Source organism: Conger conger, chromosome 18 (assembly GCF_963514075.1).
Source record: "Conger conger chromosome 18, fConCon1.1, whole genome shotgun sequence".
NCBI lineage: Eukaryota > Metazoa > Chordata > Actinopteri > Anguilliformes > Congridae > Conger > Conger conger.
In genome coordinates, this window is record NC_083777.1 from 32,567,884 (window position 1) to 32,692,641 (window position 124,758).

General features: G+C 44.3%; 8 protein-coding genes and 1 pseudogene across 17 annotated transcripts; 8 read left to right on the forward strand and 1 right to left on the reverse strand.

Annotated features, from left to right (window-relative positions):
* The first annotated feature begins 1,876 nt into the window (after positions 1–1,876).
* On the forward strand, positions 1,877–15,102 carry LOC133118348 (glycine N-acyltransferase-like protein 3). 3 transcript variants are annotated; one of them, XM_061228255.1, is made up of 7 exons: positions 1,889–1,915; positions 5,070–5,143; positions 11,062–11,166; positions 13,641–13,748; positions 13,889–14,009; positions 14,102–14,234; positions 14,468–15,102. In XM_061228255.1, exons 3-7 carry the CDS (start codon positions 11,092–11,094, stop codon positions 14,865–14,867), a joined length of 837 nt encoding a protein of 278 aa, XP_061084239.1. In that variant the 5' UTR covers positions 1,889–1,915; positions 5,070–5,143; positions 11,062–11,091; the 3' UTR covers positions 14,868–15,102. The 3 variants fall into 3 exon arrangements, with proteins under 3 accessions (XP_061084238.1, XP_061084239.1, XP_061084240.1); XM_061228256.1 differs by lacking the exon at positions 5,070–5,143 and adding an exon at positions 9,846–9,880 and having other exon boundaries at positions 1,897–1,915; XM_061228254.1 differs by lacking the exon at positions 5,070–5,143 and having other exon boundaries at positions 1,877–1,915.
* A 3,991-nt stretch (positions 15,103–19,093) lies between these two features.
* LOC133118355 (glycine N-acyltransferase-like protein 3) lies at positions 19,094–22,749 on the forward strand. Its single transcript, XM_061228278.1, has 5 exons — positions 19,094–19,196; positions 21,509–21,616; positions 21,766–21,886; positions 21,984–22,116; positions 22,350–22,749. Exons 1-5 carry the CDS (start codon positions 19,122–19,124, stop codon positions 22,747–22,749), a joined length of 837 nt encoding a protein of 278 aa, XP_061084262.1. The 5' UTR covers positions 19,094–19,121.
* A 6,430-nt stretch (positions 22,750–29,179) lies between these two features.
* LOC133118347 (glycine N-acyltransferase-like protein 3) lies at positions 29,180–35,137 on the forward strand. 3 transcript variants are annotated; one of them, XM_061228250.1, is made up of 6 exons: positions 29,180–29,235; positions 31,102–31,206; positions 33,362–33,469; positions 33,620–33,740; positions 33,834–33,966; positions 34,225–35,137. In XM_061228250.1, exons 2-6 carry the CDS (start codon positions 31,132–31,134, stop codon positions 34,622–34,624), a joined length of 837 nt encoding a protein of 278 aa, XP_061084234.1. In that variant the 5' UTR covers positions 29,180–29,235; positions 31,102–31,131; the 3' UTR covers positions 34,625–35,137. The 3 variants fall into 3 exon arrangements, with proteins under 3 accessions (XP_061084234.1, XP_061084236.1, XP_061084235.1); XM_061228251.1 differs by having other exon boundaries at positions 29,196–29,327; XM_061228252.1 differs by lacking the exon at positions 33,362–33,469.
* Positions 35,138–53,965: 18,828 nt separating this feature from the next.
* LOC133118360 (glycine N-acyltransferase-like protein 3) lies at positions 53,966–56,019 on the forward strand. The gene is made up of 5 exons (XM_061228285.1): positions 53,966–54,040; positions 54,574–54,681; positions 54,830–54,950; positions 55,048–55,180; positions 55,438–56,019. The coding sequence occupies exons 1-5, from the start codon at positions 53,966–53,968 to the stop codon at positions 55,835–55,837; spliced, it is 837 nt and encodes a 278-aa protein (XP_061084269.1). The 3' UTR covers positions 55,838–56,019.
* A 7,464-nt stretch (positions 56,020–63,483) lies between these two features.
* LOC133118019 (glycine N-acyltransferase-like protein 3) lies at positions 63,484–80,093 on the forward strand. The gene is made up of 6 exons (XM_061227613.1): positions 63,484–63,504; positions 64,577–64,597; positions 77,548–77,655; positions 77,796–77,916; positions 78,009–78,141; positions 78,375–80,093. Exons 1-6 carry the CDS (start codon positions 63,484–63,486, stop codon positions 78,772–78,774), a joined length of 804 nt encoding a protein of 267 aa, XP_061083597.1. The 3' UTR covers positions 78,775–80,093.
* Positions 80,094–80,898: 805 nt separating this feature from the next.
* LOC133118351 (glycine N-acyltransferase-like protein 3) lies at positions 80,899–87,011 on the forward strand. 6 transcript variants are annotated; one of them, XM_061228266.1, is made up of 6 exons: positions 80,899–81,090; positions 82,960–83,064; positions 85,253–85,360; positions 85,511–85,631; positions 85,725–85,857; positions 86,115–87,011. In XM_061228266.1, exons 2-6 carry the CDS (start codon positions 82,990–82,992, stop codon positions 86,512–86,514), a joined length of 837 nt encoding a protein of 278 aa, XP_061084250.1. In that variant the 5' UTR covers positions 80,899–81,090; positions 82,960–82,989; the 3' UTR covers positions 86,515–87,011. The 6 variants fall into 6 exon arrangements, with proteins under 6 accessions (XP_061084250.1, XP_061084254.1, XP_061084255.1 ...); XM_061228267.1 differs by having other exon boundaries at positions 81,055–81,182; XM_061228270.1 differs by lacking the exon at positions 85,253–85,360 and having other exon boundaries at positions 80,903–81,090.
* A 4,381-nt stretch (positions 87,012–91,392) lies between these two features.
* Positions 91,393–103,843, forward strand: LOC133118020 (uncharacterized; annotated as a pseudogene).
* Positions 103,844–104,916: 1,073 nt separating this feature from the next.
* Positions 104,917–106,882, reverse strand: mgme1 (mitochondrial genome maintenance exonuclease 1). Its single transcript, XM_061228243.1, has 4 exons — positions 105,982–106,882; positions 105,615–105,837; positions 105,291–105,423; positions 104,917–105,196 (listed from the first exon to the last, which is right to left on the reverse strand). The coding sequence occupies exons 1-4, from the start codon at positions 106,490–106,492 to the stop codon at positions 105,044–105,046; spliced, it is 1,020 nt and encodes a 339-aa protein (XP_061084227.1). The 5' UTR covers positions 106,493–106,882; the 3' UTR covers positions 104,917–105,043.
* Positions 106,883–107,295: 413 nt separating this feature from the next.
* Positions 107,296–120,460, forward strand: snx5 (sorting nexin 5). The gene is made up of 13 exons (XM_061228286.1): positions 107,296–107,337; positions 110,991–111,095; positions 111,203–111,313; positions 112,042–112,163; positions 113,347–113,470; positions 114,114–114,209; positions 115,334–115,439; positions 115,723–115,798; positions 116,088–116,127; positions 116,455–116,541; positions 117,208–117,367; positions 119,181–119,266; positions 119,860–120,460. Exons 1-13 carry the CDS (start codon positions 107,302–107,304, stop codon positions 119,908–119,910), a joined length of 1,200 nt encoding a protein of 399 aa, XP_061084270.1. The 5' UTR covers positions 107,296–107,301; the 3' UTR covers positions 119,911–120,460.
* The last annotated feature ends 4,298 nt before the right edge of the window (positions 120,461–124,758 follow it).

Consider the following 124,758-nt stretch of genomic DNA (forward strand, 5'->3'; position numbering starts at 1 on the left):
TTAACATCATTATGGTGCAGGGTCTGGCCACCCTTGTCCAGAATGCAGGTAAGGTGGGTAAGGCCTCTGGTACCTTTGCCAGGTACTATGCCACTCCCTTCCTCAGAGCAATGGGCTTGGGTGTGCTGGACCTCACCATACCCTACAGCTGGGACCCCCCCTATGTCTACCAAGCCCTGAAGGACTTTGCCTACAGGACGGGTCTGCCCAGGACTGGCCTGACCTCGTGGAGCTATAAAATGATTATGGCTCATTTAAGATCTGGACAAATTGTAACGCTCCCGAGGGGGTGGGGGGGCAGACCTGGACCCGCAAGTCATCTGGGCAAATGTGACACATAAGTGTCTTACAAACAAACAAAAAGACATTGCCTGGATGACAGCCCATAGGTGTCTCCCCACTAGAACATTTATGTATCGCCGGCACTTAGCCCTGACTGAACGCTGCCCCCACGGATGCACTGACTCAGAACACATCCACCACCTGTTCTGGGAGTGCTCCGTGGCCAGGCGGGTCTGGGGCCTTGTTTGTTTCTCTGTCTCCCTGAGCAGGTTCCTGCCGAGGTCCTCCCTGATGGCTGAGGGCATCCTCTACGGTCCGCCGGGGGGATGCAAGACCACCGTGCTCCAGCGTCAGTGGAGGATCATAAATACCGTAAAGCAGGTCCTGTGGGAGACGAGGAACATCAAGGTCTACCAGAAAACATCCGTAGACCTGGTCACTCTCCGGAGGAGGATCCAAAACCTCCTCCAGGACGGCATTCTGGTGGACATGCACGGCAGCAAGAACCTGGCGAGAGAGAAGTGGGGGGTGGACCACTGGAAAGAATTCATCATATAGTCCACCCCCCCAAGGGACACAGAAGCCTCTCAGGACAGTAAAACCTGAGCGAAATGGACTTTCCTTTTTCCTATTTCTTGGTCTTTTAATCCACCTTTGTTTCTTTGAATTGCATATTGATTTTTGTCGGATATTCTGTGTTTTTATTTTGTGACCATTTTTGAATCACTTTTTCTTAAAATTTGTTTTTCATTCATTTGGTGTCTTTGTTTCCTTTGGTTTAAGTGTTTGTTTAAATGATTTGTTTGTGTTATTGAGTGTGTTTAAAAAAAAAAAAGAAAAAAGATTTTAAATTGTTCAAAGAAATTATAAAAACCAATAAAACTACCTGTTACACCCAGTGTTGGCATAGAAAGGACACTGATGTAGAAAAGTTAGTTCTTTTATTTTTACTGTGAACGTTACCCTTAGCACAAACTTTAGCAATGGAATCTTCTAACTCACGTCAGCCAGTGGGGTTACAGTGCGGGGCAAGCAAGACTTTATGTGGTTCTTTCAACCCGTGTTTGTTGAGGTAATGTTAGGGTGCACCGAGGATGGAAGACACGAAGGACGAGGGACTGAGATGATGAGGTGCTGAAGGTGTATTTTATTTACAGTGATGAACCAAATAATAATAAACTAAGAAGGAGGATTTTAGAACAAACAAAAGAAAATGGCATGTACTTTGGCTATGCCTCAAATAGTAGGCCCATTACACAGCACACCCACTCCATGTCTCAAACAAAAAAGGGAGCCCCCTCAGCTCTCTCCTGGAGCTATAAATGGGCATAGCCCCTCCCACCTGGCACCTTCCATGCACAAAAAAATAAATATAATCAATTAACAAAATAAAACAAAAAATGGTCGAACAGAACATAACACACATGGCCATAACAAGAATAACAAACAGCTAAACACACAAGAATAACAAGGGGGTACTAAACAGAAATTAAAACAATCATTCATGTACTATTCAAATTCCCCCCTTGTCTAAATTAAACAGGTGGTAGTTCCCACTACTCACCTTTCATAAATATCACCTGGTCCCCTTCTCTTCCTGTTTGGTTGTGAGACCAGGATTGAACAGACCCAGGTAAACCCTTTGTTTTATGTGGTGAATCATTTTTAAAAGCACCCGCTGTGCGTTGTTTACTCCCGCTCAGTGTAAAATGTAAAGCGTGTTGTGTTGCGGTTGCATGTCCGTAACAGTGTTAGTCTCGCCGCGGCGCTAGTCCGTGACAGGTAATATTTCTGTCGCTGTTCCTCCTTGTCCCTTTGTTGTTTCGGCAGTGATGTTGGAAAAGCACTCCGAGTCAATAATTGTTCAAACTATAAATCTTTAGTTTAAAATAAAACAGATTAATCTGGGGAATTTGTGTGCTCCGGCAAGAAGCTTCAAGAGACCAGAGAATACCAAAGTAACAGTAGGAAATGTCCTAGCCTTCATACAATATAGTTAACCAATCATCTGTCATACAAATGTCACATTGTCTCTTAACCCGCCTTAATATTTTCTGTCACTATGACAGCTGAGCTGTCTTAAGCCCCCATCCCTGCAATGTCAGGCCGCCCAGCCTGCAATCACCAAACAAAAACATTTCCCTTGTGAAGACGCACTAAGCCCGCATTCAGAAAGCAGCGTCATGACCTTTTAAACATCTGAGTAAATGAACTTCTTGTACTTTGTGTACTCTTGTACACAGAGTTCTTGTACAGCTCAATATGTTTGAACAGACATGGTTTTAAGAAAAGCATTTAAATCAAACTTCATCATTATTCTAAACATTAATAGTTTCAGAAAAAGCATTTTGATCAAACTTCAAAACGTTTTGTCCAAATTTAGTTTTTTTTTTTACATTGGAAACAACATTGGAAACTTTCTCCGAGCTGCACCAGCACTCAGTTTGCTCTCCTTCCCGACCAGAAAATAGTAATGGGCAGTTCGCAAACGAATTTTTCTTGAAGAATTCTTACAAATGAGCCAAGGCTAGATTAGTTTGGCTCTCTCCCCAAGCGCTGAGATCTGCCCGCCCTGCTTAGCCATTATAGTGATTTTAGGGACATGCACAGTGTCCAATAGCTACTTAACAGGACAGCATTGTGTGATCGAGCCGATAGGCTTCCCGAATTGCGAATCAAACAACCACAAGTGAACAAAGAGCCGAATGAGCCATTGAACGACTGAACGAACGAGTGAGCCCGAAGCCATTGAACGACTGAACGAACGAGTGAGCCAAAAGAGCCATTGAACGACTGAACGAACAAAACTTGAACTGTTGAGGCGTAACGTTAACTGTGTCAGGAGACATTCAGTGGACCAGCTGAATAGTTAGGATATCACAGATAGTATTTAGCGAAATGATGTTGTCTCTTAATTTTCTGTAATAGAGTCAGTTCGGCTATGCAATAAAAGTGATGAATAGTTTTGCAAAGACCACAACGTACATCGTGTAATTTTATTTTTGTAGGTAGTATATTGAAACGTAGCTAGCTATGTGTGGGCTGCAGTAATATATTTCAGGTGTAATCTTAATTTATATATAATGTAATTGTTGCCTATGTAATTTCACTTTAACATCAATGTCTCATACCTTACAATTTCTTAAGAAAACTGAAATGGAAGATAAAAACGTTTATTAATGCCATTTTTTTGGCTCCTAAGCAGATGGCTTTTGTGCAGTATCATCCATACTGCAAAGCATAATTAAACAGATGTTCAATGTATTGACCAGCTGCCCGCAAAGCAAGTGACGCCGGACCGGATCTGTGCCGGTACCGACTGACTTCGGGCAAGATCAGATCGCTTACGGGGTGCAATCCAAAAAATTAAAATATTGCGTTAGTTTTGTTTTCCTTTTATTAATAGGCTATGCTACAACAGGGCAATAAGTGGCGTCAACAAATGCTGTCTAAAAGAGGGGTAGCTAAAATTATGGTAATTTAACCAATGACACTTTGGTTGCGGTTTACACGTTATACTAAATTTATATTAAAAGGGGGAATGTTAAATCAATTTCGCAACTCGACTGAGTGATATTCCGAGGGAGCCACACGCGGAAGGCTTTTTTATGCTGCGAACGAACTGAGTAACACATGAGACTCGTGCCCGTACATTCCGGAAGTACAAGTGAACGAACGAGTGAGTCAAACAAACGAATATATTGAACGAACGGAGCCAAAAGATGCGGCTACCCGAAATGAACAAACGTTCCCATCGCTACCAGAGAACCATTTCTTGCTCTCTTAGTTGAGTTGCTTGAGTCGCCACGTGCTGTGCATTGCATTGCCCCCTACTGGTCAGAGTACACGCAGCTTCTCCATTTCGTTGCATAAATACTGCTTTTTCGAACAGAAATTATTGCAGGTCCTACACGATCAACCAGGAGCAAAGTTGTAACGTGAGAACGCTGATATTTCTGCAGTCTATAGGCAAGTTTGCGTTAGCTATTTGACTCAACCTTGTACGTAATTGAATATGCATGTTCATGGAGTATCATGCTTCGTGTAATTGCCTGCCTGGAGAAGCACCCCTTTGCTTTACAAAGGTCTCTATGACTTTTGGGAATGCTGACTATCTATCTTGCGTTTACTGACAATTCTTACATAATAGTCACCATGTAGTATGGAACCATCCCTGGGTTGATGAGTCAGTTGCGTGGCCTAAGAACATCACGGAGAAGCGGGAGCATTTCTTTAATTTGAAGCGGTAAAATAAACTATTTTACTCTGTCTGCCTGGGTTAGTATATGCTGAATTAACCAAATTTTTGTCTGAAGCATATTTCTTCATTCATGTTCTGTAACGCGTTACATATTTTTTTAGTTTCATCTTTAATTTGGACATTTTCCATTCATTAGTTGAAAAGCTTAATTAATGGAGCATGTAGGTCTCAGTGTGGTTCTTGAACTCCGTCCTGGTGGGCTGCCGCAATCTCGGAATTAAAAAAAACTTCACTTTTCTAAATTTTGTACTTTTTGTGTTCAGAGGAAATATTGATGCTTTGAAGCCAGATTATGTCTGAATTTGCTTTTACGCTCTGAAGACGGCTCTTGGTCAAGTAAAAATAATGACAAAGGGAGGTAAAACTGATGACTTAAAGCAGGGGTCGGCAACCCTGGTCCTGGAGAGCCGCAGGGTGTGCTGGCTTTCATTGTTACTTGGCATTAATTGATCTATGAAAGCCGTTGATTACACAGTTAACTCACCTCACCTGGTTTCTTGGGTCTGTATCGGTTGCTTATTTTAAGGTGGAGACGAAAGCCAGCACACCCTGCGCAGCTCTCCAGGACCAGGGTTGCCGACCCCTGACTTAAAGACTCAGGTGAATCAGCAGATTCCTAATTGGTGAAAGTGTTTACACCTGGCCATGCAAATTAACCATTAGTAGATGGGCTAATGAAGAAAACTATAATGAGCCAAACCTGTATTGTGTTAGTTTGAAGAGAAAAAATATGAAGGCATTTAAACACCTGTGGCCAGTGACCTTTAGAGTCTTTAATTTGATCACTCCTTCATCTCTTTCTCTCTTCCACTTTCCTCTTACACCCATCCATCTCCCTCACCTTCCACTGCCACCTGTCTTCCTCCACCCTCTCATCCACAATCCTCTCCTCCCTACCATCCGCGGAGTCTTTCTCTCGACTGTCTCCCGATGATGCGGCTACAACTCTCATGTCCTCCCTCTCATCTTCCTTTGACTCTCTGTGTCCCCTCACCACCAAACTAGCTCGGGGCTCCCCTCCCCCCCAGTCCCTAGCTTTCTGATGCTCTACGAGCTGTCCGAACCGAACTGCGGGCGGGGGAGAGAAAATGGAAAAGGTCCTGTCTCCCCAGTGATATGGCTTCCTTCCATGCCCTCTTATCATCTTTCCATTCCTCTGTCTCTCTAGCTAAATCTTCCTTCTTTCACTCGAAAATTAACGTGGCCGCCTCTAATCCCCGCAAGCTGTTTTCAACTTTCTCCTCTCTTCTGGCCCCCCCTCCCCCCCCCCACCCCCCTCATCACTCACACCTGATGACTTTGTCTCCTTCTTTGAAAAGAAGGTCGATGCTATTCGCAATTCCTTCTCCCAACCCTCCAGCCCTGCTGACGCTCCTACCCTCCCCAACTCCCTAACCTCCTTTTCTCCCCTCTCTGACACCGACACACTGAAACTCCTTACTTCCCACCGCCCAACCACCTGTCCTCTTGACCCCATCCCCTCTCCCCTCCTACAATCTATATCTGATGACATTCTCCCTTTTCTCTCCTCTCTAATCAACACCTCCCTCTCTTCCGGCACCATGCCCTCTTCCCTGAAGAGGGCCAGAGTCACTCCCCTGCTCAAAAAACCTACTCTTGACCCCTCTGCCCTGAACAACTACCGGCCTGTCTCTCTTCTTCCCTTTCTCGCTAAAACTCTGGAACCGGCGGTCTGCTCCCAACTGTCCACTATCAACAATCTCCATGACCCCAACCAGTCTGGCTTCAAGAGTGGCCACACCACTGAAACCGCCCTGCTCGCGGTCACTGAGGCACTCCACTCTGCTAAAGCAAAATCCCTCTCCTCTGTCCTCATCTTCCTCGACCTGTCGGCCGCCTTCGATACAGTCAACCATGAGATTCTGCTCTCATCGCTGTCTGGGATGGGTGTCACAGGTTCTGCACTCGCTTGGTTTTCCTCCTACCTCTCTGGTCGCTCCTACCAGGTGACTTGGAGGGGCTCTGTCTCCGACCCTCACCCCCTACGAACTGGAGTCCCGCAGGGCTCGGTTCTTGGGCCTCTCCTCTTCTCGCTATACACCATGTCTCTTGGTTCTGTTATCTCTTCCCATGGCTTTTCTTATCATTCCTACGCTGATGACACCCAACTCTTCATTTCCTTCCCCCCCCGACACCCAAGTCACCACACGGATCTCTGCCTGCTTGGCTGATATCTCTGCGTGGATGACTTCCCATCACCTGAAGCTCAACCTTGCCAAAACTGAGCTTCTCTACATCCCTGCTAAGTCCTCTCTGTCAATCGACCTCTCATTGACTGTTGAGGACTTTGTAGTTTCCTCCTCCCGTACGGCAAAGAATCTTGGGGTGACTCTTGATAACTGCCTCACCCTGGCTCCACAAGTATCCTCCTCTGCCAGACCCTGCAGGTTCTTTCTGTATAATATACGCCGTATCCGTCATCTCCTGACTGAGAAAGCCACCCAGCTCCTAGTCCAGGCGCTCGTCATTTCCCGGCTGGATTACTGCAACTCCCTCCTAGCCGGTCTCCCAGTGTGTGCCATCAAGCCCCTCCAGCTGGTCCAAAATGCTGCAGCCCGCCTGATCACCAGTCAGCCCAGGTCGGCTCATGTCACCCCGCTTCTCATTGGCCTCCACTGGCTTCCTATTGCCGCACGCATCCGTTTCAAGGCCCTAGTGTTGGCATTTCAGGCTGCTAAGGGGACTGCCCCACCTTACATACAATCCCTGATCACTCCTCACTCCCCAGCTAGACCACTCCGGTCTGCCAGCTCTGGTCGCCTTATGGTCCCCTCTCTACGTGCACCTGGCGGTCGAGCTGCACGTTCACGCCTGTTTTCCGTTCTGGTTCCTCAGTGGTGGAATGACTTGCCTACCACTGTCAGAACAGCAGAATCCCTCCCCCTATTTCGAATGACTTGCCTACCACTGTCAGAACAGCAGAATCCCTCCCCCTATTTCGACGCAGACTCAAAACCCACCTTTTCAAACTCTACCTTAGTCCTCCCTCCTGATTTCCCCTGCCCCTCCTTTCTGATATCCCTATCCTTGTCTAACCCCCCCCCAAAAAAAAACAAACAAAAAAAACAAAAAAACAAATGCACTTATGATGACAACTATGTTTAGAACAGCATTTCCTGTGTATTTTGCTAGTTTCTGGATGTGATGCTTTGACTTATGGTAGAACCTATGCACTTGTAAGTCGCTTTGGATTAAAAGTGTCTGCCAAATGACTAAAATGTAATCTAATGTAATCTTCTGAAAAATGTTTCCTTGTTTATTATCATTGTTTGCAATGCAGCGCGATAAGCACAGTGGGCCTCAATATTTTCGGAAATCCGTGTGAAAATGTGTGTGTAATCGGAAACGAACTAAAAATTTGCGCGGGATTCATGAAAGAGGAGGAGACACAGCTTTTTTTGTGTTGTGTGTATGTTGATCAATACAAATCAATAGGAAACAAAAAGCGCGTGTAATTTGAATAAATTGACGCCCATAAAGGACCACGGAAATAAATGTCAGTCAATTAAAAAGAAATGGCTGAGAAAATGCGAACATGAAAATGTATGTAAAACGTATGGAGGACTTAACATCGTGGCATAGAAGATGTTTTCTTATAATATACTTGAACTCGCCGTTATTGTTCGTTGTTTATTATTCTGTTCAAAAACAGACGAGGAAATTAAGATGATCCTTGTGGAGAAACATAAAGCGATGTGCCAAACCTGATGATGATCCACTGGGATTGAAACGTTGTCTACAATAATGGTGTGTTAGGAGCATATCACTGTGCAGGCTTCCTTCTTCATCCGAACTAACATCTAAATATTAGTAATTATTCTACGTTCGTTTATATAGGCTACATAAATTACGTATGCACCATGACTGGAATGCTGCATTGGATCAGAGTTATTGCAGTTTTTGTAATCTGTCTTGAGTTCCACATAAAATGGTTTGACATTAATGACTTTAATCTTCTATTCAAGCAAAAAGACAGTCTAATGCTGGGGTCACATCATATAGGAATGACCGAATTACCACCTTCCGACTGGGAGAAACGGTTCACGTCAACAAAAAAACATGCGCTCTTTCCGCAGTAGGCTAAATCTTGTAATAGGCTACACATTTACATGTAATGTTAAGAAAGGTCATACATATAAACGACGGTCTAAGATGGGTACCCCCTATTTATAGCAAACTTTTAGGCTTGTAGGCTACGCTTTTCGCAAACTTCATGTGTTTTATGGAATTTTATTCAACTCCATTCAAGCATGAATTAATCTGGATTACCGGAATGAAACATCACCCATTTCAATGTTGAATCCTGTTGCGTTTTTATATGATATGAATAATTGTAATATCCAATTATTTTATTCAAATAATTTTACCACTCAAAATCAAAATGAAATATAAATGAATGGAATAATAAATCCACAAAGCACGCTTTACAACCGCGCGCTTATATTTCCGAGAGCTGAGACTACTCCTGAAGTTCGTTCGGCTCCCACGAAAAAACTGACATCCGATAACTTTGATAAATCTCACATTTTCAAAGAATTTCCAAAGAATTTATGGGGAATTTCGTTCTGCTCACGTTTGATAAATGAGGCCCAATGTGTGCATGAGACTTATCAGTCATGGCATGCATCGCAATTTCAGACCATTCTGTCTGTGATATCCTCACACTGTGAAACGCACAGGGGACATTCGTTTGAGTTGTTGAAGTTGTCTACTCCCCCTGCTAATCTTCAGTAAAAACAGATTAATACAATTCTGTTAAGGAAATGGCTCTTTTTGCATATCACAGGTGAGCATCGTCTGATGAAACAGTTCGACAATAAAAAAAAGAACAATATACTTGAGTTTAACTTTCTTATTTATTTGCAAAGAAAAAACAAAGTGAGAGAGCTTACTGGCTCTGATTTGAATCAGGCATAGCAAGGCTTATATACAGTTTTCAGTACACTGACCCAGAAGGGGGGGCTTTACCAAAACAAAAAGACATGAAGCTGGCCACTAACATTTATCAGTATTTTGTCTTCTGATTACCCCTTGTTGACCTTGCTGTAAGACCAGAATGTGCTAGCTACCCCCTTCCAGGAGGAGCAGAGACATTAAGGTCAAAGGCTGTCTGTCTGCTGGGAGAGAGACAGAAAAAGACTCATAGTGAGCACTTAATTCAGAAAGTGGTCTAATAGTAATAAGGTTATTTTTAATCACGTGATTGTCTGTTGATGTCGGGAGCGGGAAAAGCACCAGCTGACTCCCGCCCCCTCAACGGGTTCCTATTATTCTTATGCAGAACCGACCCACCACAAGGAGCTCACAACGAAGCAGGTAAAGGGCAAAAGCTTTATTTTATTTATTCCCTCAAAGGGCAAGTCAGCCAACACGGGCGGGGTCTCACACGCACTCACACCTTTCACTTCCACGCACACCAAATAACCCAACCCCGAAACAATCGGCTGTCTCCCGCTGTGCAATAAAGTCTCCGGGTCGCTGAGCTGCGCCCCGAACCACTCTGCTGTCCACTGCACGCTGGATCTGCTTCACTGTCCGCACTTCCACCAATGGGGAATGAGCTAGTGCTGGCTCCGGTACTGGTCCGCCCGTTGCGTTACCACCGCGTGGAAGACTCAGTTCCCTCCGCCCTCGTCAGGGTGAGTGTAGTCTTACTGCGTCCTTCCTCCGCAAAGTCGCGCGGTCGTTGCCACGGCACCAGTCCGGCTCCAATAGTCTACGAACGGTAACATGTTGCTACACTGCATCAGTCGCCACACACTTAAACGAATCAATGCAGACAATAATAAAAAACAATGCTTCGTGATGTCCCTCTAATGATCGAAAACAAAGTGAGACTAATCTACTTGATGAAAAATGAATAAAGTGCATGAATATAGCCTACCCCTTTCCAAAGTCTCACAGTACGTAGAAGATTTTTTACATTTCGTTAAAACTGGAAAATAAAAACAACCTTGCAGCCGGTTGAAATTTAACGAACACCACTGTCAGTCAAAAAAAAAAGCATTTTACGGCCAAAGGCGGTCGATTGAGGGACGAGGATGAGAGGATCGCTCGTCCTGCCCATCAATCAATAAGAGGGCGGAGTTGGGGGGTTCATTTCCTCACGTTTTCACCCTGGCGCCACGGCACGGATTGGGGCGAACAAACGAAACTTCAGTCTGGGCTGCACGGCTTAATTTTCTTTTTCTTTTTCTATTTATTTTTTATTTTTTAAACAATAGGATTAATGTTATCTATAAAACAGAGGAAAAACACTGATTTCGGGTATATTACCCCTTAAAGTGTACTATATAACATCCTACATGCACGTTTCAGATCAACATCTTAAAAGATAAATTAAACCTCCCTCGAGAACTTTTGCCTGTCCCAGCCCACGTTAGCTAAACATGACGTTCAAATCCTTTCAAAAACATTATTTTGTAATATTGTGTGATTTCATCTCTCATATTTGAAACATCTTTTTTCATGAGTAATTAGGCCATGCTTCTTTGTAGGCTTTTAGCTGGATATCGTGTCTTGAAAAGATGAAGATTTTAAATAAGGCTGAATTACAACAAGCAGAAAAGGTTCTGCGGTCACACTTCCCAAAAAGCTCCATGGTAATGTATACATTATTTATTTTGGCAGGTTCCACAAAGAGTTAAATAACTAGAAGTAGCTTAGATGGTGAAAATAGCTTTGTTGGGATAAAATAATTAAAATAATTGAGGCAATTTGAAACCAATTCATGTAAATATTTTATAATTGTACTGTGTATTCAGTCATTTATTTTCTTAATTTTCAAGGATAAATGTTTCTATTTTGAGTATTGTTAAAGCATGCAACCATCTGTATGAAGCATGCAGTCGAAGCTGTTCTGGTTGTATATTGTGTTGATACCCCGGTTACATATTCCATATGTAGAGGGAAGGATCCCCCCTGGTCATTAGACGTGGATATTCTTTATGACTCCCTGGTTGTCCCAGCCACGCCCTGATTCATGCTCTATAAAGCACTGGAGTTGGCACGGAACATTTGATCAACCCTGCCTCCGAGTTGTCTACACCAGAGAACCATGGTTACAACATAACCAATACGCTCTCTTTCATATGGAGACTATCTCTGCACTCTGTTCCATATGTATGGGGAAACTGTGCAAGACACCCTACAAGGAGATGGAGCAGTAGCTCCCAGCAAGGTACAAAACACACCTGACAGGGAAGAGATGCACAGGACAAACAGAGAAACAGAAGAACTGGAAGGCAACTCAGCCTGTAAGATGCAAGGCTGACTGTAAGTGTCAGTTTGACACACTAGCTGAGGCAGGGCTGAACACAAGCTACTGGTCCCCAACCCAGCCAGCTTTGATAGACACAACCATAATTCTGGTCTCATCTCAAGTTGGCTGTTTGCTGTAGACTGGGCTTTATAGAGCATTAATCAGGGCGTGGCCGGCAGTCAGTGTGTCTGAAAGAATATCCACGTTGAATGAGCAGGGCTATTGTCGAGGACCCGGCCCTAGGCCCCCCTGATGAGAGATTGACGGGGATGGGTTAGGAAGGAATGCATTGTTAACCCCTCGCACACGCCATTGAGGTGGTAGTAAGAACGCCTGTAAGAAGAAAAATATGTGGTTCAGAGATAATGAGCAGCCATACTTGTCAGTAGAGGAGTCTGAAGTCGGGGGACTTAGATTTAGGGTTTTAAGGAGCAAGGTTAAAGTTCTGACTGAGAATACCCCAACCCTACAGGGGAGGGGCACAATGCCTGGCTAAAGAAAAAAAATAAGGAAAACGGAAGGGATGTCAATACCGAAAGAATATTAAGAGGCTTCAAGGGCCTTCCTGATTATAGCACAAATAATTTATCGGATAGATTCAAAGGACTAACAGTGGAGGAGTTAAATTATGAATTACACTCAGCTATTAGCTGGATTATCCTTTGTAGATCCCTTAAGGCGCCGCGGAGAGGGGCACCTGAAGAGTGTGTTGAGATGGTGGAGGGCACTAACTTCTGGCTTGTATGAAGTCAAAGTTTGGAGAAAGTCCAAGGAGAGATTATGACAGGGAGACAAATACCAGTGATGAATAGGTTCCTTAAAAAAATACAAAAAAGCTAGTGTTTTTCCACTCGTTTAAGATGGTGGAAACTCCCAACCGGAGGGGCACATGAGATAAAGTATTGGGGAAATTTCTTTTGAGGTATGAGAAAACACCAGTGCACATCCCAGACAACTGGCAGGAGAAGTACGAAGTGCAAAGTCACGTCTTTTGAAAGTCTGGGTCCTGATCCGGCCCCAGATTCCCAAACCAATGCAGCTGTTCAAAGAGCTCATCAACAGCAAGGAGGAGGGATCAAATCCCACAGAAAACGAGATGGCAATATTTAGGGCATGGGTGGTAATTATAATCTATATTACTAGTAAAAGTAGGAAAAGTAGTACATAGAAGCTCAACGTTATAAGTTTCCTTTCATTTTTATGTCTTTTATTTTTTAGTAAGATACTATATACGATATAAATAAGTAGTAGACTTTAGGGGTGTTCGTACCCATTGTATTAATGGAAGTTCAGTAGCTTTTATCTCCGTGAAGGGGGAGCCATAAGATAAGGTAAAGGCCAAAGAAGAGGATGGGTATTTGAGGGGTGTACCTTGACTTTTAAACATCATGGTGGAAAGGTAAATTAGAAAGAGCTAAAGGGGTATATGTAACTTGCATGTGATCAGCAAACTGAAAGATGATATTTACACTGTAATCTGTATAACTCTATTCTTTTGATTGATTATAATAAAGTATATCTTACTATAATCATATGTGATAAAGATTCTTTAGAGGAAAACATTGAATACAGGACATCGAATACCAGATTTGCATCACACCCTTCACTTCGAGACTGGGCTGGAAGTTCAGTAGAACTTACCAGGGCTCCAGAACGTTCGGAGTACTTGAGTTCGTCCCTGAGACACCTCCTCGTGGGGTACTGCTCGTGGGAACATGAGGTCTGAGCTCGGCAAGGGGTCCGTGGCTCAAGACACTATCTTTCCCTCCACATATGGAACTGTGAACAATACAAATTTTGTATTTTGTCCTTTAGGCTTATGGATATCTGTTTGCTATGAATAGAGACAAACCACATATACTAGAGGTTGTTGTGGACTCCTGGCCTGATTTTAAAACCATCATTTGTCGACCGCACCCACAGGTGACTACATATTGCATATTATGTTATGTGTATGTTCAATCACTCATTCTCTTTATCCAGTCAATTTCAGAATTGTACTGTATTCAATATGAATGTATATTACATTTGTCCACTGATTATTTTTTTAATGGCATGAACAGAGTGAACACACCCTGCTTCATAATGAGGGACTGACTTTCTTCAGTACTGATGAGAAGGTTCTTAAGAGAATGTTGACAGAAGACAGCATCTTAGATTGTAAAAAATACTTCAAAATTCGAGGTGGATCATTTTCTTATTCCTTTTTAACCTTTCTAACCATTGCAACCATGTGTTTTATGATTAATATTATGGGTTTCTCTTGTTTTCCGAAGGGATTGACATGCTTCATACCACCATGCTGAAGGACATTTCTGCCACAAAAGATGTCACAATGAGATCGTGTCATGTAACTCACCTCCTGGAATTACAAGACCCAAATCACCTTCCTCACCTGACAGTGAGCAGGTACATTCAGTTGGTCATTCCCATTCTCATATCTTTAGTTGAAGCTCCCTTGCATTTGTCACTGGTGGTATTTGTGTTTTTGTTGAGACATACCCAATGGTGTGCAACTGAGTGTCCTCTCATTGGCACAGAGATCTTACTGAAGTTTATTGACTAAATGAAATCCAAATGACTGGTCACAAAACAGGCCTTTTTCCTCTCCCTAAGTCCTGTGTTCCTGTCCTTCCCCACAGAGATGTGGAGGCCAGGATCTCCTCCCTGAATGAATTCCATGTCGGTTTGGTGAATGAAACCTGGAAACGTGGAGATGATGAAAAAGGTTTTCAACGAATCAAACATCTGATAAGCCACTTCCCCACATGTTGCATCACTGATGAAGAAGGCCGTTCAGTTTCCTGGGTGCTGCTGTATGATTACTGTGCCATGGGGTTGCTGTACACCCTGCCAGAGCACAGGGGGAAGGGCTATGCCAAGATCCTGCTGAGCACCATGGCAGCAAGGCTCCATGCCCAGGGTTACCCTGTGTACTGCTACGTTTTGGAGGAGAACCAGGTTTCCTACAGGCTCTTTAAGAAACTGGGCTTTACTGAATACCTCTCCTTCAGGGCCACCCGGTTTGAGTTCAACTACTAAACCAGTCTTACTTTTGAGGAAAATTACAAGTGTGGTAACTTTTCTAAAATACGTCTGTTATGTTGGCGTTTGCAATTGAGCACGGCCTGAGACTTAGTGTTTGACTCGCAATTACTCAGGCTGTCCTTTTTGGAAAAAGGCGATTTCAAAATGTTGAATTCTAAATAATTTCGGCAATTTTCAACCAACAGGCACAAACAGGACACTTGAAAGAAGTGTACGATGCTATACACAAAGCTCAATCAAATATGGATTCCCATAAAGAACCACATTCTTGGTCATGTTAGCTGTATTAAAAAGAGCAGTGATGGCTGATGACCTGTGGTCTGCTTCAAAGCTTTGCTCTGCACCGCACATTAGACACACCTGGCCGAGGTTTTGGACCCTGATGCTGGGTTCGATTCCAAATTTTATTCTCTCTTCCGGGTTTCAGTTATGAAATTATGAAAGTGGAGGGAATGATTATATTCCCTTGCTCCCTTGTCCTTCCCTCCCTCCAATGGCACAAAATGCTTCCCGCAAGAAGGGAAATCCCACAATGCAATGTTCTTTAAGGTGGACTGGCTGGAATACCCTTTCTTAGTTGCGCTCATACACACTGTCAGTGGGCGGGTGGGGTGGTGTTCCTCTGGTGGTGGTGCTCCTCTGGTGGTGGTGCCAAAAAAGTTAACAACCTTCCGCAACAACACCCAATTCTATTCCAGTTGGCCTTAGTCCCTTCTCTGCACCTTGTTGCTTTTAAATTGAAAATGGCTAGGGTTCTACAGTATTGTGTACAAGTTTTAGGCAGATGTGTAAAATGCTGTAAAATAAGAATGCTTTCAAAAATAGAAATGTTAATAGTTTATTTTTTATCAATTTACAAAATGCATGAACCGAAGCAGTGAATGAACAGCAGAAAAATCTGACCACCCTTTGCCTTCAAAACAGCATAAATTCTTCTTGGTATACTTGCACAAACGTTTTGAAGGAACTCGGCAGGTTGGTTGTTCCAAACGTCTTGGAGAACTAGCCACAGTTCTTCTTTGGATTTAGGCAGCCTCAAATGATTCTGTCTCTTCATGTAATCCCAGACAGACTCGATTATGTTGAGATCAGGGCTCTGTGGGGGCCATACCATCACTTCCAGGACTCCTTGTTCTTCTTTACACTGAAGATAGTTCTTAATGACATTGGCTGTATGTTTGGGGTCGTTGTCCTGCTGCAGAATAAATTTGGGACCAATCAGATGCCTCCCTGATGGTATAGCATGATGGATAAGTATCTGCCTGTACTTCTCAGCATTGAGGAGATTGCTTCTTCCTGATTTGTTCAAAGTATCCAGTCTTCCAGATTCACGGTGTTTCAAAAGATGAATGAATGAGTGTGCATGTATAGGCTATGTTTGTAGCTGAAATGCTAGGCATATGTTATGCAGGATAGACTATAAAGCTATAAAATAGCCCAAACAAAAAAGGATATGTCGGGACAAAATAAAACTAAAGAAAGCTCTTCTAGAAAACTTAAACTTCCTTTACAAATGAAAACAATTGAAACTTTAAAGCAAAGCTCGTAAAAAAAAAAAAAAAAAAAAAACGATTTCAGCTCGGCATCCTTCAGGTGAGCACCTGTCTTCAATTGGCAAACTCTGCTTGCATCATCCAGTGGTGCCCTTAAATAGTCAAAATTTGTTGTAGCTGGCCAACCTTTGGCTCCTACACACCGGCCCCTATTGTTTGCCGTGTGTAACATAACAATACACGAAACAAAATTTAAGGAGGCAAATCAACATCAAATCTTTCGTCAAATCTTTCGTATTCCTACAAGTCTACTTATGTGTGTAATGCATTATGTGTGTAATGCAAACGTATGAATGTGTGTGCGTGTGTGCGTGTGTGCGTGTGTGCGTGTGTGCGTGTGTGCGTGTGTGCGTGTGTGCGTGTGTGCGTGTGCGTGCGTGCGTGCGTGCGTGCGTGCGTGCGTGCGTGCGTGCGTACTTACATGGACTTGTCATTTTCTTCAGTGTGACACTTGGACCAGCAGGCAAACCTTACTGATAGGTTGTTCTAGTGTGCTAATCTTAGTTCTCAGAAGTACACTCCTAACATGTCCTCTTGAATCTGCTCTAGCTTTCAGTACTCTACCCATGAGCCATGAACATCCAGGTTTGAAGTTTCTTTTGGTGCGATTCCACTTTTGCCTTGATTGCATTAGAGGCAGGAATTCCTTTTATCATGACAAAACATCTAATGCATACATGACCTGCAGAAGCTTGGTACGCTGCTGCCAATGAGGTTAGCCAGAAAAACTAGTTTGAAGACACACCCCAAGAACTCTTCTTATCTTCCAAACCTATGTTGCGATCATCAATCAGGACCAAGGTAGTAGGGTGAGAACATTGATATTTGTGCAGTGAATAGGTAAGTTTGTGTTAGCTATTCGACTCAACCTTCCGTTTACTGACAATTCTTCCATAATAGTCACAATGTAGTATGGAACCATCCCTGGGCTGGTAAGTACGAGCTGATGAGAGTCGGTTGCGTGGCCTAAGAACATCACGGAGAAGCGGGAGCATTTCTTTAATTTGAATCAGTGAAGATGATAAACTATTTTACTCTGTCTGCCTGGGTTAGATGAGAAGTTTAATTGGTGGCACGTGCTATGCAATATAGCCTACTGCTGTCCTGGAATTAAAAAAAAACTCCACTTCTCTATATTTGGTTCTTATCATGTTTAGAGGAAATATTGATGCTTTTAAGCCAGATTATGTCTGAATTTGCTTTGCAGACTAAAAGTCCCATAATCACATTGTGCTCTTGGTCTAGTGAAAATGACATAAAGGGAGGTAAAAACATGAAATTAAATATTAACTGATCAAATTAAAGACTGATCAACAGGTTCCTAATTGGTGAAAGTCTGTACACCTGGCCATGAAAGCTAACCATTAGGTGATGGGCTAATGAAGAAAGCTATAATGAGCTAAACCTGTATTGTGTTAGTTTGAAGGGAAATAATATGAAATAACACCTGTGGTCAGTGACCTCATTAGGAGTCTTTAATTTGATCATCTGAAAAATGTTTCCTTGTTTTTTGTCATTGTTTTCAATGCAGCACGATAAGCACAATGTGTGCATGAGACTTTTATTATTTCAGACCACGTCAACATTACCTCTTAATCTAACCTCTAGAATAGGCTGGATGAAGAAGCTTGATTTATTTTATTTTTTAGGGAGGGAATGCAAAACCTAAGTCTACAGAAAGACGTTTTTAAAAGAAATGTGGAAAAGAGTCACGGATAACCACACAAGAGTCTGTGATATCCTCACACTGTGAAATGCACTGGGGAACATTCGTTTGAGTTGAAGTTTTGCCTACTTTCCCTGCTAATCCACAGTAAAAACAGATGAACAAACTTCCCATAACAGTCCTTTCCGAATAAACGTACATGCAGGCATAGATGTGTACGAATCATCTGGGAATAACTTCAGTTGGTTGTGATACAAACAGATTGAGAACTGGGCTATGGTCAAATCCAAGAAATATTCTGCACTGTGCACTCATTCACCCAAAGTCGCTTGCTTTGGGAGAATGTGACACAGCAACATAACATAAATAATCTGCAGACCAACAGACCAACTGGGAGGAGCAAAGGTGAAAAAATATATATTAAAAAAATCGAAATCCTGAGTCCGACAGTTTATGGAACTTAACAACCACTTTCAGTGCGATTCCAACGGAATAATTCGTTGTTTGTTTGTTTTTTTTTTAAACCGGTTTTTGCTGACTGTGTCTAGCTTATTCCTGCACTCGTCTTGAACAATAAAAAAAACGAAAACTTTGAGAGTTCGTGGTCTGCAACGGAGCCCTGAATCTGTGTCCGAGCCTAAAAAAAAACTTTTTATGTTTTGGCTATGTTGTAGGCAAGCCTATAATGGAGAGTACTAGATGGTTAGGCTATATTTATGTGGAGGTGCACATCAGTCTAGCGGTGCCTATAGTCTGTGGTGGCGAAAATGAAATGTGCCACAACCAGTTTTTCTGATGCACACCCACCGTCTTTTTTCTGCCTAAACTACTGATAAGAAACCATGACTTATGTAAAGTTCAAAATCCGAGGCGGTCAGTGGAGTTTTGACTATAGGATGTCATATTAGAAACATATCTCAAATTTGAAACTTTCATGAGTAATTCTTTAAAGATTATTTTTTTTGAAATGTAGTTAATATAGGCCATCATTCTTTGTAGGTTTTTAGCTGGATATCGTGTCTTGAAAAGATGAAGATTTTAAATAAGGCTGCATTACAACACGCAGAAAAGGTTCTGTGGTCATACTTACCAAAAGGCTTCATGGTAATGTATACATTATTTATTTTGGCAGGTACCACAAAGAGTGAAATCACTAGAAGTAGACTAGATGGTGAAAATAGCTTTGTGCGGGAATAATTAATAATTAAATAATTAAATAATAATTAAAATAATTGTATTGAGCCAATTTGAAACCAATTAATGGAAATCTTTAATAATTGCACTGTTTATTTAATAATTTATTTTCTTAATTTTTAAAAATAAATGTTTCTATTTTTTGTATTGTTAAAGCATGCACCCGTCTGTTCTGGTTGTATACTGTGTTGATACCGATATGTAGAGGGAAGGATCCCCCCTGGTCATTTGACATGGATTGTCACGCTGGGCGGACAGAGGAACCAGAAGCAGACATAGGGGTGTAGAAAATGGCAGGTTTACTAGCAGATGAAGGGGCAGACAGAGTGTCATCGCAAACGGGCAAAAGTTCAAAAACCAGGGGGTCAGACAGGCAAAAGTAGATCCAACAGAAGAGTCCACAAATCAGGCAGGGGTCAAACGCAGGGAATCCAAGAATAAACAGGGCAAGGGCTCGGGAAAACAAGGCTTGGGAGAAAACAAGGCTTGGGAAAACAAGGCTTGGGTGAAAACAAGGCTTGGGAAAACAAGGCTTGGGAAAACAAGGCTCGGGAAAACAAGGCTTGGGAAAACAAGGCTCGGGAAAACAAGGCTTGGGAGAAAACAAGGCTTGGGAAAACAAGGCTTGGGTGAAAACAAGGCTTGGGAAAACAAGGCTTGGGAAAACAAGGCTTGGGAAAACAAGGCTCGGGAAAACAAGGCTTGGGAAAACAAGGCTCGGGAAAACAAGGCTTGGGAGAAAACAAGGCTTGGGAAAACAAGGCTTGGGAATAAGGAGGCTAGAACAGGGAACGGAATAAAGGGCTCGGGACTCAAAAAAACAGGACAAGACGAACTAGCAAGGTGCAACTGAAAAGGACAGGTATAAATACACAGGGGAATGAGACAAACTAGGCGGGGCATGGGAGTGAGGGCGGTCTAACAACTAAACATCAGGTGAGACACATGAAAGGGGAATAGCACAACGCGGACTGGAATCGCAAAGACACACATGTAATACAAATGGCTCCGGACTAGGGAGTAGACAATTGCACAAAATCAGGAGATGCAGAGATACGGAGAGACAGGTGCGAATACTTTGCTGAAACTAAGCAAGTAATCAGTGATAGAATAGGGAGGCGGAGTTACAGAACAGAATTGAAACTGGAGATGCGTTAGTAAGTTAGTTCAGTGATTTAAATGACAAATAGCCAAAACTAATGAATGTTAGTTTGTTAGTTTGATGAACATATTACTGTGTTAGGATTTGTACAGTACTAATTATACTATGTTAGTTGGGATTAGTATATTAGTGCTGTGTACAAACATGAAATGGAGAGAAAGCAGGAAGTAAGGAATGCAAGATTGGAAGGAAGGTTGAACCCCGGAAAGACCGTAAACACCCGAATAGTGGGGCATGCAGACAAGGGAGTGACTGGGCTCATAAACATTCAGACTCGGACATCACAGGGGAAGACGAGTGCAAAGACGAATGAATATAAACAGAACACCAGACATGAATATGAAAAATAATAAATGACAAGAATAATGATAATAAACAATGATAAACTAACAGACAGAAAACAGGAACATAACAGTGGATATTTTTTATGACACCCCGGTTGTCCCAGCCACGCCCTGATTCATGCTCTATAAAGCACTGGAGTTGGCACGGAACATTTGATCAACCCTGCCTCCGAGTGGTCTACACCAGAGAACCATGGTTACAACATAACCAATACGCTCTCTTTCATATGGAGACTATCTCTCCACTCTGTTCCATATGTATGGGGAAACTGTGCAAGACACCCCACAAGGAGATGGAGCAGTAGCACCCAGCAAGGTACAAAACAAACAAACACGATGTGCACACCTGACAGGGAAGAGATGCACAGGACAAACAGAGAAACAGAAGAACTGGAAGGAAGCTCAGCCTGTAAGATGCAAGGCTGACTGTAAGTGTCAGTTTGACACACTAGCTGAGGCAGGGCTGAGCACAAGCTACTGGTCCCCAACCCAGCCAGCTTTGATAGACACAACCATAATTCTGGTCTCATCTCAAGTTGGCTGTTTGCTGTAGACTGGGCTTCATAGAGCATTAATCAGGGCGTGGCCGGCAGTCAGTGTGTCTGAAAGAATATCCACGTCTAATGATCAGGGCGATCCTTCCCTCCACACATGGAATGTGTAACAAAGTGGAGAGAGTCTCGGTATGAAGAACATTTTTGCATTTTGTCCTTTAGGCTTATGGATATCTGTTTGCTATGAATAGAGACAAACGACCTACACTAGAGGTTGTTGTTGACTCCTGGCCTGATTTTAAAACCATCATTTGTCGACCGCACCAAAAGGTGAATACATATTACATATTATGTATGTGTATGTTCAATCACTCATTCTGTTTATCCAGTCAATTTCAGAATTGTACTGTATTCATTATCAATACATATTACATGTGTCCATTGTTTGAGTAACTGTTTTTTTTTAATGGCATGAACAGAGTGAACACACCCTGCTTTATAATGAGGAACTGACTTTCTTCAGTACTGATGAGAAGGTTCTTAAGAGAATGTTGACAGAAGACAGCATCTTAGATTGGAATAAATACTTCAAAATTGGAGGTGAATCATTTTTTTCTTCCTTTTTAACCTTTCTAGCAATTGCAACCATCCATGTGTTTTTATGATTCATATTATGGGTTTCTCTTGTTTTCTGAAGGGATTGACATGCTTCATACCACCATGTTGAAGGACATCTCTGCCACAAAAAACGTCACAATGAGACCGTGTGGTGTAACTCACCTCCTGGAATTACAAGACCCAAATCACCTTCCTCACCTGACAGTGAGCAGGTACATTCAGTTGGTCATTCCCATTCTCATATCTTTAGTTGAAGCTACTTTGCATTTGTCACTGGAGGTTTTTGTGTTTTTGTTGAGACATACCCAATGGTGTGGAACTGAGTGTCCTCTCATTGGCACAGATACCATACTGAAGTTTATTGACTAAATGAAATCCAAATGACTGGTCACAAAACAGGCCTTTTTCCTCTACCTGTGTTCTGTGTTCCTGTCCTTCCCCACAGAGATGTGGAGGCCAGGATCTCCTCCCTGAATGAATTCCATGTCGGTTTGGTGAATGAAACCTGGAAACGTGGAGGTGATGAAAATGGTTTCCAAGTAATCAAACATCTGATAAGCCACTTCCCCACATGTTGCATCACTGATGAAGAAGGCTGTCCAGTTTCCTGGGTGCTGCTGTATGATTACTGTGCCATGGGGATGGTGTACACCCTGCCAGAGCACAGGGGGAAGGGCTATGCCAAGATCCTGCTGAGCACCATGGCAGCAAGGCTCCATGCCCAGGGTTGCCCTGTGTACTGCTACATCGAGGAGCAGAACCAGGTCTCCTACAGGCTCTTTAAGAAACTGGGCTTTACTGAGGACCCCTCCTACAGGGCCACCTGGTTTGAGTTCAACTACTAAACCAGTATTTATTTTTTCATGAAATTATAAGTGAGGTGAGGTGACTACTAAAATACCTGTTATGTAGATGTTTGCAATAAAGCTCGGCCTGTGATTTATTAATGTTTAACTTGCACAGTTACTCAGCCTGTGATTTATTAGTGTTTGTGTTATGCCGGGGGGAACAGAGGAACCAGAAGCAGACAGGGGTGCAGAAAAATGGCGATTTAATATCAAAAGGGGCAGACAGAGCAGAGCCGAAAAACATGCCAGGGTCAAAACCGGGGGGTCCGTCCAAAAAGGCAAAAACAAAAACAAACGGCTCCGGACTAGAGAGTAGACAATTGTAGAGAATCAGGAGATGCAGAGATACGGAGAGACAGGTGCGAATACTTCGCTGAAACTAAGCAAGTCATCAGTGATAGAATAGGGAGGCGGAGTTACAGACCAGAATTGAAACTGGAGATGCGTTAGTAAGTTAGTTAAGTGATTTTAATTACAAATACCCAAAACTAGTGAATGTTAGTTTGTTAGTTTGACAAACATATTAGTGTGATAGTATAATTAGTACTGTACAAATTCTATGTTAGTTGGGATTAGTATATTAGTGCTATGTACAAACATGAAATGGAGAGAAAGCAGGAAGTAAGGAATGTAAGATTGGAAGGAAGGCTGAACCCCCTAAGCACCCGAATAGTGGGGCACGCAGACAAGGGAGTGACTGGGCTAGAAAACATTCAGACTCAGACATCACAGGGGAAGACGAGTGCAAAGACTAACGAATATAAACAGAACACCAGACATGAATATGAAAAATAATAAATTACAAGAATGATGATAATAAACAATGATGAACTAGCACACAGAACACAGGAGCATAACAGTTTGACTCACACTGATACTCAGCAACTTCTCTTTGTGAGCATGGACATATATATAAAATTTATTTGGTTGACATAAAACTGGAGGCAAAGGTATCTCATTATAGGCGAGACGTTACTGCGGGATCATCAAGCAGCGATGTATTTTCACTTTCCTGTGCCAGTCCACAAGAAGCTGAGGACGGAAAGAACCTGACCACGTTCTGGAAGTAAGCCATGCTTTCATCTTCTATTCAAGCAATAATGTAATCGAAAAAGAGTTTTATGCTGCGTTCACATCATTTCGGAATGACCGAATGACCAGCTTCTGACTGGGGAAAACAGTTCATGTCAACTTCTGAAATCAAATGCGAGGCAACGAAACGTGCCCTCTTGCCTACGCCATGCCCCAAATCTTCGAATAGGCTCAAGCAATACATTTACGTAATGTTAAGAGCGGCTATACACTTAGACTTGTTGGCTTCGCTTTTAGCAAACTTCATGTGTTTTATGGAATTTATATTTTGACAGATTTGTGTTCGCAGTGCATTCTGTTGTGTTGGGCGAGATGCACATGGGGGCGCTAGCGAACACACTGTCACATGTTCAACGTCATCACCCTGGAAATATACATTTTAATGTGTTTTACATTTCAATAACATTATGCTAAGTGTTCAGAATAGCATATACTGTTAAGGGTTTTCATGTACTTTATAATGAACCAGGTTGTTTATGCATCTGCATTGTATCCTAAATGTTATTCCTGATTTTGTGTGTAAAAATGAGGGTGAGAAAACACAACTAGTTTAGGTTGTCCGGAGCGGACCTAAGTGAGAACTGCATTAAGTGATACATTTGGGTATAAAACCCTGGCCCGCGAAAAGCGAGGCGGCGGTTGTGCCTGTACTCGGTTGAAGAAGTGCATGTTGGAGCCATTGGAGAAACTTTGGCGTAAACCCTGAGACAGACCCACAAAATCAGGAGTAATTATCAGCCCGGCAAGCGGCTGTGTGTATTTCACCTAGTAATTGGTGCTAGCGAGGTGCTCTCGCGGGTTATTTGTCTTTCTCAAATTGTATCTCCAGTATCTCTATCGAAACAACGGTTGAACAGTGATGCGGAATCCATTCTACAATAAACGGAACTTCTTTACTCTACATGGACTCCTGTCTTTGCCTGCCATTGCCAACTGACAAAGAACGTGTGCACGCTACTGGGAATCCGACATAACAAGGGCGTGGACTTGTTTCAATATTCAACTCCAGTCAAGCATCAATTAATCAGGATTACTGGCTTATTCAAATATTTTTTCAAAATAAAATATAAATGAAAGGAATAATAAACGCATTCATTCCTTTCATTTCCGCGCACAATACGATCAGCTGAGACCACTCCTGAAGTTCGTTCGGCTCCCACGAAAAAACTGACACCCGAAAACTTCCCACATTGTATTTGCAAATACATTTCCAAAGAATTTAGTTCGTTCGGCTCACGTTTGATAAATGAGGCCCAATGTATGTGTAAATTATTTAATTAAAAAGTTAAGCATACGTGCATAATTTGTATTTGTTATTTTATTTTGTTATTCGTGTTAACCGGACGTGCTTTTCTTTTGACATTATATTCTTATTTCATAAAGTGAACGTAGATAGAGAACGGAAAGGATAAATGGTGCATTAACGCAACGTTAACGAGATAAAACTAGTGATAAGTACGAACGGGGAGAGTAACGGGAGTTCAGCGCCAGTCGGAAAGGGCAGCACGTTCTTACGTTGGTCAATGAAGATAATTGGAGCTCTAAACATCTTTAGATCATCAGTCCAGGCTTGTTCTTAATTATATAGGACGCTACAGTCAGAACTTGACCAGCCGCCCCCAGGCTGCACAACATGGTCTCGAGTCTATAAAGTAAATACCCGCTGCGGACAACAGGTGGCAGAATTTGTCTGGAAACTGAACGATACCTATAATGTCTCTGGATGCACTGAAAGTGGCTGAAAAAGGCGCAGAAGCCTCATTCGAGAGCTTTAAGGACATTCATGAACAGATAGACAATCTAATCAAAGAAATTCAGCATCTTAACGGCTTGCTTCAAAACGAGTGATACGACAAGGCAGGATATAAAGGAAACAATCAAAGGTAAAGAAAAAATGTTGGCTGATCTGCAGTGAAAAGTTCCGAGTGATACAGACAAACCTTGCCACTCTGAGCGTATCAGAATGCCAACAGAAAAAATGCTTACTTATCAACAGGAAGAAGCAAGTAAAAAGGAAAAAAGATTTACCGGCTTATACGAACAGTGGAAAATCCAAGCGCGTGAGGCAAGAGAGAAACTTAAAGTCAGAAATGACTAAAGAACACCTGTCTTCACTTGCGGACAGTTTAGAGAAAGGGGAAACAGACTTTACATTGAAGTAAGAGGTCAGGGAGCACCAAGAGCTGATTTAAGGCGAAAGGTTGATGCATGTGAAGCAGTAACCAGTGACATTATCAAAATCATCTATGAAAGATTAACAGGGATTACTGGAGATTTGGATGCAGAAAATGAAAGATGTCGTCTGTGTGAGCTGCTGGATCGTGACTATGCTCTCTCAATGAATGGTTCTACCGCTGCCCAGTCAAATAGGAGCCATCATTCCTCGTCTTCATATAACGGGCTGATGCAGCAGCAGAGCTAGCATCAAAAGGGTCTGAATACAAGATTGTGCAAGAGGAAAGTAAGCAAAGAGAAAGGATAAAAGCTCTAGAAGAGCAGCACAAGAAAGAACAGGAAATTCACAGGTCTGAGCTGGAAGGTCTTCAGGCTGAAGGTTGTGGAAGGACCTCGAGCCAGATTGGAAGCCTATAACAGTGAAATGGGTGATGTCCAGTCAGTTAAGAGTGAGCAGGTAGGCACAAATTCTGTATCTCAGCCCCCTGCACCTCACCTATATGACACAGCCATGTTATCTGCAACAAAATCCAATGTCGGTTTGGTGAAACCTGGAAATTTGGAGATGATGAAAAAGGTTTTCAACGAATCAAACATCTGATAAGCCACTTCCCCACATGTTGCATCACTGATGAAGAAGGCCGTTCAGTTTCCTGGGTGCTGCTGTATGATTACTGTGCCATGGGGATGCTGTACACCCTGCCAGAGCACAGGGGGAAGGGCTATGCCAAAATCCTGGTGAGCACCATGGCAGCAAAGCTCCATGCCCACGGTTACCCTGTGTACTGCTACGTTTTGGAGGAGAACCAGGTTTCCTACAGGCTCTTTAAGAAACTGGGCTTTACTGAATACCTCTCCTTCAGGGCCACCCGGTTTGAGTTCAACTACTAAACCAGTCTTACTTTTGAGGAAAATTACAAGTGTGGTAACTTTTCTAAAATACGTCTGTTATGTTGGCGTTTGCAATTGAGCACGGCCTGAGACTTAGTGTTTGACTCGCAATTACTCAGGCTGTCCTTTTTGGAAAAAGGCGATTTCAAAATGTTGAATTCTAAATAATTTTGCCAATTTTCAACCAACAGGCACAAACAGGACAATTGAAAGAAGTGTACAATGCTATACACAAAGCTCAATCAAATATTGATTCCCATAAAGAACCACGTTCTTGGTCATGTTGTTAGCTGTATTAAAAAGAGCAGTGATGGCTGATGACCTGTGGTCTGCTTCAAAGCTTTGCTCTGCACTGCACATTAGACACACCTGGCCGAGGTTTTGGACCCTGATGCTGGGTTCGATTCCAAATTTTATTCTCTCTTCTGGGTATCAGTTCTGAAATCATGAAAGGGGAGGGAATGATTATATTCCCTTGCTTCCTTGTTCTTCCCTCCCTACAAGTGCATAAAATGCTTCCCGCAAGAAGGGAAATCCCACAATGCAATGTTCTTTAAGGCAGACTGGCTGGAATACCCTTTCTTAGTTGCGCTCATACACACTGTCAGTGGGCGGGTGGGGTGGTGTTCCTCTGGTGGTGGTGCTCCTCTGGTGGTGGTGCCAAAAAAGTTAACAACCTTCCACAACAACACCCAATTCTATTCCAGTTGGCCATCGTCCCTTCTCTGCACCTTGTTGCTTTTAAATTGAAAATGGCTAGGGTTCTACAGTATTGTGTACAAGTTTTAGGCAGGTGTGTAAAATGCTGTAAAATAAGAATGCTTTCAAAATTAGAAATGTTAATAGTTTATTTTTTATCAATTTACAAAATGCATGAACCGAAGCAGTGAATGAACAGCAGAAAAATCTGACCACCCTTTGCCTTCAAAACAGCATAAATTCTTCTTGGTATACTTGCACAAACGTTTTGAAGGAACTCGGCAGGTTGGTTGTTCCAAACGTCTTGGAGAACTAGCCACAGTTCTTCTTTGGATTTAGGCAGCCTCAAATGATTCTGTCTCTTCATGTAATCCCAGACAGACTCGATTATGTTGAGATCAGGGCTCTGTGGGGGCCATACCATCACTTCCAGGACTCCTTGTTCTTCTTTACACTGAAGATAGTTCTTCATGACATTGGCTGTATGTTTGGGGTCGTTGTCCTGCTGCAGAATAAATTTGGGACCAATCAGATGCCTCCCTGATGGTATAGCATGATGGATAAATATCTGCCTGTACTTCTCAGCATTGAGGAGATTGCTTCTTCTTGATTTGTTCAAAGTATCCAGTCTTCCAGATTCACGGTGTTTCAAAAGATGAATGAATGAGTGTGCATGTATAGGCTATGTTTGTAGCTGAAATGCTAGGCATATGTTATGCAGGATAGACTATAAAGCTATAAAATAGCCCAAACAAAAAAGGATATGTCGGGACAAAATAAAACTAAAGAAAGCTCTTCTAGAAAACTTAAACTTCCTTTACAAATGAAAACAATTGAAACTTTAAAGCAAAGCTCGTTAAAAAAAAAGAAAAAAAAAGAAAAACCGATTTCAGCTCGGCATCCTTCAGGTGAGCACCTGTCTTCAATTGGCAAACTCTGCTTGCATCATCCAGTGGTGCCCTTAAATAGTCAAAATTTGTTGTAGCTGGCCAACCTTTGGCTCCTACACACCGGCCCCTATTGTTTGCCGTGTGTAACATAACAATACACGAAACAAAATTTAAGGAGGCAAATCAACATCAAATCTTTCGTCAAATCTTTCGTATTCCTACAAGTCTACTTATGTGTGTAATGCATTATGTGTGTAATACAAACGTATGAATGTGTGTGCGTGCGTGTGTGCGTGCGTGCGTACGTACATACGTACATGGACTTGTCATTTTCTTCAGTGTGACGCTTTGACCAGCAGGCAGACCTTACTGATAGGTTGTTCTAGTGTGCTAATCTTAGTTCTCAGAAGTACACTCCTAACATGTCATCTTGAATCTGCTCTAGCTTTCAGTACTCTACCCATGAGCCATGAACATCCAGGTTTGAAGTTTCTTTTGGTGCGATTCCACTTTTGCCTTGATTGCATTAGAGGCAGGAATTCCTTTTATCATGACAAAACATCTAATGCATACTTGACCTGCTGAAGCTTGGTACGCTGCTGCCAATGAGGTTAGCCAGAAAAACTAGTTTGAAGACACACCCCAAGAACTCTTCTTATCTTCCAAACCAATGTTGCGATCATCAATCAGGACCAAGGTAGTAGGGTGAGAACATTGATATTTGTGCAGTCAATAGGTAAGTTTGTGTTAGCTATTCGACTCAACCTTCCGTTTACTGACAATTCTTCCATAATAGTCACAATGTAGTATGGAACCATCCCTGGGCTGGTAAGTACGAGCTGATGAGAGTCGGTTGCGTGACCTAAGAACATCACGGAGAAGCGGGAGCATTTCTTTAATTTGAATCAGTGAAGATGATAAACTATTTTACTCTGTCTGCCTGGGTTAGATGAGAAGTTTAATTGGTGGCACGTGCTATGCAATATAGCCTACTGCTGTCCTGGAATTTTAAAAAAACTCCACTTCTCTATATTTGGTTCTTATCATGTTTAGAGGAAATATTGATGCTTTTAAGCCAGATTATGTCTGAATTTGCTTTGCAGACTAAAAGTCCCATAATCACATTGTGCTCTTGGTCTAGTGAAAATGACATAAAGGGAGGTAAAAACATGAAATTAAATATTAACTGATCAAATTAAAGACTGATCAACAGGTTCCTAATTGGTGAAAGTCTGTACACCTGGCCATGAAAGCTAACCATTAGGTGATGGGCTAATGAAGAAAGCTATAATGAGCTAAACCTGTATTGTGTTAGTTTGAAGGGAAATAATATGAAATAACACCTGTGGTCAGTGACCTCATTAGGAGTCTTTAATTTGATCATCTGAAAAATGTTTCCTTGTTTTTTGTCATTGTTTTCAATGCAGCACGATAAGCACAATGTGTGCATGAGACTTTTATTATTTCAGACCACGTCAACATTACCTCTTAATCTAACCTCTAGAATAGGCTGGATGAAGAAGCTTGATTTATTTTATTTTTTAGGGAGGGAATGCAAAACCTAAGTCTACAGAAAGACGTTTTTAAAAGAAATGTGGAAAAGAGTCACGGATAACCACACAAGAGTCTGTGATATCCTCACACTGTGAAATGCACTGGGGAACATTCGTTTGAGTTGAAGTTTTGCCTACTTTCCCTGCTAATCCACAGTAAAAACAGATGAACAAACTTCCCATAACAGTCCTTTCCGAATAAACGTACATGCAGGCATAGACGTGGACGAATCATCTGGGAATAACTTCAGTTGGTTGTGATACAAACAGATTGAGAACTGGGCTATGGTCAAATCCAAGAAATATTCTGCACTCTGCACTCATTCTCCCAAAGTTGCTTGCTTTGGGAGAATGTGACACAGCAACATAACATAAATAACCTGCAGACCAACAGACCAACTGGGAGGAGCAACGGTGAAAAAATATATATTTAAAAAATCGAAATCCTGAGTCCGACAGTTTATGGAACTTAACCACTTTCAGTGCGATTCCAACGGAATAATTTTTTTTAAACCGGTTTTTGCTGACTACGTCTAGCTTATTCCTGCACTCGTCTTGAACAATAAAAAAAACGAAAACTTTGAGAGTTCGTGGTCTGCAACGGAGCCCTGAATCTGTGTCCGAGCCTAAAAAAAAACTTTTTATGTTTTGGCTATGTTGTAGGCAAGCCTATAATGGAGAGTACTAGATGGTTAGGCTATATTTATGTGGAGGTGCACATCAGTCTAGCGGTGCCTATAGTCTGTGGTGGCGAAAATGAAATGTGCCACAACCAGTTTTTCTGATGCACACCCACCGTCTTTTTTCTGCCTAAACTACTGATAAGAAACCGTGACTTATGTAAAGTTTGATGAGGCACTCAAGGCAGGCAGCCAGGGCGGGTGCGTTCCACTGATATTAGATGGAGTTCAAAATCCGAGGCGGTCAGTGGAGTTTTGACTATATGATGTCATATTAGAAACATATCTCAAATTTGAAACTTTCATGAGTAATTCTTTAAAGATTATTTTTTTTGAAATGTAGTTAATATAGGCCATCATTCTTTGTAGATTTTTAGCTGGATATCGTGTCTTGAAAAGATGAAGATTTTAAATAAGGCTGCATTACAACACGCAGAAAAGGTTCTGTGGTCATACTTACCAAAAGGCTTCATGGTAATGTATACATTATTTATTTTGGCAGGTACCACAAAGAGTGAAATCACTAGAAGTAGCCTAGATGGTGAAAATAGCTTTGTGCGGGAATAATTAATAATTAAATAATTAAATAATAATTAAAATAATTGTATTGAGCCAATTTGAAACCAATTAATGGAAATCTTTAATAATTGCACTGTTTATTTAATAATTTATTTTCTTAATTTTTAAGGATAAATGTTTCTATTTTTTGTATTGTTAAAGCATGCACCCATCTGTTCTGGTTGTATACTGTGTTGATACCGATATGTAGAGGGAAGGATCCCCCCTGGTCATTTGACATGGATTGTCACGCTGGGCGGACAGAGGAACCAGAAGCAGACATAGGGGTGTAGAAAATGGCAGGTTTACTAGCAGATGAAGGGGCAGACAGAATGTCATCGCAAACGGGCAAAAGTTCAATAAACGGGGTCAGACAGGCAAAAGTAGATCCAACAGAAGAGTCCACAAATCAGGCAGGGGTCAAACGCAGGGAATCCAACAATAAACAGGGCAAGGGCTCGGGAAAACAAGGCTTGGGAAAACAAGGCTCGGGAAAACAAGGCTTGGGTGAAAACAAGGCTCGGGAAAACAAGGCTTGGGAAAACAAGGCTCGGGAAAACAAGGCTTGGGAGAAAACAAGGCTTGGGAAAACAAGGCTTGGGAATAAGGAGGCTAGAACAGGGAACGGAATAAAGGGCTCTGGACTCAAAAAAACAGGACAAGACGAACTAGCAAGGTGCAACTGAAAAGGACAGGTATAAATACACAGGGGAATGAGACAAACTAGGCGGGGCATGGGAGTGAGGGCGGTCTAACAACTAAACATCAGGTGAGACACATGAAAGGGGAATAGCACAACGCGGACTGGAATCGCAAAGACACACATGTAATACAAATGGCTCCGGACTAGGGAGTAGACAATTGCACAAAATCAGGAGATGCAGAGATACGGAGAGACAGGTGCGAATACTTTGCTGAAACTAAGCAAGTAATCAGTGATAGAATAGGGAGGCGGAGTTACGGAACAGAATTGAAACTGGAGATGCGTTAGTAAGTTAGTTCAGTGATTTAAATTACAAATACCCAAAACTAATGAATGTTAGTTTGTTAGTTTGATGAACATATTACTGTGTTAGGATCTGTACAGTACTAATTATACTATGTTAGTTGGGATTAGTATATTAGTGCTGTGTACAAACATGAAATGGAGAGAAAGCAGGAAGTAAGGAATGCAAGATTTGAAGGAAGGTTGAACCCCGGAAAGACCGTAAACACCCGAATAGTGGGGCATGCAGACAAGGGAGTGACTGGGCTCATAAACATTCAGACTCAGACATCACAGGGGAAGACGAGTGCAAAGACGAATGAATATAAACAGAACACCAGACATGAATATGAAAAATAATAAATGACAAGAATAATGATAATAAACAATGATAAACTAACAGACAGAAAACAGGAACATAACAGTGGATATTTTTTATGACACCCCGGTTGTCCCAGCCACGCCCTGATTCATGCTCTATAAAGCACTGGAGTTGGCACGGAACATTTGATCAGCCCTGTCTCCGAGTGGTCTACACCAGAGAACCATGGTTACAACATAACCAATACGCTCTCTTTCATATGGAGACTATCTCTCCACTCTGTTCCATATGAATGGGGAAACTGTGCAAGACACCCCACAAGGAGATGGAGCAGTAGCACCCAGCAAGGTACAAAACAAACAAACACGATGTGCACACCTGACAGGGAAGAGATGCACAGGACAAACAGAGAAACAGAAGAACTGGAAGGCAGCTCAGCCTGTAAGATGCAAGGCTGACTGTAAGTGTCAGTTTGACACACTAGCTGAGGCAGGGCTGAGCACAAGCTACTGGTCCCCAACCCAGCCAGCTTTGATAGACACAACCATAATTCTGGTCTCATCTCAAGTTGGCTGTTTGCTGTAGACTGGGCTTTATAGAGCATTAATCAGGGCGTGGCCGGCAGTCAGTGTGTCTGAAAGAATATCCACGTCTAATGATCAGGGCGATCCTTCCCTCCACATATGGAATATGTAACAGGGTGGAGAGAGTCTCGCTATGAAATAAAACTGTGAATAAGAACATTTTTGTATTTTGTCCTTTAGGCTTATGGATATCTGTTTGCTCTGAATAGAGACAAACCACATACACTAGAGGTTGTTGTGGACTCCTGGCCTGATTTTAAAACAATCATTTGTCGACCGCACCCAAAGGTGAATACATATTACATATTATGTATGTGTATGTTCAATCACTTATTCTCTTCATCCAGTCAATTTCAGAATTGTACTGTATTCAATATGAATACATATTACATGTGTCCATTGTTTGAGTAACTGATTATTTTTTAATGGCATGAACAGAGTGAACACACCCTGCTTAAAAATGAGGAACTGGCTTGCTTCAGTACTGATGAGAAGGTTCTTAAGAGAATGTTGACAGAAGACAGCATCTTAGATTGGAATAAATACTTGAAAATTGGAGGTGGATAATTTTCTTCTTCCTTTTTAACCTTTCTAGCCATTGCAACCATGTGTTTTTATGATTCATATTATGGGTTTCTCTTGTTTCCTGAAGGGATTGACATGCTTCATACCACCATGTTGAAGGACATTTCTGCCACAAAAGATGTCACAATGAGACCGTGTCATGTAGCTCACCTCCTGGAATTACAAGACCCAAATCACCTTCCTCACCTGACAGTGAGCAGGTACATTCAGTTGGTCATTCCCATTCTCATATCTTTAGTTGAAGCTCCCTTGCATTTGCCACTGGTGGTTTTTGTGTTTTTGTTGAGACATACCCAATGGTGTGGAACTGAATCTCCTCTCATTGGCACAGAGACCTTACTTTTCATGTGAGGTCAAGGTTCAGCTGAAGTTAATTTACTATATGAAATCCAAATGTCTGGTCATGAAACAGGCCGTTTCACTCTACCTGTGTTCTGTGTTCCTGTCCTTCCCCACAGAGATATGGAGGCCAGGATCTCCTCCCTGAATGAATCCCATGTCGGTTTGGTGAATAAAACCTGGAAATATGGAGATGATGAAAAAGGTTTTCAACTAATTAAACATCTGATAAGCCACTTCCCCACATGTTGCATCACTGATGAAGAAGGCCGTCCAGTTTCCTGGGTGCTGCTGTATGATTACTGTGCCATGGGGATGGTGTACACCCTGCCAGAGCACAGGGGGAAGGGCTATGCCAAGATCATGCTGAGCACCATGGCAGCAAGGCTCCATGCCCAGGGTTACCCTGTGTACTGCTACACTGAGGAGGAGAACCAGGTCTCCTACAGGCTCTTTAAGAGACTGGGCTTTACTGAAGACCCCTCCTACAGGGCTGCCTGGTATGAGTTCAACTACTAAACCAGTATTTCTTTTTAGGAAAATTACTGTAGGAAAAATTCACAGAACAAGTTGTTCTATCTCCATTTTATGACAAATCAATCACAAGTCAAAATCAGATTAAACCGTCAAACTGTTAGAGTTGAGCAAGCTGGTTCCTCCAAAACTCTTAAAGCTTCATGCCAAAAGTATACCAATATGTATGCGGCCTATAATCGATATATATCACATGTATGCTGCCTATTACTCATGTAATCAATATGCAAGCCAATGAACCTATATCATTAATTGCAGATGAGCTTATGGAAACGCAAGAAACCACAGTGTCAACTGTAGAATATGTAATCCAATGAACCTATGTCATTCATTACAGATGAGCTTATGGAAACGCAAGAAACCACCATTAATCAATTGTTAAAGTACGATTAAGTATGCCTACATATTTTCAAACTGATTAACTGCTCATTTGTGCTAGAAGTATCGTGACCCATATGTAACCTGAATTGAATAAAATAATGTGTATGCTTAAGAAAAGTTGGAAAATACCGAATGATTCCTCTGTGTTAGAAAACTGCTTGCAGGGCAGGATGCCTGGCGTTGTGGGGGTGGGCTATCGATGTTAAGGACAGTTCAGGTATGAACCGTGCAGGACAGGAAGTCTTGTGTAGGGGGGGGGGGGGGGGTCTAACTTTGGCAAAGACAGTTTGCAGAACAGCTGTATGCCTGTACAATGCGATAAGAACATTTATTTTTATATAGCCTGTGATGCAAAATGTCATTTATTTTTGAGCGTTTGATGTAACATGTCATGTCAATTATTTTTGACAAGAACACATTTGTGAAGGGCAGTTTGTATGCCTGTACGATGTGATAAGAACAATTATTTTCTTAAGGACGGCTGACAAAACAAAACGTCATTTAAGTTTCGCCAATTATTTTTTAAGATCAAGCTGACATTTTTAAGGAAAACATTTATTTTTAGAGAATAGCATACAAAGCGAAATTATAATTTGGGCGATTGCCACAATGATGAATCATTGGGTTTCAAATTGTTGAATTTTAAATAATTTCGTTTTTTTCTATATAAACCAGATCTCAAATCCTCCAATTCTCAACCAACAGGCACAAAAAGGACACTCAAAGTTGCTATACACAAAGCTCAATCAAATATTGATTCCCATAAAGAACCACATTCTTGGTCATGTTAGCTGTATTAAAAAGAGCAGTGATGGCTGATGACCTGTGGTCTGCTTCAAAGCTTTGCTCTGCACCGCACATTAGACACACCTGTCCGAGGTTTTGGACCCTGATGCTGGGTTCTGTCATATATTCGGGTATTGGGTGTTATACTCTGTTACTGCCACCAATTGGCTAGTGCCTTACTAACTGTTCTGATTTAAGAGACCTTCGGGTCACATGTTGTTTCTGGAAGTAAAATAAAGGGACGACTCTCCTGGTATTGTTCAAGTCCGTCTCCGTCTGATTTATGTTGTAGCAAGAGTTTAAACGGGAATGAAACTCAGGCAATATACGACAAAGTGGCGACGAGGATTATCGTGATCTGCGTGTGTTTCGTTTGAAAGAAAAGTTTTGAGCGGACTGTTTTCCAAGAATGCGGCTAGCGGATGATTAGCTTCATCGTTGGGAGGACGACTACGTTGGCAGATAAATCAGTTAACAAAGGAGCGTGAGTACTGGCTAACAAGTTGCTAACAAGGCTAAAATGACGGGGATACTAGGAAGCATTGGCGCCTTTGATGAAAATATGGAGCAATGGAAGTCCTACACGGAATGTTTTGAGTACTTTGCTAAAGCAAATGGCATTGAAGGCGAGAAGCTTGTGCCTATGTTCTTAAGTGTAATGGGGCCAAAAACATATAACTTGCTACGTGCCCTGGTCCAGCCAGACAAGCCCGGGACCAAAAGCTATGAAAGTATAGTGGCTGCTTTAACAGCTCACTTTTCACCTAAGCCCCTGGTGATTGCTAAGCGTTTTCGCTTCCATAAAAGGAACCAAGAGGAAGGGGAGTCCGTAGCAGTGTTTGCAGCTGCACTAAGAAAGCTAGCTGAGCATTGTGAATTCAATGATGTACTGAATGACACCGTAAGGGACAGGCTCGTGTGCGGAGTGGAGCTTCTCAGAAACGCCTGCTAACTGAAAGTGCACTTACATTGGATAAAGCTATTGAAATGAGTGTGTCCATGGAATTAGCGGCTCATCACCTCAGTGAAAGCAGTGGAAAACTGCACAAGGTCTCCGCCGATGAAAAGGGAGCTCAGAGCAAATGTTACCAGTGCGACAAAACAGGACATTTTGCTGCTGAGTGTTGGAGTAAGGATGTGGAGTGCAGGAAGTGTGGGGAAAAGGGACACATTGAACGGGTGTGTAAAAGTCAGGGAATGAACAAAAACAGGACAGGACAACAAAAGGCCAAAGCCCAGATTCCAAAAGAGACTGTACATAGTGTCGAGGACCCGGCCCTAGGCCCCCCTGATGAGAGATTGACGTGCGATGGGTTAAGAAGGAATGCATTGTTAACCCCTCGCACACGCCATCGAGGTGGTAGTAAGAACGCCCGTAAGAAGAAAAATATGTGGTACAAGATAAATGTACAACCGTATATGGATACTGAGGAGTCTGAAGTCAGAGGACTTAGATTCAGGGTTTTAGAGAGCAAGGCTAAAGGCCTGACTGAGGCCATGCGTAGAATGTGTTCTAGCATGACCATGGAAGATGCTGAACAAGCTGAACGGGAAATTGGTGACCCAGGGAGTTTGGCATTCAAGGAGACGGTAGATGTGATAACATACTTGGTTGACACGTGCGGGCTTGCTCCTACAGGGGAGGAGCACAAGGCCCGGTTAAAGCAACAGGATGAGAAAAATAATGAAGATAATTGGGAGATCAAAGAATATGAGGAGATGGAAAAATGTAGGAGAGATAAGGAAAATGGAAGGGATGTCAATACCGAAAGAATATTAAGAGGCTTCAAGGGCCTTCCTGATTATAGCACAAATAATTTATTGGATAGATTCAAAGGACTGACTGTAGAAGAAGAGTGTATTGAGATGGTGGCAGGCATTAACTTCTGGCTTGCATGAGATCAAGGTGTGGAGGAAGTCAAGGAGAGACTATGAAATTGAAACAGATACCAGTGATGAATAGGTTCCTTAAAAAAATACAAAAAAGCTAGTGTTTTTCCACTCGTATATTAAGATGGTGGAAATTCCCAAAACCGGAGGGGCACATGAGATAAAGTATTGGGGAAATTTCAGTATGAGAAAATGACAGTTGGTAAAAAAGAAATAATGAATATGGTCATTAAAAAACAAGTTACATAAGAGATAAATGTCTTCCCGCTTGAAATATTGGGGACATTTCTTATCAACAAGGTACACTTTTGTATGCAAAAAAGATATATAAGGAATAAGCTTTTAGACCTTAGGGTAGGATCTTAGAATTTTGCCTCACAAGATATCTACGAGCTGTTGAAGAGAGAGCAACACAAGACAGCTGTAGTCAAGCTGGAGTGGCGCGCTCCCTCTGCGCGCCACTCCAGGATATGGATATGGAGAGAGGAGTGACGTACGCGGTGCGGACTCAGCTGAAGAAAGAGCCACACAGAAAAACTATAACCAAGCTGGAGTGGTAATTATAATCTATATTACTTGTAGAAGTCGGAAAAGTAACACATTATAAGTTTCCTTTTATTTTAATATCTTTTATTTCTCATTAAGGTACTATATAAGGTAGAAAAATGTAGAGAAGTTATCATAGTTAGATAAATATAATATTCTAGGAATAGTTTCTTTTAAACGTCCAGAAGGGGGAGCTATAGGATAAGGCTAAGGCCAAAGAGGATGGATATTTGAGGGGTGTACCTTGATTTTTAAACATCATAGGTGGAAAGGTAAATTAGAAAGAGCTAAAGGGGTATATGTAACTTGCATGTGATCAGCAAACTGCAAAAGATGATATGTACACTGTAATCTGTATAACTCTATTCTTTTGATTGATTATAATAAAGTATATCTTACTATAATCATATGTGATAAAGATTCTTTAGAGGAATACATTGAATACAGGACATCAAATACCAGATTTGCATCACACCCTTCACTTCGAGACTGGGCTGGAAGTTCAGTAGAACTTACCAGGGCTCCAGGACGTTCGGAGTACTTGAGTTCGTCCCCGAGACACCTCATGGTGAGGTACTGCTCGTGGGAACGTGAGGTCTGAGCTCGGCAAGGGGTCCGTGGCTCACGACAATAGGGTGCAGCCAAGCCTAACTACAGCTGAGGCCAACAGTTCATCAGATGCGGCAGAAGTATGTGTACTGTACAGGACCACGATGTGAGTACGTGGTTGGGCAGGTACGGGCAAGTAAAATCTGAATCTCTTCCGTGATTGCCCCCTCTCGTACGCGAACAGGGCCCGGAGCCCGTTTCGGGAGTGGGATGGCGCTCTGGGGGAGGAATGGAGAATGGGAGACTCTCTCTGGTCTGGCTCTAACATCGCCAGAGCTGATGGGGTCGGCACGTTGATGAAAAATGCCTTTGTTAAAATAACAGCACACAATATTGTGGAGAGTGGGCGAATCCTCATCACCGATCTCGAGGTCGGGGGTTCCCCACTCAGGGTCATCAACGTGTACGGCCCCACCAGCGTGGCCGAGAGAGTCTCCCTTTTCACTAAATTATCACCACTGTTACACTGCACAATGCTCGTCGTCGTAGAGGGAGATTTCAACTGTGTATTAAGAGATGAGGACCGCAGCAAACGAAGACCGGATCGCTCCGGCACCCTGCTGCGGTCCCTCATCAAGGATTTCTCCCTCTGCGACGCCGGGGGCGCCTCTCCTCCCCAGCACACGTTTGTGAGTTCCTCTGGCTCCTCCTCATCCAGAATTGACATGTTTCTGCTCTCCCCAGGCCTGAAGGTGCACAGCTATTCCACCAAGGCGGTGCACTTCTCGGACCACCACATGGTAACCGTGTCCCTGGTCTGGGAGAAACCTATAACTGTGGGTAAGGGGCTCTGGTGGATGAATATCAGCCATCTCCAAGACCCCCAGGTGCGTCTCTCCTTCTCGAGGAAGATACCTGGAGTGGGTGAGTCTGAAACATCTCTTTGACTCCCCGGTGGAGTGGTGGGAGATGGTGAAGGAGCGAGTGCGGGGCTACTTCCGGGCAGTCGGGCGGAGGAAGGCGAAGGAAGGGAGGGCAGACAGTCAGAAACGAATTACCCGGATGGCTTTCCGCTTTGTCTGGGGGAGCACTATGGAAAAGCTAAAACGCGTCACCCTCCTCAAAGAGGAGCAGAATGGGGGGCGGGGGGTCCCAGACATTGTTAACATCATTACGGTGCAGGGTCTGGCCACCCTTGTCCAGAATGCAGGGAAGGTGGGTAAGGCCTCTGGTACCTTTGCCAGGTACTATGCCACCCCCTTCCTCAGAGAAATGGGCTTGGGTGTGCTGGTCCTCACCATACCCTACAGCTGGGACCCCCCCTACGTCTACCGAGCCCTGAAGGACTTTGCCTACAGGACGGATCTGCCCAGGGCTGGCCTGACCTCGTGGAGCTATAAAATGATTATGGCTCATTTAAGATCTGGACAAATTGTAACGCTCCCGGGTAAGTGTCCATAAGTGTCTTACTAACAAACAAAAAGACATTGCCTGGATGACAGCCCATAGGTGTCTCCCCACTAGAACATTTATGTATCGCCGGCACTTAGCCCTGACTGAACGCTGCCCCCACGGATGCACTGACTCAGAACACATCCACCACCTGTTCTGGGAGTGCTCCGTGGCCAGGCGGGTCTGGGGCCTTGTTTGTTCCTCTGTCTCCCTGAGCAGGTTCCTGCCGAGGTCCTCCCTGATGGCTGAGGGCATCCTCTACGGTCCGCCGGGGGGATGCAAGACCACCGTGCTCCAGCGTCAGTGGAGGATCATAAATACCGTGAAGCAGGTCCTGTGGGAGACGAGGAACATCAAGGTCTACCAGAAAACATCCGTAGACCTGGTCACTCTCCGGAGGAGGATTCAAAACCTCCTCCAGGACGGCATTCTGGTGGACATGCACGGCAGCAAGAACCTGGCGAGAGAGAAGTGGGGGGTGGACCACTGGAAAGAATTCATCATATAGTCCACCCCCCCAAGGGACACAGAAGCCTCTCAGAACAGTAAAACCTGAGCGAAATGGACTTTCCTTTTTCCTATTTCTTGGTCTTTTAATCCACCTTTGTTTCTTTGAATTGCATATTGATTTTTGTCGGATATTCTGTGTTTTTATTTTGTGACCATTTTTGAATCACTTTTTCTTAAAATTTGTTTTTCATTCATTTGGTGTCTTTGTTTCCTTTGGTTTAAGTGTTTGTTTAAATGATTTGTTTGTGTTATTGAGTGTGTTTTAAAAATAAAAGAAAAAAGATTTTAAATTGTTCAAAGAAATTATAAAAACCAATAAAACTACCTGTTACACCCAGTGTTGGCATAGAAAGGACACTGATGTAGAAAAGTTATTCTTTTATTTTTACTGTGAACGTTACCCTTAGCACAAACTTTAGCAATGGAATCTTCTAACTCACGTCAGCCAGTGGGGTTACAGTGCGGGGCAAGCAAGACTTTATGTGGTTCTTTCAACCCGCGTTTGTTGAGGTAATGTTAGGGTGCACCGGGGATGGAAGACACGAAGGACGAGGGACTGAGATGATGAGGTGCTGAAGGTGTATTTTATTTACAGTGATGAACCAAATAAAAATAATAAACTAAGAAGGAGGATTTTAGAACAAACAAAAGAAAATGGCGTGTACTTTGGCTATGCCTCAAAAAGTAGGCCCATTACACAGCACACCCACTCCATGTCTCAAACAAAAAAGGGAGCCCCCTCAGCTCTCTCCTGGAGCTATAAATGGGCATAGCCCCTCCCACCTGGCACCTTCCATGCACAAAAAAATAAATATAATCAATTAACAAAATAAAACAAAAAATGGTCGAACAGAACATAACACACATGGCCATAACAAGAATAACAAACAGCTAAACACACAAGAATAACAAGGGGGTACTAAACAGAAATTAAAACAATCATTCATGTACTATTCAAATTCCCCCCTTGTCTAAATTAAACAGGTGGTAGTTCCCACTATTCACCCTTCATAAATATCACCTGGTCCCCTTCACTTCCTGTTTGGTTGTGAGACCAGGATTGAACAGACCCAGGTAAACCCTTTGTTTTATGTGGTGAAACATTTTTAAACGCACCCGCTGTGCGTTGTTTACTCCCGCTCAGTGTAAAATGTAAAGCGTGTTGTGTTGCGGTTGCATGTCCGTAACAGTGTTAGTCTCGCCGCGGCGCTAGTCCGGGACAGGTAATATTTCTGTCGCTGTTCCTCCTTGTCCCTTTTAGGTGGGTGAAGTTGTTTCGGCAGTGATGTTGGAAAAGCACTCCGAGTCAATAATTGTTCAAACTATAAATCTTTAGTTTAAAATAAAACAGATTAATCTGGGGAATTTGTGTGCTCCGGCAAGAAGCTTCAAAAGACCAGAGAATTCCAAAGTAACAGTAGGAAATGTCCTAGCCTTCATACAATATAGTTAACCAATCATCTGTCATACAAACGTCACAATGTCTCTTAACCCGCCTTAATATTTTCTGTCACTCTATGACAGCTGAGCTGTCTTAAGCCCCCATCCCTGCAATGTCAGGCCGCCCAGCCTGCAATCACCAAACAAAAACATTTCCCTTGTGAAGACGCACTAGGCCCGCATTCAGAAAGCAGCGTCATGACCTTTTAAACACCTGAGTAAATGAACTTCTTGTACTTTGTGTACTCAGAGTTCTTGTACAGCTCAATATGTTTGAACAGACATGGTTTTAAGAAAAGCATTTAAATCAAACTTCATCATTATTCTAAACATTAATAGTTTCAGAAAAAGCATTTTGATCAAACTTCAAAACGTTTTGTCCAAATTTAGTTTTTTTTTTACATTGGAAACAACATTGGAAACTTTCTCCGAGCTGCACCAGCACTCAGTTTGCTCTCCTTCCCGACCAGAAAATAGTAATGGGCAGTTCGCAAACGAATTTTTCTTGAAGAATTCTTACAAATGAGCCAAGGCTAGATTAGTTTGGCTCTCTCCCCAAGCGCTGAGATCTGCCCGCCCCGCTTAGCCATTATAGTGATTTTAGGGACATGCACAGTGTCCAATAGCTACTTAACAGGACAGCATTGTGTGATCGAGCCGATAGGCTTCCCGAATTGCGAATCAAACAACCACAAGTGAACAAAGAGCCGAATGAGCCATTGAACGACTGAACAAACGAGTGAGCCCGAAGCCATTGAACGACTGAACGAACGAGTGAGCCAAAAGAGCCATTGAACGAATGAACGAACGAGTGAGCCAAAAGAGCCATTGAACGAATGAATGAACGAGTGAGCCAAAAGAGTCATTGAACGAATGAACGAACGAGTGAGCCAAAAGAGCCATTGAACGAATGAACGAACGAGTGAGCCAAAAGAGCCATTGAACGAATGAACGAACGAGTGAGCCAAAAGAGCCATTGAACGACTGAACGAACAAAACTTGAACTGTTGAGGCGTAACGTTAACTGTGTCAGGAGACATTCAGTGGACCAGCTGAATAGTTAGGATATCACAGATAGTATTTAGCGAAATGATGTTGTCTTTTAATTTTCTGTAATAGAGTCAGACGGCTCTTGGTCAAGTGAAAATAATGACATAAAGGGAGGTAAAACTGATGACTTAAAGACTTATGTGAATCAGCAGATTCCTAATTGGTGAAAGTGTTTACACCTGGCCATGCAAATTAACCATTAGTAGATGGGCTAATGAAGAAAACTATAATGAGCCAAACCTGTATTGTGTTAGTTTGAAGAGAAAAAATATGAAGGAATTTAAACACCTGTGGCCAGTGACCTAATTAGGAGTCTTTAATTTGATCACTCCTTCATCTCTTTCTCTCTTCCACTCTCCTCTTACACCCATCCATCTCCCCCACCATCCACTGTCATCTGTCGACGGAACCTACGCCACCTGTCTTCCTTCACCCTCTCATCTACAATCCTCTCCTCCCTACCATCCGCGGAGTCTTTCTCTCGACTGTCTACCGATGATGCGGCTACAACTCTCATGTCCTCCCTCTCATCTTCCTTTGACTCTCTGTGTCCCCTCACCACCAAACTAGCTCGGGCCTCCCCCCCCAGTCCTTGGCTTTCTGATGCTCTACGAGCTGTCCGAACCGAACTGCGGGAGGCAGAGAGAAAATGGAAAAGGTCCTGTCTCCCCAGTGATATGGCTTCCTTCCATGCCCTCTTATCTTTCCATTCCTCTGTCTCTCGCTAAATCTTCCTTCTTTCACTCGAAAATTAACGCGGCCGCCTCTAATCCCCGCAAGCTGTTTTCAACTTTCTCCTCTCTTCTGGCCCCCCCTCCCCCCCACCCCCCTCATCACTCACACCTGATGACTTTGTCTCCTTCTTTGAAAAGAAGGTTGATGCTATTCGCAATTCCTTCTCCCAACCCTCCACCCCTGCTGTGACCCTCCTACCCTCCCCAACTCCCTAACCTCCTTTTCTCCCCTCTCTGACGCCGACACACTGAAACTCCTTACTTCCCACCGCCCAACCACCTGTCCTCTTGACCCCATCCCCTCTCCCCTCCTACAATCTATATCTGATGACATTCTCCCTTTTCTCTCCTCTCTAATCAACACCTCCCTCTCTTCCGGCACCATGCCCTCTTCCCTGAAGAGGGCCAGAGTCACTCCCCTGCTCAAAAAACCCCTCTGCCCTGAACAACTACCGGCCTGTCTCTCTTCTTCCCCTTCTCACTAAAACTCTGGAACGGGCGGTCTGCTCCCAACTGTCCACTTATCTTCTCCAGAACAATCTCCATGACCCCAACCAGTCTGGCTTCAAGAGTGGCCACTCCACTGAAACGCCCTGCTCGCGGTCGCTGAGGCACTCCACTCTGCTAAAGCAAAATCCCTCTCCTCTGTCCTCATCTTCCTCGACCTGTCGGCCGCCTTCGATACAGTCAACCATGAGATTCTGCTCTCATCGCTGTCTGGGATGGGTGTCACAGGTTCTGCACTCGCTTGGTTTTCCTCCTACCTCTCTGGTCGTTCCTACCAGGTGACTTGGAGGGGCTCTGTCTCCGACCCTCACCCCCTACGAACTGGAGTCCCGCAGGGCTCGGTTCTTGGGCCTCTCCTCTTCTCGCTATACACCATGTCTCTTGGTTCTGTTATCTCTTCCCATGGCTTTTCTTATCATTCCTACGCTGATGACACCCAACTCTTCATTTCCTTCCCCCCCGACACCCAAGTCACCACACGGATCTCTGCCTGCTTGGCTGATATCTCTGCATGGGTGACTTCCCATCACCTGAAGCTCAACCTTGCCAAAACTGAGCTTCTCTACATCCCTGCTAAGTCCTCTCCGTCAATCGACCTCTCATTGACTGTTGAGGACTTTGTAGTTTCCTCCTCCCGTACGGCAAAGAATCTTGGGGTGACTCTTGATAACTGCCTCACCCTGGCTCCACAAGTATCCTCCACTGCCAGAACCTGCAGGTTCTTTCTGTATAATATACGCTGTATCCGTCATCTCCTGACTGAGAAAGCCACCCAGCTCCTAGTCCAGGCGCTCGTCATTTCCCGCCTGGATTACTGCAACTCCCTCCTAGCCCGTCTCCCAGCGTGTGCCATCAAGCCCCTCCAGCTGGTCCAGAATGCTGCAGCCCGCCTGATCACCAGTCAGCCCAGGTCGGCTCATGTCACTCCGCTTCTCATTGGCCTCCACTGGCTTCCTATTGCCGCACGCATCCGTTTCAAGGCCCTAGTGTTGGCATTTCAGGCTGCTAAGGGGACTGCCCCACCTTACATACAATCCCTGATCACTCCCTACTCCCCAGCTAGACCACTCCGGTCTGCCAGCTCTGGTCGCCTTACGGTTCCCTCTCTACGTGCACCTGGTGGTCGAGCTGCACGTTCACGCCTGTTTTCCGTTCTGGTTCCTCAGTGGTGGAATGACTTGCCTACCACTGTCAGAACAGCAGAATCCCTCCCCCTATTTCGACGCAGACTCAAAACCCACCTTTTCAAACTCTACCTTAGTCCTCCCTCCTGATTTCCCCTGCCCCTCCTTTCTGATATCCCTATCCTTGTCTAACCCCCCCCCAAAAAAAAACACAATAAAAAAAACAACAAAAAAAAAACAAATGCACTAATGATGACAACTATGTTTAGAACAGCATTTCATGTGTATTTTGCTAGTTTCTGGATGTGATGCTTTGACTTATGGTAGAACCTATGCACTTGTAAATCGCTTTGGATTAAAAGTGTCTGCCAAATGACTAAAATGTAAAGTAATGTAATGTAATCATCTGAAAAATGTTTCCTTGTTTATTATCATTGTTTGCAATGCAGCGCGATAAGCACAGTTTAGGCCTCATTTATCAATATTTTCGGAAATCCGTGTGAAAATGTATGTGTATTCGGAAACGAACTAAAAATTTGCGCGGGACACAGCTTTTTTTGTGTTGTGTGTGTGTTGATCAATACCAATCAATAGTAAACAAAAAGCGCGTGTACAAAATGAATAATTTGAATAAATTGACGCCCATAAAATACCTAATAAGGACCACGGAAATAAATGTCAGTCAATTAAAAAGAAATGGCTGAGAAAATGCGAACATGAAAATGTATATAAAACGTATGTAGGACTTAACATCGTGGCATAGAAGATGTTTTCTTATAATATACTTGAACTCGCCGTTATTGTTCGTTGTTTATTATTCTGTTCAAAAACAGACGAGGAAATTAAGATGATCCTTGTGGAGAAACATAAAGCGATGTGCCAAACCGGATGATGATCCACTGGGATTGAAACGTTGTCTACAATAATGGTGTGTTAGGAGCATATCACTGTGCAGGCTTCCTTCTTCATCCGAACTAACATCTAAATATTAGTAATTATTCTACGTTTGTTTATATAGGCTACATAAACTACGTATGCACCATGACTGGAATGCTGCATTGGATCAGAGTTATTGCTGTTTTTGTAATCTGTCTTGAGTTGCACATAAAATGGTTTGACATTAATGACTTTAATCTTCTATTCAAGCAATAATGTAATCTAAAGAGAGTCTAATGCTGGGTTCACATCATATAGGAATGACCGAATTACCACCTTCCGACTGGGAAAAACGGTTCACGTCAACAAAAAAACATGCGCTCTTTCCGCAGTAGGCTAAATCTTCTAATAGGCTACACATTTACATGTAATGTTAAGAAAGGCCATACATATAAAGGACGGTCTAAGATGGGTACCCCCTATTTATAGCAAACTTTTAGGCTTGTAGGCTTCGCTTTTCGCAAACTTCATGTGTTTTATGGAATTTTATTCAACTCCATTCAAGCATGAATTAATCTGGATTACCGGAATGAAACATCACCCATTTCAATGTTGAATCCTGTTGCGTTTTTATATGATATGAATAATTGTAATATCCAATTATTTTATTCAAATAATTTTACCACTCAAAATCAAAATGAAATATAAATGAATGGAATAATAAATCCACAAAGCACGCTTTACAACCGCGCGCTTATATTTCCGAGAGCTGAGACTACTCCTGAAGTTCGTTCGGCTCCCACGAAAAAACTGACATCCGATAACTTTGATAAATATCACATTTTCAAAGAATTTCCAAAGAATTTAGGGGGAATTTCGTTCGGCTCACGTTTGATAAATGAGGCCCAATGTGTGCATGAGACTTATCAGTCATGGCATGCATCGCAATTTCAGACCATTTGTCTTAAAATCGATATTATATTACCTCTTCATCTAGCCATCTTCATTTATTTAATTTTTTAGGGAGGGAACGCAAAACCTCTCCAGAAAGACGTTTTTAAAAGAAATGTGGAAAAAGGTAGTCACAGAACCGCACAAGAGTCTGTGATATCCTCACACTGTGAAACGCACAGGGGACATTCGTTTGAGTTGTTGAAGTTGTCTACTTCCCCTGCTAATCTACAGTAAGAACAGATTAATACAATTCTGTTAAGGAAATGGCTCTTTTTGCATATCACAGGTGAGCATCGTCTGATGAAACAGTTCGACAATAAAAAAAAACAATATACTTGAGTTTAACTTTCTTATTTATTTGCAAAGAAAAAACAAAGTGAGAGAGCTTACTGGCTCTGATTTGAATCAGGCATAGCAAGGCTTATATACAGTTTTCAGTACACTGACCCAGAAGGGGGGGCTTTACCAAAACAAAACGACATGAAGCTGGCCACTAACATTTATCAGTATTTTGTCTTCTGATTACCCCTTGTTGACCTTGCTGTAAGACCAGAATGTGCTAGCTACCCCCTTCCAGGAGGAGCAGAGACATTAAGGTCAAAGGCTGTCTGTCTGCTGGGAGAGAGACAGAAAAAGACTCATAGTGAGCACTTAATTCAGAAAGTGGTCTAATAGTAATAAGGTTATTTTTAATCACGTGATTGTCTGTTGATGTCGGGAGCGGGAAAAGCACCAGCTGACTCCCGCCCCCTCAACGGGTTCCTATTATTCTTATGCAGAACCGCCCACCACAAGGAGCTCACAACGAAGCAGGTAAAGGGCAAAAGCTTTATTTTATTTATTCCCTCAAAGGGCAAGTCAGCCAACACGGGCGGGGTCTCACACGCACTCACACCTTTCACTTCCACGCACACCAAATAACTCCACCACAACAAATAACTTTAGAGGGGATGTAGTTGGCCCCCAATGCTGTGCTCGGGCTCTACATCCCAAAACGAAAAAGAAAAAAGAAAACCCAACCCCGAAACAATCGGCTGTCTCCCGCTGTGCAATAAAGTCTCCGGGTCGCTGAGCTGCGCCCCGAACCACTCTGCTGTCCACTGCACGCTGGATCTGCTTCACTGTCCGCACTTCCACCAATGGGGAATGAGCTAGTGCTGGCTCCGGTACTGGTCCGCCCGTTGCGTTACCAACGCGTGGAAGACTCAGTTCCCTCCGCCCTCGTCAGGGTGAGTGTAGTTTTACTGCGTCCTTCCTCCGCAAAGTCGCGCGGTCGTTGCCACGGCACCAGTCCGGCTTCAATAGTCTACGAACGGTAACATGTTGCTACACTGCATCAGTCGCCACACACTTAAACGAATCAATGCAGACAATAATAAAAAACAATGCTTCGTGATGTCCCTCTAATGATCGAAAACAAAGTGAGACTTATCTACTTGATATAAAATGAATAAAGTGCATGAATATAGCCTACCCCTTTCCAAAGTCTCACAGTACATAGAAGATTTTTTACATTTCGTTAAAACTGGAACATAAAAACAACCTTGCAGCCGGTTGAAATTTAACGAACACCACTGTCAGTCAAAAAAAAAAAGCATTTTACGGCCAAAGGCGGTCGATTGAGGGACGAGGATGAGAGGATCGCTCGTCCTGCCCATCAATCAATAAGAGGGCGGAGTTGGGGGGTTCATTTCCTCACGTTTTCACCCTGGCGCCACGGCACGGATTGGGGCGAACAAACGAAACTTCAGTCTGGGCTGCACGGCTTAATTTTATTTTTCTTTTCTTTTTTTAAATTTATTTATTTTTTATTTTTTAAACAATAGGATTAATGTTATCTATAAAACAGAGGAAAGACACTCATGATTTCGGGTATATTACCCCTTAAAGTGTACTATATAACATCCTACATGCACGTTTCAGATCAACATCTTAAAAGATAAATTAAACCTCCCTCGAGAACTTTTGCCTGTCCCAGCCCACGTCAGCTAAACATGACGTTCAAATCCTTTCAAAAACATTATTTTGTAATATTGTGTGATTTCATCTCTCATATTTGAAACATCTTTTTTCATGAGTAATTAGGCCATGCTTCTTTGTAGGCTTTTAGCTGGATATCGTGTCTTGAAGCAGAAAAGGTTCTGCGGTCACACTTCCCAAAAAGCTCCATGGTAATGTATACATTATTTATTTTGGCAGGTTCCACAAAGAGTTAAATAACTAGAAGTAGCTTAGATGGTGAAAATAGCTTTGTTGGGATAAAATAATTAAAATAATTGAGGCAATTTGAAACCAATTCATGTAAATATTTTATAATTGTACTGTGTATTCAGTCATTTATTTTCTTAATTTTCAAGGATAAATGTTTCTATTTTGAGTATTGTTAAAGCATGCAACCATCTGTATGAAGCATGCAGTCAAAGCTGTTCTGGTTGTATATTGTGTTGATACCCCGCTTACATATTCCATATGTAGAGGGAAGGATCCCCCCTGGTCATTAGACGTGGATATTCTTTATGACTCCCTGGTTGTCCCAGCCACGCCCTGATTCATGCTCTATAAAGCACTGGAGTTGGCAGGGAACATTTGATCAGCCCTGTCTCAGAGTGGTCTACACCAGAGAACCATGGTTACAACATAACCAATACGCTCTCTTTCATATGGAGACTATCTCTGCACTCTGTTCCATATGTATGGGGAAACTGTGCAAGACACCCAACAAGGAGATGGAGCAGTAGCACCCAGCAAGGTACAAAACACACCTGACAGGGAAGAGATGCACAGGACAAACAGAGAAACAGAAGAACTGGAAGGCAGCTCAGCCTGTAAGATGCAAGGCTGACTGTAAGTGTCAGTTTGACACACTAGCTGAGGCAGGGCTGAACACAAGCTACTGGTCCCCAACCCAGCTAGCTTTGATAGACACAACCATAATTCTGGTCTCATCTCAAGTTGGCTGTTTGCTTTAGACTGGGCTTAATAGAGCATTAATCAGGGCGTGGCCGGCAGTCAGTGTGTCTGAAAGAATATCCACGTCTAATGATCAGGGCGATCCTTCCCTCCACACATGGAATATGTAACAGGGTGGAGAGAGTCTCGCTATGAAATAAAACTGTGAATAAGAACATTTTTGTATTTTGTCCTTTAGGCTTATGGATATCTGTTTGCTCTGAATAGAGACAAACCACATACACTAGAGGTTGTTGTGGACTCCTGGCCTGATTTTAAAACCATCATTTGTTGTCCGCACCAAAAGGTGAATACATATTAAATATTATGTATGTGTATGTTCAATCACTTATTCTCTTTATCTAGTCAATTTCAGAATTGTAAGGTATTCAATATGAATACATATTACATTTGTCCACTGATTATTTTTTAATGGCATGAACAGAGTGAACACACCCTGCTTCATAATGAGGAACTGACTTTCTTCAGTACTGATGAGAAGGTTCTTAAGAGAATGTTGACAGAAGACAGCATCTTAGATTGGAATACATTTTTTATTCCATTATTAATATTATGGGTTTCTCTTGTTTTCTGAAGGGATCAACATGCTTCATACCACCATGTTGAAGGACATCTCTGCCACAAAATATGTCACAATGTGAAACTGTGTGGTGTAACTCACCTCCTGGAATTACAAGACCCAAATCACCTTCCTCACCTGACAGTGAGCAGGTACATTCAGTTGGTCATTCCCATTCTCATATCTTTAGTTGAAGCTCCCTTGCATTTGTCACTGGTGGTTTTTGTGTTTTTGTTGAGACATACCCAATGGTGTGGAACTGAATGCCCTCTCATTGGCACAGAGACCTTACTGAAGTTTATTGACTAAATGAAATCCAAATGACTGGTCACAAAACAGGCCTTTTTCCTCTCCCTAAGTCCTGTGTTCCTGTCCTTCCCCACAGAGATGTGGAGGCCAGGATCTCCTCCCTGAATGAATTCCATGTCGGTTTGGTGAATGAAACCTGGAAACGTGGAGGTGATGAAAATGGTTTCCAAGTAATCAAACATCTGATAAGCCACTTCCCTACATGTTGCATCACTGATGAAGAAGGCCGTCCAGTTTCCTGGGTGCTGCTGTATGATTACTGTGCCATGGGGATGCTATATACCCTGCCAGAGCACAGGGGGAAGGGCTATGCCAAGATCCTGGTGAGCACCATGGCAGCAAGGCTCCATGCCCAGGGTTGCCCTGTGTACTGCTACATCGAGGAGGAGAACCAGGTCTCCTTCAGGCTCTTTAAGAAATTTGGCTTTACTGAGGACCCCTCTTACAGGGCCACCCGGGTTGAGTTCAACTACTAAACCAATATTTCTTGTTTGGAAAATTACAAGTGAGGTGGGGTGACTTTGCTGAAATACCTGTTATGTAGATGTTTGCAATAGAGCATGGCCTGTGATGTATTAGTGTTTGACTCGCACTGTTATTTACATTACATTACATTATTGGCATTTGGCAGACGCTCTTATCCAGAGCGACGTACAACAAAGTGCGTACCCATAACCAGGGATAAGTTCGCTGAAAGACCCTAGAGGGAAGTACAATTTCAATTGCTACCTGTACAACAAAGATAAGGACGAGGGCCTTTTTTTTTTTTCTTTTTTTTTTCAGAACAAAGAAACAAACAAACAGAGCAAAAGTGACCGAAGTTAACTATCCAAACACTGCTTACCTAGCCAACTAAGAATACCGATACACAAAGCAAGTCACAAAGACAACAATTAAGGTTCACAGGGAGGTAGGGAGGGATGGGGAGAGGTGCTGCTTGAAGAGGTGTGTCTTCAGCTTGCGCTTGAAGGTGGGGAGAGATTCTACAGTTCTGACCTCAACGGGGAGTTTGTTCCACCACCGAGGAGCCAGAACAGACAGTAGTCGTGAGCGTGATGTGGAGGTTCGGAGAGGGGGAGGTGCCAAGCGGCCTGTGGAGGCTGAACGAAGAGGTCTGGCAGGGGTGTAGGGTCTGATGATTTTTTGTAGATAAGCTGGGGAAGACCCTTTAACTGCTTGGAAGGCTAGCACCAATGTTTTGAATTTGATGCGAGCCATGACAGGCAGCCAGTGGAGGGAAGTAAGCAGGGTGTGAGTATTTGGGAAGGTTGAAGACCAGGCGAGCTGCTGCATTCTGGATGAGTTGGAGGGGTCTGATGGCAGACGCTGGGGTCTGATGGCAGACGCTGGGAGGCCAGCCAAGAGGGAATTTCAGTAGTCCAGGCGGGACAGAACCATCGCTTGGACCAGGAGCTGGGTCGAGTAGGGGGTGAGAAAGGGGCGGATTCTCCGTATGTTGTATAGGAAGAACCTGCATGACCGGGTCACCGCCACAATGTTCTCGGAGAGGGACAGTCTGCTGTCCATCACCACACTGAGGTTCCTTGCACTGGGTGACGGCGTGAGTGTGGTGTCCCCGAGGGAAATGGAGAGATCCAGATGGGGAGAGGTTTTAGCAGGGATGAATATCATTTCAGTCTTGCCTGGGTTGAGCTTTAGATGGTGGTTGTCCATCCAGCTCTGGATGTCCCTCAGGCAAGCAGAGATACGGGCTGAAACCTGCGTATCAGACGGCGGGAACGAGACGAAGAGTTGGGTATTGTCCGCGTAGCAGTGGTAGGATAGCCCATGTGCAGTGATCACAGGGCCAAGGGAGCGAGTGTAAAGAGAAAAAAGAAGCGGGCCTAGGACTGAGCCCTGGGGAACTCTCAAATTCTCCAATTCTCAACCAACAAGCACAAACAGGACACTTGAAATAAGTGTACGATGCTATACACAAAGCTCAATCAAATATTGATTCCCATAAAGAACCACGTTCTTGGTCATGTTGTTAGCTGTATTAAAAAGAGCAGTGATGGCTGATGACCTGTGGTCTGCTTCAAAGCTTTGCTCTGCACCGCACATTAGACACACCTGTCCGAGGTTTTGGACCCTGATGCTGGGTTCGATTCCAAATTTTATTCTCTCTTCTGGGTATCAGTTCTGAAATTATGAAAGTGGAGGGAATGATTATATTCCCTTGCTCCCTTGTCCTTCCCTCCCTCCAAGGGCACAAAATGTTTCCAGCAAGAAGGAAAATCCCACAATGCAATGTTCTTTAAGGTGGACTGGCTGGAATATCCTTTATTAGTTGCACTGTTACACACTGTCAGTGGGCAGGTGGAATGGTGTTCCTCTGGTGGTGGTGCCATAAAAGTTAACAACCTTCCACAACAACACACCATTCTATTCCAGTTGGCCATAGTCCCTTCTCTGCACCTTGTTAGGGCGCAGGAAGTGCTGACTAGGGAAGACCATCTTTTCCCTTGTCAATCACCCGGTGTAGGTGCTACACTGTGCTACATGAAAAAAACAACTTGCTAAACACCAAATGCAACACCTAATGCATGCTTTACCTGCCACAGTTGGGTACACTGCTGCCAAAAAGCCTGAAAAACTCGTTTGAAGACACACCCCCAGAACTCATCTCACCTTCCAAACTAATTTGCTAATCATATTCAGCCGGATATTGTGAAAATATCTGGAACCGATGAAGATTTTAAATAAGGCTGCATTACAACAAGCAGAAAAGGTTCTGCGGTCATACTTACCGAAAAGCTCCATGGTAATGTATACATTTTTTATTTTGGCAGGTTCCACAAAGAGTGAAATAACTAGAAGTAGCCAAGATGGTGAAAATAGCTTTGTTGGGATAAAATAATTAATTCATTAAAGTAATTGTATTGAGCCAATTTGAAACCAATTAATGTAAATATTTTATAATTGTACTGTGTATTCAGTCATTTATTTTCTTAATTTTCAAGGATAAATGTTTCTATTTTGAGTATTGTTAAAGCATGCAACCATCTGTATGAAGCATGCAGTGGAAACTGTTCTGGTTGTATACTGTGTTGATACCCCGGTTACATATTCCATATGTAGAGAGAAGGATCCCCCCTGGTCATTAGACGTGGATATTCTTTATGACACCCCGGTTACATAGGGCATGGCCGGCACAGGCAGTGTGTCTGAAAGAATATCCACATCTAATGATCAGGGCGATCCTTCCCTCCACATATGGAATATGTAACAGGGTAGAGAGAGTCTCTCTATGAAATAGAACTGTGAATAAGAACATTTTTGTATTTTGTCCTTTAGGTTTATGGATATCTGTTTGGTATGAATAGAGACAAACCACATACACTAGAGGTTGTTGTGGACTCCTGGCCTGATTTTAAAACCATCATTTGTCGACCGCACCAAAAGGTGAATACATATTAAATATTATGAATGTGTATGTTCAATCACTTATTCTCTTCATCCAGTCAATTTCAGAATTGTACTGTATTCAATATGAATACATATTACATGTCCATTGTTTGAGTAACTGATTATTTTTTAATGGCATGAACAGAGTGAACACACCCTGCTTAAAAATGAGGAACTGACTTTCTTCAGTACTGATGAGAAGGTTCTTAAGAGAATGTTGACAAAAGACAGCATCTTAGATTGGAATAAATACTTCAAAATTGGAGGTGGGTAATTTTCTTCTTCCTTTTTAACCTTTCTAGCCATTGCAACCATCCATGTGTTTTTATGATTAATATTATGGGTTTCTCTTGTTTTCTGAAGGGATTGACATCCTTCATACCACCATGTTGAAGGACATCTCTGCCACAAAAGATGTCACAATGAGACCGTGTGGTGTAACTCACCGCCTGGAATTACAAGACCCAAATCACCTTCCTCACCTGACAGTGAGCAGGTACATTCAGTTGGTCATTCCCATTCTCATATCTTTAGTTGAAGCTCCCTTGCATTTGCCACTGGTGGTTTTTGTGTTTTTGTTGAGACATACCAATGGTGTCGAACTGAATGTCCTCTCATTGGCACAGAGACCTTACTTTTCATGTGAGGTCAAGGTTCAGCTGAAGTTAATTTACTATATGAAATCCAAATGTCTGGTCATGAAACAGGCCTTTTTCCTCAACCTAAGTCCTGTGTTCCTGTCGTTCCCCACAGAGATGTGGAGGCCAGGATCTCCTCCCTGAATGAATTCCATGTCGGTTTGGTGAATAAAACCTGGAAATATGGAGATAATGAAAAAGGTTTTCAACGAATCAAACATCTGATAAGCCACTTCCCCACATATTGCATCACTGATGAAGAAGGCCGTCCAGTTTCCTGGGTGCTGCTGTATGATTACTGTGCCATGGGGATGCTGTACACCCTGCCAGAGCACAGGGGGAAGGGCTATGCCAAGATCCTGGTGAGCACCATGGCAGCAAGGCTCCATGCCCAGGGTTGCCCTGTGTACAGCTACATCGAGGAGGAGAACCAGGTCTCCTACAGGCTCTTTAAGAAACTGGGCTTTACTGAAGACCCCTCCTACAGGGCTGCCTGGTATGAGTTCAACTACTAAACCAGTATTTCTTTTTAGGAAAATTACTGTAGGAAAAATTCACAGAACAAGATGTTCTTTCTCCATTTTATGACAAATCAATCACAAGTCAAAATCAGATTAAACCGTCAAACTGTCAGAGTTGAGCAAGCTGGTTCCTCCAAAACTCTTAAAGCTTCATGCCAAAAGTATACCAATATGTATGCGGCCTATAATCAATATATATCACAGGTATGCTGCCTATTACTCATGTAATCAATATGCAAGCCAATGAACCTATATCATTAATTGCAGATGAGCTTATGGAAACGCAAGAAACCACAGTGTCAACTGTAGAATAAGTAATCCAATGAAACTATGTCATTAATTACAGATGAGTTTATGGAAACGCAAGAAACCACCATTAATCAATTGTTAAAGTACGATTAAGTATGCCTACATATTTTCAAACTGATTAACTGCTCATTTGTGCTAGAAGTATCGTGACCCATATGTAACCTCCATCCATCCATCCATTATCTGAACCCGCTTATCCCGATCAGGGTCGCAGGGGGGCTGGAGCCTATCCCAGCATACATTGGGCGAAAGGCAGGAATACACCCTGGACAGGTCGCCAGTCCATCGCAGGGCACACGCACCATTCACTCACACACTCATGCCTACGGGCAATTTAGACTCTCCAATCGGCCTAACCTGCATGTCTTTGGACTGTGGGAGGAAACCGGAGTACCCGGAGGAAACCCACGCAGACACGGGGAGAACATGCAAACTCCGCACAGAGAGGCCCCGGCCGACGGGGATTCGAACCCAGGACCTCCTTGCTGTGAGGCGGCAGTGCTACCCACTGCACCATCCGTGCCGCCCATATGTAACCTGAATTGAATAAAATAATGTGTATGCTTAAGAAAAGTTGGAAAATACCGAATGATTCCTCTGTGTTAGAAAACTGCTTGCAGGGCAGGATGCCTGGCGTTGTGGGGGTGGGCTATCGATGTTAAGGACAGTTCAGGTATGAACCGTGCAGGACAGGAAGTCTTGTGTAGGGGGGGGGGGGGGGGGGGGCTAACTTTGGCAAAGACAGTTTGCAGAACAGCTGTATGTCTGTATAATGCGATAAGAACATTTATTTTTATATAGCCTGTGATGCAAAATGTCATTTATTTTTGAGCGTTTGATGTAACATGTCATGTCAATTATTTTTGACAAGAACACATTTGTGAAGGGCAGTTTGTATGCCTGTACGATGTGATAAGAACAATTATTTTCTTAAGGACGGCTGACAAAACAAAACGTCATTTAAGTTTCGGCAATTATTTTTTAAGATCAAGCTGACATTTTTAAGGAAAACATTTATTTTTAGAGAATAGCATACAAAGCGAAATTATAATTTGGGCGATTGCCACAATGATGAATCATTGGGTTTCAAAATGTTGAATTTTAAATAATTTCGTTTTTTTCTATATAAACCAGATCTCAAATTCTCCAATTCTCAACCAACAGGCACAAAAAGGACACTCAAAGTTGCTATACACAAAGCTCAATCAAATATTGATTCCCATAAAGAACCACATTCTTGGTCATGTTGTTAGCTGTATTAAAAAGAGCAGTGATGGCTGATGACCTGTGGTCTGCTTCAAAGCTTTGCTCTGCACTGCACATTAGACACACCTGTCCGAGGTTTTGGACCCTGATGCTGGGTTCTGTCATATATTCGGGTATTGGGTGTTATACTCTGTTACTGCCACCAATTGGCTAGTGCCTTACTAACTGTTCTGATTTAAGAGACCTTCGGGTCACATGTTGTTTCTGGAAGTAAAATAAAGGGACGACTCTCCTGGTATTGTTCAAGTCCGTCTCCGTCTGATTTATGTTGTAGCAAGAGTTTAAACGGGAATAAAACTCAGGCAATATACGACAAAGTGGCGACGAGGATTATCGTGATCTGCGTGTGTTTCGTTTGAAAGAAAAGTTTTGAGCGGACTGTTTTCCATGAATGCGGCTAGCGGATGATTAGCTTCATCGTTGGGAGGACGACTACGTTGGCAGATAAATCAGTTAACAAAGGAGCGTGAGTACTGGCTAACAAGTTGCTAACAAGGCTAAAATGACGGGGATACTAGGAAGCATTGGCGCCTTTGATGAAAATATGGAGCAGTGGAAGTCCTACACGGAATGTTTTGAGTACTTTGCTAAAGCAAATGGCATTGAAGGCGAGAAGCTTGTGCCTATGTTCTTAAGTGTAATGGGGCCAAAAACATATAACTTGCTACGTGCCCTGGTCCAGCCAGACAAGCCCGGGACCAAAAGCTATGAAAGTATAGTGGCTGCTTTAACAGCTCACTTTTCACCTTAGCCCCTGGTGATTGCTGAGCGTTTTCGCTTCCATAAAAGGAACCAAGAGGAAGGGGAGTCCGTAGCAGTGTTTGCAGCTGCACTAAGAAAGCTAGCTGAGCATTGTGAATTCAATGATGTACTGAATGACACCGTAAGGGACAGGCTCGTGTGCGGCCTGAGGAGTGGAGCTTCTCAGAAACGCCTGCTAACTGAAAGTGCACTTACATTGGATAAAGCTATTGAAATTAGTGTGTCCATGGAATTAGCGGCTCATCACCTCAGTGAAAGCAGTGGAAAACTGCACAAGGTCTCCGCCGATGAAAAGGGAGCTCAGAGCAAATGTTACCAGTGTGACAAAACAGGACATTTTTCTGCTGAGTGTTGGAGTAAGGATGTGGAGTGCAGGAAGTGTGGGGAAAAGGGACACATTGAACGGGTGTGTAAAAGTCAGGGAATGAACAAAAACAGGACAGGACAACAAAAGGCCAAAGCCCAGATTCCAAAAGAGACTGTATGTAGGGTGCAGCCAAGCCTAACTACAGCTGAGGCCAACAGTTCATCAGATGCGGCAGAAGTATGTGTACTGTACAGGACCACGATGTGAGTACGTGGTTGGGCAGGTACGGGCAAGTAAAATCTAGGAGGGTCCTGGATGAGGATGGAGTCTGGACCGGGGCCAGGAAATGGCTGGTCCAGCTCAAGCCTGACCCCTCTGCAGTGGGGGGGTATGTCACATCCCCAGCACCATCACGCTGGGGAGACACCGGGGCGTGGTGTTTTATTACGGCATGCCCAAGCTGTGCAGGAACTGCGGCGAGTTAGGTCACTTGGCCGCAGCCTGCACAGTGGTCAAGTGCAAGTCGTGTGGCGGCGAGCATGAGACCAGAGCGTGCCGTGACCCGAGGCCCTGTAACCTCTGCGGGGTGAGGGGGCATCTCTTCCGTGATTGCCCCCTCTCGTACGCGAACAGGGCCCGGAGCACCGCGCCCCCACCACCGTCAATGACTGTCCCCCCTCCCTCACCCCACCCTATCCCCACACCACGCATTAGAGCACCCACTCCCCCTTTGCCCCAGCCTGACAGCCTAACCCCCACAACACAAACACTACTAACCCTTCCCTGCAGCACAACACTGGCAACCCCCACCTCAACAGCACCCCCTGTCACTCAACCCACTGTCACCACAGTCAAAGAGGAGCCTGACTCTGACACCCCCATTGTGGTGGAGGGGTCAGACTCCTCATCAGCAGACTCGGATACAAATTCCATTACTCCGTGGCAAAAACCTAAACGAAAGGGAAAAATAATTAGATCACCCACAACAGCAAAAACGCAACATACACCCAGCCAGCCTCCAAACCCAACAATAGCACGCCAACAAATCAACGCAAAAAGACAAACAGTACAATCAAACAAAAAACCGGTACAAAGTCCCAAATCTTTGCCAGGCCCAATCCCCTTCCCAAACCTGCTACTCATCCACCAAAATCTGTACACCATAAGGAAAACTTGCAGAACATCAGCACACTTCACCCCCACTCCATCAGGGACCAGCCAGCCCCCGGTCCGGACTCTCAAAAGGGGGCGACAACATCCCCCTCCTCCCAGGCCCTCCCAGGCACTGGGGGGAGGCCTGGGGCAAGAACAACCACCCCCACCTCTCCAGGACAGAACCTCCCAGGCAGTCAGGAGGGGAGACCCATGGGAGAACATGGTCAGGGGGTGAGTAGGCGCCACAATAACCCGGACACAATTTTTAATACAATCAACCAAATTTTCCAGAATATGGCTAACAGCCATACCGGATCATCAGACACACACAAACAATAAACATCATGGCACACAACTTTACACTTACCACACTCAACACCCGTACCACTGTCTTCTATCACAGATCCCCTCAGACGTCGTCCTGCTCCAGGAATGTGGAATTCCGTTTCGGGAGTGGGATGGCGCTCTGGGGGAGGAATGGAGAATGGGAGACTCTCTCTGGTCTGGCTCTAACATCGCCAGAGCTGATGGGGTCGGCATGTTGATGAAAAATGCCTTTGTTAAAATAACAGCACACAATATTGTGGAGAGTGGGCGAATCCTCATCACCGATCTCGAGGTCGGGGGTTCCCCACTCAGGGTCATCAACGTGTACGGCCCCACCAGCGTGGCCGAGAGAGTCTCCCTTTTCACTAAATTATCACCACTGTTACACTGCACAATGCCCGTCGTCGTAGAGGGAGATTTCAACTGTGTATTAAGAGATGCGGACCGCAGCAAACGAAGACCGGATCACTCCGGCACCCTGCTGCGATCCTCATCAAGGATTTCTCCCTCTGCGACGCCGGGGGTGCCTCTCCTCCCCAACACATGTTCCTCTGGCTCCTCCTCATCCAGAATTGACATGTTTCTGCTCTCCCCAGGCCTGAAGGTGCACAGCTATTCCACCAAGGCGGTGCACTTCTCGGACCACCACATGGTAACCGTGTCCCTGGTCTGGGAGAAACCTATAACTGTGGGTAAGGGGCTCTGGTGGATGAATATCAGCCATCTCCAAGACCCCCAGGTGCGTCTTTCCTTCTCGAGGAAGATACCTGGAGTGGGTGAGTCTGAAACATCTCTTTGACTCTCCGGTGGAGTGGTGGGAGATGGTGAAGGAGCGAGTGCGGGGCTACTTCCGGGCAGTCGGGCAGAGGAAGGCGAAGGACGGGAGGGCAGTTTTTGAACAATGCTGCCCTCCAAAGACTAAGCCTCCTCCAGTCCCGAAGCCTGGATGTTAGCAGCGAAATCGCACAAGCTCGGCAGAGCCTCACAACCCTCTACCGGGAAGAGCGGAAGAAACAGACCTTCCGCTCCAAACTCCAGGGCCTCCAGGAGGATGAGAAGTGCACGCGGTTCTTCTTCCACAGGGCACGGACCAAGACGAATAACATCTTGTCTCTCTTTAACAGCAGAGGTGTGGTGGTGTCTGAAGAGGCGGAGGTCCAGGAGGTGGCCAGAGAGTTCCACGAGGGCCTTTACAGCGAGAGGCCCTCAGACGGGGCTCTCATGGACACCTTCCTGGGCTGCCTGGACAGACGCCTGGGAGATGAGCAGATGGAAGCGGAGTTGAGCACTGAGGAGCTCACCAGGGCCGTGCACTCCCTGAATACACACAAAGCTCCGGGCCCTGACGGAATCCCAGCTGAGTTTTACCAGGCTCACTGGGATCTCCTGAAGGAGGACGTGGCGGAAGTGTTCAGGGCTGCGTACAGGGAGGGGCGGTTAGGCGCCTCACTGAGACAGAGCTCAGTAGCTCTTGTCCCAAAGAAGGGGGACCTGAAGGATCTCCGCAACTGGCGGCCGATCAACCTCCTCTCAGTCGATTATAAGATCATGGTGAAGGCGCTGATAGGGAGGTTCCAAGGCCTGATAACATCAGTGATCGGACCGGACCAGACCTGCAGCGTGCAGGGGAGGTCCATAAATGACAACCTGCTCCTCGCGAGGGATCTAATCATCCACTCCAGGGAGCGGAGGTCCCCCTTGTGCCTTCTCAGTCTCGATCAAGAGAAGGCATTTGACCGGGTGAGTCATGTGTGCTTGGAGAGAGTGCTAGAGAAAATGAACATTCCTGGCCCCCTCCTGCGCTGGACAAAAATCTGTCTGACAGACATAACGGGCAGAGTGGTTGTCAATCGACAGCCCTCTGCCCCGTTCGATGTCAGGTCTGGCGTCAGGCAGGGGTGCCCTCTAGCATCTCTCCTGTACGTCATCTACCTGGAACCGTTCCTCCAGGCCATCAGGGCCAATCCAGGGGTGGTGGGCTATCCACTCCCTGGAGCAGGGGGGGGGATGGCTAAAGGTGATGGCGTACATGGACGACATTGCCATCGTCGCCACAGATAGTCGTTCTATCGCTTGTGCCACCAAGGTGTTGGACGACTTCTGTGTGGCCACTGGCACCCTGGTCAACAGGGACAAGAGTGAACTGTTTCTGTCTCCACATTGGAGTGAGGAGCTGACCGTTTCCTTCCCTGTGCGTAGGAATACCATCAAGCTCCTGGGGGTGACCTTCCAAACTGACGGAGGAGGGAGAACCAGCTGAGAGGGAGCCCTCCGCCACGTCCAAAATAAAATCAGGAGCTGGAGTGCACGGCCCTTGACCATGGCGGGTAAGATCCTTGTCCTAAAGGCAATTGTCCTACCCATTCTGCTCTATGTGGGGAGGGTGTTTCCCCCAGACAAAGCCACCGGGAAACTAATTACCCGGATGGCTTTCCGCTTTGTCTGGGGGAGCACCATGGAAAAGCTTAAACGCGTCACCCTCCTCAAAGAGGAGCGGAATGGGGGGCGGGGGGTCCCAGACATTGTTAACATCATCATGGTGCAGGGTCTGGCCACCCTTGTCCATTTACATTACATTATTGGCATTTGGCAGACGCTCTTATCCAGAGCGACGTACAACAAAGTGCATACCCATAACCAGGGATAAGTTCGCTGAAAGACCCTAGAGGTAAGTACAATTTCAACTGCTACCTGTACAACAAAGATAAGGACAGGGGCAATTTTTTTTTTTTTTTTTTTTTGAACAAACAAACAAACAGAGCAAAAGTCACCAAAGTTAACTATCCAGAATGCAGGGAAGGTGGGTAAGGCCTCTGGTACCTTTGCCAGGTACTATGCCACCCCCTTCCTCAGAGCAATGGGCTTGGGTGTGCTGGACCTCACCATACCCTACAGCTGGGACCCCCCCTACGTCTACCGAGCCCTGAAGGACTTTGCCTACAGGACGGATCTGCCCAGGGCTGGCCTGACCTCGTGGAGCTATAAAATGATTATGGCTCATTTAAGATCTGGACAAATTGTAACGCTCCCGAGGGGGGGGGCAGACCTGGACCCGCAAGTCATCTGGGCAAATGTGACACATAAGTGTCTTACAAACAAACAAAAAGACATTGCCTGGATGACAGCCCATAGGTGTCTCCCCACTAGAACATTTATGTATCGCCGGCACTTAGCCCTGACTGAACGCTGCCCCCACGGATGCACTGACTCAGAACACATCCACCACCTGTTCTGGGAGTGCTCCGTGGCCAGGCGGGTCTGGGGCCTTGTTTGTTCCTCTGTCTCCCTGAGCAGGTTCCTGCCGAGGTCCTCCCTGATGGCTGAGGGCATCCTCTACGGTCCGCCGGGGGGATGCAAGACCACCGTGCTCCAGCGTCAGTGGAGGATCATAAATACCGTGAAGCAGGTCCTGTGGGAGACGAGGAACATCAAGGTCTACCAGAAAACATCCGTAGACCTGGTCACTCTCCGGAGGAGGATCCAAAACCTCCTCCAGGATGGCATTCTGGTGGACATGCACGGCAGCAAGAACCTGGCGAGAGAGAAGTGGGGGGTGGACCACTGGAAAGAATTCATCATATAGTCCACCCCCCCAAGGGACACAGAAGCCTCTCAGAACAGTAAAACCTGAGCGAAATGGACTTTCCTTTTTCCTATTTCTTGGTCTTTTAATCCACCTTTGTTTCTTTGAATTGCATATTGATTTTTGTCGGATATTCTGTGTTTTTATTTTGTGACCATTTTTGAATCACTTTTTCTTAAAATTTGTTTTTCATTCATTTGGATGTCTTTGTTTCCTTTGGTTTAAGTGTTTGTTTAAATGATTTGTTTGTGTTATTGAGTGTGTTTTAAAAATAAAAGAAAAAAGTTTTTTAAATTTTTAAAATAAATTATAAAAACCAATAAAACTACCTGTTACACCCAGTGTTGGCATAGAAATGTAGAAAAGTTAGTTCTTTTATTTTTACTGTGAACGTTACCCTTAGCACAAACTTTAGCAATGGAATCTTCTAACTCACGTCAGCCAGTGGGGTTACAGTGCGGGGCAAGCAAGATTTTATGTGGTTCTTTCAACCTGCGTTTGTTGAGGTAATGTTAGGGTGCACCGAGGGTGGAAGACACGAAGGACGAGGGACTGAGATGATGAGGTGCTGAAGGTGTATTTTATTTACAGTGATGAACCAAATAATAATAATAAACTAAGAAGGAGGATTTTAGAACAAACAAAAGAAAATGGCGTGTACTTTGGCTATGCCTCAAAAAGTAGGCCCATTACACAGCACACCCACTCCATGTCTCAAACAAAAAAGGGAGCCCCCTCAGCTCTCTCCTGGAGCTATAAATGGGCATAGCCCCTCCCACCTGGCACCTTCCACGCACAAAAAAATAAATATAATCAATTAACAAAATAAAACAAAAAATGATCAAACAGAACATAACACACATGGCCATAACAAGAATAACAAGGGGGTACTAAACAGAAATTAAAACAATCATTCATGTACTATTCAAATTCCCCCCTTGTCTAAATTAAACAGGTGGTAGTTCCCACTATTCACCCTTCATAAATATCACCTGGTCCCCTTCACTTCCTGTTTGGTTGTGAGACCAGGATTGAACAGACCCAGGTAAACCCTTTGTTTTATGTGGTGAAACATTTTTAAAAGCACCCGCTGTGCGTTGTTTACTCCCGCTCAGTTTAAAATGTAAAGCGTGTTGTGTTGCGTTTCCATGTCCGTAACAGTGTTAGTCTCGCCGCGGCGCTAGTCCGTGACAGGTAATATTTCTGTCGCTGTTCCTCCTTGTCCCTTTGTTGTTTTGGCAGTGATGTTGGAAAAGCACTCCGAGTCAATAATTGTTCAAACTATAAATCTTTAGTTTTAAATAAAACAGATTAATCTGGGGAATTTGTGTGCTCCGGCAAGAAGCTTCAAGAGACCAGGGAATTCCAAAGTAACAGTAGGAAATGTCCTAGCCTTCATACAATATAGTTAACCAATCATCTGTCATACAAACGTCACATTGTCTCTTAACCCGCCTTAATATTTTCTGTCACTCTATGACAGCTGAGCTGTCTTAAGCCCCCATCCCTGCAATGTCAGGCCGCCCAGCCTGCAATCACCAAACAAAAACATTTCCCTTGTGAAGACGCATTCAGAAAGCAGCGTCATGACCTTTTAAACACCTGAGTAAATTAACTTCTTGTACTTTGTGTACTCAGAGTTCTTGTACAGCTCAATATGTTTGAACAGACATGGTTTTAAGAAAAGCATTTAAATCAAACTTCATCATTATTCTAAACATTAATAGTTTCAGAAAAAGCATTTTGATCAAACTTCGATCAAAACCAACGTTTTGTCCAAATTTCGTTTTTTTTTTTTTTTAAACATTGGAAACTTTCTCCGAATTTCACCAGCACTCAAGTTTGCTCTCCTTCCCGACCAGAAAATAGTAATGGGCAGTTCGCAAACGAATTTTTCTTGAAGAATTCTTACAAATGAGCCAAGGCTAGATTAGTTTGGCTCTCTCCCCAAGCGCTGAGATCTGCCCGCCCCGCTTAGCCATTATAGTGATTTTAGGGACATGCACAGTGTCCAATAGCTACTTAACAGGACAGCATTGTGTGATTGAGCCGATAGGCTTCCCGAAATGCGAATCAAACCACTACAAGTGAACAAAGAGCCGAATGAGCCATTGAACGACTGAACAAACGAGTGAGCCCGAAGCCATTGAACGAATGAACGAACGAGTGAGCCAAAAGAGCCATTGAACGAATGAACGAACGAGTGAGCCAAAAGACCCATTGAACGAATGAACGAACGAACCTTAAGGCGTAACGTTAACTGTGTCAGGAGACATTCAGTGGACCAGCTGAATAGTTAGGATATCACAGATAGTATTTAGCGAAATGATGTTGTCTTTTAATTTTCTGTAATATAGTCAGTTCGGCTATGCAATAAAAGTGATGAATAGTTTTGCAAAGACCACAACGTACATAGTGTCATTTTATTTTTGTAGGTAGTATATTGAAACGTACGTGCAGTAATATATTTCAGGTGTAATCTTAATTTATATATAATGTAATTGTTGCCTATGTAATTTCACTTTAACATCAATGTCTCATAGCTTACAATTTCTTAAGAAAACTGAAATGAACCTTTGGAAGATAAAAACGTTTATTAATGCTATTTTTTTGGCTCCTAAGAAGATGGCTTTTGTGCAGTATCATCCATACTGCAGAGCATAATTAAACAGATGTTCAATGTATTGACCAGCTGCCCGCAAAGCAAGTGACGCCGGACCGGATCTGTGCCGGTACCGACTGACTTTGGGCAAGATCAGATCGCTTACTGGGTGCAATCCAAAAAAGTAAAATATTGCGTTAGTTTTGTTTTCCTTGGATTAATAGGCTATGCTACAACAGGGCAATAAGTGGCGTCAACAAATGCTGTCTAAAAGAGGGGTAGCTAATAATTATGGTAATTTAACCAATGACACTTTGGTTGCGGTTTACACGTTATACTAAATTTATATTAAAAGGGGGAATGTTAAATCAATTTCGCAACTCGACTGAGTGATATTGCAAGGGAGCCACACGCGGAAGGCTTGTTTATGCTGCGAACCAATGCAGTTCAATTCTGCGAACGAACTGAGTAACACATGAGACTCGTGCCCGTACATTCCGGAAGTACAAGTGAACGAACGAACGAGTGAGTCAAACAAACGAATATTTTGAACGAACGGAGCCAAAAGATGCGGCTCCCCGAAATGAACAAACGTTCCCATCGCTACCAGAACCATTTATTGCTCTCTTAGTTTAGTTGCTTGAGTGGCCACGTGCTGTGCATTGCATTGCCCCCTACTGGTCAGAGTACACGCAGCTTCTCCATTTCGTTGCATAAATACTGCTTTTTCTAACAGAAATTATTGCAGGTCCTACACGATCAACCAGGAGCAAGGTTGTAACGTGAGAACGCTGATATTTCTGCAGTCTATAGGCAAGTTTGCGTTAGCTATTTGACTCAACCTTGTACGTTATTGAATATGCATGTTCATGGAGTATCATGCTTCATGTAATTGCCTGCCTGGAGAAGCACCCCTTTGCTTTACAAAGGTCTCTATGACTTTTGGGAATGCTGACTATATATCTTGCGTTTACTGACAATTCTTACATAATAGTCACCATGTAGTATGGAACCATCCCTGGGTTGATGAGTCAGTTGCGTGGCCTAAGAACATCACGGAGAAGCGGGAGCATTTCTTTAATTTGAATCGGTAAAGAAAATAAACTATTTTACTCTGTCTGCCTGGGTTAGTATATGCTGAATTAACCAAATTTTTGTCTGAAGCATATTTCTTCATTCATGTTCTGAAACGCATTACATATTTTTGTAGTTTCATCTTTCTTTTGGACATTTGCCATTCATTAGTTGAAAAGCTTAATTAATGGAGCATGTAGGTCTCAGTGTGGTTCTTGAACTCCGTCCTGGTGGGCTGCCGCAATCTCGGAATTAAAAAAAACTTCACTTTTCTAAATTTTGTACTTTTTGTGTTCAGAGGAAATATTGATGCTTTGAAGCCAGATTATGTCTGAATTTGCTTTTATGCTCTGAAGACGGCTCTTGGTCAAGTGAAAATAATGACAAAGGGAGGTAAAACTGATGACTTAAAGCAGGGGTCGGCAACCCTGGTCCTGGAGAGCCGCAGGGTGTGCTGGCTTTCATTGTTACTTGGCATTAATTGATCAATGAAAGCCGTTGATTACACAGTTAACTCACCTCACCTGGTTTCTTGGGTCTGTATCGGTTGCTTATTTTAAGGTGGAGACGAAAGCCAGCACACCCTGCGCAGCTCTCCAGGACCAGGGTTGCCGACCCCTGACTTAAAGGGGCTCCCCCCCCAGTCCTTGGCTTTCTGATGCTCTACGAGCTGTCCGAACCGAACTGCGGGCGGCGGAGAGAAAATGGAAAAGGTCCTGTCTCCCCAGTGATATGGCTTCCTTCCATGCCCTCTTATCTTTCCATTCCTCTGTCTCTCTAGCTAAATCTTCCTTGTTTCACTCGAAAATTAACGTGGCCGCCTCTAATCCCCGCAAGCTGTTTTCAACTTTCTCCTCTCTTCTGGCCCCCCCTCCCCCCCCACCCCCCTCATCACTCACACCTCATGACTTTGTCTCCTTCTTTGAAAAGAAGGTTGATGCTATTCGCAATTCCTTCTCCCAACCCTCCAGCCCTGCTGACCCTCCTACCCTCCCCAACTCCCTAACCTCCTTTTCTCCCCTCTCTGACACCGAAACACTGAAACTCCTTACTTCCCACCGCCCAACCACCTGTCCTCTTGACCCCATCCCCTCTCCCCTCCTACAATCTATATCTGATGACATTCTCCCTTTTCTCTCCTCTCTAATCAACACCTCCCTCTCTTCCGGCACCATGCCCTCTTCCCTGAAGAGGGCCAGAGTCACTCCCCTGCTCAAAAAACCTACTCTTGACCCCTCTGCCCTGAACAACTACCAGCTCTCTCTCTTCTTCCCTTTCTCGCTAAAACTCTGGAACGGGCGGTCTGCTCCCAACTGTCCACTATCAACAATCTCCATGACCCCAACCAGTCTGGCTTCAAGAGTGGCCACTCCACTGAAACGCCCTGCTCGCGGTCGCTGAGGCACTCCACTCTGCTAAAGCAAAATCCCTCTCCTCTGTCCTCATCTTCCTCGACCTGTCGGCCGCCTTCGATACAGTCAACCATGAGATTCTGCTCTCATCGCTGTCTGGGATGGGTGTCACAGGTTCTGCACTCGCTTGGTTTTCCTCCTACCTCTCTGGTCGCTCCTACCAGGTGACTTGGAGGGGCGCAGTCTCCGACCCTCACCCCCTACGAACTGGAGTCCCGCAGGGCTCGGTTCTTGGGCCTCTCCTCTTCTCGCTATACACCATGTCTCTTGGTTCTGTTATCTCTTCCCATGGCTTTTCTTATCATTCCTACACTGATGACACCCAACTCTTCATTTCCTTCCCCCCCGACACCCAAGTCACCACACGGATCTCTGCCTGCTTGGCTGATATCTCTGCGTGGATGACTTCCCATCACCTGAAGCTCAACCTTGCCAAAACTGAGCTTCTCTACATCCCTGCTAAGTCCTCTCCGTCAATCGACCTCTCATTGACTGTTGAGGACTTTGTAGTTTCCTCCTCCCGTACGGCAAAGAATCTTGGGGTGACTCTTGATAACTGCCTCACCCTGGCTCCACAAGTATCCTCCTCTGCCAGAACCTGCAGGTTCTTTCTGTTTAATATACGTCGTATCCGTCATCTCCTGACTGAGAAAGCCACCCAGCTCCTAGTCCAGGCGCTCGTCATTTCCCGCCTGGATTACTGCAACTCCCTCCTAGCCGGTCTCCCAGCGTGCGCCATCAAGCCCCTCCAGCTGGTCCAAAATGCTGCAGCCCGCCTGATCACCAGTCAGCCCAGGTCGGCTCATGTCACCCCGCTTCTCATTGGCCTCCACTGGCTTCCTATTGCCGCACGCATCCGTTTCAAGGCCCTAGTGTTGGCATTTCAGGCTGCTAAGGGGACTGCCCCACCTTACATACAATCCATGATCACTCCTCACTCCCCAGCTAGATCACTCCGGTCTGCCAGCTCTGGTCGCCTTATGGTCCCCTCTCTACGTGCACCTGGCGGTCGAGCTGCACGTTCACGCCTGTTTTCCGTTCTGGTTCCTCAGTGGTGGAATGACTTGCCTACCACTGTCAGAACAGCAGAATCCCTCCCCCTATTTCGACGCAGACTCAAAACCCACCTTTTCAAACTCTACCTTAGTCCTCCCTCCTGATTTCCCCTGCCCCTCCTTTCTGATATCCCTATCCTTGTCTAAAAAAAAAAAAATGCACCTATGATGACAACGATGTTTAGAACAGCATTGCGTGTGTGTTTTGCTAGTTTCTGGATGTGATGCTTTGACTTATGGTAGAACCTATGCACTTGTAAGTCGCTTTGGATTAAAAGCGTCTGCCAAATGACTAAAATGTAATGTAATGTAATCATCTGAAAAATGCTTCCTTGTTTATTATCATTGTTTGCAATGCAGCGCAATAAGCACAGTGGGCCTCATTTATCAATTTTTTCGGAAATCCATGTGAAAATGTATGTGTAATCGGAAACGAACTAAATATTTGCGCGGGATTCATGAAAGAGGAGGAGACACAGCTTTTTTTGTGTTGTGTGTATGTTGATCAATACCAATCAATAGTAAACAAAAAGCGCGTGTACAAAATGAATAATTTGAATAAATTGACGCCCATAAAATACCTTATAAGGACCACGGAAATAAATGTCAGTCAATTAAAAAGAAATGGCTGGAAAATGCGAAAATGAAAATGTATATAAAACATATGTAGGACTTAACATCGTGGCATAGAAGATGTTTTCTTATAATATACTTGAACTCGCCGTTATTGTTCGTTGTTTATTATTCTGTTCAAAAACAGACGAGGAAATTAAGATGATCCTTGTGGAGAAACATAAAGCGATGTGCCAAACCTGATGATGATCCACTGGGATTGAAACGTTGTCTACAATAATGGTGTGTTAGGAGCATATCACTGTGCAGGCTTCCTTCTTCATCCGAACTAACATCTAAATATTAGTAATTATTCTACGTTCGTTTATATAGGCTACATAAATTACGTATGCACCATGACTGGAATGCTGCATTGGATCAGAGTTATTGCAGTTTTTGTAATCTGTCTTGAGTTCCACATAAAATGGTTTGACATTAATGACTTTAATCTTCTATTCAAGCAAAAAGACAGTCTAATTCTGGGCTCACATCATATAGGAATGACCGAATTACCACCTTCCGACTGGGAAAAACGGTTCACGTCAACAAAAAAACATGCGCTCTTTCCGCAGTAGGCTAAATCTTCTAATAGGCTACACATTTACATGTAAAGTTAAGAAAGGCCATACATATAAACGACGGTCTAATCTGGGTACCCCCTATTTATAGCAAACTTTTAGGCTTGTAGGCTACGCTTTTCGCACTGCATGTGTTTTATGGAATTTTATTCAACTCCATTCAAGCATGAATTAATCTGGATTACCGGAATGAAACATCACCCATTTCAATGTTGAATCCTGTTGCGTTTTTATATGATATGAATAATTGTAAATCCAATTATTTTATTCAAATAATTTTACCACTAAAATCAAAATGAAATATAAATGAATGGAATAATAAATCCACAAAGCACGCTTTACAACCGCGCGCTTATATTTCCGAGAGCTGAGACTACTCCTGAAGTTCGTTCGGCTCCCACGAAAAAACTGACATCCGATAACTTTGATAAATATCACATTTTCAAAGAATTTCCAAAGAATTTAGGGGGAATTTCGTTCGGCTCACGTTTGATAAATGAGGCCCAATGTGTGCATGAGACTTATCAGTCATGGCATGCATCGCAATTTCAGACCATTTGTCTTAAAATCAATATTATATTACCTCTTCATCTAGCCATCTTCATTTATTTAATTTTTTAGGGAGGGAACGCAAAACCTCTCCAGAAAGACGTTTTTAAAAGAAATGTGGAAAAAGGTAGTCACAGAACCGCACAAGAGTCTGTGATATCCTCACACTGTGAAACGCACAGGGGACATTCGTTTGAGTTGTTGAAGTTGTCTACTTCCCCTGCTAATCTACAGTAAAAACAGATTAATACAATTCTGTTAAGGAAATGGCTCTTTTTGCATATCACAGGTGAGCATCGTCTGATGAAACAGTTCGACAATAAAAAAAGAACAATATACTTGAGTTTAACTTTCTTATTTATTTGCAAAGAAAAAACAAAGTGAGAGAGCTTACTGGCTCTGATTTGAATCAGGCATAGCAAGGCTTATATACAGTTTTCAGTACACTGACCCAGAAGGGGGGGCTTTACCAAAACAAAAAGACATGAAGCTGGCCACTAACATTTATCAGTATTTTGTCTTCTGATTACCCCTTGTTGACCTTGCTGTAAGACCAGAATGTGCTAGCTACCCCCTTCCAGGAGGAGCAGAGACATTAAGGTCAAAGGCTGTCTGTCTGCTGGGAGAGAGACAGAAAAAGACTCATAGTGAGCACTTAATTCAGAAAGTGGTCTAATAGTAATAAGGTTATTTTTAATCACGTGATTGTCTGTTGATGTCGGGAGCGGGAAAAGCACCAGCTGACTCCCGCCCCCTCAACGGGTTCCTATTATTCTTATGCAGAACCGACCCACCACAAGGAGCTCACAACGAAGCAGGTAAAGGGCAAAAGCTTTATTTTATTTATTCCCTCAAAGGGCAAGTCAGCCAACACGGGCGGGGTCTCACACGCACTCACACCTTTCACTTCCACGCACACCAAATAACTCCACCACAACAAATAACTTTAGAGGGGATGTAGTTGGCCCCCAATGCTGTGATCGGCCTCTACATCCCAAAACTAAAAAGAAAAAAGAAAACCCAACCCCGAAACAATCGGCTGTCTCCCGCTGTGCAATAAAGTGTCCGGGTCGCTGAGCTGCGCCCCGAACCACTCTGCTGTCCACTGCACGCTGGATCTGCTTCACTGTCCGCACTTCCACCAATGGGGAATGAGCTAGTGCTGGCTCCGGTACTGGTCCGCCCGTTGCGTTACCTCCGCGTGGAAGACTCAGTTCCCTCCGCCCTCGTCAGGGTGAGTGTAGTCTTACTGCGTCCTTCCTCCGCAAACTCGCGCGGTCGTTGCCACGGCACCAGTCCGGCTCCGCGCTGGTCCCACTGAAGAGCAGTATCGCACGCGCAGCGTCCACATTCTTCCGGGGCTGCCCCCCAGCTAACCTCCGTCAATGCGGGAGACAGCCTAAACCAAAAACAAAACCCAAGAAAGAAGATCAGATTTTTTCCGTTGTCACGGAAGACGTTAATACAATAGCCTGAATTGCTACCTGAAAGTTTCACATTTAATTGAAGGCACTAACGCTGGCTAGCTTGTTCGGATCAATACGAACAGCAACGTTGCGATACTGTAACAATTGCCACAAGTTTCATGTTAAACGTAAGGATACCATGCTGGCTGGCTGACCTGTTCTGATCAATAGTCTACGAACGGTAACATGTTGCTACACTGCATCAGTCGCCACACACTTAAACGAATCAATGCAGACAATAATAAAAAACAATGCTTCGTGATGTCCCTCTAATGATCGAAAACAAAGTGAGACTTATCTACTTGATGAAAAATGAATAAAGTGCATGAATATAGCCTACCCCTTTCCAAAGTCTCACAGTACATAGAAGATTTTTACATTTCGTTAAAACTGGAAAATGAAAACAACCTTGCAGCCGGTTGAAATTTAACGAACACCACTGTCAGTAAAAAAAAAAAAAAGAAAGCATTTTACGGCCACAGGCGGTCGATGTCTTGAAAAGATGAAGATTTTAAATAAGGCTGAATTACAACAAGCAGAAAAGGTTCTGCGGTCACACTTCCCAAAAAGCTTCATGGCAATGTATTCATTATTTATTCTGGCAGGTTCCACAAAGAGTTAAATAACTAGAAGTAGCTTAGATGGTGAAAATAGCTTTGTTGGGATAAAATAATTAAAATAATTGAGGCAATTTGAAACCAATTCATGTAAATATTTTATAATTGTACTGTGTATTCAGTCATTTATTTTCTTAATTTTCAAGGATAAATGTTTCTATTTTGAGTATTGTTAAAGCATGCAACCATCTGTATGAAGCATGCAGTCGAAGCTGTTCTGGTTGTATACTGTGTTGATACCCTGGTTACATATTCCATATGTAGAGGGAAGGATCCCCCCTGGTCATTAGACGTGGATATTCTTTATGACACCCCGGTTGTCCCAGCCACGCCCTGATTCATGCTCTATAAAGCACTGGAGTTGGCACGGAACATTTGATCAGCCCTGTCTCAGAGTGGTCTACACCAGAGAACCATGGTTACAACATAACCAATACGCTCTCTTTCATATGGAGACTATCTCTGCACTCTGTTCCATATGTATGGGGAAACTGTGCAAGACACCCTACAAGGAGATGGAGCAGTAGCACCCAGCAAGGTACAAAACAAACAAACACGGTGTGCACACCTGACAGGTAAGAGACGCACAGGACAAACGGAGAAACAGAAGAACTGGAAGGCAGCTCAGCCTGTAAGATGCAAGGCTGACTGTAAGTGTCAGTTTGACACACTAGCTGAGGCAGGGCTGAACACAAGCTACTGGTCCCCAACCCAGCCAGCTTTGATAGACACAACCATAATTCTGGTCTCATCTCAAGTTGGCTGTTTGCTGTAGACTGGGCTTAATAGAGCATTAATCAGGGCGTGGCCGGCAGTCAGTGTGTCTGAAAGAATATCCACGTCTAATGACCGGGGCTATTGTCGAGGACCCGGCCGTAGGCCCCCCTGATGAGAGATTGACGGGGGATGGGTTAGGAAAGAATGCATTGTTAACCCCTCGCACACGCCATTGAGGTGGTAGTAAGAACGCCCGTAAGAAGAAAAATATGTGGTTCAGAGATAATGAGCAGCCCTACTTGTCAGTAGAGGAGTCTGAAGTCGGGGGAGGGGCACAATGCCTGGCTAAAGAAAAAAAATAAGGAAAACGGAAGGGATGTCAATACCGAAAGAAGATTAAGAGGCTTCAAGGGCCTTCCTGATTATAGCACAAATAATTTATCGGATAGATTCAAAGGACTAACAGTGGAGGAGTTAAATGATGAATTACACTCAGCTATTAGCTGGATGTCCTTTGTAGATCCCTTAAGGCGCCGCGGAGAGGGGCACCTGAAGAGTGTGTTGAGATGGTGGAGGGCACTAACTTCTGGCTTGTATGAAGTCAAAGTTTGGAGAAAGTCCAAGGAGAGATTATGACAGGGAGACAAATACCAGTGATGAATAGGTTCCTTAAAAAAATACAAAAAAGCTAGTGTTTTTCCACTCGTATATTAAGATGGTGGAAACTCCCAACCGGAGGGGCACATGAGATAAAGTATTGGGGAAATTTCTTTTGAGGTTGTCGTGAGCCACGGACCCCTTGCCGAGCTCAGACCTCACGTTCCCACGAGCAGTACCCCACGAGGAGGTGTCTCGGGGACGAACTCAAGTACTCCGAACGTCCTGGAGCCCTGGTAAGTTCTACTGAACTTCCAGCCCAGTCTCGAAGTGAAGGGTGTGATGCAAATCTGGTAATCGATGTCCTGTATTCAATGTATTCCTCTAAAGAATCTTTATCACATATGATTATAGTAAGATATACTTTATTATAATCAATCAAAAGAATAGAGTTATACAGATTACAGTGTACATATCATCTTTTGCAGTTTGCTAATCACATGCAAGTTACATATACCCCTCTTAGCTCTTTCTAAATTACCTTTCCACCACGATGTTTAAAAATCAAGGTACACCCTTCCTATATCCATCCTCCTCTTTGGCCTTTACCTTATCTTATGGCTCCCCCTTCACGGAGATAAAAGCTACTGAACTTCCATTAATACAATGGGTACGAACACCCCTAAAGTCTACTACTTATTTATATCGTATATAGTATCTTTCTAAAAAATAAAAGACATAAAAATGAAAGGAAACTTAAAATGTATTACTTCTATGTACTACTTTTCCTACTTCTACAAGTAATATAGATTATAATTACCACTCCAGCTTGGTTATAGTTGTTTTGCGTGGCTCTTTCTTCAGCTGAGTCCGCACCGCGTACGTCACTCCTCTCCATATCCATATCCTGGAGTGGCGCGCAGAGGGAGCGCGCCACTCCAGCTTGACTGTCTTGCGTTGCTCTCTCTTCAACAGCTCGTAGATATCTTCTGAAGCAAAATTCTAAGATCCTGCTCTAAGGTCTAAAAGCTTATTCCTTATATATCTTTTTTGCATACAAAAGTGTACCTTTTTTGATAAGAAATGCCCCCATTATGTCAAGCGGGAAGACATTTATCTTTTATATAACCTGTTTTTTAATGACCATATTAATTATTTCTGTTTTTCCAATTGTCATTTTCTCATACCTCAAAAGAAATGTCCCCAATATTTTATTTCATGGGCCCCTCTGGTTTGGGAATTTCCACCATCTTAATATACGAGTGGAAAAACACTAGCCCTTATGTTGTTTTTAATGAACCTATTCATCACTGGTGTCTGTGTCAGTTTCATAATCTCTCCTTGACTTCCTCCAAACTTTGATCTCATGAAAGCCAGACGTTAAAGCCTGCCACCATCTCAACACCCTCTTCAGGTGCCCCTTTTTGTGGCGCCTTAAGGGATCTACAAAGGACATCCAGCCAATAGCTGAGTGTAAATTATCCGCCATTAATCATTAATTTTCTTTCGGTATTGACATCCCTTCCGTTTTCCTTATTTTTGTTTTTCTTTAGCCAGGCATTGTGCCCCTCCCCTGTAGGGTTGGGGTATTCTCAGTCAGAACTTTAACCTTGCTCCTTAAAGCCCTAAATCTAAGTCCCCCGACTTCAGACTCCTCTACTGACAAGTATGGCTGCTCATTCTCTGAACCACATATTTTTCTTCTTACGGGCGTTCTTACTACCACCTCGATGGCGTGTGCGAGGGGTTAACAATGCATTCATTTCTAACCCATCCCCCGTCAATCTCTCATCAGGGGGGCCTAGGGCCGGATCCTCGACAAGGTATGAGAAAACACCAGTGCACATCCCATACAACTGGCAGGAGAAGTACGAAGTGCAAAGTCACGTCTTTTGAAAGTCTGGGTCCTGATCCGGCCCCAGATTCCCAAACCAATGCAGCTGTTCAAAGAGCTCATCAACAGCAAGGAGGAGGGATCAAATCCCACAGAAAACGAGATGGCAATATTTAGGGCATAGGTGGTAATTATAATCTATATTACTAGTAAAAGTAGGAAAAGTAGTACATAGAAGCTCAACGTTATAAGTTTCCTTTCATTTTTATGTCTTTTATTTTTTAGTAAGATACTATATACGATATAAATAAGTAGTAGACTTTAGGGGTGTTCGTACCCATTGTATTAATGGAAGTTCAGTAGCTTTTATCTCCGTGAAGGGGGAGCCATAAGATAAGGTAAAGGCCAAAGAAGAGGATGGGTATTTGAGGGGTGTACCTTGACTTTTAAACATCATGGTGGAAAGGTAAATTAGAAAGAGCTAAAGGGGTATATGTAACTTGCATGTGATCAGCAAACTGAAAGATGATATTTACACTGTAATCTGTATAACTCTATTCTTTTGATTGATTATAATAAAGTATATCTTACTATAATCATATGTGATAAAGATTCTTTAGAGGAAAACATTGAATACAGGACATCGAATACCAGATTTGCATCACACCCTTCACTTCGAGACTGGGCTGGAAGTTCAGTAGAACTTACCAGGGCTCCAGAACGTTCGGAGTACTTGAGTTCGTCCCCGAGACACCTCCTCGTGGGGTACTGCTCGTGGGAACATGAGGTCTGAGCTCGGCAAGGGGTCCGTGGCTCACGACACTATCTTTCCCTCCACATATGGAACTGTGAACAATACAAATTTTGTATTTTGTCCTTTAGGCTTATGGATATCTGTTTGCTATGAATAGAGACAAACCACATATACTAGAGGTTGTTGTGGACTCCTGGCCTGATTTTAAAACCATCATTTGTCGACCGCACCCACAGGTGACTACATATTGCATATTATGTTATGTGTATGTTCAATCACTCATTCTCTTTATCCAGTCAATTTCAGAATTGTACTGTATTCAATATGAATGTATATTACATTTGTCCACTGATTATTTTTTTAATGGCATGAACAGAGTGAACACACCCTGCTTCATAATGAGGGACTGACTTTCTTCAGTACTGATGAGAAGGTTCTTAAGAGAATGTTGACAGAAGACAGCATCTTAGATTGTAAAAAATACTTCAAAATTCGAGGTGGATCATTTTCTTATTCCTTTTTAACCTTTCTAACCATTGCAACCATGTGTTTTATGATTAATATTATGGGTTTCTCTTGTTTTCCGAAGGGATTGACATGCTTCATACCACCATGCTGAAGGACATTTCTGCCACAAAAGATGTCACAATGAGACCGTGTGGTGTAACTCACCTCCTGGAATTACAAGACCCAAATCACCTTCCTCACCTGACAGTGAGCAGGTACATTCAGTTGGTCATTCCCATTCTCATATCTTTAGTTGAAGCTCCCTTGCATTTGTCACTGGTGGTATTTGTGTTTTTGTTGAGACATACCCAATGGTGTGCAACTGAGTGTCCTCTCATTGGCACAGAGATCTTACTGAAGTTTATTGACTAAATGAAATCCAAATGACTGGTCACAAAACAGGCCTTTTTCCTCTCCCTAAGTCCTGTGTTCCTGTCCTTCCCCACAGAGATGTGGAGGCCAGGATCTCCTCCCTGAATGAATTCCATGTCGGTTTGGTGAATGAAACCTGGAAACGTGGAGATGATGAAAAAGGTTTTCAACGAATCAAACATCTGATAAGCCACTTCCCCACATGTTGCATCACTGATGAAGAAGGCCGTTCAGTTTCCTGGGTGCTGCTGTATGATTACTGTGCCATGGGGATGCTGTACACCCTGCCAGAGCACAGGGGGAAGGGCTATGCCAAGATCCTGGTGAGCACCATGGCAGCAAGGCTCCATGCCCAGTGTTACCCTGTGTACTGCTACGTTTTGGAGGAGAACCAGGTTTCCTACAGGCTCTTTAAGAAACTGGGCTTTACTGAATACCTCTCCTTCAGGGCCACCCGGTTTGAGTTCAACTACTAAACCAGTCTTACTTTTGAGGAAAATTACAAGTGTGGTGACTTTTCTAAAATACGTCTGTTATGTTGGCTTTTGCAATTGAGCACGGCCTGAGAGTTAGTGTTTGACTCGCAATTACTCAGGCTGTCCTTTTTGGAAAAAGGCGATTTCAAAATGTTGAATTCTAAATAATTTCGGCAATTTTCAACCAACAGGCACAAACAGGACACTTGAAAGAAGTGTACGATGCTATACACAAAGCTCAATCAAATATGGATTCCCATAAAGAACCACATTCTTGTTCATGTTGTTAGCTGTATTAAAAAGAGCAGTGATGGCTGATGACCTGTGGTCTGCTTCAAAGCTTTGCTCTGCACTGCACATTAGACACACCTGGCCGAGGTTTTGGACCCTGATGCTGGGTTCGATTCCAAATTTTATTCTCTCTTCTGGGTATCAGTTCTGAAATCATGAAAGGGGAGGGAATGATTATATTCCCTTGCTTCCTTGTTCTTCCCTCCCTACAAGTGCATAAAATGCTTCCCGCAAGAAGGGAAATCCCACAATGCAATGTTCTTTAAGGTGGACTGGCTGGAATACCCTTTCTTAGTTGCGCTCATACACACTGTCAGTGGGCGGGTGGGGTGGTGTTCCTCTGGTGGTGGTGCTCCTCTGGTGGTGGTGCCAAAAAAGTTAACAACCTTCCGCAACAACACCCAATTCTATTCCAGTTGGCCATAGTCCCTTCTCTGCACCTTGTTGCTTTTAAATTGAAAATGGCTAGGGTTCTACAGTATTGTGTACAAGTTTTAGGCAGATGTGTAAAATGCTGTAAAATAAGAATGCTTTCAAAAATAGAAATGTTAATAGTTTATTTTTTATCAATTTACAAAATGCATGAACCGAAGCAGTGAATGAACAGCAGAAAAATCTGACCACCCTTTGCCTTCAAAACAGCATAAATTCTTCTTGGTATACTTGCACAAACGTTTTGAAGGAACTCGGCAGGTTGGTTGTTCCAAACGTCTTGGAGAACTAGCCACAGTTCTTCTTTGGATTTAGGCAGCCTCAAATGATTCTGTCTCTTCATGTAATCCCAGACAGACTCGATGATGTTGAGATCAGGGCTCTGTGGGGGCCATACCATCACTTCCAGGACTCCTTGTTCTTCTTTACACTGAAGATAGTTCTTCATGACATTGGCTGTATGTTTGGGGTCGTTGTCCTGCTGCAGAATAAATTTGGGACCAATCAGATGCCTCCCTGATGGTATAGCATGATGGATAAGTATCTGCCTGTACTTCTCAGCATTGAGGAGATTGCTTCTTCCTGATTTGTTCAAAGTATCCAGTCTTCCAGATTCACGGTGTTTCAAAAGATTAATGAATGAGTGTGCATGTATAGGCTATGTTTGTAGCTGAAATGCTAGGCATATGTTATGCAGGATAGACTATAAAGCTATAAAATAGCCCAAACAAAAAAGGATATGTCGGGACAAAATAAAACTAAAGAAAGCTCTTCTAGAAAACTTAAACTTCCTTTACAAATGAAAACAATTGAAACTTTAAAGCAAAGCTCGTTAAAAAAAAAAAAAAAAAAAACCGATTTCAGCTCGGCGTCCTTCAGGTGAGCACCTGTCTTCAATTGGCAAACTCTGCTTGCATCATCCAGTGGTGCCCTTAAATAGTCAAAATTTGTTGTAGCTGGCCAACCTTTGGCTCCTACACACCGGCCCCTATTGTTTGCCGTGTGTAACATAACAATACACGAAACAAAATTTAAGGAGGCAAATCAACATCAAATCTTTCGTATTCCTACAAGTCTACTTATGTGTGTAATGCATTATGTGTGTAATGCAAACGTATGAATTGGTGTGTGTGTGTGTGTGTGTGCGTGTGTGCGTGCGTACGTACATACTTACATGGACTTGTCATTTTCTTCAGTGTGACACTTGGACCAGCAGGCAAACCTTACTGATAGGTTGTTCTAGTGTGCTAATCTTAGTTCTCAGAAGTACACTCCTAACATGTCCTCTTGAATCTGCTCTAGCTTTCAGTACTCTACCCATGAGCCATGAACATCCAGGTTTGAAGTTTCTTTTGGTGCGATTCCACTTTTGCCTTGATTGCATTAGAGGCAGGAATTCCTTTTATCATGACAAAACATCTAATGCATACTTGACCTGCTGAAGCTTGGTACGCTGCTGCCAATGAGGTTAGCCAGAAAAACTAGTTTGAAGACACACCCCAAGAACTCTTCTTATCTTCCAAACCTATGTTGCGATCATCAATCAGGACCAAGGTAGTAGGGTGAGAACATTGATATTTGTGCAGTCAATAGGTAAGTTTGTGTTAGCTATTCGACTCAACCTTCCGTTTACTGACAATTCTTCCATAATAGTCACAATGTAGTATGGAACCATCCCTGGGCTGGTAAGTACGAGCTGATGAGAGTCGGTTGCGTGGCCTAAGAACATCACGGAGAAGCGGGAGCATTTCTTTAATTTGAATCAGTGAAGATGATAAACTATTTTACTCTGTCTGCCTGGGTTAGATGAGAAGTTTAATTGGTGGCACGTGCTATGCAATATAGCCTACTGCTGTCCTGGAATTTAAAAAAAACTCCACATCTCTATATTTGGTTCTTATCATGTTTAGAGGAAATATTGATGCTTTTAAGCCAGATTATGTCTGAATTTGCTTTGCAGACTAAAAGTCCCATAATCACATTGTGCTCTTGGTCTAGTTAAAAAACTACATAAAGGGAGGTAAAAAAATGAAATTAAATATTAACTGATCAAATTAAAGACTGATCAACAGGTTCCTAATTGGTGAAAGTCTGTACACCTGGCCATGAAAGCTAACCATTAGGTGATGGGCTAATGAAGAAAGCTATAATGAGCTAAACCTGTATTGTGTTAGTTTGAAGGGAAATAATATGAAATAACACCTGTGGTCAGTGACCTCATTAGGAGTCTTTAATTTGATCATCTGAAAAATGTTTCCTTGTTTTTTGTCATTGTTTTCAATGCAGCACGATTAGCACAATGTGTGCATGAGACTTTTATTATTTCAGACCACGTCAACATTACCTCTTAATCTAACCTCTAGAATAGGCTGGATGAAGAAACTTGATTTATTTTATTTTTTAGGGAGGGAATGCAAAACCTAAGTCTACAGAAAGACGTTTTTAAAAGAAATGTGGAAAAGAGTCACGGATAACCACACAAGAGTCTGTGATATCCTCACACTGTGAAATGCACTGGGGAACATTCGTTTGAGTTGAAGTTTTGCCTACTTTCCCTGCTAATCCACAGTAAAAACAGATGAACAAACTTCCCATAACAGTCCTTTCCGAATAAACGTACATGCAGGCATAGACGTGGACGAATCATCTGGGAATAACTTCAGTTGGTTGTGATACAAACAGATTGAGAACTGGGCTATGGTCAAATCCAAGAAATATTCTGCACTCTGCACTCATTCTCCCAAAGTCGCTTGCTTTGGGAGAATGTGACACAGCAACATAACATAAATAACCTGCAGACCAACAGACCAACTGGGAGGAGCAACGGTGAAAAAATCTATATTAAAAAAATCGAAATCCTGAGTCCGACAGTTTATGGAACTTAACAACCACTTTCAGTGCGATTCCAACGGAATAATTTTTTTTAAACCGGTTTTTGCTGACTACGTCTAGCTTATTCCTGCACTCGTCTTGAACAATAAAAAAAACGAAAACTTTGAGTTCGTGGTCTGCAACGGAGCCCTGAATCTGTGTCCGAGCCTAAAAAAAAACTTTTTATGTTTTGGCTATGTTGTAGGCATGCCTATAATGGAGAGTACTAGATGGTTAGGCTATATTTATGTGGAGGTGCACATCAGTCTAGCGGTGCCTATAGTCTGTGGTGGCGAAAATGAAATGTGGCACAACCAGTTTTTCTGATGCACACCCACCGTCTTTTTTCTGCCTAAACTACTGATAAGAAACCGTGACTTATGTAAAGTTTGATGAGGCACTCAAGGCAGGCAGCCAGGGCGGGTGCGTTCCACTGATATGAGATGGAGTTCAAAATCCGAGGCGGTCAGTGGAGTTTTGACTATATGATGTCATATTAGAAACATATCTCAAATTTGAAACTTTCATGAGTAATTCTTTAAAGATTATTTTTTTTGAAATGTAGTTAATATAGGCCATCATTCTTTGTAGGTTTTTAGCTGGATATTGTGTCTTGAAAAGATGAAGATTTTAAATAAGGCTGCATTACAACACGCAGAAAAGGTTCTGTGGTCATACTTACCAAAAGGCTTCATGGTAATGTATACATTATTTATTTTGGCAGGTACCACAAAGAGTGAAATCACTAGAAGTAGCCTAGATGGTGAAAATAGCTTTGTGCGGGAATAATTAATAATTAAATAATTAAATAATAATTAAAATAATTGTATTGAGCCAATTTGAAACCAATTAATGGAAATCTTTAATAATTGCACTGTTTATTTAATAATTTATTTTCTTAATTTTTAAGGATAAATGTTTCTATTTTTTGTATTGTTAAAGCATGCACCCATCTGTTCTGGTTGTATACTGTGTTGATACCGATATGTAGAGGGAAGGATCCCCCCTGGTCATTTGACATGGATTGTCACGCTGGGCGGACAGAGGAACCAGAAGCAGACATAGGGGTGTAGAAAATGGCAGGTTTACTAGCAGATGAAGGGGCAGACAGAATATCATCGCAAACGGGCAAAAGTTCAATAAACGGGGTCAGACAGGCAAAAGTAGATCCAACAGAAGAGTCCACAAATCAGGCAGGGGTCAAACGCAGGGAATCCAAGAATAAACAGGGCAAGGGCTCGGGAAAACAAGGCTTGGGAGAAAACAAGGCTTGGGAAAACAAGGCTCGGGAAAACAAGGCTTGGGTGAAAATAAGGCTTGGGAAAACAAGGCTTGGGTGAAAACAAGGCTCGGGAAAACAAGGCTTTGGAAAACAAGGCTCGGGAAAACAAGGCTTGGGAGAAAACAAGGCTTGGGAAAACAAGGCTTGGGAATAAGGAGGCTAGAACAGGGAACGGAATAAAGGGCTCGGGACTCAAAAAAACAGGACAAGACGAACTAGCAAGGTGCAACTGAAAAGGACAGGTATAAATACACAGGGGAATGAGACAAACTAGGCGGGGCATGGGAGTGAGGGCGGTCTAACAACTAAACATCATGTGAGACACATGAAAGGGGAATAGCACAACGCGGACTGGAATCGCAAAGACACACATGTAATACAAATGGCTCCGGACTAGGGAGTAGACAATTGCACAAAATCAGGAGATGCAGAGATACGGAGAGACAGGTGCGAATACTTTGCTGAAACTAAGCAAGTAATCAGTGATAGAATAGGGAGGCGGAGTTACAGAACAGAATTGAAACTGGAGATGCGTTAGTAAGTTAGTTCAGTGATTTAAATGACAAATAGCCAAAACTAATGAATGTTAGTTTGTTAGTTTGATGAACATATTACTGTGTTAGGATTTGTACAGTACTAATTATACTATGTTAGTTGGGATTAGTATATTAATGCTGTGTACAAACATGAAATGGAGAGAAAGCAGGAAGTAAGGAATGCAAGATTGGAAGGAAGGTTGAACCCCGGAAAGACCGTAAACACCCGAATAGTGGGGCATGCAGTCAAGGGAGTGACTGGGCTCATACACATTCAGACTCGGACATCACAGGGGAAGACGAGTGCAAAGACGAATGAATATAAACAGAACACCAGACATGAATATGAAAAATAATAAATGACAAGAATAATGATAATAAACAATGATAAACTAACAGACAGAAAACAGGAACATAACAGTGGATATTCTTTATGACACCCCGGTTGTCCCAGCCACGCCCTGATTCATGCTCTATAAAGCACTGGAGTTGGCACGGAACATTTGATCAGCCCTGTCTCCGAGTGGTCTACACCAGAGAACCATGGTTACAACATAACCAATACGCTCTCTTTCATATGGAGACTATCTCTCCACTCTGTTCCATATGAATGGGGAAACTGTGCAAGACACCCCACAAGGAGATGGAGCAGTAGCACCCAGCAAGGTACAAAACAAACAAACACGATGTGCACACCTGACAGGGAAGAGATGCACAGGACAAACAGAGAAACAGAAGAACTGGAAGGCAGCTCAGCCTGTAAGATGCAAGGCTGACTGTAAGTGTCAGTTTGACACACTAGCTGAGGCAGGGCTGAGCACAAGCTACTGGTCCCCAACCCAGCCAGCTTTGATAGACACAACCATAATTCTGGTCTCATCTCAAGTTGGCTGTTTGCTGTAGACTGGGCTTAATAGAGCATTAATCAGGGCGTGGCCGGCAGTCAGTGTGTCTGAAAGAATATCCACGTCTAATGATCAGGGCGATCCTTCCCTCCACATATGGAATATGTAACAGGGTGGAGAGAGTCTCGGTATGAAGAACATTTTTGCATTTTGTCCTTTAGGCTTATGGATATCTGTTTGGTATGAATAGAGACAAACCACATACACTAGAGGTTGTTGTGGACTCTTGGCCTGATTTTAAAACAATCATTTGTCGACCGCACCCAAAGGTGAATACATATTACATATTATGTATGTGTATGTTCAATCACTTATTCTCTTTATCTAGTCAATTTCAGAATTGTACTGTATTCAATATGAATACATATTACATGTGTCCATTGTTTGAGTAACTGATTATTTTTTAATGGCATGAACAGAGTGAACACACCCTGCTTCATAATGAGGAACTGACTTTCTTCAGTACTGATGAGAAGGTTCTTAAGAGAATGTTGACAGAAGACAGCATCTTAGATTGGAATAAATACTTCAAAATTGGAGGTGGACAATTTTCTTCTTCCTTTTTAACCTTTCTAGCCATTGCAACCATGTGTTTTTATGATTCATATTATGGGTTTCTCTTGTTTTCTGAAGGGATTGACATGCTTCATACCACCATGTTGAAGGAAATCTCTGCCACAAAAGATGTCACAATGAGACCGTGTCATGTAACTCACCTCCTGGAATTACAAGACCCAAATCACCTTCCTCACCTGACAGTGAGCAGGTACATTCAGTTGGTCATTCCCATTCTCATATCTTTAGTTGAAGCTCCCTTGCATTTGCCACTGGTGGTTTTTGTGTTTTTGTTGAGACATACCAATGGTGTGGAACTGAGTGTCCTCTCATTGGCACAGAGACCTTACTTTTCATGTGAGGTCAAGGTTCAGCTGAAGTTAATTGACTATATGAAATCCAAATGTCTGGTCATGAAACAGGCCTTTTTCCTCAACCTACGTCCTGTGTTCCTGTCCTTCCCCACAGAGATGTGGAGGCCAGGATCTCCTCTGTGAATGAATCCCATGTCGGTTTGGTGAATGAAACCTGGAAACGTGGAGGTGATGAAAATGGTTTCCAAGTAATCAAACATCTGATAAGCCACTTCCCCACATGTTGCATCACTGATGAAGAAGGCCGTCCAGTTTCCTGGGTGCTGCTGTATGATTACTGTGCCATGGGGATGGTGTACACCCTGCCAGAGCACAGGGGGAAGGGCTATGCCAAGATCCTGGTTAGCACCATGGCAGCAAGGCTCCATGCCCAGGGTTGCCCTGTGTACGGCTACATTGAGGAGGAGAACCAGGTCTCCTACAGGCTCTTTAAGAAACTGGGCTTTACTGAAGACCCCTCCTACAGGGCTGCCTGGTATGAGTTCAACTACTGAACCAGTATTTCTTTTTAGGAAAATTACTGTAGGAAAAATTCACAGAACAAGATGTTCTTTCTCCATTTTATGACAAATCAATCACAAGTCAAAATCAGATTAAACCGTCAAACTGTCAGAGTTGAGCAAGCTGGTTCCTCCAAAACTCTTAAAGCTTCATGCCAAAAGTATACCAATATGTATGCGGCCTATAATCAATATATATCACATGTATGCTGCCTATTACTCATGTAATCAATATGCAAGCCAATGAACCTATATCACTCATTGCAGATGAGCTCATGGAAACGCAAGAAACCACAGTGTCAACTGTAGAATATGTAATCCAATGAACCTATGTCATTCATTACAGATGAGCTTATGGAAACGCAATAAACCATCATTAATCAATTGTTAAATACGATTAAGTATGCCTATATATTTTCAAACTGATTAACTGCTCATTTGTGCTAGAAGTATCGTGACCCATATGTAACCTGAATTGAATAAAATAATGTGTATGCTTAAGAAAAGTGTGAAAATACCGAATGATTCCTCTGTGTTAGAAAACTGCTTGCAGGGCAGGATGCCTGGCGTTGTGGGGGTGGGCTATCGATGTCAAGAACAGTTCAGGTATGAACCGTGCAGGACAGGAAGTCTTGTGTAGGGGGGGGGGGGGGCTAACTTTGGCAAAGACAGTTTGCAGAACAGCTGTATGCCTGTACAATGCGATAAGAACATTTATTTTTATATAGCCTGTGATGTAAAATGTCATTTATTTTTGAGTGTTTGATAACATATCATGTCAATTATTTTTGACAAGAACACATTTGTGAAGGGCAGTTTGTATACCTGTACGATGTGATAAGAACAATTACTTTCTTAAGGACGGCTGACAAAACAAAACGTCATTTAAGTTTCGGCAATTATTTTTTAAGATCAAGCTGACAAAACAAACGCCATGTCATGTGGGAGGTAATACCCGTTGTTACCAGCAGAGGGCCGAGGATCATTGTTTGCACCTGTTCCTCATTGGAGTTAGGGGAATTACCTCCCGGGAGCATATTTAAGCCCAGTACTGACAATCCTTCAGTGCTTGTGTGTCAAGTGTTCGCTCTTGCGCCAAGCCGGTAAGCACAAGGTAGACTCTGTCAGTCTTTTGGAGTCAGGTACTGTGCTGGTGGTTGCAAACAAAAAAGCTTAAAAGGTAAGGAAGGCGTTCCGCAGGTATTGTGTTCGCTGGCGCCTTCCTCAAAGGTTTTGGTTTTGGTTTTTCTTTCTTTGGACTCGTGTGAGTCAGTGGTTGGGGGACGTTGTCCCCTGGTATGTATTTTGGTTTGAGTTTTCTTCCCGAGCTGCGCCTTGAGGGTTTTATTTTCTCGTGCCTAGCTTTTTTTTTCGCTAGGTTGTATTTTCTTTTCGGCGGTCCCGGTCTGCTACCGTCAGTGCTGTGTGTCAAACACATATTTGGTTTTGAGTTTCGCCCTGTTTTGGAGGGTTGTTTTATTTTCCCAGCCGTTTTTGGCTTAATTTCTGTTATCATTCTAATTCGCCTTCGGGTTAGTTTTTGTTCCTCCCTCTGTTCTGGGAGTAGGGGTTATCGCCTTATATTGAGGTTTAGTGGCGAACACGTTTGCGTGCTCGCTTTAAAAGGGTTTCCCCTTTAGTCTCTACTGGCTCTCCGCTCAACCCCATCCTCACACGCCATGTTTAAAGAAAACATTTATTTTTAGAGAAGAGCATACAAAGCGAAATTATAATTTGGGCGATTGCCACAATGATGAATCATTGGGTTTCAAAATGTTGAATTTTAAATCAAGGTCAAAGCCCAGATTCCAAAAGAGACAGTCTGTACATAGGGTGCAGCCTAACTACAGCTGAGGCCAACAGTTCATCAGATGCGGCAGAAGTATGTGTCCTGTCAGTAAAGAGAGGTCCTGGTGGATATCGGCAAACTCCGCTGCTGGAGGGAAGACCAGTGCACATGGAAATTGACACTGGTGCAGCGGTTTCCCTGGTGTCTTATGCTGTATACAAAGAAACCTTGCAGCACCTTCCATTACAACCAACCAGCCTCAAACTGAAAACCTACACCGGGGAGTCAGTGCCGACCAAAGGCATCATTGTAAGTGCATCATTCTGACCAGGTGTTTAGTATCGCTGCAGACTTTCCTCTAGACGCGGTAACGTTGATTTTTGGATCTCTCCATTTCCCTCGGGGATACCACACTCACGCCGTCACCCAGTGCAAGGAACCTCGGCGTGGTGATGGACAGCAGACTGTCCCGCTCCGAGAACATTGCGGCGGTGACCCGGTCTTGCAGGTTCTTCCTGTACAACATACGGAGAATATGCCCCTTTCTCACCCCCTACTCGACCCAGCTCCTGGTCGAAGCGATGGTTCTGTCCCGCCTGGACTACTGCAATTCCCTCTTGGCTGGCCTCCCAGCGTCCGCCATCAGACCCCTCCAACTCATCCAGAATGCAGCAGCTCGTCTGGTCTTCAACCTTCCCAAATACTCACACGTCACCCCCCTGCTTACTTCCCTCCACTGGCTGCCTGTCATGGCTCGCATCAAATTCAAAACATTGGTGCTAGCCTTCCAAGCAGTTAAAGGGTCTTCCCCAGCTTATCTACAAAAAATCATCAGACCCTACACCCCTGCCAGACCTCTTCGCTCAGCCTCCACAGGCCACTTGGCACCTCCCCCTCTCCGAACCTCCACCTCACGCTCACGACTACTGTCTGTTCTGGCTCCACGGTGGTGGAACGAACTCCCCGTTGAGGTCAGAACTGTAGAATCTCTCCCCCCCTTCAAGCGCAAGCTGAAGACACACCTCTTCAAGCAGCACCTCTCCCCATCCCTCCCTACCTCCCTGTGAACCTTAATTGTTGTCTCTGTGACTTGCTTTGTGTATTGGTATTTTTAGTTGGCTAGGTAAGCAGTGTTTGGATAGTTAACTTTGGTCACTTTTGCTCTGTTTCTTTGTTTCTTTGTTCTCAAAAAAAAAAAAAAAAGGCCCTCGTCCTTATCTTTGTTGTACAGGTAGCAGTTGAAATTGTACTTCCCTCTAGGGTCTTTCAGCAAACTTATCCCTGGTTATGGGTATGCACTTTGTTGTACGTCGCTCTTGATAAGTGCGTCTGCCAAATGCCAATAATGTAATGTAATGTAATGTAAAAGGCATCATCAATGTCACAGTCCAGGTGAATGGGCAAACCGCTAAATTACCACTGTACGTGGTTGAGGGAAACTTGGCATCTCTGATGGGCCGTTCATGGCTTGAGGAACTGAGACTGCACTGGCCTACGATTTACAAGCTGTGCAAGGGTGGAAATGAATAACGTCTGACAAACGTCTTGAACAAACATGCTGTGGTGTGTCGTGAGCCACGGACCCCTTGCCGAGCTCAGACCTCACGTTCCCACGAGCAGTACCTCACAATGAGGTGTCTCGGGGACAAACTCAAGTACTCCGAACGTCCTGGAGCCCTGGTAAGTTCTACTGAACTTCCAGCCCAGTCTCGAAGTGAAGGGTGTGATGCAAATCTGGTAATCGATGTCCTGTATTCAATGTATTCCTCTAAAGAATCTTTATCACATATGATTATAGTAAGATATACTTTATTATAATCAATCAAAATAATAGAGTTATACAGATTACAGTGTACATATCATCTTTTGCAGTTTGCTAATCACATGCAAGTTACATATACCCCTCTTAGCTCTTTCTAAATTACCTTTCCACCACGATGTTTAAAAATCAAGGTACACCCTTCCTATATCCATCCTCTTTGGCCTTAGCCTTATCCTATAGCTCCCCCTTCTTGACGTTTAAAAAGAAACTATTCCTATAATATTATATTTATCTAAATATGATAATTTCTCTACATTTTTCTACTTTATATAGTACCCTAATGAGAAATAAAAGATATATAAAAGTAAACTTATAATATGTTACTTTTCCTACTTCTACAAGTAATATAGATTATAATTACCACTCCAGCTTGGTTATAATTGTTCTGCGTGGCTCTTTCTTCACCAGCTCGTAGATATCTTCTGAAGCCAAATTCTGGGATCCTGCTCTAAGGTCTAGAAGCTTATTCCTTATATATACCTTTTTTGATAAGAAATGCCCCCATTATGTCAAGCGGGAAGACATTTATCTTTTATATAACCTGTTTTTTAATGATCATATTAATTATTTCTGTTTTTCCAATTGTCATTTTCTCATACCTCAAAAGAACTGTCCCCAATATTTTATTTCATGGGCCCCTCTGGTTTGGGAATTTCCACCATCTTAATATACGAGTGGAAAAACACTAGCCCTTATGTTGTTTTTAATGAACCTATTCATCACTGGTGTCTGTGTCAGTTTCATAATCTCTCCTTGACTTCCTCCAAACTTTGATCTCATGCAAGCCAGACGTTAAAGCCTGCCACCATCTCAACACCCTCTTCAGGTGCCCCTTTTTGTGGCGCCTTAAGGGATCTACAAAGGACATCCAGCCAATAGCTGAGTGTAAATCATCCGCCATTAATCATAAATTTTCTTTCGGTATTGACATCCCTTCCGTTTTCCTTATTTTTGTTTTTCTTTAGCCAGGCATTGTGCCCCTCCCCTGTAGGGTTGGGGTATTCTCAGTCAGAACTTTAACCTTGCTCCTTAAAACCCTAAATCTAAGTCCCCCGACTTCAGACTCCTCTACTGACAAGTATGGCTGCTCATTCTCTGAACCACATATTTTTCTTCTTACGGGCATTCTTACGACCACCTCGATGGCGTGTGCGAGGGGTTAACAATGCATTCCTTTCTAACCCATCCCCCGTCAATCTCTCATCAGGGGGGCCTAGGGCCGGGTCCTCGACAGGTGTTCAAAGAGGAACTTGAAGGAAAAATGAAGGACATAACAGTCAACCTGAACATCAAGCCTGACAGCACACCAAAGTTCCTGAAGGCGAGACAAGTTCCCTACGCCATAAAGCCAAAAGTCGAAGCAGAGCTGGAATCCTTGGTCAAGAGTGGGGTGCTGGAGCCAATCAGCCGGAGTGAATGGGCCACTCCGATCGTGCCAGTAAAAAAAAAAAGATAACTCGGTGAGAATCTGCGGGGATTTCAAAGTCTCCATAAACCCGGTGCTAGAGGCTGAGCACTATCCACTTCCGCACATCGGGGATCTGTTCACCGGCTTGGCTGGAGGACAAAAATTCAGCCTACCTCCAGATGCAGGTCGAAGAGAAGTCGAGGAAGCTGCTCACGATAATCACTCACAAGGGCCTCTACCGATACTGCAGACTACCCTTTGGAATAACATCGGCTCCAGCTCTCTTCCAGCATGCGATGGACCAGATACTGAGCGGCTTAGCCGGAGTTCAATGCTATTTGGACGACATACTGGTCACCGGAAAGACAGAGCAAGAGCATCTGGAGAACCTGGATGCCACACTGCAGCGGCTGGAAGAATACGGACTTAGGGTCCGCAGATCAAAGTGTGAGTTTTCTGTTGAGTATTTGGGACATGTGATTGACTCTGAAGGCTTGCATAAGGCTTCATCCAAAATCAAGGCAATCATGGAAGCACCAGCACCCCAGAATGTGAGTCAACTATGCTCTTATCTGGGGCTCCTCAACTACTACGGAAAGTTCATCCAGAACCTGTCTTCTCTACTGAGACCACTGCACCAGCTGTTGTGCCACGGCAAAGCCTGGAAATGGACTCAGCAATGTGAGGTTGCATTTGCCCAATCTAAAAAAGTGCTGCTTAAGTCTGATGTCCTAACGCATTTAGACACTACACTACCCTTACAACTGGCATGTGATGCTTCCCCTTATGGGGTGGGGGCAGTTGTTTCTCACATCATGCCCAGTGGTGAAGAGTTACCTATCGCGTTCGCCTCACGCACACTAAGCAAAGCCGAGTGCAATTATGCACAAATAGAACGAGAAGCACTGGGGATTGTTTTTGGTGTCAGAAAGTTTCATCAATATCTCTTTGGGAGGAAGTTTGTTCTTCTGACAGACCACCGCCCCCTAACAACAATCTTCGGACCCCATACTGGCATTCCATCCTTAGCAGCCGGATGGATGCAAAGATGGGCCTTGTTGTTGTCTGCCCACGACTATGACATCAAATACCGCAAGTCTGAGCTGCATGCAAACGCAGATAGCCTCTCTAGACTCCCCCTGCCTGTGGACCGTGCTGAGCCATCGCAGGCCGGCATTTTGTACTTCAGACAAGTGGAGGAAGCTCCCATCACTGCTGCACAAGTAAAGAGGCACACCCGGAATGACCCTGTGCTAGCAACGCTGATGGATGCAGTGATCAACGGAGGAGGTATGGATCTCCCCGTGCTAAAGCCATACCTCACAAGAAGGAATGAGCTCTCCGTGCAGGCAGGATGTCTCCTAAGGGGAGGAAGAGTGATTATCCCACTTGTGCTGCAGAAAAGGCTACTGCAACAGCTACATGAAGGACACTGTGGGATTTTCCGCATGAAAGAGCTTGCCAGAAGCTACTTTTGGTGGCCTGGACTCGATGGGCAGATTGAAGAGACAGCAAGAACATGCCCATCATGTCAACAAGTTCGCTGCATGCCACAGCCAGCCCCTCTCCATCCATGGGACTGGCCAGAGGCACCATAGCAGCGTGTTCATGTGGATTTTGCTGGCCCATGTGAGGAGAGGATGTTCCTGGTGGTGGTAGATGCCCACAGCAAGTGGCCGGAAGTGTCCATAATGAGATCGACCACAGCAGAGAAGACCATAGAGAAACTTGGTGAAATGTTCAGTCGATTTGGGTTTCCAGAACAACTGGTGAGCGATAAAGACCCCCAGTTTGTCTCACAAGAGTTTGAGAGATTCCTTGAGGCAAATGGAGTACAACACATCCGCTCTGTTCCCTATCACCCAGCTACCAATGGATTAGCTGAGAGATTTGTTCAGAGCATGAAAAACACTCACCCAGGAGGCACCTCAGGCTATGGAACCTGTTTCTTCAGGACCCAGTCCTGCAGCTGTTTCAGAGACTGAACTGTGAACATGTCCCACACCACGGCCTGTTCCGGTGACAGTCAGCGTGAATCAGCCGGCTGGCGGTGCTATTAGCCGCTATTCGCATAGAGAACGGCGGCCTCCAAAACGCCTAGATCTATAGTGGTGACCTACCCAGTAGAATGGGGCAGAATAATCTCCAAAAAATGTGTTCCTGGTGGTTAGGGATACACCTGTTCATTAAGTGGGGAGGAGTATGTCATATATTTGGGCATTGGGTGTTATACTCTGTTACTGCCACCTATTGGCTAGTGCCTTACTAACTGTTCTGATTTAAGAGACCTTCGGGTCACATGTTTCTGGAAGTAAAATAAAGGGACGGCTGTCCTGGTATTGTTCAAGTCCGTCTCCGTCTGATTTATGTTGTAGCAAGAGTTTAAATGGGAATGAAACTCAGGCAATATAAAATTTTATGCTCTCTTCCGAGTTTCAGTTCTGAAATTATGAAAGGGGAGGGAATGATTATATTCCCTTGCTCCCTCCAAGGGCACAAAATGCTTCCAGCAAGAATGAAAATCCCACAATGCAATGTTCTTTAAGATGGACTGGCTGGAATACCCTGAGTTGCACTGTTACACACTGTCAGTGGGCAGGTGGGGTGGTGTTCCTCTGGTGGTGGTGCCATAAAAGTTAACAACCTTCCACAACAACACCCAATTCTATTCCAGTCGGCCATAGTCCCTTCTCTGCACCTTGTTAGGGCGCAGGAAGGGCTGACTAGGGAAGTCCATCTTTTCCCTTGTCAATCACCCTGTCTCAGTACTCTCAGGGTTCAATCACTGGAATGAAGTTGTTTCTCTCAGGTAAGCTAGGCTATTAAGTTAGGCTATTGTTTTACTGGCTGGCAGGCCACAGCTTTTGTTGTAGGAGGAGCCAATACTTTGCACCCTGCTCAGGGTATAATTACTGGCACACCTGAACTCACTTCAGTGTGCATTAGTGTTCTGCAGTGGGTTGGTTGCATTTTCTGTATTCAGCGTCAGTGTTATTTAAGCAGTTGTGTAGCGCACCAGCGGCAGCTGTGTGCGGCAGCCTCGGCTACTTGCCTCGGCGTACGAAGTCGCAGGCGTACAGAGTCGGGGGTGTCTATCTGCGGGTGTCCATCCAGGCTGTCTGAGAGCCTGATGTTTGATTTTGTTTTTGCTGCCTGCCCTCATTCCACTGTGTAGTATTCCCCTTGTCCTCCCTAGTTCCCTCCATGTGTTTCCTTCCCATCCCTGTCCTCTCTCCTCTCCCCAGGTCCCAGTCAGGTAGGAGGTTCGCCTCCCGCCAACATGGGCAGAATATCTCTAACCTCATCTTTCCTCCCAGATCCCCTGGTATTGATCTCTGTGTGGCTGGTGGCCTCTGGAACTGCCAGTCCGCCGTCCAGAAAGCAGACTTCATATCTGCCTATGCCTCCCACCTCAACCTTGACTTTCTTGCTTTAACTGAAACGTGGCTCTCACCAGAGAACACGGCCACCCCGGCTGCCCTTTCCTCTGCCTTCTCTTTTTCCCACACACCCAGATCCTCTGGCAGAGGAGGTGGCACAGGTCTCCTAATCTCATCCTCATGGAGATCTAGTGTCTTCTCCTCATCCCTCTCCTTCTCCTCTTTTGAATTTCATGCGGTTTCTGTTACTCTGCCGTGCAAACTGTTTATCATTGTTGTTTATCGCCCCCCGGGTCCTCTGGGGAACTTTTTGGATGAGATGGACATCCTCCTCAGCTCCTCACCTGTCAATGACACCCCCCTGATCCTCCTGGGTGACTTCAACCTCAACTCAGAGTCCACCCAGTCTACCGTTCTCTCCCTCCTCTCTTCTTTTGACCTTACCCTCACTCTTTCCCCTCCCACCCACAAAGCAGGCAACCTTCTTGACCTCATCTTCACAAGGAGCTGCACAACAACCAACCTCTCTGTAACACCACTCCATATATCTGACCACTCCTTCATCTCTTTCTCTCTTCCACTCTCTTCTAACACCCATCCATCTCTCCCACCATCCACTGTCACCTGTCGACGGAACCTACGCCACCTGTCTTCCTCCACCCTCTCATCTACAATCCTCTCCTCCCTACCATCTGCGGAGTCTTTCTCTCGACTGTCTACCGATGATGCGGCTACAACTCTCATGTCCTCCCTCTCATCTTCCTTTGACTCTCTGTGTCCCCTCACCACCAAACTAGCTCGGGCCTCCCCCCCCAGTCCCTGGCTTTCTGATGCTCTACGAGCTGTCCGAACCGAACTGCGGGCGGCGGAGAGAAAATGGAAAAGGTCCTGTCTCCCCAGTGATATGGCTTCCTTCCATGCCCTCTTATCATCTTTCCATTCCTCTGTCTCTCTAGCTAAATCTTCCTTCTTTCACTCGAAAATTAACGCGGCCGCCTCTAATCCCCGCAAACTGTTTTCAACTTTCTCCTCTCTTCTGGCCCCCCCTCCCCCCCCACCCCCCTCATCACTCACACCTGATGACTTTGAAGGTCGATGCTATTCGCAATTCCTTCTCCCAACCCTCCACCCCTGCTGACCCTCCTACCCTCCCCAACTCCCTAACCTCCTTTTCTCCCCTCTCTGACGCCGACACGCTGAAACTCCTTACTTCCCACCGCCCGACCACCTGTCCTCTTGACCCCATCCCCTCTCCCCTCCTACAATCTATATCTGAGGACATTCTCCCTTTTCTCTCCTCTCTAATCAACACCTCCCTCTCTTCCGGCACCATGCCCTCTTCCCTGAAGAGGGCCAGAGTCACTCCCCTCCTCAAAAAACCTACTCTCGATCCCTCTGCCCTGAACAACTACCGGCCTGTCTCTCTTCTTCCCTTTCTTGCTAAAACCCTGGAACGGGCAGTCTGCTCCCAACTGTCCACTTATCTTCTCCACAACAATCTCCATGACCCCAACCAGTCTGGCTTCAAGAGTGGCCACTCCACTGAAACCGCCCTGCTCGCGGTCACTGAGGCACTCCACTCTGCTAAAGCAAAATCCCTCTCCTCTGTCCTCATCTTCCTCGACCTGTCGGCCGCCTTCGATACAGTCAACCATGAGATTCTGCTCTCATCGCTGTCTGGGATGGGTGTCACAGGTTCTGCACTCGCTTGGTTTTCCTCCTACCTCTCTGGTCGCTCCTACCAGGTGACTTGGAGGGGCGCACTCTCCGACCCTCAACCCCTACGAACTGGAGTCCCGCAGGGCTCGGTTCTTGGGCCTCTCCTCTTCTCGCTATACACCATGTCTCTTGGCTCTGTTATCTCTTCCCACGGCTTCTCTTATCACTCCTACGCTGATGACACCCAACTCTTCATTTCCTTCCCCCCTGACACCCAAATCACCACACAGATCTCTGCCTGCTTGGCTGATATCTCTGCATGGATGACTTCCCATCACCTGAAGCTCAACCTTGCCAAAACTGAGCTTCTCTACATCCCTGCTAAGTCCTCTCCGTCAATCGACCTCTCACTGACTGTGGAGGACTTTGTAGTTTCCTCCTCCCGTACGGCAAAGAATCTTGGGGTGACTCTTGATAACTGCCTCTCCCTGGCTCCACAAGTATCCTCCACTGCCAGAACCTGCAGGTTCTTTCTGTTTAATATACGCCGCATCCGTCATCTCCTGACGGAGAAAGCCACCCAGCTCCTAGTCCAGGCGCTCGTCATTTCCCGCCTGGATTACTGCAACTCCCTCCTAGCCGGTCTCCCACCGTGCGCCATCAAGCCCCTCCAGCTGGTCCAGAATGCTGCAGCCCGCTTGATCACCAGTCAGCCCAGGTCGGCTCATGTCACCCCGCTTCTCATTGGCCTCCACTGGCTTCCTATTGCCGCACGCATCCGATTCAAGGCCCTAGTGTTGGCATTTCAGGCTGCTAAGGGGACTGCCCCACATTACATACAATCCCTGATCACTCCCTACTCCCCAGCTAGACCACTCCGGTCTGCCAGCTCTGGTCGCCTTACGGTTCCCTCTCTACGGGCACCTGGCGGTCGAGCTGCACGTTCACGCCTGTTTTCCGTTCTGGTTCCGCAGTGGTGGAATGACTTGCCTACCACTGTCAGGACAGCAGAATCCCTCCCCCTATTTCGACGCAGACTCAAAACACACCTCTTCAAACTCTACCTTAGTCCCCCCTCCTGATTTACCCTGCCCCCCCCTTCTGATACCCCTATCCCTGTCTAACCCCCCCCCCGCCCCCCCAAAAAAAAAAAAAAAAAAAAAAAAAAAAAAAAAAAAAATTGCACTTATGATGACGACTATATGTTTAGAACAGCAGTCCAGGTGTATTTTTCTAATTCTGGATGTGATGCTTTGACTTGTGGTAGAACCTATGCACTTGTAAGTCGCTTTGGATTAAAAGCGTCTGCCAAATGACTAAAATGTAAATGTAATGTAAAGTAAGCATGGGGCGTTTCATGACAAAGCAGGTTTAGGGTATTTTCATGTTTAGAATTATTTTGCTTGTTTCAATGTGACTGGTGCAATGGTCTAAATTCCAGAACAGTATACCTTGGACTTGGTAACCATCCAAGAACCTGGGGAGAACTGTGGAAACATGCCCCTGTGAAGCATGTATCTCTTGACCAGCACCCACCACCTGGAGAGCAATGCTTCTAAATCTGAATTGACTAAATTTGTATTTGGACCATTTTTCAGATTGAGAGATCAAAGGTCTGGTTTTGGCTTATAAGCATGGGAAACCAAGCAATCAGGGCAGACTGCCATGCACACCAAGCTTCTATGTACAGGGTGTCTGTAGCCAGACCCCCATATGTAGCTTTTGTTACCAGGTAGGAATTTTAAGACTCTGTGATTTGATTTATTTTGTAATACCTTTATTTATATTTAATTTGTAATTGAATGTGATTAAGTGAGTAGCCTGCCTGGTAAAATAAATAGTTAAAACTTGATCTGCGTGGTTTCGCTTACTGAACACTCACTGTTACACAGGGAATGCTTGGATGCCCCCCTCGAGTTGTTCTTGGGAGGAAGCACATTTACGCTGACTGTATCATGGTGTATTGCACACGTAGACCTCTGACAGTAAATCAATCTCCTCCGCCTTACCTTATCATTCATGTTGAGAACGGGGATAGCTAATGTTGGTCTTCTTGGGTCCCTGAGCTGATCAGACACACCCAAAAGTAGCATCTTACGCAACCTCTGAAATAACCGTAGACCTTTAGAGTGTGAGACATGCACATAACGCGTGATGTGACATGTGGTGGGACCAGCAGAGGACTGTTCAGGGAGTCTGTTACAGTACAGGATTCCTTTGACGATCAAGTCTAAATTATCAATAATGCTCAAATTTGAGATATAAATTACATCATATTACTAAAATGGAGTCAGTTGTAACAAAGGTAGATTTATTGGCTCTATTGTGGTGATTCTTGGTCAGCCCGGACCAGTAGAAAGGAGAAGGCAGAGTGGTACTACTTCTTTGTACCTTGGTTTATTTATTGGCTGATCTAGTCTCTCCGCATAGCGGTCAGTAACATTCAACCCAACTAACTTTCTTTCAGCAACACCAGATGCCTTCGCCTGCACTAAATTCCAGCGTTGGGTTTGCGTGGGGTTTTACAGTTCCATGCGTGATGAAGAGAATCGGCTAATCAGTGCACTTTCAAATGGAAGAGGCAATAGGCTTGGTTCGGGAATTTTGGCTGGTTCGGGAATAATTAATGAGTGAGGAATCGGAGAGGGGATTAAAAACAGAGAATTTAACTTTGTCAGATACTTTAACCTACATGGTTTTTTTGGCGAGTTATTCATGAACATTCCAAAGTCATCTGATGGGAAAAGCCAAGGTTACTTCCTGTTTAAGTTGGGAGGCGGTTCAGTTCTTTTTGGGTTTGTTCATCTATCTTGCAGAGTGCTGCTGAGTTTGCCTGTTGCATGTCACAAGTGTAGTCAGGAAGTGCCTCCTCATGTTCCCTTCCCTTGCTTCAAGGGGAAAATCCCCTAAATGCCAGGATGGAATATGGAGGCCATGCAAAATGGGGTTCTCTCCTCCTGCCTGAGGGTCTGAATCCAAGCTCCCAGCAAGAAAGGACATCCAGCAGTGCAATGTCCCATGCATGAAGAAGAGAGATCAGCATGCTTTTAAATTGAAAATGGCTAGGGTTCTACAGTATTGTGCAAAGGTTTTAGGCAGGTGTGTAAAATGCTGTAAAATAAGAATGCTTTCAAAAATAGAAATGTTAATCGTTTATTACATTACATTACATTACGTGGCATTTAACAGACGCTCTTATCCAGAGCGACGTACAACAAAGTGCAAATCAAACACAAGAACAAGTGCAAAAGTGGACCTGAGAGGACAGTACAGTTCCGATTCCTAGTGTAAACATACAGAAATTCAGAACCCTTGAAGAGTACAATCAACTTTCAAACTAGCATACCACAGTTGGCAGCTAGAATAGAACAGCCAGTAAAAACAACAATACCTCTACAAGTAACGATATCTATACCTAAGTGCCATTATGGTCTAAGGCTAATCACGGTGATTGTGAGTTGGGGAGGGAAAGGTGTAGCCTGAAGAGATGGGTCTTCAGTCTGCGCTTGAAGGAGGTCAGAGACTCTGCCGTTCTGACATCCACCGGGAGGTCATTCCACCACTGTGGGACCAGGACAGACAGCAGTCGTGAGCGTGAAGTGCAGGTGTGGCGAGGGGGAGGCGCCAGACGGCACGAAGTGGCAGAACGGAGGGGTCTTGTGGTGTATAGATCTTGATAAGGGATTGAATATATACAGAGGCTGATCCTTTAACTGCCTGGTATGCAAGCACCAAAGTTTTAAATTTGATGTGAGCCATAACAGGCAGCCAGTGGAGGTTGCTGAGCAGGGGGGTGACATGTGAATGTCTGGGAACATTGAATACCAGACGGGCTGCAGCATTCTGGATGAGTTGTAGGGGTCTGATGGCAGATGCTGGAAGGCCAGCCAGCAGAGAATTGCAATAGTCCAGGTGGGACAGGACCATTGCTTGAACAAGGAGCTGAGTGGAGTAGGTGGTGAGAAAGGGTCGGATTCTCCGGATGTTGTACAGGAAGAACCTGCACGCCCGGGTCACCGTAGCGATGTTCTTGGAGAAGGATAGCCTGTTGTCCATCACCACTCCAAGGTTTCTTGCACTAGGGGATGAGGTCACTGTGGTATCTTCTAGTGAGATGGAGAAATCAGAGAAGGGAGAGGTTAAAGCAGGGATGAAGATCACCTCCGTCTTATCTGGGTTGAGCTTTAGATGGTGGTTGCCCATCCAGCTCTGGATGTCTCTCAGGCAGGCGGAGATACGGGTAGAGACCTGTGTGTCTGATGGGGGGAAGGAGAGAAAGAGTTGGGTGTCATCGGCATAACAATGATAGGAGATGCCATGAGCAGAGATAACGGGGCCAAGGGATCTCGTGTAGATGGAGAAGAGGGGGGTCCGAGGACTGAGCCCTGGGGGACTCCTGTAACAAGGGGGCGAGGGGTTGACACTCCTCCAGCCCACGTCACCTGGGAGGACCAGCCAGAGAGATAAGATTGGATCCACTCTAAGGCTGTGCCACAGATCCCTGTAGATGCCAGGGAGGCTAAGAGGATGGAGTGGTTGACCATGTCGAACGCCGCAGAGAGGTCAAGAAGGATCAGGACAGAGGAGAGAGAGGTTGCTCGTGCAGCCTGAAGGGACTCGTTGACAGAGAGGAGTGCAGTCTCCGTCGAGTGGCCAGGTCTGAAGCCGGACTGGTGGGGGTCCAGCAGATTATTCTGAGAGAGGAAGGAAGAGAGTTGGTTGGAGGCGGCTCGTTCAATGGATTTGGATAGAAAAGGAAGGAGAGATACCAGATGGTAGTTTTGAATGCAGGAGGGGTCTAGAGTGGGTTTCTTTAGGAGCGGGGTGATGTAGGACTCTGGGGGCAAGGCAGGAGGGTGATAGAGAGCGGAGGTTACATCGGACAGAAACAGTGGGGGTGAGAGAATGGGAGGGAGGCAGAGGGGCTCCACTTCTCTATATTTGGTTCTTATCATGTTTAGAGGAAATATTGATGCTTTTAAGCCAGATTATGTCTGAATTTGCTTTGCAGACTAAAAGTCCCATAATCACAATATTACCTCTTAATCTAACCTCTAGAATAGGCTAGATGAAGAAGCTTGATTTATTTTATTTTTTAGGGAGGGAATGCAAAACCTCAGTCTACAGAAAGACGTTTTTAAAAGAAATGTGGAAAAAGGTAGAGTCACGGATAACCACACAAGAGTCTGTGATATCCTCACACTGTGAAATGCACTGGGGAACATTCGTTTGAGTTGAAGTTTTGCCTACTTTCCCTGCTAATCTACAGTAAAAACAGAAAAACAAACTTCCCATAACAGACCTTTCCGAATAAACGTACATGCAGGCATCGACATGTATGAATCATCTGGGAATAACTTCAATAACTGATACAAACAGATTGAGAACTGGGCTATAGTCAAATCCAAGAAATATTCTGCACTCTGCACTCATTCTCCCAAAGTCACTTGCTTTGGGAGAATGTGACATAGCAACATAACATAAATAACCTGCAGACCAACAGACCAACTGGGAGGAGCAAAGGTGAAAAAATATATGTATAAAAAAAATCGAAAACCTGAGTCCGACAGTTTATGGAACTTAACAACCACTTTCAGTGCGATTCCAACGGACTAATTTGTTGTTTGTTTGGTTTTTTTTAACTGGTTTTTGCTGACTACGTCTATCTTATTCCTGCACTCGTCTTGAACAATAAAAAAAAAAAAAACTTTGAGATTTCGTGGTCTGCAACGGAGCCCTGAATCTGTGTCCGAGCCAAAAAAAAAAAACTTTTTATGTTTTGGCTATGTTGTAGGCAAGCCTATAATGGAGAGTACTAGATGGTTAGGCTATATGTATGTGGAGGTGCACATCAGTCTAGCGGTGCCTATAGTCTGTGGTGGCGAAAATGAAATGTGGCACAAGCAGTTTTTCTGATGCACTGACTTTCTTCAGTACTGATGAGAAGGTTCTTAAGAGAATGTTGACAGAAGACAGCTTCTTAGATTGGAATAAATACTTCAAAATTGGAGGTGGATAATTTTCTTCTTCCTTTTTAACCTTTCTAGCCATTGCAACCATGTGTTTTTATGATTAATATTATGGGTTTCTCTTGTTTTCTGAAGGGATTGACATCCTTCATACCACCATGTTGAAGGACATCTCTGCCACAAAAGATGTCACAATGAGGCCGTGTCACCTCCTGGAATTACAAGACCCAAATCACCCAATGGTGTGGAACTGAATGTCCTCTCATTGGCACAGAGACCTTCCTGAAGTTTATTGACTGAATGAAATCCAAATGACTGGTCATAAAATAGGCCTCTACCTAAGTCCTGTGTTCCTGTCCTTCCCCACAGAGATGTGGAGGCCATGATCTCCTCCCTCAATGAATTCCATGTCGGTTTGGTGAATGAAACCTGGAAACGTGGAGGTGATGAAAATGGTTTTCAACGAATCAAACATCTGATAAGCCACTTCCCCACGTTGCATCACTGATGAAGAAGGCCGTCCAGTTTCCTGGGTGCTGCTGTATGATTACTGTGCCATGGGGATGCTGTACACCCTGCCAGAGCACAGGGGGAAGGGCTATGCCAAGATCCCGGTGAGCACCATGGCAGCAAGGCTCCATGCCCAGGGTTACCCTGTGTACTGCTACATCGAGGAGGAGAACCAGGTCTCCTACAGGCTCTTTAAGAAACTGGGCTTTACTGAGGACCCCTCTTACAGGGCTGCCTGGTTTTGATTCAGTCAGGTTTAAAAAGTCTAAAACGAATCATTATATCAGAAATAAAAACTTTAAAAGATGGCTGTTTTCAGACATTTCAAAACAATTAGTGTTAGACAATAAAACTACTTTAATGGGGCAGTGCGGTTCCTGTGCTCAGTGCAACTTAACAAGAAGTGTAGTTTCTTCAACGATCATCCTAGCATGGGTGAAGAGATTAACATAAAATGGATGATTAACTAACAGCAACAATGTCCGTACCCTCGTCCGTGGAGGCCTGTGGTGGGAAAAGGGGTTAGCGTTGGGTTAGCATTGGGCTCCCAGCAGGACAGGAAGGCAGCCAAGGCCTGCTGCTTTAATCCACTGGACTCTGCTGCTTTAATCCACTGGACTCTGCTTGTCTTCTGGACCATCTTCAGTGAGAGGGGCTAGGGTTGGACGGCAGAACTTTAAAGTAAATAACAGATGTTTATAGAAAATGTAAAGTTGGCCTCAGTTCACTGCTGTGTGGCCTAATTTAGCACTGCCACAGATTCAGTGCATCCACACCCATCACTGACCCATTTGTAGGTTATAAACAAAATACAAGTCTTCAGAGAAACCTGAATATTGAAAATTATATTTTGATATATGTATTCCTTATTAGCCAAAGGTATTGAAAGAAGATTGGCTTATTTGGCGATTCAGTAAGCAGTGCATTTCACCGCACTTTTCATAGCTGGAATACCTCGGGGAATCAAGCCCAGCCATGTTCTCGTGCGGCCGCAGATATCTCGTTTTAACACAATATCTTAGTCATGGAATAACTCCTTTAAATATTTCTGCCATTGTAAAACAATTGGCCACTATAGACTGCCCATTAATTCGTTTCCATATCACCACAAGCATCCATGTTTTTGCTCCCAGAAGAGTGGTGTTGTTGTCCACTTGGTTAGTGATATATCGCCATCTAGTGGCCACATGCTGTACCCATGTGCAGGATTGTTTCATCCTGTCAATGCTTCCTTCACTAAACCCTCTCAACATTATACCTTTTCGACCGGTCAAAATGGCTTCTATACTATTGTTTTAAGCTCCTATTAAAAAAAAAAACCTTGGGCTTTGAGCCACTTCATATTGGGCTTGGGACTTTAAAGGTTAACAGACACAATGTTCTTTGAAACTTGCAACCATGCAATTTAGTCCAGTTTAGTGGATCTGTGTGAGTGTGTGTGTGTGTGTGTGTGTGGCTGGGACTCTGCAGCACACACACACGCATGCATGCACACACAGCAGGATGCAGAGACCATGATCTGATGGTGACCAAAAAAACAAACCCAAAGTAATTTTAATAACCCGAGAAGGTTTTTTTTGGTGCCATGAGATTATTGATAGGGAATTTATTAATATGCTTTTCTGAAAAAAACTGAACCAGCATGTGTTTTTGATGCTCCTGTTGCTAAAATGTGTCAAAATCAGTGACCGGTCCATCAGAAATTACATTCTGAAAATGGATGTAAAAAAATTCTAATTTAAAAAAACAACAACAACCCCAACTCAGAAATGTGTATAACTGAAGATTCCATTAAATGCAACTACATTCAGTTTCAGTGAGGTACCAAATAAACCCATTGGACAGAACTACAAAACTACTTTGTTGGATTTTTTTATTAATAAAAGAAAATTCTGTTCAAACAGCTTATACACCACAAGCAGGTCCAGGAGAGCTTTTCTTGGACTAAATAACAGCAAGAAAACTGCTCCCTGAGAGAAACCCATCTCACTGCGTTGAGGCAGTGGGCTGCCTCTCCACAAACTCCTCTAGCCTGAGAAGCCATTTTGTCCAGTACTCCTGACAGAGTTCAGAGGTCATGAAGTGTGGGTGAGCAGGCGATCCATCTTTGTACGCTACAACAATCAAACCTCTCTCCACCTATAGGGAGGCATATGGGGACACTGAAATACAGACCCCAGAGAAGCAAAAATTCAGGCATCACCCCGATTCACAAAAGGACAAATTCACCAACCTGGTACTTGTAATTGTCGTCATTGTTTATGGCGCCGATATAAGCAGCAACTTGTAAAGGGTTGTCAAACGTGCTGCGAAGGGATGGCTTGGGTTTCTCTGAGGTCTTCCAGTCAATCACACACAGTTTACCTCTGTAGAAAAAAATATATATATATATATATATATATATATCAGTTATTCTCTGAAAAATGTACAATATGGTAATGATTGGCCTTTTGCAAGAAGAGATACAGTACAAAACATTATGCATCACATTATTAGTTTAAATAGATGAGTAAAATGTTGCCTCATCACAGGTGGATGTTCTTTGAGTAATGTGCACCTGAACTGGGCCACACAGTCCACCAGGCCCTGGTAGAGTAAGGGCTGATGCCGGACCGCACTCTCAACGGCCCGAACATCGCCGATGTGACGCAACACATGCTGAATGCTCTCCAAGTAGCCTTCCACGGCTTCCGAAGACTCCGTAGGCTCTGCGGAAACTTTCTCCGGCAAGAGAAGGGTCTCCAGGGCTGAGTGGAACAGTTTTCCCTGCCGGAAAATGTCTGAAACAAACGTCAACGATTCAGTTCAGTCTTAGATTGCAGTGCTTCAAAGGTGCAGAGGAATTTTGATATAATGTCGCCAAGATGTCAAATAAGAGTAAGATACTGCTAGACCAAGTGGTTTTTAAAACGATGGACACTTACGCAAAGTGTAGTCATTGAAGCCATCCTCTCCTAATAGTGCGATCATATTCTTCCTCCACCTCTCCAAGTAAAACGCCTGGTCTGGGGGTATGGTTTGCCGCAGAATGTGCGTCACGCTCGGGGTTCCTGCGCCCCTCTGCAGTGCAAAACGGGCAGGGGATCCCCGCTCCGCTTCCGGCGTCAGGTCAATTCGGTCAGAATTCCGGTTCACCAGCGGGAACTGGGTCTTCGGCAAACGTTTTCTGGCCGGTTTTGATTTAACCACGGGACCGTAAATATGCCCATCCTCTTCTTCTAGGCTAGCTGGGGTCTGGCAGCTTGTTCTTAGCGACACTACGGATTTTACGAGTGAGGAGTACTTTTCTGTGTTCACCGAACTGTACTGACTGCTCTTTTTACGGCCATTGGCGGGACAAGCCGTGGAAACAGAAACGGAACCGGGGGCAGTGAGAGAGAACAGCCTCGCAGGCTCAATACGCTTGACTCTGGAAAACAGCTGACCGAACTTCATTTTCTAATTACGACCAGCTATAATAGATACGCATTTGTGCTGGTGGTAGCTATGTACGTATCCTTAACGGTATTATTCAATTCAAATACTGTGACTTAACATGGGACCTATTGGCCACGTTCTACTTTAACCGACGCAATCTCACAATTGTTTAATAACACTCATTCAGTAGCCTACTCAAAGTAATTATAATAATCCAGAAATCAAAACCAAACTTTGTAGTAAACAATATGTCATACACGTATCTATTGTAGACATATATACGAGTTGGAAAATAGCATTTTAATACATTTTTAGAACAGAGCCGAAATCAAACCTATTGAAGTTCAAACCCGCTTGTTTTCTTCTTCAAAACGGCGGTCCAATGTAGACCATACTTTACTTTGCAACCTACCCTAACCCGTATGCCGTTTATTGAATACGTGGGGTTTGTAGTTTATTATCTACATATTTTCAGTTTCAGATCTGTTTCGAGAGATTCATTCAAACTACACGAACCATAATGCATTTCTCGACGTTGAGCACGTGATGAACCGAACAGTTGAAAGTGATGATTCGACCCACCAACCACCTCTTGAACCAAAAACAGACACGCACAGTTTGTACAGTTTCATGAATAAGCGGGTGATAGAACCTCACATAGTCCAATCAGAAACGTTTATGGTCGGGGTTTAAGCGAAGGTATGTGGTAGTAAGTGGGAGCCATAGAGTGGTAGGCTGTGAATTGGGCGTATTAGTTAATGTAAACTATTGTAACAAGTTAGGGGAACTTATCTAGCTAGCTAGATAGTTGTACTGTCACTTGAATCATGGCATCTACACCTGAAGAAAACGAGAAAGAGAAGGTGAGTGCATATTTAACCTCCTCCATACTAGCAAGATAGCTAACGTAGCGTGCTAACACCTAAACAGCCTGCTAAATTAGCTGTAGCTATAAGAAATAAAGAGACAGTTTGCTGATCTATCCATCCCAGTTTACATTGCCATGGCTTTCGCTCATATAGCCAGCTAATTTCCACAATCAATTTGGTAACTAGCAACGATCTTCAATTTAGCAAAATTGCGTTAGGTACCACAAGTTGGAATCCATAAGACTTGGGGTTTTTCTTCGGCAGTATTAACTTGTCTGCAAGTTGCGCTGCTGTTGCTGATATTAAAATGAAAAATACATACGCCCGTGAAAATTTCATATTTGTATTGCACACTGAACTCGACCATTGACCGTACGTTCGCCTGAAATGTGAAGAAGATAGATACACGTTTACCGCTGTAATGAGATGGCAACATTTGAGCAGCAGTGTAACATTTTCTGTCAACAACATGGTGATGCTGTTTTTAAAAGATAGCGTAACAAAGTTGTTTAGTCTTACAATGTTGAGAAGCTATCTGTCAAATGTCCATGCGAATTGTACGGGTTCCTCTGCGTCTGATTATTTTGTAACTAAGTACTACATACATAATTATTCTTCTCGCTCGCAGAATGTCCAGCTGAGTTTCCTTGACACCAAGGATTTCATTCGATTCCCAACATTCGATTCCCAAATCTGTTCTGGCTATTTAGTGTAAAGAACTAAGACGCACATAGCTGTACTTGTGTTTTATCTTAGCTATCTTACCACTTATGTTGTACTCATACGTTTCAGAAGGCCCCTTGAGACCCAGTAGATCTCTAGTACAGTATATCAGTCCTTAATGTTGCTAAAATATTCATTTGTCCATCGGCTTGGTGTCGACTTCAAGTGGTCTTACAATACCATTATTTTATTGTTTCCACCTCTTTCCAGAACATGTTGTCAGTTAATAATTGTATTCGTTTCTGTAGTTAAAGAGCTGTAGAAACGGCCAGTTTGGGGGCAGTGCTCCGATGCTTTAGGTGCAGTCGTGTACGTGTTATTCAATATGCAGCGTAAGTTGCTTATTTTCCTTTCCTTCACATGTCCTATCATTGATTGCTTAATTTCAGTTCACCTTTTATTTCCATTATTCTGAAATTTTGAGTTGACAAAGTAGTTTTTGGGCTGGTTTTCAGACGCGGATTAAGCCTAGTGCTGGACTATAAACATTTTTTCAGGGGAGATCTTCATTGAATTTTTCTTTAAGACTAGGGTTAATCTGTGTCAAAGAAACTGGACCTTTATGATTTGTGCTTGTCTTTGTTTTGAAAATTCTCATCTATAATACACCAGTATTCATGCAGGAAGTGCATCTGGTCCACATTCAGGCTGGTGAGACTTCAACAGTAGGTCAGATGCCCTACTAGCCATTACATTACATTACATTATTGGCATTTGGCAGACGCTCTTATCCAGAGCGACGTACAACAAAGTGCATACCCATAACCAGGGATAAGTGCGCTGAAAGACCCTAGAGGGAAGTACAATTTCAACGGCTACCTGTACAACAAAGATAAGGACAAGGGCCTCTTTTTTTTTTTTTTGAGAACAAACAAACAAACAAACAGCAAAAGTGACCAAAGTTAACTATCCAAACACTGCTTACCTAGCCAACTAAAAATACCAATACACAAAGCAAGTCACAGAGACAACAATTAAGGTTCACAGGGAGGTAGGGAGGGATGGGGAGAGGTGCTGCTTGAAGAGGTGTGTCTTCAGCTTGCGCTTGAAGGTGGGGAGAGATTCTACAGTTCTGACCTCAACGGGGAGTTTGTTCCACCACCGTGGAGCCAGAACAGAGAGTAGTCGTGAGCGTGATGTGGAGGTTCGGAGAGGGGGAGGTGCCAAGCGGCCTGTGGAGGCTGAACGAAGAGGTCTGGCAGGGGTGTAGGGTCTGATGATTTTTTGTAGATAAGCTGGGGAAGACCCTTTAACTGCTTGGAAGGCTAGTACCAATGTTTTGTACCAATGCCAGATGCCCTACTCAGTGCACTCAGTGTGCTGGGTGTGTTCTGAGTTAACAGGCCGTATGAGAGGGTTCTGTGAGGGTTCTGGGTTTTGTCTCAAGTTTCCTGAGAGACATTCCAGAGGAAATGGAGAGTTGCGCTCTGATCTGCGGACTCATCAGCTGAACACACACACACACACACACACACTCTCTCACACACACACACACACACACACACACACACACACACTCACACACACACACACACACACACACACACTCACTCACTCACACACACACACACACACTCACTCACTCACTCACTCACACACACACACACACTCACGCACGCACGCACTCACGCACGCACGCACGCACGCACTCACTCACTCACTCACTCACTCACTCACTCACTCACTCTCACTCACTCACTCACTCACTCACTCACTCACTCACTCACTCACTCACTCACTCACACACACACACACACACACACACACACACACACACACACACTCACACTCACACTCACACTCACACTCACACGCGCACACACACACACACACGCCCACAAATTATGCAGGGAGGTTCTGGATGGTATCAAGTTCATTAATTGCTGGGAGTTCTGGATGGTATAAGAAGTTTATTAATTGCAGGGAGGTTCTGGATGGTATAAGAAGTTTATTAATTGCAGGGAGGTTCTGGACGGTATCAGAAGTTTATTAACTGTGGGAGGTTCTGGATGGTATCAGAAGTTCATTTATTGTGGGAGGTTCTGGACGGTATCAGAAGTTTATTAACTGTGGGAGGTTCTGGATGGCATCAGAAGTTCATTTATTGTGGGAGGTTCTGGACGGTATCAGAAGTTAATTTATTGTGGGAGGTTCTGGAGGTATCAGAAGTTCATTAATTGTGGGAGGTTCTGGAGGTATCAAAAGTTAATTAACAGTGGGTGGTTCTGGACCGGTGTCTCGTTGACGTAGCCTGTAGTGCTCTCTCCACATGCTTGTGATGTTTTTGACCCAGCTCTGGTACTCCACTTAACTTTAGTATGAGAAGTTCTTTTTTCTGCTTATTTATTTGTCATGGAGCAAAATATTCTTGATTTAAAAAAGAAAGTAATATCTAACATTTAGTTTGGGAAATTATCTTTTCTATGTGGTGTCCCCATGACTCGCTGACAGCCTGTATGACAAACCTGAAGTATCTGAGAAAATATCTATTCATTCGGTTCTTTAAAAATGGTTTTATAGATATAATCCATTGCCTGATTAATCTACAAGGCCCAAGTCCTTAACTTTGTGGTCATTCCTAGCACTTGAAACTGTACTTTTACGTTACAAGGCATTTATCAGACGCTTTTATCCAGAGCGTCGTACAATGAAGTGCACCACTAGAGTTTTTCAGCACACTTGTCCCTGGTTATGGGTATGCACTTTGCACTTTGTTGTACGTCACTCTGGATAAGAGCATCTGCCAAATGCCTATAACGTAACGTAATGTAATGTAGTGTAATGTAATGTAAAATAAGTCTTAAAAAATTAATCATTTATATGTATGCCATTGCATTCATTCAACAGTGAGTGACACAGGGTGACATATTGAGAAATAGATTGTGATTAAATGTGGGCTTTAATGACCTGTTCCTGGGTCTTAGGCCCGCTCTGTGTCTGTGGACCTGAACAGTGATGCCTCTCTGCTCATCGATATTCCTGACGCCCTGTGCGAGCGTGACAAGGTCAAGTTCACCGTCCACACCAAGGTAAAAATCCCCTCAGTGCTCGCCAACCACAGCCACCTCAGCCTTTGGATTGTAAACGTTAACCGGGCGGTATGCCTGGATCTGATGGAACGTGTTTTCCTGCTCAGACGACCCTGGGAACGTTCCAGAAGCAGGACTTCTCCGTGCCGCGGCAGCACGAGGACTTCATCTGGCTCCACGACACGCTGGTGGAGACGGAGGAGTACGCTGGCCTCATCGTGAGTCCTTCAGCAGGGCCGGCGCTCCTCACCTTCAATATCGGGAGAAAAATGAGAAAATCCATCAAATGCACAGACCAGCACAGCCTATTGCAACACGGAGAGTATTCCAAAGCAGGGTGCAGCTGTAAGGGCTGATCTCTCAGGCCTGCAGGAGTGGACCACAGCTGTGTTAGTACACCACGTTGTGTGTATACCAGGATGAGCGCTTCTAACCCAGACACACCCTCTTCTTTAGAAATACGGGTGGAGTGGCCTTGTCAGGGGCATCTTGCGTAACAAGCTTTTCTGATTAGTAGCACAGCCTGAGTTTCCCCTGGCCCTGTGTGCCAGAGTGTGTCTGCGTGCTGCCCCGCCCCCTGCGTGCTGCCCTGCCCCCTGCGTGCTGCCCCACCCCCTGCGTGCTGCCCCACCCCCTGTCTGCTGCCCCACCCCCTGCGTGCTGCCCCACCCCCTGCGTGCTGCCCCGCCCCCGTCTGCTGCCCCGCCCCCTGCGTGCTGCCCTGCCCCCTGCGTGCTGCCCTGCCCCCTGCGTGCTGCCCTGCCCCCTGCGTGCTGCCCCGCCCCCTGCGTGCTGCCCTGCCCCCTGTCTGCTGCCCCACCCCCCCTGTCTGCTGCCCCGCCCCCTGCGTGCTGCCCTGTGAGTGTGGGTGAATGGGTAAATGAGAGGCATTCATTGTAAAGCGCTTTGGATGAAAGTGCTACATAAATCCATTGAACCCCCCCAGATCCCTCCGGCCCCCCCCAGGCCAGACTTCGAGAGCCCCCGGGAGAAGATGCACAAGCTGGGGGAGGGCGAGGCCTCCATGACCAAGGAGGAGTACACCAAGATGAAGCAGGAACTGGAAGCGTGAGCATCTCCCACACTCACCGCAGCACAAAGGTCTCCCAGGGCCGTAAAATACAAAATAAAAGCCTCACAACAAGCACAAGTCAAACATTTCATGGGGATACAAGCAAAGGGTGGCCATACATACAGTGCAGTCTGTAAGTATTTGGACAGTGTCTGGTCCCCCTAAAAGTGGTGGGACTGTATAAAAAGCGCTGTAATTCCGACACGGTTCAACAAATTTGGATGTGAAAACCCTCAAAGCTGAACGTCTGCACTTAACCATAAGGAGGTTTTATTTCAACTGTTTGTTTGCTGGAGCACAGAGTGTTCAAAATACTTACAGACTTCACTTTTTATTCTTCAAATTTAGAACTGTATGATTGGAGAAAAGAGATGCATAACAAGCACCTGAAGCATTATTATTATTATTATTATTACAATTATTATTAAGTATTATCATAATTTCATGATTACATGGACTCAGAATTCATCCTTGGCTGAAAGCTCTAAGCATCTAGTAGATTTTACCAGTTTTCTGGGTTGTTTTTCCGTTTCAGGGACAATGCTAACATCTTTAGCACTGTCAGCAGTAAACCCTGATTTGACCTAGCAGTGTTTGCTCTTTCACATTGGCGACCTTGATATGGAGAATTACATTTCTGGAAAACATGAAAGAGTGGATCAGCATCTATTTGCAACAGTCACTGTGGTTTGCTGTAGAGAGTAATTTAGTTGGTTCAAACAAGTCAATGATTGACAGCTCATTGTAGCTCCACCCATTTTAGAGGGTTCATGAATCTTCATTTTCCCATCACTATGTGGGACTGATTAAGATGTTGATGTTTTTTTTCATCATTTCATCACTTTGTAGCTATTTAAGGCAGATTTGCCATTTTAGAGATAATGATAATGATAATGCTAATGCTCATTGAATGTACCAACATCCTTTTATTAGTATGAACCAGACCTGGGTCAAATACACAAATACACAATTGTTTTGGATTCAAATACCTTTCTCTGCTCAGTTGATCTTGGCTGGTGTGTATGAGCCAATTGAGAGTTTGCACTTTTTGAGAGCATTTCGTAGGTTCCAATACACCAGACAAGCTCAGTAAAGCATTTGAAGAGTATTTGAATCCAAAACGGTGAAGTATTTGACCTGGCGCTCTGGTACTGACTGGCCTTGTCTGCTCTTTTCCAGCGAGTACCTGGCCGTGTTTAAGAAGACGGTTCAGGTGCACGAGATCTTCCTCCAGCGCCTGTCCTCGCACCCCATCCTGAGCACAGACCGGAACTTCCAGATCTTCCTGGAGTACGACCAGGACGTGAGTGTCCCGGACAGGACGTTCCTCGTGCTGCGGCTTCCTGTGAAAGCGCTGCTCTTGCAGTGAGGGGGAAATGTCGTGGCAACCTTGGCCGGATCCTTCCTGCTGATGTCAGCACTAATGGCAGCTTTTTTAGTTGCCACGGGGTGAACGTTTTGGGTCTGGTTCTATTCTACTCTGTCCAGTATTCTGTTCAGAGCAGATACTTTTGCATTTTGATCCCCAGAAACTTGAGTGAGTGTTTGTTCAGTTCTGCTTCAGTGATTTAATGTTAATAAAAATAAGACTCAGAATATTTATTCTTTAGTTGGTAAAATGGTGTTCCATCCTTTTTCGTCCTGTGAATTTTTAATGCTTGTGGGTGATTTATTGCTCTGTAGAATCTGACTGAACATGCCCGGGTGTGCATATGACGGCACTCGAGGCGAATGTGCTGTGTGTTGTTTCTGTAAGACGATGATGCAGTGTGTTATTTCTGTAAGACGATGATGCAGTGTGTGTTATTTCTGTAAGACAATGATGCAGTGTGTGTTGTTTCTGTAAGACGATGATGCAGTGTGTTATTTCTGTAAGACGATGATGCAGTGTGTTATTTCTGTAAGACGATGATGGAGTTTTTTAAATTCCTTCTCTGATGGTGTAGCTGACTGTGCGGAGGAAGAACGCCAAGGAGATGTTTGGAGGCTTCTTCAGGAACATGGTGAAGACCGCCGACGAGGTCATCATCTCTGGGATAAAGGTTTGTTATGTCACTGCTTAAAGCCACACCCCTCCAGGATAATGCCCATTACATAATTATGCTCTTAAATTAAAATACTCTGAGCAACATAGCTTCATCAGTTATTGATTGCTTGCTTGATTGATTGATTAATTAATTATTGCTGTTAATTCAATTCCTACATGTGATTCCAAAATGGTGTCGTGCTGCATCCATTGAGAATTTGTGCTTGAGTTTTATATAAGGCTGTGCCTCTCCCTCTCTCCCCCTCCCTCTCTATGTCTCTCCCCCTCTCTCCCCCTCTCTACATCTCTCCCTCTCTATCTCTCCTCCGTCTTGCTCTCTCTCTCTCCCCCTCCCTCTATCTTTCCCTCTCTCTCCATCTCTCCCTCTCTCTACCTTTCTATCTCTCTCCCTCGATCTCTCCCTCTCTCTCTCCCCCTCTCTCTCTCTCTCCCCCCCTCCCTCCATCTCTCTCTCTCCCCCCCTCCCTCCATCTCTCTCTCTCCCCCCCCTCCCTCCATCTCTCTCTCTCCCCCCCTCCCTCCATCTCTCTCTCTCCCCCCCTCCCTCCATCTCTCTCTCTCCCCCCCTCCCTCCATCTCTCTCTCTCCCCCCCTCCCTCCATCTCTCTCTCTCCCCCTCCCTCCATCTCTCCCTCTCCCTCCATCCTTCTCTCTCCCTCCATCCTTCTCCCTCTCTCTCGCTCTCTCTCCCCCTCCCTCCATCTCTCTCTCTCCCTCTCCCTCCATCCTTCTCTCTCTCTCTCCCCCTCTCTCCATCTCTCTGTCTCTCCCTCCATCCTTCTCTCTCTCTCTCTCTCTCTCTCTACCTTTCTATCTCTCTCCCTCGATCCCTCTCTCTCTCTCTCTCTCTCTCTCTCCCTGTCTCCCTCTCCCCCTCCCTCCATCTCTCTCTCTCTCACTCTCTCTCCCCCTCTCTCACTCTCTCTCCCCCTCTCTCACTCTCTCTCCCCCTCTCTCACTCTCTCTCACTCTCTCCCCCTCTCTCACTCTCTCTCCCTCTCTCTCCCCCTCTCTACATCTCTCCCTCTCTACATCTCTCCCTCTCTATCTCTCCTCCCTCCCTCTCTCTCTCTCTCTCTCTCTCTCTCCCTCCATCCTTCTCTCTCTCTCTCCTCACAGGAAGTTGATGAATTCTTTGACCAGGAGAAAACCTTCCTGCTCGATTACTACAGCAAGATCAAGGACTCCACAGCCAAAGCTGAGAAAATGACCCGCTGCCATAAAAGTATGAAAGTTTAGCCTGTGTGGGTATGAAAGTTTAGCCTGTGTGGGTGGGTGGGTGGGTGGGTGGGTGGGTGGGTGGGTGGGTGAGTGAGTGAGTGAGTGAGTGAGTGAGTGAGTGAGTGAGTGAGTGAGTGAGTGAGTGAGTGAGTGAGTGAGTGAGTGAGTGAGTGAGTGAGTGAGTGAGTGAGTGAGTGAGTGAGTGAGTGAGTGAGTGAGTGAGTGAGTGAGTGAGTGAGTGAGTGAGTGAGGCTGTTCTGTGACCATGTCTCTGTTACCCTGCTCAGATGTGGCGGATGACTACATCCACGTCTCTGCAACGCTGAACAGCCTGTCTGCTGACGACGACACGGCTCTCAAACCGTGAGTCCTTCCTGCCCGCCGCACGCTCCTGACCCCTCTGTGACCTCCGGCCTGGCCTCTCCCTCGCGCTGGTTTCCAGGAAACGGACGGCCTTCGCTGGTCATCTCTCAGATCTGACTCAGCAGAGGATGACCCGCCCACCACAGGACACACAACAGACACATTGCTCAATGTTGCCTGATGTTGCTCAATGTTGCTCGATATTGCTCAATGTTGTTCACTGTTGTTCACTGTTGCTCACTGTTGCTCACTGCTGCTCACTCTTGCTCACTGTTACTATTACTTTCAGGCATCTGGAGAAGCTGGCAGACCTCTTTGAGAAGCTCAGGGTAAGGCTGTGTATGGCGTAGGTCTGATTGGTTAAACCCACACATGGTATGTTTCCTATTGGCTATGCTGATGTGTGGCTTGATCTTTACAACATGGTTATTGTATATTTCTGGTAATTTAATAATTTGTCATGGCCATGTTGCTGGTTTCTGGTTACAGTAGCATAAGACATGTTCTGATTGGCTGAGGTCACACTGCTCACGTTTCTGATTGGCTGAGGTCACACTGCTCACGTTTCTGATTGGCTGAGGTCACACTGCTCACGTTTCTGATTGGCTGAGGTCACACCGCTCACATTTCTGGTTGGCTCTGTTGCGTTGTGGCAGAAGGTGGAGGGCAGGGTTGCGTCGGACCAGGAGCTGAAGCTGACGGAGCTGCTCAGATACTACATGAGGGACATCCAGGCGGCCAAGGTCAGAGCCTCTACCATCACATCACCCTCATTAACACACCTTCAACCAATCACTACACCATCACATCACCCTCATTAACACGCCTTCAACCAAACAGTACACCATCACATCACCCTCATTAACACACCTTCAACCAAACAGTACACCACCACATCACCCTCATTAACACGCCTTCAACCAAACAGTACACCACCACATCACCCTCATTAACACACCTTCAACCAAACACTACACCATCACATCACCCTCATTAACACACCTTCAACCAAACACTACACCATCACATCACCCTCATTAACACGCCTTCAACCAAACACTACACCACCACATCACCCTCATTAACACACCTTCAACCAAACACTACACCATCACGTCACCCTCATTAACACACCTTCAACCAATCACTACACCAGCTGATTTCACTCATTAACACACCTTCAATCAGAGAGGAGAGAACTAATTCCTGAAATTACTGAAACCAGCTGGTGTAGTGATTGGTTGGTTTTTCAGACCCATGCCCCCCCCCCCCCCCCCCCCCCCCCCCCCCCCCTCCTATGTTTTTTATAAAAACTTTTAGTTATTAAGGGAAGGGGCTGCAGAACCCCCTCTGCCCTCCGCTTGCTCGCATGTTTCCCCCTCCTTAGCTCCCTGCTGTGTTTCCCTCAGGACCTCTTATACAGGCGCGCACGTGCCCTGGCGGACTACGAGAACGCGAACAAGGCCTTGGACAAGGCGCGGCTCAAGGGCAAAGACATCGCCCAGGCCGAGGACTTCCAGCAGCAGTGCCTGCAGAAGTTCAACAAGCTCTCCGAGTCCGGCAAGAAAGGTGCGTTTCCCGCACAGTCTGTTATAATCACAGCACAGTCTGTTATAATCACAGCACAGAGTGACCAGTGTCAGTAGGCCAGCCCAGAAGTGTCTTCTGCCATGGGCTCCCTCTGTAGATTTTTCCAGTATGGATATCCATTTCAGCAGAAGACTGGATCTGCGGCTAACGTATGCTGAAGAGTTTCTGTTTTGTTTGTGCTATATCCGTTATTATACAACGGATAGGTCCGGTCCTTTGTCTCTATTGGTCAGTTTGCGTTTCAGCCGTGCCAATATCCATGATATAGGCATTTACGATATGATGTATGCTAAATGGAATGTTCACACTTTAAAAAAATATATATATTACTCCGCATTTGTAGACGACTTATCTACTTTATAACCGAAATTAACGTTATAATCATTTCGTCGCTAGTAGCCTAACGTTATCAAAGTATCTATGCACTAGTTAAGCAACACAACGAGTGATTTTAAAGTGTTCTTTGGACTTCTCGGGGATTTGGAAAGGAGTAGGAATGAAGAAAATAACTAACAACTAAGGCAACATCCTCGCATATTTCAATAACTCCACGTTATCTGACAGTGTCCAGATAAACCTCGGCAACAGAGATAAATTAGGCTACTTGTGTGTCAGTGTCGTCAGGTGTAACGTAAGCGCTAGCTAGCTAACGTGCAGTGGGTATACATTATTGCAAGTAGCTAATGTTAGTACCGTTGCTTAACTAGTGCATTGTGGATAATAACCTTAGTAATACCGTTGCTTGGCAACCAATAAACTACTGTTCAGCGGAAGAATACATTTACCATAAAACATAGTTCCATTATGAATACATTCATTTAAAGTTTGTCTTCCCTTTCTTATGTGAAATTTTGAAAGGTAAATGTGGTAACCGTTGTATAAAAGCATTACGGAACTCGAACCTGTGGTATATCGTGGATACTGGCACAGCTAGGGGATGTGCCGGCTTCGTGTCCTGCCTAACCACCCCGCTAGCCGTGCCAATATCCATGATATACCACAGGTTCGAGTTCCATAACGCTTAAATTTCTTACATTGTGAGAACATTTTGTGCTGGCTAGGTCACTTTGGATAAGGGTCTGTGAAGTGTTATGTACTGTAATGGTCTGTGAACTGTAATGTAAAGTAATATAATGTGGTTTGTTACAAACTAACCAGGTGACAGAACAGGGTATGAACCCTGAAGTATAAGCAGTTGCACCATGGCAAGCTACTTACTAAGCACATAGATTCCCTTTGTCTTTGTCACCAATGGAGAAAACTGGGCATTGAAAGAAAATGGAGCCATTTTCCATTGATAAAAACTGCAGCCATAACTATCAAAAATCAGTGAGTTGGGAGTAAGATTTAGGAGTGCTTCAGTGAAACACAAATGCTACCTTATTGTGTCTAAAACAAAGCAGACATTTTAACACTTTCCCCCAGATTCAGTAAGGAATGCACAGTTCAGTTAAACTGCAACACACCTCAGAGGATTCATCAACTCCGCCATTAAATTACCACCTTGTCTCCCCTTGTCTCTTACACCCCTGCGAAATGGCATTCTCATTTCCTGACCTGCAAAGGGAGTGTTCATTTTCCTTGCATTAAAAATACGCCATACATTTATTCTGTTAGTTTTGGGCTCTGGTGGGCTCTGTGAAGAGTGGAAAATCCCGAGGCTGTCGGCCGACTCCGGCCCCATCATGACCGGCACCATCAGCGCTGTCAAAGAGGAATGTTTCTGCCAGGTTCAGTTTCAGGTCCAGCTTCTCACAAAATGAGCAGCAGATGTTCTCCTCTGTCCACATAGAGCTCACCAGCTTCAAGGGAAGGAGAGTGGTGGCTTTCCGGAAGAATCTAATGGAGCTGGCCGAACTGGAGATCAAACATGCCAAGGTGCGTGTGAATGTGTGGATCTCGCTGTGTGATCACTCGAATAGTCAATCACTCACTCAGTCACTCAATCACTCAGTCCATCTAGCTATGTTTTTATAACAGCATTTAAAAACCAAGGATTCACAGAGTCAACCTGGTGTAGTTTTCACGCCATAGTTTGAGAACAGTATGAGGGTTATAGCACTTCTGCTTTTTCATCTGTAGCACTTTGAGATTTTAAAAAAATATATAAAGCGCAATACAAATAAAATGTATTATTATTATAGTCCAGACGTGTGTTCAAAATGGCGAACGTTCGCAGCAAACTATGTTCGCATCAAGCAGTTACTGTTGAATGATTTAAAATGAATGTCCCGTTAGGTTTGCCTTTTTAATAGAAGTGGAGGAGACTTGGGTGTTCAAACTGTTAGCTAACGCTAGCGGTGAACAGAAAAGAGTTTGAATATGTTGGCAAATGTTTGCCGTCTTGGATGCATGCCAGTATGCACTGTAGATTCAGACACGCTGTAATGATGTTCATCAGGCCTGATATCAGCACAGTTATTACTTGTGTGTAGAAAGTTCCAGAAGGTTGAGCCTGTTTCTCTCTGCAGAACAACGTGTCCCTGCTGCACGCCAGCATCGAGCTGCTGAAGACCAACTGATGCCAGTCATGTGATCAGTCACATGACCTGCCTTACTCCTCACCACGGGGTCACATCACCAGCCCAAAAACCTGCAACCTCCCCCCCCCCCCCCCCCTTTTTTTTTCACCCATTTAATCCCAGACTGCGCTGGAGTTAAACCGGCCCTGCCCCGGCCCAGAAGCGCTAATCACAGTCTGAATGCCCATGTTATTTCACTAAGAATTTCAACAGTACACCTTTCCGGTCCTTTTCATTTCTGGCCTTGCAGCATTCATGTTGAGAATCTGAACACGTGAGTGTTTGCGTTCAGGGCCTTCCCCACCCAAGACCCTCGGCTTCTCCTCTGTCGCTGTGAGATGGCGGGTTTGGCTCGCCCGCCAGCCCGTCTGTGCCCTGCTGCCTCCAGGTTTGGGTCTGAGAGGAGCGTCCTGCTTCTCTGTGCCTGTGCCTGGGCTTCTCTTTTACTCAGAACCGACCTCTTGGAAAAACGGGCCTGTTTTCCGGTCCTCAGTGGGGGTGGTGTTGGGTGTTAATTGTGAGGTCAGGGGGTGGGGGTGGTGTTGGGTGTTAATTGTGAGGTCAGGGGGTGGGGGTGGTGTTGGGTGTTAATTGTGAGTTCAGGGGGAGGGGGTGGTGTTGGGTGTTAATTGTGAGGTCAGGGGGTGGGGGTGGTGTTGGGTGTTAATTGTGAGGTCAGGGGGTGGGGGTGGTGTTGGGTGTTAATTGTGAGGTCAGGGGGTGGGGGTGGTGTTGGGTGTTAATTGTGAGGTCAGGGGGTGGGGGTGGTGTTTGGTGTTAATTGTGAGGTCAGGGGGTGGGGGTGGTGTTGGGTGTTCATTGTGAGTTCAGGGGGTGGGGGTGGTGTTGTTCAGATAGTTGTACAAAATGGGAATGATCATGGAGTGGACGGAAATGTTTGGACCAGAAACTGGGGAGAATAATTTAGTGCCTAAGAAACTTTTATACCAGTGGCATTTTGCAGTAATTTTGTGCCTTAATACAGTTCCCATTTGCTGTAGACTCTGAGAGGCCATCAAGCACTACGGGCCTGGTAGTGCTGTTGTACAGGCAGGACTACCATCGCCACGGGAACCCAAATACTGGACTTCTCAGACTTGAACTGTCAAGTAGCTCAGTGGCTCATTTAGCTGAAGTCTGCCCTTAAGGTTGAGTATTTAAACGAGTACAGGGAGCCTCATCTAAGTTAATGTTGTTTTCCTAATTGATCCTGCGATACCCTGGATTCAGACTAACAGCCTGGATTCGGACTGACAGCCTGAATGCAGTTTTGCATTTTTATCCTCATTTAATCAGTAAGTTTGGGCAGTCTAAATTCAGTCAATCTGTGGTCTTATAGGCCAGTATTTTTGTGTTCACCCCTCTGTCAGTGTAGAAGTGCTGAGACGAGCTTGTGGCCTCTCCAGGAACGAAGTGCATGCTGGGATATCCTCCCACCATGTTGCTGCCACAGGGACACAGTGCATGCTGGGATATCCTCCCACCATGTGACCTTCCACAGGGACGCAGTGCATGCTGGGATATCCTCCCACCATGTGACCTTCCACAGGGACACAGTGCATGCTGGGATATCCTCCCACCATGTGACCTTCCACAGGGACACAGTGCATGCTGGGTCAGATGGTCACCGCTGTGCATCTCTGCATGTGACAGGTCACAGGTCACAGGTCACAGGTCACAGGTCACAGGGCTCACCTCACTTTCAGCTTTCAGTCCAGAACACCACACTACCTTAGCCTGAACACCAGTCCTGTTTTTTTGTTTCCTGTTTGGTCATTTCCCAACCTGTGGAAAAAGCAGAGCAATACAAAATCCCCACAGTGAGTTCAGTGAGAGCCCTGTCACCCTAACTACCCCCACCCATCCGACACTGTTTCAGTCCCCCCCCCCCCCCCATGCATGCTGTCATTTGTATGGAATTTCTGTGCATTAAACCTTTACATTTTTTAGGTTTATACATTTATACTTTTTTTATATTACTTCTGTCTTTCAGGCCTATACCTGTGACAGCATGGACCAAATGTGTTTGTTGTATTTTTCTTTTTACAAATATAAGTGCAGGTAATTAAATCCAATTATTTGAAAGCAATAGAAACATTTTTTAAGAAGCACTACAGCAGAAAATACTTTGATACTTTCTAAGGTAGTTTGTAGATAAATGTTTTTTTTTTTTTTTAATTGAATGCATTTCTAATTGATACAGCTTCTTTGAATAAGCAAGTTACAATGATGACAATAAATGCTTATTTCCCTGTGCACGAGGCGTGTAATTCTTTTTATGTACCAGTGATTTTCTGTCATTACATTTTTATCCTGTGTTTTTAAAAACTTTAATTGCTAACAAGTGCAATTGCTCATCAACAGGATACGTTTTCATTGTGGTTTAAGAGGGAAAATAATCCCTTGAAATATTAATCGCATATCATTGAGAAACAATGATTAACAGCTTTTTAAAGTTCTGGGATTCCAAATGTGGTTGGAACGAAAACCAGCATACACAGGGGGGGGCCCCAGGACCGGGTTTGGCAGGGGTCGGCAACCCTGGTCCTGGAGAGCCGCAGGGTGTGCTGGCTTTCGTCTCCACCTTAAAATAAGCAACCGATTCAGACCCAAGAAACCAGGTGAGGTGAGTTAACTGTGTAATCAACGGCTTTCATTGATCAATTAATGCCAAGTAACAACGAAAGCCAGCACACCCTGCGGCTCTCCAGCACCAGGGTTTCCGACCCCTGGGGTTTGGGAACCACTGGTCAAGGTTTTACCTGCAACATAATTGTTAAAAAACATTTATAATTCCCAGCAGGGGGAGCTGTTTGCTCACTCGTCGCGATCTGCGCTGTTGCCGACCTCGGAACTTCTACCTGGACTGGCCTAGAGATTATCAAAATCTTTGTTGATTTTCCTTTCCTTATCTCGCGTTACGTCAGCTGCCGGATTTATTCGACATGCAAAGTGACCGCGGAGGTAATAGGCCGCTGGGTAATTGCTAAATCAACAGTAACGTGGTTGCCAACCATCGCTTCTATCAATACTTTAGTGCAGCAGATCCTGCTATCTTACCGCGCGAACTAGGTTTCGATTGTTTGGGTCTCACAGTCTCGGTTTATCGTTGCCATTCTGATTTCTGCGGTTCACGTCGCGCTGGATTGAGTTACACTTCTCCCTGTCCTGGTGCCAGGATTCCCGTGTTGCGCTGGAGCGTTTGCCGCAGCCGTGACTTCGGCCCCAGTAATGAGGAATCCTGATTCCATCTCTGTAACGTTATCTGGTCGGGGGGCTTAACAATGAACTCCATTAACGGAGAAGAGAAGGTTGTATTTATGGGCTTGCTTTTGGCCTCTTTGGTTTGTATGTGGCCGCTTTCATACGGGGGTAAAACTCGTGCGGTGAACCACCATAGTTTAGTTGGCCTGTAGATACGCGTTAAATGTCCGATTACGTCACGAACTTTTAAACCTGTAGGTATTCGCTATAAATCAGATACACGGAAGGCTGTAGGAATTATCCCCTACTCATATTGGGTTTGGTGCGTATGCGAGGCCTACTATATGCACTGTAGCCTAAATTATTTTAGGTCCGCATACTTGTGGACATGGAGCGTGTTTTGCATGTTCAAATATCGTGAGAGGTACATTTACATGGAGCAATTTATCAGACGCATTGTCAGTGGCCTAGGGCCCACGCTGTAACTGTTTATAACCGCATCTGTGGGTGAAAGGGGAGGGTTGTGTGCCATTCCCGGGTTTCGGAGACCTCAAGCCCAATAAAACCCACCCTGCTCCCACACCGAACCAGCAGCCATACCACCATGCACCCTGCTCCTGGCTGAGAGCCAAGCAGGGCTGGGCTTGGTTAGAACTTGGATGGGAGTAATAACAATGAACAGTAATAAATGTCTTTGATAATCCCTATGTAGGCTATGTCTGAGCAAAAATTGCAATGTCAGAGCGCAAAGCTAAGAAGACAAATTTAGAAAGATAAATAAGAAAGATTATTTGGTATTGACGATTGATGGAATAAAGATTATTTTTATTCACAAAAGCAAATTTGTCCTTGTGTGGTGCCCTTATTGCAATATAAGTGCAGTTGGCCGCACCGATTACATTTGGGAAGGCGCTGCATGTTGCGCTTTGATGTTGGCCTGTTACCCGCAGTGTAGCGAAACTGTATGTCTTGCTGGGTCATTCAAATTATGCCGTCCCACACGGACGCCGTCCCACACGGACAGATACCCTTGAGTGGTCAGTATCTGTAAGTGGCTCGTTTCTGGAGGTTGGTCGCTATAATGAGTGATATTAATAATTCAGTGAAATTGTCAATAAAACATATTCTCTCTTTCCCTACTTCGCTTGCAGACTCGCCATGATCCCTGGCTCCATAATGTGTGGACGCATCGGGTCAAAGTTTCCATAAATGTACGCACATATTTCCTTGTCAAGTTTACATTTTAGTACACAACACTGACTGATTCTCCGATTTCCACCTCTGACTGCCTCATGCTTTTGCACCACTGAGAGAGAGGGAGAGTGTGTGTGTCAGACAGCGGGGATCCTGAGTAGCACAAACTGCCCCATACTGCACAGTTATGTAAGAGTTACATAACAATGTACAGTACGTATGGAACATTAGTTTGCTGAGAGGGAGAGTTTCCCCCCCCCCCTGTTACGCGCACACACGCATACACACATACACACACGCACACACACACACACACGCATACACACATGCACACACACGCATACACACATACACACGCACACATGCACTGCATCCACCAATCATTGAAGCCCAGCAGCAGATCACACCCCAGTGCATTGTGGGAGCGTTACTTTCATCTACGATGAAATC

What these genes read in the sequence shown, in the direction of transcription:
- LOC133118360 (XM_061228285.1), top strand. Translation starts at nt 53,966, where the DNA reads ATGAAGATTTTAAATAAGGCTGCATTACAACAAGCAGAAAAGGTTCTG. An exon ending in ACTTACCGAAAAGCTCCATG is followed by an intron (nt 54,041 to 54,573) that starts GTAATGTATACA and finishes TTTGTCCTTTAG; the next exon opens with GTTTATGGATATCTGTTTGG. An exon ending in TTTGTCGACCGCACCAAAAG is followed by an intron (nt 54,682 to 54,829) that starts GTGAATACATAT and finishes TGGCATGAACAG; the next exon opens with AGTGAACACACCCTGCTTAA.
- LOC133118355 (XM_061228278.1), top strand. Translation starts at nt 19,122, where the DNA reads ATGAAGATTTTAAATAAGGCTGCATTACAACACGCAGAAAAGGTTCTG. An exon ending in TTTGTCGACCGCACCAAAAG is followed by an intron (nt 21,617 to 21,765) that starts GTGAATACATAT and finishes TGGCATGAACAG; the next exon opens with AGTGAACACACCCTGCTTTA. An exon ending in CCTCACCTGACAGTGAGCAG is followed by an intron (nt 22,117 to 22,349) that starts GTACATTCAGTT and finishes CCTTCCCCACAG; the next exon opens with AGATGTGGAGGCCAGGATCT.
- LOC133118348 (XM_061228254.1), top strand. Translation starts at nt 11,092, where the DNA reads ATGAAGATTTTAAATAAGGCTGAATTACAACAAGCAGAAAAGGTTCTG. An exon ending in ACTTCCCAAAAAGCTCCATG is followed by an intron (nt 11,167 to 13,640) that starts GTAATGTATACA and finishes TTTGTCCTTTAG; the next exon opens with GCTTATGGATATCTGTTTGC. An exon ending in TTTGTCGACCGCACCCACAG is followed by an intron (nt 13,749 to 13,888) that starts GTGACTACATAT and finishes TGGCATGAACAG; the next exon opens with AGTGAACACACCCTGCTTCA.
- LOC133118019 (XM_061227613.1), top strand. Translation starts at nt 63,484, where the DNA reads ATGCACGGCAGCAAGAACCTG. An exon ending in TGCACGGCAGCAAGAACCTG is followed by an intron (nt 63,505 to 64,576) that starts GCGAGAGAGAAG and finishes TTTGGTTGTGAG; the next exon opens with ACCAGGATTGAACAGACCCA. An exon ending in CCAGGATTGAACAGACCCAG is followed by an intron (nt 64,598 to 77,547) that starts GTAAACCCTTTG and finishes TTTGTCCTTTAG; the next exon opens with GCTTATGGATATCTGTTTGC.
- LOC133118351 (XM_061228266.1), top strand. Translation starts at nt 82,990, where the DNA reads ATGAAGATTTTAAATAAGGCTGCATTACAACACGCAGAAAAGGTTCTG. An exon ending in ACTTACCAAAAGGCTTCATG is followed by an intron (nt 83,065 to 85,252) that starts GTAATGTATACA and finishes TTTGTCCTTTAG; the next exon opens with GCTTATGGATATCTGTTTGG. An exon ending in TAAATACTTCAAAATTGGAG is followed by an intron (nt 85,632 to 85,724) that starts GTGGACAATTTT and finishes TGTTTTCTGAAG; the next exon opens with GGATTGACATGCTTCATACC.
- snx5 (XM_061228286.1), top strand. Translation starts at nt 107,302, where the DNA reads ATGGCATCTACACCTGAAGAAAACGAGAAAGAGAAG. An exon ending in AGTTCACCGTCCACACCAAG is followed by an intron (nt 111,096 to 111,202) that starts GTAAAAATCCCC and finishes TTTCCTGCTCAG; the next exon opens with ACGACCCTGGGAACGTTCCA. An exon ending in ATGAAGCAGGAACTGGAAGC is followed by an intron (nt 112,164 to 113,346) that starts GTGAGCATCTCC and finishes GCTCTTTTCCAG; the next exon opens with CGAGTACCTGGCCGTGTTTA.
- mgme1 (XM_061228243.1), bottom strand. Translation starts at nt 106,492, where the DNA reads ATGAAGTTCGGTCAGCTGTTTTCCAGAGTCAAGCGTATTGAGCCTGCG. An exon ending in GACTGTGTGGCCCAGTTCAG is followed by an intron (nt 105,424 to 105,614) that starts GTGCACATTACT and finishes TTTTTTCTACAG; the next exon opens with AGGTAAACTGTGTGTGATTG. An exon ending in ACGACAATTACAAGTACCAG is followed by an intron (nt 105,197 to 105,290) that starts GTTGGTGAATTT and finishes GCCTCCCTATAG; the next exon opens with GTGGAGAGAGGTTTGATTGT.
- LOC133118347 (XM_061228250.1), top strand. Translation starts at nt 31,132, where the DNA reads ATGAAGATTTTAAATAAGGCTGCATTACAACACGCAGAAAAGGTTCTG. An exon ending in TTTGTCGACCGCACCCAAAG is followed by an intron (nt 33,470 to 33,619) that starts GTGAATACATAT and finishes TGGCATGAACAG; the next exon opens with AGTGAACACACCCTGCTTAA. An exon ending in TAAATACTTGAAAATTGGAG is followed by an intron (nt 33,741 to 33,833) that starts GTGGATAATTTT and finishes TGTTTCCTGAAG; the next exon opens with GGATTGACATGCTTCATACC.